Source organism: Physella acuta, unplaced genomic scaffold (genome assembly GCF_028476545.2).
Source record: "Physella acuta isolate Inbredline_101_S28 unplaced genomic scaffold, ASM2847654v3 ptg000256l, whole genome shotgun sequence".
NCBI lineage: Eukaryota > Metazoa > Mollusca > Gastropoda > Physidae > Physella > Physella acuta.
Window position 1 is genome coordinate 557,837 of NW_026731775.1, and position 110,853 is coordinate 668,689.

Consider the following 110,853-nt stretch of genomic DNA (forward strand, 5'->3'; position numbering starts at 1 on the left):
TTGACCTTTAGGGAAAACTGTCGGTTACACTCAAAGCCCTCGACGAGGGCTAAAAAGTGACCGCGAGTGAAATTCTCTTTATATGAGCTCTATTACGAAAAAAAAAATTCCTCCGACGACCCCCCCCTTGATATTTTGTGAGGTGGTAGAAGAACACCTAGGGGTGTCATAAAAAACTCGGCATATCTGGGAAAACTTCGTAAAGCGGTCAAAACTGACCAGTTGTATTTCCCTATATAATCTTTGTATTTTATGGGAAAAACAGAGGGTCATTTCAACGCAGACTTTAGGGTACTTAAGCTCAGTATATCTGGCTAATTTTTTGCATGCTCCTAGGTCAATGGCTTGACCTTTAGGGAAAACTGTCGGTTACACTCAAAGCCCTCGACGAGGGCTAAAAAGTGACCGCGAGTGAAATTCTCTTTATATGAGCTCTATTACGAAAAAAAAATTCCTCTGACGACCCCCCTTGATATTTTGTGAGGTGGTAGAAGAACACCTAGGGGTGTCATAAAAAACTCGGCATATCTGGGAAAACTTCGTAAAGCGGTCAAAACTGACCAGTTGTATTTCCCTATATAATCTTTGTATTTTATGGGAAAAACAGAGGGTCATTTCAACGCAGACTTTAGGGTACTTAAGCTCAGTATGTCTGGCTAATTTTTTGCATGCTCCTAGGTCAATGGCTTGACCTTTAGGGAAAACTGTCGGTTTGACTCAAAGCCCTCGACGAGGGCTAAAAAGTGACCGCGAGTGAAATTCTCTTTATATGAGCTCTATTACGAAAAAAAATTTCCTCCGACGACCCCCCTTAATATTTTGTGAGGTGGTAGAAGAACACCTAGGGGTGTCATAAAAAACTCGGCATATCTGGGAAAACTTCGTAAAGCGGTCAAAACTGACCAGTCGTATTTCCCTATATAATCTTTGTATTTTATGGCAAAAACAGGGAAATTTTAACACAATTTTTAGGTTACTTAACGTCTGTACATCATGCTAAGTTTCTGCATGCACTACTATAGATGACTATGCCGTATGGAAAAACTGTTGGTCAGACTCAAAGCCCTCGACAAGGGCTAAAAGATGATCGTGAGTGAAGTTCTTCTTATATGAGATATATATATATATATATATATATATATATATATATATATATATATATATATATATATATATATATATATATATATATATATATATATAAATAAATTGACGAACGATCCCCTTAATATTATGTGACGTGATAGACCGACCCTGGAGGGTAAAAAAAAATGTATTCCCGTCGGAAACAGCCATTATAGTCGTTAAATATGTTCATATACCGTAATTTCTTATATAAGCATAGCAACTGTTTGTAAAAAAAATGTAAACAAAGACATACGTCATACGTTCAGTTTTCAAGGGAGGTAACGTTTTTAAAATTATTATTTTTCAAATAATTGTATACTATTTTAAACAGAAACAGAAAATGACGAAGTATAGCATTTGTTGTAGTACAAATTAAGTTGTTAATTCAGTTTCGTATCCTAATTAAATTATCAAATAAATTTCAAAAGACAATGTAATATAAACTATTAGATATACTGTTCATGGAACCTGTGTAGTTCTAATTCCATTTTAGTTATAGATTGCGTACTTTCCAGTATTTCTCTGAGAACTGAATTTAAATGACAAACAAAAACATTTTTTCTAAAGTTAGCATTACTGTTTAAATTGAAGCACTCCTCACCCAATCCATCGCTAAATAATTAAGTATTCAAATTCTCAAATGTTTTTAAAAACCTAAGCGAAGCTAGGCAGTATGCCTAGTAATTATATAAATTTATTGTAATTTCTAACATAGGTATCACAGGTCGAATCATGTATTGTGAAATTTACATTTTTCTTTAAAAAAAAAACAAATGCTTGCCTGTAAAAAATACGGGTACCCGTTGGCAGGCTTGCCAGGCACTATCACAGACTCCCAGACGTAGCTGTTGACGTCAGAAGCCGCGGGGTCAATAGCCAGGCTGGCACCGTTGAAGGTCAGCTGGAAGATGACGTTGGAGCCAGAGTCTAGGAGCCAGCCGAACCTGAAGGCCTCCAAGGTCGGGGCGCCCTCGCGAGCTGCCCGTAGGTTGGTGATTGGCTCCTCGATGTAGATGTCGACTTTAGAGGTGGCGTTGTTGATCTGGTGGTGATGGTGTGGTGGATTAAACTATGTGGCATGTCTTGTGTACTTGTTACTATACATGTTTTAACTTCAATACAAACAGTATGGTAGTTCGGCCTATCAAAGTATAAAACTTTATCTATAGAATATAATGTCAAGGCCTGTATCTACCTGAGAGCTAAGAAGGTTGTTCTAATTTACTTGCAGCCAATGGCGTCACTAGGTCGGGTGTCATATAGGAGAGCCCGTACCACCCTGACCCGCCTTGTGACGCCACTGCGCATATCTACAGTTTTACACACCTGATTTTCACCAAACACGCTCTATATATTTCCGAGCCCGAAGTGCTTTAATTCTAAAGTAATTTTATGTAACACATCAGTAATAATTAACAACGGCAGTATCTTAACAAAGTTCAGGCTTTGTGTAAATACATTTTTCTTGTAAAAAAATTACTATCGTAACTGATATTAAACACAAGGGTGTAACCTACTGACCATATTTTCACAGAAGATGACCAGTATGAAACAAGGGTGGGAGGGGGACCAACTGACCATATTTTCACAGAAGATGACCAGTATAAAATAAGGGTGGGGGGGGGCCTACTGACCATATTTTCACAGAAGATGACCAGTATGAAATAAGGGTGGGGGGGGCCTACTGACCATATTTTCACAGAAGATGACCAGTATGAAATAAGGGTGGGGGGGGGGGCCTACTGACCATATTTTCACAGAAGATGACCAGTATAAAATAAGGGTGGGGGGGGCCTACTGACCATATTTTCACAGAAGATGACCAGTATGAAATAAGGGTGGGGGGGGGGGGCCTACTGACCATATTTTCACAGAAGATGACCAGTATGAAATAAGGGTGGGGGGGGGGGCCTACTGACCATATTTTCACAGAAGATGACCAGTATGAAATAAGGGTGGGGGGGGCCTACTGACCATATTTTCACAGAAGATGACCAGTATGAAATAAGGGTGGGGGGGGGCCTACTGACCATATTTTCACAGAAGATGACCAGTATGAAATAAGGGTGGGGGGGGCCTACTGACCATATTTTCACAGAAGATGACCAGTATGAAATAAGGGTGGGGGGGGGGCCTACTGACCATATTTTCACAGAAGATGACCAAAGTGTAGAAGCCAATGTCCAGGTACTCGTGTGTCTGCACTGAGGTAGGGATCGTAATCTCCAGTGGGGTCAGATCCACGGGTGGGTTCCCGTCCCCGTAGTTGAGCTTGCAGGTAAAGTCCGAGCCTGTGGCCAAGGCGACGTTGAGGTTGACCAGTGTGTTGACGGGCGAGTCTACGGCTGTGATGACCAGGCCGGTGATCTATGGACACAATTGTTGTTGTTTTTTTAGTTCAACTTCAGCATCTCTATATAGAAATAAACATGAGACTAAAAGTGTAGATAAACAATACAAAAATCAAATTTAACATAAATTAAATATCAAATTTAGCAGTTTTAAGAGTAAATTTTCCCCGAAGTCTAAAAGTAAATTAGGCCAACTTAAATAAAGTATAAAAGTAAATATATCTTAAAGCCAAAAGTTCGACCAAAATTTAACTACGTCAAGTTTTATCATCGTCTTGCAAACACAGATCGATGCTGTCTTGTATGTATGAGTCCTGAAGTATCCATTAACGCTAACTAATCTGTGTTATTCTAATCATGTATAGAAAAACATCATGTATAACTTAACTCGGTCAATTAAAATTACAACTCCGATCTTACAGAACATTTTATGCCCTCATCAGGTATAGATACCCACTTTGCCTTGTCCTGAATCAGGAATCGATACCCATTCTACTTTACTCTAAACATGTGTCGAACCCACTGTACCTGGTCTTTATCGTGTATCGATATTTATCAATACTCACCGTACTGAGCCTTAATCATGTATCGATACTGACTCTACCACAACCTAATCATGTATCGATACCCACACTACCTCGCCCTAATAATGTATCAATACATACCTTACAACGTCCTTATCATGTATCGATACCTACCCTACCAAGCCACTATCGTGTATCGATACCTACCTTACCACGTCCTAATTCTGTATCGATACCTACCCTATCCTGCACGTGAACTGTAGTGTAGTTGTCCTTCCTGCTGATGACGTTGAAGACGGCCACAGAGATGTTGTAGTCGCCCTTGGCCAGGAAGGTGTGGTTCAGGTAGGGGAGGCTACCTATTGGGCTGCCGTCGGTGATGTTCCAGATGTAGGTCAAGTTGGAACCTGGAAACAAACAAAAATATTCATCAGGTCAAATATGATTCGCGGCTGTTACATGTTGAGTCCGAATATTTTACATTTTGGAGCCTTTACCGGAACTGTGATAATAAGAACATCAGCCGAATTCTACCCGTTATTCCTAAAGGTGTTTCTTGATTTGATGGTCAACTACTAGCTAATATGTAACGTACGAAGACATTACACCTACAATATAACCGAACCCCAGAGGGAGAAGACCACAAGGTAGACCTAGGCGTAGATGGTTAGAATGATGTGGAGACAGACCTACAGCTGCGTAGATTCCAGACGGTTGTAAGTTAAGTTCCCTTTTAGAACATGACGGACCATGGGGCAAGTGAAGTAGAGTTCACCTGTTTATGTGACCTCGGTATATGAAGGTATAGGGCTGGTAAGTAGGTCACCAACCAGCTCTACGGCTCAATAAAACCTGCATGAGCCATAGAACTGGTTGATGACCTACTTACCAGCCCTATAGTGTGGTCAGCATTATGCCCAGCCGCTTTTACTTTCAGAGCTGGGTGGACTCAGGGGCGTTCGTTCTACTGACTTGAATCCGGATTCGAACACGAGACCCTTCGGGTTAGCAGTCTAGCACTCTACCGCTAGGCCACGCCGTGCCTATGAGTTCAGACATTGAAGTAGAAAACTGCAGACAAGTCTGAATGGAAAAGGTGGTGAAACAGACCAAAGCCCCCCCCCCCACCCCATGTGCTGTAGAGCCACAGCGATGGTCAGTGTAGCTAATACTTTGGCTTCTTTATTTAAAGACAATGTAGTCTCAATAGCACAGCTATTTACTGCAGACTGACTTCTTTCTGATTTCACGACTTTGTTGTCGTTAACACATCTACTAACGACAGCAATAGAAAAACAAACTCGCCTTACCAGTGTGATTGGCTAAAGTGAAGAGAGCTGGTTCGTTGGCGGCCACGTACTCAGGACCTTCGATGATGGCAAAGTCCACGCCTTCGAACAGGTTGATGTATGTGGTGTTGGTGGCGGTGGTCGCTTGTTTTCGGTTGTAGACCGTCACGTCCATTGGGAATATGATGGGGTTGTTCAAGAAGGTGAACTTCAAGAGGACCTGTAATAGACAATTTTAGGGGGACCTGTAATAGACAATTTTAGGGGGACCTGTAATAGACAAGTGTAGGGGGACCTGTAATAGACAATTTTAGGAGGACCTGTAATAGACAATTTTAGGAGGACCTGTAATAGACAATTTTAGGAGGACCTGTAATAGACAATTTTAGGAGGACCTGTAATAGACAATTTTAGGGGGACCTGTAATAGACAATTTTAGGGGGACCTGTAATAGAAAATTTTAGGAGGACCTGTAATAGACAATTTTAGGACCTGTAATAGACAATTTTAGGGGGACCTGTAATAGAAAATTTTAGGAGGACCTGTAATAGACAATTGTAGGAGGACCTGTAATAGACAATTTTAGGAGGACCTGTAATAGACAATTTTAGGAGGACCTGTAATAGACAATTTTAGGGGGACCTGTAATAGACAATTTTAGGACCTGTAATATACAATTTTAGGGGGACCTGTAATAGACAAGTGTAGGGGGACCTGTAATAGACAATTTTAGGAGGACCTGTAATAGACAATTTTAGGAGGACCTGTAATAGACAATTTTAGGGGGACCTGTAATAGACAATTTTAGGAGGACCTGTAATAGACAATTGTAGGAGGACCTGTAATAGACAATTGTAGGAGGACCTGTAATAGACAATTGTAGGACCTGTAATAGACAATTGTAGGACCTGTAATAGACAATTGTAGGAGGACCTGTAATAGACAATTTTAGGAGGACCTGTAATAGACAATTGTAGGAGGACCTGTAATAGACAATTGTAGGAGGACCTGTAATAGACAATTGTAGGACCTGTAATAGACAATTGTAGGACCTGTAATAGACAATTGTAGGAGGACCTGTAATAGACAATTTGTAATAGACAATTTCAGGAGGTCCACTTGCAGCCACTAAATGTCCACATTATCCTACCTTCTAAACACAAAATATCCAGATTGTCCTAAAGTCAAAACTAAGCAGCCACACAATGTCCACATTGTAATATACAAAGTCCTTTCCTGTAGCCACTGAATGTCTAGATTGTCATAACTAAATTGTTATAACCACAAAATATCCACATTGTCATCTTAAAGTCCTACCCATACCCACTGAATGTCCACACTGTCCTTAATTCCTACCTTTGACCCCCCTGAATGTCCTCACTGTCCTAGTCCTACCTTTGAGCCACTAGAGTAGTACGCCTGTAGAGCATGAGTGCTGGTGTAAAGAGTCCCCCCAGCTTGGCTAAAGGACGCTGATGTAAACTTGATGTCGTTGATGGGGGCACTCATCTCTGATATTCTCCCCGTCACGGAGTGGTCGACCCCTAGCACAAACCCTGGCTCCACGTCCAGGTACGGTGATTGGTCGAACCACTTGGTGCCCGTGGTCGTGGGGTTAAAGGTTATCGTCTGGTTGATGACGTATGAGTCCACTGGTGGGAAAATAAATAAAAAACAAAAAACAGGAATGTCTTAATGAAAGAAAAAAGTTTTTAGTGCGTGTTAAATCTAAGGCTACCATTTTACACACGTACAGACCAACAGTAAATGTTCTTTAAAAATACATTTTTTCTAAACGTTTTACAAATCTATTTCGTTTGCTTTTTCTAACAAGTATCAAGAAACCTACTTGGGAAAAAAAAACACCACAAAGTAATATATTGCCCCCCCCCACCCCCAATAATGGTTGAAGAAAGCCTCACTACACCTAAGGAGTGTATGGACTCTATACACAGACTCACCATTGATTTGTGTCGTGCCGTATCTGGACGCCGTACTGCTGCAAGTTGCATAACATTTGCCGGACTGTCCACAGAAGGCGTCGCTGGCAGAACAGGCGGTGCTGATGGCCTTGGACGTGGTCAGACAGCTGGCCTTGCAGGAGTTGGACTCGTAGCAGTAGGTCGTGCTAGTCGTGGTACAGGAGGGGCTCAGCACCTGGGGGAAGGGGGTTTATATCAGAACATGGGATAAGGGGGTTTATATCAGAACATGGGGGAAGGGGGGTTATATCAGAACCTGGACAATGGCTAGCTGGCCTATATATCATAACCTGGACAATGGCTAGCTGGCCTATATATCATAACCTGGACAATGGCTAGCTGGCTTTTATATCAGAACCTGGACAATGGCTAGCTGGCCTATATATCATAATCTGGACAATGGCTAGCTGGCCTATATATCATAACCTGGACAATGGCTAGCTGGCCTATATATCATAACCTGGACAATGGCTAGCTGGCCTATATATCATAACCTGGACAATGGCTAGCTGGCCTATATATCATAACCTGGACAATGGCTAGCTGGCTTTCATATCAGAACCTGGACAATGGCTAGCTGGCCTATATATCATAACCTGGACAATGGCTAGCTGGCCTATATATCATAACCTGGACAATGGCTAGCTGGCTTTTATATCAGAACCTGGACAATGGCTAGCTGGCCTATATATCATAACCTGGACAATGGCTAGCTGGCCTATATATCATAATCTGGACAATGGCTAGCTGGCCTATATATCATAACCTGGACAATGGCTAGCTGGCCTATATATCATAACCTGGACAATGGCTAGCTGGCCTATATATCATAACCTGGACAATGGCTAGCTGGCCTATATATCATAACCTGGACAATGGCTAGCTGGCTTTTATATCAGAACCTGGACAATGGCTAGCTGGCCTATATATCATAACCTGGACAATGGCTAGCTGGCCTATATATCATAACCTGGACAATGGCTAGCTGGCCTATATATCATAACCTGGACAATGGCTAGCTGGCCTATATATCATAACCTGGACAATTGCTAGCTGGCCTATATATCATAACCTGGACAATGGCTAGCTGGCCTATATATCAGAACCTGGACAATGGCTAGCTGGCTTTTATATCAGAACCTGGACAATGGCTAGCTGGCCTATATATCATAACCTGGACAATGGCTAGCTGGCCTATATATCATAACCTGGACAATGGCTAGCTGGCTTTTATATCAGAACCTGGACAATGGCTAGCTGGCCTATATATCATAACCTGGACAATGGCTAGCTGGCTTTTATATCAGAACCTGGACAATGGCTAGCTGGCCTATATATCATAACCTGGACAATGGCTAGCTGGCTTTTATATCATAACCTGGACAATGGCTAGCTTGCTTTTATATCATAACCTGGACAATGGCTAGCTGGCTTTTATATCAGAACCTGGACAATGGCTAGCTTGCTTTTATATCATAACCTGGACAATGGCTAGCTGGCTTTTATATCAGAACCTGGACAATGGCTAGCTGGCTTTTATATCATAACCTGGACAATGGCTAGCTTGCTTTTATATCATAACCTGGACAATGGCTAGCTGGCTTTTATATCAGAACCTGGACAATGGCTAGCTTGCTTTTATATCATAACCTGGACAATGGCTAGCTGGCTTTTATATCAGAACCTGGACAATGGCTAGTTATGATATATAAGAACCTAGTCGATTACTGTTTGGTTTTTATAGCACAATCTGGTCAACCTGTTGGCTTTTATATCAGAACCTGGTCAATTACTAGTTGGATTTTATATCAGAAACTGGTCAATTACTAATTGGCTTTTATATCAGAAACTGGTCAATTACTGGTTGGATTTTTCAGAAACTGGTCAATTACTGGTTGAATTTTATATCAGAACCTGGTCAATTACTTTCATCTACATTCTACATTATCGACGGTTTGTGGATTGCGTTTTTCACTTTTTACCCACCCTTACAAAGCGAGTGTATTTAAAAAGCACGTACGTATATTTTAATCTGTCCCGCTGTTTGCACGTGCATCCTCCAGCCGTAGATTTTACCAGAGGTCGTGAACTCGGCGGCCCTCATGACGTAAGCACCAGTTGATGGTGTTGTGTTCGGTGGGTTGGGTACCCAGGTGCCTGCTATAGACACAATGGGATCTGGGGAAAATACATAGACACATACATAGACGGGGAGAAACATAGACACATACATAGACGGGGAGAAACATAGACACATATATAGACGGGGAGAAACATGGACACATATATAGACGGGGAGAAACATGGACACATACATAGACGGGGAGAAACATGGACACATACATAGACGGGGAGAAACATGGACACATACATAGACGGGGAGAAACATAGACACATATATAGACGGGGAGAAACATGGACACATACAGAGATGGGGAGAAACATGGACACATACAGAGATGGGAGAAACGTAGACACATATATAGACGGGGAGAAACATGGACACATACAGAGATGGGGAGAAACATGGACACATACATAGACGGGGAGAAACATGGACATATACATAGACAGTGAGAAACATAGACACATACAGAGATGGGGAGAAACATGGACACATACATAGACGGGGAGAAACATGGACACATACATAGACGGGGAGAAACATGGACACATACAGAGATGGGGAGAAACATGGACACATACATAAACGGGGAGAAACATGGACACATACATAGACGGGGAGAAACATGGACACATACAGAGATGGGGAGAAACATGGACACATACAGAGATGGGGAGAAACATGGACACATACATAGACGGGGAGAAACATGGACACATACAGAGATGGGAGAAACGTAGACACATATATAGACGGGGAGAAACATGGACACATACAGAGATGGGGAGAAACATGGACACATACATAGACGGGGAGAAACATGGACACATACAGAGATGGGGAGAAACATGGACACATACATAGACGGGGAGAAACATGGACACATACAGAGACGGGAGAAACGTAGACACATATATAGACGGGGAGAAACATGGACACATACAGAGACAGGGAAATACATGGACACATACATAGACGGGGAGAAACATGGACACATACAGAGATGGGGAGAAACATGGACACATACATAGACGAGGAGAAACATGGACACATACAGAGACGGGAGAAACGTAGACACATATATAGACGGGGAGAAACATGGACACATACAGAGATGGGAGAAACGTAGACACATATATAGACGGGGAGAAACATGGACACATACAGAGATGGGGAGAAACATGGACACATACATAGACGGGGAGAAACATGGACACATACAGAGATGGGGAGAAACATGGACACATACATAGACGGGGAGAAACATGGACACATACAGAGACGGGAGAAACGTAGACACATATATAGACGGGGAGAAACATGGACACATACAGAGACAGGGAAATACATGGACACATACATAGACGGGGAGAAACATGGACACATACAGAGATGGGGAGAAACATGGACACATACATAGACGAGGAGAAACATGGACACATACAGAGACGGGAGAAACGTAGACACATATATAGACGAGGAGAAACATGGACACATACAGAGACAGGGAAATACATGGACACATACATAGACGGGGAGAAACATGGACACATACAGAGATGGGGAGAAACATGGACACATACATAGACGGGGAGAAACATGGACACATACAGAGACGGGAGAAACGTAGACACATATATAGACGGGGAGAAACATGGACACATACAGAGACAGGGAAATACATGGACACATACATAGACGGGGAGAAACATGGACACATACAGAGATGGGGAGAAACATGGACACATACATAGACGGTGAGAAACATGGACACATACATTGACGGGAGAAACGTAGACACATATATAGACGGGGAGAAACATGGACACATACAGAGACAGGGAAATACATGGACACATACATAGACGGGGAGAAACATGGACACATACAGAGATGGGGAGAAACATGGACACATACATAGACGGGGAGAAACATAGACACATATATAGACGGGGAGAAACATGGACACATACAGAGATGGGGAGAAACATGGACACATACATAGACGGGGAGAAACATAGACACATATATAGACGGGGAGAAACATGGACACATAGAGAGACGGGGAGAAACATGGACACATACATATACAGTGAGAAACAAAGACACATATATAGATGGGGAGAAACAGACACATACATAGACGGGGAGAAACATGGACACATACAGAGACGGGAGAAACGTAGACACATGCATATACAGTGAGAAACATAGACACATATATAGATGGGGAGAAACATAGACACATACATAGACGGGGAGAAACATGCACACATACAAAGACACATTGTGTTGTGTTTAAGATATTTATTAAGCTTCGTTTTTATGGTACAACTTTAAAAATGTCCATCAGTTGATTCATTAGTACATAAGGATTAGCAATAAATAAAACGTTTTCAATGTGAAAATTTTAAAAAAATTAAAGAGTACAGTTATGTTTGATTTCTGTGGAGAAACGACCAAAGGAATATCGCACTGAACACCAAATAGACACAACATTAATTTGAAACCAACTGACCAGCGATGTACTCCAGACGGACATCGTAAGGGTGACGGTCAGTGAAGTTGGCGTCCATCATCAGATCTGTTCCCTTCCACACCGTGACCACACACTCCCCCTCCTCGTAGGTGGCGAAGGCGGGGTCACACAGAATGTCCACACTCTCCACCGTCTGCTCCAGGGTGAAGCCTGTCACAGCGTACGATACCTGGGGACAAGGGGCAGAGGTTAGAGGGGGTGGAGGGGGTAGGGGGGTAGAGGTTAGAGGGGGTAGAGGTTACAGGTTGGATACAGGGGGAGAGGCTTGAGGTGGGTACATGGGGGTAGGGGGTAGAGGTGGGTACAGGGGGTAGAGGTTAGAGGAGTGGAGGGGGTAGGGGGGTACAGGGGGTAGGGGGTTAGAGGTGGGTACAGGGGGTAGGGGGGTACAGGGGGTAGGGGGTTAGAGGGTTGGAGGGGGTAGGGGGGTACAGGGGGTAGAGGTTAGAGGGGTGGAGGGGGTAGGGGGGTAGAGGTTAGAGGGGTGGAGGGGGTAGGGGGGTACAGGGGGTAGGGGGTTAGAGGTGGGTACAGGGGGTAGGGGGTACAGGGGGTAGGGGGTTAGAGGGGTGGAGGGGGTAGGGGGGTACAGGGGGTAGAGGTTAGAGGGGTGGAGGGGGTAGGGGGGTAGAGGTTAGAGGGGTGGAGGGGGTAGGGGGGTACAGGGGGTAGGGGGTTAGAGGTGGGTACAGGGGGTAGGGGGGTACACTGGGTAGAGGTTAGAGGGGTGGAGGGGGTAGGGGGGTACAGGGGGGTAGAGGTTAAAGGGGTGGAGGGGGTAGGGGGGTAGAGGTTAGAGGGGTGGAGGGGGTAGGGGGTAGAAGTTAGAGGGGTGGAGGGGGTAGGGGGGGTACAGGGGGTAGGGGGTTAGAGGGGTGGAGGGGGTAGGGGGGTACAGGGGGTAGGGGGTTAGAGGGGGTGGAGGGGGTAGTTGGGTAGAGGGGATGGAGGGATATCTGTTCAGGGGGTAGAGGTTAGAGGGGGTGGAGGGGGTAGTAGGGTAGAGGGGATGGAGGGATATCTGTTCAGGGGGTAGAGGTTAAAGGGGGTTACAGGGGGTAGGGGGTTAGAGGTGTGTACAGGGGTAGGGTGTTAGAGGTGGGTACAAGGGGAGAAGGTTTGAGATAGGGACAGGGTTTGACGTTTTGGTTGACTCAATAAATAAATGTTAGGCTGAAGTTCATTCGTATTACTCTATTAACACACAGAAGACGTTAAAGGAAATAGCTGGAGCAGTTAAGGAATGGTAATCCATTATAAATTCACATTTTAAAAATGATGTAGCTACACCTAATGAAGCACTAAAATGTGGAGCAACCTTAGTACCTTACCAAATACATTTTAAAATTTGAACACATAAAACACGCTCCCAACGGTAAAAATCGGAACGAAAACTTATTTGACATCGTCAAAACGATTCATATTTGTATCATTTATTCTTCATATGCTTTTTTAAATCATTGTTTTCGTTAATTAAATTTAATCCTCTAAGATTACAATTCTAAACCAAAATCCGGAGCTAAATCTAAAGTGCCATTCAATGGGCAGTTACTTCAAATCGTGGTCGATAGTTCGATTACAAATGGGGTTTAAGTTTAAAGCCTTATATTTTCCAGGGTAAGCTCCATGATGAACTTATTTCCGGAAACACAAACTCCAATAGCGATATAGGCCTACTGGTTTAAAAATCTCAAAATGTCATAGCGGCAGAGGCGTAGCGAGGGGGTGCGGGGGGGGGGGGGGGTACATATGTCCCCGGGCGCCGACATTAGGTGGCGCCAAATGGGTTGGAAAAACAAATTATAAATATTTTGAGGGGGACGCAAATCGAAAGTTTGAGGGGGGATACAAATCAAAATTTTGAGGGGGTGCAAATCGAAAGTTTGAGGGGGGGGTGCAAATTGAAAATTTGCTCCCGAGGGGGCGCCAAATTGAAAGTTTGTCCCCGGGCGCCGTGAAGGGTCGCTACGCCTCTGCATAGCGGCTCTAAATACTTGAAGAAAGACACATTGATGTGGACCTGGTTGATACAGTTAACAGGCCGCGTCTTGCTCTGTAGAAACTATATAAACATTTGTCCGACCAGAAGTAAGGTGTTCTGTAAACATTTTCTGCTGTAAAGCATGATATTTTGTTTACTACATTTGTTTTGTGATAGATGTGTTGTTTGCAAAATGTCAAGATGATTTTTTTTTTCCTGAGGCTAGAATTTGACAGGCAACGGATTTGTTATGTAATCCGTTTTATTCTACAACAACTGGTCCAAGAAAGAAATCTTGTTCATTGTTCTACATTTGTTAAATTTATTGTTCTACAACATCTGTTTTATCTATTGTCCTACAACATTTGTTGTATCTATTGTCCTACAACATTTGTTGTATCTATTGTTCTACAACATTTGTTGTATTTATTGCTCTACATATGTTTCATCTATTGTTCTACAACATTTGTTCCATCTATTGTCCTACAACATTTGTTGTATCTATTGTTCTACAACATTTGTTGTATTTATTGCTCTACATATGTTTCATCTATTGTTCTACAACATTTGTTCCATCTATTGTCCTACAACATTTGTTGTATCTATTGTCCTACAACTTTTGTTGTATTTATTGTCCTACAACATTTGTTGTATCTATTGTTCTACAACATTTGTTGTATTTATTGCTCTACATATGTTTCATCTATTGTTCTACAACATTTGTTCCATCTATTGTCCTACAACATTTGTTGTATCTATTGTTCTACAACATTTGTTGTATTTATTGCTCTACATATGTTTCATCTATTGTTCTACAACATTTGTTCCATCTATTGTCCTACAACATTTGTTGTATCTATTGTCCTACAACTTTTGTTGTATTTATTGTCCTACAACATTTGTTGTATCTATTGTTCTACAACATTTGTTGTATTTATTGCTCTACATATGTTTCATCTATTGTTCTACAACATTTGTTCCATCTATTGTCCTACAACATTTGTTGTATCTATTGTTCTACAACATTTGTTGTATTTATTGCTCTACATATGTTTCATCTATTGTTCTACAACATTTGTTCCATCTATTGTCCTACAACATTTGTTGTATCTATTGTTCTACAACATTTGTTGTATTTATTGCTCTACATATGTTTTATCTATTGTTCTACAACATTTGTTCCATCTATTGTCCTACAACATTTGTTGTAACGAAGCAACCTTACCGGCATAGTTTTATCTACGTCCTGTGCTCCAACTTTCACGACGTACTGACCGGGCCTGTAGATCTGACGTGAATCATAGTCCGTCTCGTTTCCTACCGTAGAGCCGGACGTGTCGCCGTAATCAACCATGTACAGGATATTGTTACCTGGACAATATAACACAACACGCGACAAACATATTGTTACCTGGGCAAGACACAATAAAAATTTAAAGACATCTTGTTACCTTTACAAAATAACACAAAATGTGAAAAAAAAAATTTCTTGGACGAAAAACCGCAAAATATGAGAAACAGACACAATTAACAACTTAGACCTCGACATCATAACACGCACCCCCTTCCCCACAAACACCACATCACGCTCCTTACATACGATGACTTGTTCTTAATATACAAAGATACATCCGTAAGACAACAGGCTACGCCCCCTAAACACCAGATCACGCCCCTGATATACCAAGGCATGTCCCCTACGCCCAGGTTTTCGTTGTATACTTTAGTGTTCGACCACACGGCCCCCACAAGTTACCACTACTCTACCTCACCTGAATTCACAGATATGGAGAGACCGATGCTTGCTGGTACTGTCAGGATGCCAGACACATTTGATGTCACCTGTGGAATAATGTACACATTGTGATAAACTCGGGGCGCTCTGTTAATCTTATCATCTTATTTCTTGGGTTCTCGCCCAGTACCCTCCCTCCTTATAGTCAAGTCCCATTCTACCCTTTTGATGTACACATCTTGAAGATTCTAATAGTGTATTTTAACATACATCCATTCAACAAAAAGTCATTTTTATAGTTTCATGTGCTTTTAAAATATCATCTAATCCAACATAAATGTCCCCATTAATCAAACATAAATCTCATAACTAATCCAACATAAATCTCCCCACTAATCCAACATAAATCTTCCCACTAATCCAACATAAATTCATTTTTAATCCAACATATATCTCACCTCTAATCCAGTGATGGCTGAGATGGAGCGGAAGACACTGACGTAATTCCGACTGCCGCAGATCTCACTGGGGTTACCCTCACACGTCATGTTGCAGGGGGTGTTTGTGACGTTCTTACCCACGGGCAGGGTTTGGGAGCAGAAGCAGAACTTGCCTGCCAGGGTGCGCACATGTAGAGGTATGACATGTAGGTCATATGGGAACAAAACTTACATGAACATCATTTATAAGAACGTCCATTTGCTTCAATATGACTGAGGCTAATACATTAACACAACTACACCATTGGGATAGGAGAGGAAGAAAGCATTCAAGCAGTGGTTCTTAAACCTTTTTGGAGGTACCGAACCCCAATAATTTCAAATGCGCGCTCACTGAACCCTCCTTAATAGGGACAATAAATTCACTGGGTTTTTTTTTATTTCGAAACGTAGGTATATGTTTAATATATTTTTAATTGTGCACAAAATGCCTTAATAGGGATAATAAATTAACTTTTTTTTTTTTAATTCGAAACGTAGGTATAAGTTTAATATATTTTTAATTGTGCACAAAATGAACCGTGCATCAACATCACTGTCCAAAATACCAAACATTATTACTGTATCGTGCTGTCGCCCTGTCGTATTTTAGCTGTCATTGATCGCTAGTTCTATCGTACGCAATTAAAAAAAAATCCGATCGCTAATCATAATTCATATGAGTCGGGTATGTGTCTTGATTTCTGCCAAACCCCTGAGACTGACGCGCCGAATCCCTGGGGTTCGATCGAACCCAGGTTAAGAACCATTGCATTAAAGTATCAGACACTGTAGGTGTCAACTTTCGGTAAAACATTTCTTGTTTTTCTGGAAAGTTGTGGCTTAGCTACAAACCCTTGGCATAGCTACAGGTCCCTGACATATCCATGCGACTAATCATTTCTGTTATCATATTTTTTTTAAATTATACGGCATGGTCGAATGATAAAGCGTCTGGCTGCTAGACAGAAGGTCTCGAGTTCGGATCTCTGTTCAGACTTGCGACAGTAGAACTTCCCTGAGTCCATCCAGCTCTGATATGTTCCTAACTTACGTTGGGAAAATTAAAGGCGGCTGGGCATAGTACTGATCACACCATCTCTTCATAAGCTAGGTCAAGAAATATATGAACTCTACTTCATCTGGCCAATGGATGAATAGGTTTATAGAGGTATCTTTACTTTTACTTTACATAGTGAAGGCCTTCCCACCTCCCATCCTTCCCTGCACCCAGAGTCCCCATACTTAGTATGTTATGTTCCAGGGTCAATCACCACATTTCTCTCTATTTCCCCCTCTATGAAAAACGTAACAATGTGCCCTAGTTACCGTGCGCTAGGGCGGCGTACAGGTAGTCAAACGCCCCGCACCGCTCCCGACAGTAGTTGGGCTCCATCTTGTCTGGGTTGTAACTCCCGGGACTGACGGAGAAATGGCGCTGCCGGATGTTCTCTGAGAAACAGTTGACATAACCACCAGCGATGGCATCTGGGAAGGGGAGATGACGTCACATAGAGAGAATTTTATTTAACACTCAATGTTTGTATGGATTTATTCAGTTTAAAGTAATGCTCGTACCAAAACACTTTAATGGAAATAAACACGTTTTCCTTGGGCATAATTTATAATAGTAAAAGCATTGGTCAGTCAAGACACTTCAGCGGCAACTCAGTTACTATTTTAGACAAGGAAAGGCAGGTATTTTTTTATCGGTACATTAAAAGATATTATGAATTTAAAAAATGCTATATGTAGGGGGGCCTACATTATTTTCTTCTTTTACGTATTTGGAAATTTTAAATTAGAGTAGTAAGCCGATTAATTTTAGTTTTGAAAAACAATCAGTAACATATTTAATATTTCCAAACTGGTTTTACTTAACTAGCTGCATACCAGTGCTTCCCCACGGTGAATCTTTTTTTTAAATGTACCAACTTGGGAACAGAACAAAACCAAACACAAACAAAAACGAAAACACAAATACAAAAGAAAAAACAAACGCAAACTCAAACAAAAACAAAAACACAACGCAAACACAAAAGAAAACAAACGCAACACGCAATCACAACGCAAACACAAATACAAACACAAAAGAAAACAAAAACGCAAACAAACACAAAACGCAAACATAACGCAAACAGAAATACAAACATAAAAGAAAACACAAACAAATGCAAACTCAAACAAAAACGCAAAAACAACTCAAACACAAACGCAAGCACAAAAGAAAACACAAAAGAAAAATCAAAAACAAATACAAACAGTAATACAAACACAAAATAAAACACAAACGCAAACTCAAATTCAATCTCAAACAAAAACACTTTATCAAATTACGCTTTTTTTTTTAAATTAATTTTTTTCCTAGTTCCGCCACTGGCGACAAATTAAAATTTTTGTTTAAATTAAAACGATTAGATTTTAACTTAAAACTGACGTTTTTAGTTTTTAACACCTTTAGAAACGTCTCCAATTATTCTACTCACCGCTCAGGCCAATCCAGACCTGAAATAAACAAAACAACAGAAGATTAACTAGGTTTAACTAGGTTTAACTAGGTTTAACTAGGTTTAACTATGTGTAACTAGGTTTACTCTCGAAGGCAGGGGCATTAAAATACAAATAAAATATTAGGACAAGTTGTCGACAGCCAGCTTCGCGGATTCAATCCAGATTGATCCTAAAATAGTTTGAATTCAACCGTCATCAAATGACTGATTAGCCAGGACTACTTATAAAGGCAATGAGGCGCTGATCACGTACCATTGCCTTGTTACACTGTAGTTTTTTTATTAAATAAAGACTAAAAGTACAGCGGGACTTTAAATAAATAAAGTTGAATTATTATTAGCAATTCTTTAATGTATACAGTTTTAAATAGAGGGCGTTAGGAGTTTTGAATTAGTAAACATAAAAAAAATTGCATAAAAAACGTTTTAATAACAAGCTTTTATGTACTAATGCACTAAAAAGTAGAAAATAAATTATACACTACTATTTAAATTACTATAAAGAAAAGCGTGGGTCACTTTAGTATCTCTTGGATATCTTTACTAATGTTTAGGAAGAGACCCACGCTTTTCTTTATAGTAATTTAAATAGTAATGTATAATTTATTTTCTACTTTTTAGTCAATTAGTACATAAAAGCTTGTTATTAAAACGTTTTTTATGAAAAACAATTTTTAGTACTTTACATGTTTTTATTTACAATAGAGTTTCATGACTAAAAACCATTGCGCACCGATTGAACGTGATGACGCGCTATTGAACGTGATGACGCGTGTGGTGCGATTGGATAGAAATGCCTACTAAATCGGTCCAAATTTTAATTAATTCATAAAAAATTAATTAGGCATCCAATTAAGTCAAATTTAATTTAAGGTTGCATGGTCGTCTTGTCTTGACCGAACTGTGAACCGAATCGGTCAAGTAGAAGTGTCCGAATTTTCACTCCGGCAATTCGATCTAGACTGACAACAGACTGACGACAGACAGAGGAAGTGAGTTAAATAAAAGCTTGTAATAAAAAGATTTGTGTCGTTTTATTGCTGGGTGGGGGGGGGGGGGGCTTGACTCATTCATCACAACCATAAGGTGTATGATGAGGTTACGGTTTTGCTATGCTGTGTTATATGGGGCGTAGGGTTGTTGTATCATTCTGTCATGTTGTGTTATATGGGGTGTAGAGGTGGTGTCTAATTGTGTCATGCCGTGTTATATGGAGTGTAGCGTCGGTATCACTGTGTTATGTTATGTTATATGTGTTATGTTATATGTGTACAAAGTATAGAGAGAGTATTGTAATCATGCAAAAAAAAAATCGCGATTTTTGCAAATCTCGACGTTTTACACCTCGCTGAGTCGGAAAAACATAGTTTTGCAATCTTGTCCGTATGTCTGTGTGTGTGTGTATGTGTGTGTGCAGAAGCGTAGAGAGGGGGCGGGGGGGGGGGGACATATGTCTCCGGGCGCCGACCTTAGGGGGGCGCCAAAATGGGTTGGAAAAACAAATTGAAAGTTTGAGGGGAGGGGGTGCAAATGAAAAATTCGAGGGGGGGTGCAAATCGAAAGTTTGAAGCGGGGGTGGAAATCAAAAGTCCGAGGGGGTTGCAAATCGAAAGTTTGAGGGATGGTGCAAATCAAAAGTTCGAGGGGGGGGTGCAAATCGAAAGTTTGTCCCCGGGCGCCAGGAAGGGTCGCTACGCCTCTTTGTGTGTGTGTGCCTGTAAACACGATATCTTGAGTACCGTTACAGCTAGATTGATGAGATTTCATATATAAGTAGTATCAAATTTGTAGATCCGTATCAACTTTTCAGCGATTTCCGATAACCGGAAGCGGAACTTTTTCTACTTTCAATTTTTCAAAATCCTATAATTTGAGAACTATTTCAAATAAATAAATGAAATTTCACATATAAGTTTTAAAAAATGTAAATCTCTGCCTTCTTTAAATTTTGTGTAACTTCCGTTGACCGGAAGTAGCAATTTACGCTATTTCCGATTTCTCAAAAAACGCATGTGAATTTATAAAATACAAATAATATTCCACACTATTATACACATTTTATTTGGCGTTCACTTGGTGCGCAATTCTTTTTTCAACGAGCTTCTATTGTCTTTAAAAAAGCTTAAGTAATTAAAAATGGATTAGGGTTGTATTATTACACGGAAACGCGGACATCGATTACTATATGACATCTATGAAACTCCTGTAAAAATTCCACATAAATATTTAATGGAGTCAACTTAATGTAAAAATTTCATGACAACACACTTTATTACTGTTTTACTGTTTTACCTCCCCGCCCCCCTCCTTGTGGCGTCAACACTAAATGCAAGACCTACACTAAAAAGACGTCACACTTCTTCCAAAGTTCAATTTTTATTTTAACTACATTTTTCTTTCTAAAATATTATCTTGCTGGGTCAAATTTTGGTTTAATTTCTGTACTCTATTTTACCGAAAGTATATACTATTTTTAATGCAAAAATTTCGGTTAAAATTCGTTAGTGCAAAAGCGGACGTCACACTTTCTGACATCACAACCAGTGTTTCTTCCAAACTTTTTTTCTCAGGGGGGAGGGGGGAATTGAAATTTTCGGGGGGGGGGGGGACGACGGACACTATGGGACTCGTCACACATTGTCACTCTAAGTTTTGACATATTTATGTGCCTTTAACGAGACTTGGTTTACAGAAGATTTTTTTTTTTAAATAACAAATTATAAAACCATTCCAAAGTGTAGCTCAAATGCACATAACCAAACCTTACCTGTAAAACTAAAGCGATGGCTAAAATATACCGCATAATTCCCAATTAAGCAGACAGCATTATCGTTAGAGAGAAAAAACACGCAATGCGAGATGAACAAAAATAACACCACGGACCCCTAAGTCCTCACTTCCGGCACGGCAGAAACATGCGAATCGCAATAAGAAAACCCAAACAGCGCTCCCCATCCGGCCCTGCTCCGACTCTCATTGGCTCGCCGACTGTCATGTGGCCACTGACGTCACGAATCACGTGGCAGCGATCGAAGCATGCCCGCGGTGACGTGTGAGAAGATCAGTAGTCGATAGAATGATAAACTCGGATGCTGAACGCTATAGATTTTTTTTGTTTCTTTTGTTGTGTCCGTGTGTTTACAACGGAGTTTTTTTTTTCTAAAATAGTTCCAGTACATTGGCGAAAATCAATATTTTTGTCGATGCAATACAATACATTTTTTTTCTTTTAATCAATGTTTTTAAACCACAAAGATTATAGATTTGGAATAACATGAAATTTTTGTATTTGTGGTTAGTTAGTGTCCGTCCTCAACTGAACCAAATGTAATACACGTCAATTAAGAAATAGGCAAACAGGTTCGTCTCGAGTTTAAACCCTCTGGCAGATAAGGCTCGATCCCTCCAACATTAAAAATTAAGAACGAAGAAGAAGAAGAAGGGTTCGTCATCTAAAAGTGCCACACACTAAAGTATTTGTTGCTTGACCACCTCAATTCCACGTCCATGTTGATTTAAGAATCGTTTCTTCAAGAGATGGACCACTTCCTGTTGTAGATTCCTGGCATAGCTAAAAGATGTTCAGGTGAGGGGGAGGTTTGACCAGCAGGTCACTTTGTTGTCTGATGTTGTAGAACCGACTTACAGAAAATCTGAGAAACTGCCCCATTGTATAGCTGTCTTAGTGCGCTACAGAATTAGGTTAATGCGCTACAAAAATATATTAGTGCGCTACAAAAATATATTAGTGCGCTACAGAAATATATTAGTGCGTTACATAAATGTGTTAGTGTGCTACAGAAATATGTTAGTGCGCTTCATAGATGTGTTAGTGCGCTACACAAATGCGTTAGTGCGCTACTTAAGATTTGTTAGCAATCTACATAATCGTACCGATTTGTCCATATTAACCTTCCCACCCCAACCACACACCACCATCCCATCCCATCCCAACCATACAACCACCATCCCATCCCAACCACACAAGCACCATCCCATCCCAACCACACAACCACCATCCCATCCCAACCACACAACCACCATCCCATCCCAACCACACACCACCATCCCATCCCAACCACACAACCACCATCCCATCCCAACCACACAAGCACCATCGCATCCCATCCCAACCACACAACCACCATCGCATCCCATCCCAACCACACAACCACCATCGCATCCCATCCCAACCACACACCACCATCACATCCCAACCACACAACCACCTTCCCATCCCACCCTAACCACCTTCTCATCCCACCCCAACAATACAACCACCATCCCATCCTTACCACACACCACCATCCCATCCCAACCACACAACCACCTTCCCATCCCACCCCAACCACCTTCTCATTCTACCCCAACCACACAACCACCATCCCATCCCACCCTAACCACACAACCACCTTCCTATCCCACCCCAACCACCTTCTCATCCCACCCCAACCACACAACCACCATCCCATCCCAACAATACAACCACCATCCCATCCCACCCCAACCACACAAGCACCATCTCATCCCAACCACACAACCACCTTCCTATCCCAACCACACAACCACCATCGTATCCCATCCCAACCACACAACCACCTTCCCATCCCAACCACACACCACCATCACATCCCAAACACACACCACCATCCCATCCCAACCACACAACCACCATCCCACCCCAACCACACAACCACCATCCCATCCCATCCCACCCCAACCACACAACCACACAACCACCATCCCATCCCACCCCAACAATACAACCACCATCCCATCCCACCACAACCACACAACCACCATCCCAACAAATTAGCCGGGGTAATTTCTATAATAAATATACATGGCTTCTTTTTAATAGATTACTTTTTGCCTGTCTAGGCAATAACAATGAAGTGTTAAAGAGTTGGCTATTGTTATGGTAATTAGTACACTTGTCACAGTAACAACAGATGCAACATCCGTGGTAGCTTGAGTATGGCAAGATGTGTTTTTGGTGTTTTAGTAGTCGCTTTTTTTGGTATTTTAGTTAATGTTTTTGGCATTTTAATTTGTGCTTTTGGTATTTTAGTTTATGTTTTTGACATTTTAGTTTGTGTTTTTGGTATTTTAGTTTATGCTTTTGGTATTTTAGTTTATGTTTTTTATATTTTAGTTTATGCTTTCGGTTTTTTAGTTGATGTTTTTGGCGTTTTAGTTTGTGCTTTTTGGTATTTTAGTTTATGTTTTTGGCATTTTAGTTGTGCTTTTGGTATTTTTGTTTGTGTTTTTGGCATTTTAGTTTGTGTTTTTGGCATTTTAGTTTGTGTTTTTGGTATTTTAGTTTATGCTTTTGGTATTTTAGTTTATGTTTTTGATATTTTAGTTCATGCTTTTGGTTTTTAGTTGATGCCTTTGGTATTTTAGTTGATTCTTTTGGTATTTAGTTGTTGCTTTTGGTATTTTAGTTGTGTTGTGTTTTAGTTTGTAAAAAAAAAAGTCGCGGACATTTATTTGTGATGATGGTTTTGGTATTTGAGAAATTGAACAGGCAAATGACCTAATATAAATTTGTAAACTCTGGCCTCCAGAAATATGCATAAAATAAGAAAAAAAACCTGTTAATTTCAAGCCACTTGAAGCACTTCGTGATGTTAGTAAAGAGAAACGACAAGCCTCTCGTTCACATCTAACACAGACTTCTGTTGAGGAGGGGGGTGAGAGACAACCGTTTAGAAGTTTGTACAATATCATACTCAACCCGTCCAGATCTAATACAGACTTCTGCTAGGGACAACCGTTTAGAAGTTTGTACAATATCATACTCAACCCGTCCAGATCTAATACAGACTTCTGCTAGGGACAACCGTTTAGAAGTTTGTACAATATCATACTCAACCCGTCCAGATCTAATACAGACTTCTGCTAGGGACAACCGTTTAGAAGTTTGTACAATATCATACTCAACCCGTCCAGATCTAATACAGACTTCTGCTAGGGACAACCGTTTAGAAGTTTGTACAATATCATACTCAACCCGTCCAGATCTAATACAGACTTCTGCTAGGGACAACCGTTTAGAAGTTTGTACAATATCATACTCAACCCGTCCAGATCTAATACAGACTTCTGCTAGGGACAACCGTTTAGAAGTTTGTACAATATCATACTCAACCCGTCCAGATCTAATACAGACTTCTGCTAGGGACAACCGTTTAGAAGTTTGTACAATATCATACTCAACCCGTCCAGATCTAACACAGACTTCTGCTGGGGACAACCGTTTAGAAGTTTGTACAATATCATACTCGACCCACTACGTCAACAGAAGACGTGTACTTTAGGTCATGTGACTCGACATGGTGGGTGTTTGTTTTTATTTTCCAAATACTCCAACCCAGCAATCGATTCTATCGCTGGTTCAGAATTCGATCATCGATTTCAGCGTTTGCTTTTGGAACAGCAAAACACGTTGATGTGTTCGCACCTTGAAACCCGAGAGCGCAAGGTGATGGCTTAATGAGGTGTCCCATGCTGACTGATTCTGATACGGAGCAATGAGCGTGGATAATGCAGCCGGATTTCGATATGGAGCACTGAACGAAAATAATACAAACCGATTCCTATATAATGCAATGAACTGAATTATAACATGCTGATCCCGATATGGAGAAGTGAACTAAAACAATACAGTCTGGTTTTGGTATGAAGGAATGAATTGAAATATTACTGACAGATTCCGGTTTGGTACAATAAAAGAAATTTCTTTTTCTTAGAATGTGCAGTAAACAGATATAGACTCGGGTTTGACAAAATGCAGCAGTCAAAATAGCAAGAAAATGTGAAGAGATTAAATATTACAAAAAATTTAATGTGTTTGATACAGTATTGTAATGTTTCGTATATCTATATGAAACAGTACTCAAGTTATAGTCTTTTGAAAAACTAAAAGTACAATAATTTCCACTTCCGTTTATCGGGAATTGTTGAAACGTTGATACAGAACTACAAATTTGATTTAATACTTATTTATGAAATTTCATCAACCTAACTGTAACGGTACTCAAGTTATCGTGTTTACAGATACACATACACATGCATACACACATACACACACAGAGACATACGAACAGAATTGCAAAGTCCAGTTTTTCCGACTGGATTACGCATAAAACGCCAAAAAAATTAATACATCTGGATCTATTATTTTTTGCCCGGATGTGATGAAGGAATGAGGTGTAAAACTATGAAAACTGTGAAAATTTCAGGTGATTTTGTGCACGATTACAATCCTTCCTCTTTACTCTATACTCTGTATACGTGAAAGTAAAAATTGATGTAACTGTTAAATTTAGTGTTGCTTCAGAAGAACCAAAGAATTACTTCTAAATATCATGTTCATGACCATAGCTGTTCAGTTCAGACTTCTCAGATCAGACGAACTCTAGCAGGGGCAATAAGTCAAACAGGGGCGATAAATTGATGCACTCTGGCCACTGACGCGCATGTCAATGTTTATTGCTTCCGCGTGTGAGACGAGGGGACGCCGGGAAATATCACCAGCGTGAAAATGGGACGGTTGTTGATCTTTTCACTTTGAGGTCACACACAGCTGACCTCTGACCCAACCAAGGCTGATAGAAATGATTATAGATTTAAATACCATAGCAGGGTAAAAGAAGAAAAAAAGCTTTTTGAGACCTTTGTTTATTATTATTTACTTAAAAACCGCTTCCAATTTTGTGGAGACATTTTTTTTCTTTCAGTGAAAAAAATGTTTTGAATGCATTTTGTAATATGATAATTATTCATAGAGCTAAAAATGCTACTTAGAGAACAGTGGTTCTTAACACTTTGGAGGTACCGAACCACACCAGTTTCATTCATTTGTGCATTCACCGAACTATTCTTAATAGGAAAAAAAAAATTTGATTTTTTTAAAAGTCAAAGCACAGGTAAATAGCATAAAATTAACCGTGCATCAACATCACTGTGATCAAAGAACAAAAACCATTAAAAAAAAATTTTCACTCAAAAAAAAAATACTAATCGATATTTACTACAAATCATTGTGACTTCTGCTGTTGATTTTCAGACACCAGTTCTCAAATGTGGAGCTTCACATTGAATTCAGTTAGCGTTGTGTTCTTGTATTTTTCATCTTTATGCAACTTAAAAAAAATTCTCTTAGTTTGTTCGGTGTTATGCGAGAACAGCTCAACTTGGCATTGCAAATCATGCAGTTAGCACGCTGACTCACTTCAAATTCCGTTATACATGTGAATCCATATTGTACCTATTCGTCCGACCACTTTTCTTTTGCTTGACATAGTTAGTATGAATGTATTAAAATATTAAGATAGAAATCAAACGACGTACCATCACGACAGTCATACGTCGACTACATGGTCACGATATAGAAATAAATGTATGATCATCACAGCACGTTCATACACGATGAACACGCGCTAGTATTGGTGGCGTTGACACAATTCGTGACGTATGTGTTTCGTGACGTCGGTGAACCCGTGACGTCAAGGGTTCCGCGATATAGAAATATCACGATGATTATACGTGTTATTTCGATCTGACGCACTTTATTACTATGTTCTTCTGTCGTGCTGTCGTATTCGAGCAGTCATCAACCACTGCTAGTTCTATCGTCCGCACTGACAATATCCGATCATGAATCCAAGAGTTGGGTGTGTGTTTTGACCCTTGAGACTGACACCCCCTGGGGTTAGATCGAACCCAGGTTAAGAACCACTGCTCTCGATCAAAGCAACATCTTAAATTACATTTCAAAGTTCCATTAACTTTTTTTTAACTTTAAAAATAAAAATTTGCGTTAGTAGTTTTTTTTCTTGCCGAATAGGACAGCTTTGTGTAACATGACAGACAGCCTGTTAAACGTGACATGACAGTCAAGTTTGAGATGATATGACAGTCAAGTTTGAGATGATATGACAGTCAAGTTTGAGATGATATGACAGTCAAGTTTGAGATGATATGACAGTCAAGTTTGAGATGATATGACAGTCAAGTTTGAGATGATATGACAGTCAAGTTTGCGATGATATGACAGTCAAGTTTGAGATGACATGACAATCAAATTTGAGATGACATGACAGTCAAATTTGAGATGATATGACAGTCAAATTTGAGATTATATGGCCGTCAAGTTTGAGATGACATGACAGTCAAGTTTGAGATGATATGACAGCCCTGTTTCTACTTCCGTGACATTAAAGATAGTCTAGCATTGCGTGACAAGAATGGTAATCTGGTATAGCGTGACAACAATGATACTCTTGATGGCGTGACAACAATGATAGTCTAGTATAGCGTGACACTAAAGATAGCTTTACACGGCGTGACAGTATTGATAGCTTGGCATGACGTGACACTAAAGATAGCTTTACATGACAAGACACTAAAGATAACTTTACATGACGTGACACTAAAGATAACTTTACATGACAAGACACTAAAGATAACTTTACATGACAAGACACTAAAGATAACTTTACATGACGTGACACTAAAGATAACTTTACATGACAAGACACTAAAGATATTTTACATGACGTGACACTAAAGATAGCTTTGCATGACGTGACACTAAAGATAGCTTTGCATAACGTGACACTAAAGATAGCTTTACATGACGTGACACTAAAGATAGCTTTGCATGACGTGACACTAAAGATATCATTGCATGACGTGACACTATAGCTTTGCATGACGTGACAAGAATAATAGTCATGTACGGCGTGACACTAAAGATAGCTTTGCATGACGTGACACTAAAGATATCATTGCATGACGTGACACTAAATATAGCTTTGCATGACGTGACAAGAATAATAGTCATGTACGGCGTGACACTAAAGATAGCTTTGCATGACGTGACACTAAAGATATCATTGCATGACATGACACTAAATATAGCTTTGCATGACGTGACAAGAATAATAGTCATGTACGGCGTGACACTAAAGATAGCTTTGCATGACGTGACACTAAAGATATCATTGCATGACGTGACACTAAATATAGCTTTGCATGACGTGACAAGAATAATAGTCATGTACGGCGTGACACTAAAGATAGCTTTGCATAACGTAACACTAAAGATAGCTTTGCATGACGTGACAACAGAGAGCCTGTCTGTCGTGACATCAACAACGACAAGCATGTAACCAAACATGACCCTCCATCAACCCATGTCGTACAACCAGGCCCGGGGGGGGGGGGGGGGGGGGTGGGGCGCCCAACAATACATCCTCTGAATACTTGATAACAAACAGCACACATTCAACAGCAAGCCGATCGATATTCGAGTTGATTGTATCGTCAGAAGAGATCGATCACTACGAAAAGTATCGAAATATTTTTTTTCTTTTATTGAAATTGTAATCGAAAAAGAAAACTGCATTTAGTGCATAAAATATCAGTTTTTAAAACACTTCAAATTGTCAGAAATATTATTGATTTTGAGCATTTCTGCCAGGCGTTTTTTTTTTACCAACAATTTTTTAGAAAAAAATTTATTATCAGCCTGGTATAAAGAGAAGTTATCGTTCTTGACTTTCAGAAGGCAGGAGACATGTTTTTTAATTAATATTCGAGCCAACTGGCCATCAGAGTTTCTTTCAGGCATCTTTTCGGGGGGAGGGAGAGGCCCGTCCCTTCCCCTTCCGAAGAAAGTCTACCCCCCCCCCCCCCGTACGAAATGGAATTTATATAGAAGATATTTACTTTTAACAGTGTCGTCGTCCTCCCCCCTTGAAAATTTTCGTCCCCCCCCCCCCCCCCCCCCCCGGAGAAAAAAGTCTGAAAGAAATACTGCTGGCCATCACTGCAATTATCAACAAAATGCAAAGCTTAGACCCTGCTAAGCGTGGCAGTTTTGTGAAATTATAGAATCTCATTTATTGATATTCCGTAGTTAACTCCCTTTAGTTCCCGCAATATTTTATGGTTGTTTCCTATCTTGGAAGTTGGAGTAATTGATCTCATGTTGCCAATTGCAATATTATATTGACTTAAAGCCTTTTTTCGGTACGCTCTTGCATTCGATATTATATTGACTTATGGCCTTTTTTGTGGTACGCTCTTGCATTCAATATTATATTGACGTGTGTTTATTTTTATTTATTTTTTTAATTTTTTTTTTTTTTGGGGGGTTGGGGTTATGCTGTTGAATACAATATTTATATTGACTTGTGGTTTTTTTTAGTATGATGTTAAATAAAATTATATATATATACATATATATATATATATATATATATATATATATATATATATATATATATATATATATATATATATATATATATATATAATATTGACTTATCAGTAGATTTTATTTTTGCTATTCTGATCTGCTCATAGTACACGCAACATCAAATGGGTTGTGATGAAAGATCATTTTAACAAAAAACAATAACAGCTCTTTACAAAATCTACTTCGATTCAGTTCTTGACTGTGTAGCCAGAAAATAGAAAATTGTAGGTGGGATGGCCGTGGAGCCAGAAGATATAAAAGTAGGTTGGATGATAACTTGGGTTAGCATTACCACAAGCTTATGTGTAGATTGGTCTCCAGGAAAAAGTTATAACTCATCATCCGAAATTCTCTCGTTCGATACCAATTTCCAACGACCTATCCCTGTTTATATGACGCTCCTGAGGTAACCCAGCTTTACAGAGTACCCAATCTCAGTTGGGGAGTGTAATGGTGCGGTCATTGTGTGACACAATTCACCAGTAGGAAGAACATACACACTGACAGTCTGCTGAATTTAGCTAGACGACAAACTGGCCATGTGAATAGAACACGATCGTGCTAAGGACAAAACCCCATCGATTTTGCATGATATTTACAACAGCAATTAAAAGTGTTAATGCTAAATTAATGAGAGGAACCCAATATTTTACAGCAACAATCGTGGATCTTTATGGGTAGTTTTTTTTTATATCTCTTGCAGTTGAGAGAACAAGTGTCTTATGGGTGGTTAGGTGAGGGGAGGTGGTTAATGGGTGGTTAGGTTAGTGGAGGTGGTTAATGGGTGGTTAAGTGAGGGGGAGGTGGTTAGGTTAGTGGAGGTGGTTAATGGGTGGTTAAGTGAGGGGGAGGTGGTTAATGGGTGGTTAGATGAGGGGAGTGTGTAATGGGTGGTTAGGTGAGGGGAGGTGAGGGGAGGTGTGTAATGGGTGGTTAGATGAGGGGAGTGTGTAATGGGTGGTTAGGTGAGGGGAGGTGTGTAATGGGTGGTTAGGTGAGGGGAGGTGTGTAATGGGTGGTTAGGTGAGGGGAGGTGGTTAATGGGTGGTTAGGTGAGGGGAGATGGTTAATGGGTGGTTAGGTGAGGGGAGGTGTGTAATGGGTGGTTAGGTGAGGGGAGGTGTGTAATGGGTGGTTAGGTGAGGGGAGGTGACGGGAGGTGTTTAATGAGTGGCTAGGTGAGTGGTGAGTGGTGGTGAGGGAATGTGGTTAGGTGAGGGGATGTGTGTTGATGGGTGGTTAAGTGAGAAGAGGGGAGGGGAGTGTCTTATGCTTGTGAAATATTCCAGACTTTGAAGCTTCATGACAAAACGAGTTAACCGCACCAAGCAAAAACTGATCCAGAAATTCAATAATCGACTAAATGGGAAAGAAACCATTCGACGATTTTTTTTGTTGTTTAGCAAAAAGGCGAAGCTGAGTTTGGCCTGCTAGAGATGTCAATGACCTTTGTGATGCATCGCCATTTAAACGCGGCAGGAGATGTTGCGCTGCCAATTAACGTTCAGCACTGATTGATTAAGGCTAAAGATTTGAAAAGAGTTGTTTGGTGGTGGGGGGGGGGGGGCTGGGTCATGGAGAAATGCTGAACAGGTAGCTGTGTGTGTGTGTTTGTGTGCGTGCGTGTTGTGTGTGTTTGTATGTGTGTCTGTGCGTGCGTGTGTTTGCGCACGCACGGTCGCACGCGTTTTTTTGCAGCATATTTGTGCGCTGGGGCGTGTGTTTGCGCACGTGACTGTGTTGAGACATGCCCAGTTGAGTGAGATTTAAACTTGGCCCGAACTATTTTTCTCACTCCCGCTATGTGAGAGCGGTCTCAGGCATTCACTAAATGAGAAATAATGAACACAACAATAGGTATTGTCAATGCTATGGATTGCTGGAGAAATCGTGGACGGAAATATTTCCTAGGTCGAGACGATGTTCTCCAATCAAGCGTGACAAGTTAGAGCCCAAGGTTTGTTGGACTGTGAAATCCTATCGACAACTTCAGCCACCTACCCTAATGACAAGTTCACTCGCCCACCCTATCGACAAGTTTAGTGGACCGATTTTACAAGTTGTCACCCACTATATCGACAAGTTCAGTCACCCACTATATCGACAAGTCCAGTCACCCAATCGACAAGTTCAGACACCCACTATATCGACAAGTCCAGTCACCCACTATATCGACAAGTTCAGTAACCCACTATATCGACAAGTTCAGTCACCCACTATATCGACAAGTTTAGTGGACCGATTTTACAAGTTGTCACCCACTATATCGACAAGTTCAGTCACCCAATATATCGACAAGTTCAGTCACCCACTATATCGACAAGTTCAGCCACCCAATATATTGACAAGTTCAGTCAGCCAATCGACAAGTTCAGTCACCCACTATATCAACAAGTTCAACACCCACTATATCGACAAGATCAGTCACCCACTATATCGACAAGATCAGTCACCCAATCAACAAGTTCAGTCACCCACTATATTGACAAGTTCAGTCACCCAATACATTGACAAGTTATATCAGCCAATCGACAAGTTCAGTCACCCACTATATCAACAAGTTCAACACCCACTATATCGACAAGATCAGTCACCCACTATATCGACAAGATCAGTCACCCACTATATCGACAAGTTCAGTCACCCAATCAAAACGTTCAGTCACCCAATCAAAACGTTCAGTCACCCAATCAAAAAGTTCAGTCACCCACTTTCTTCCCAACCACACAAGTATCCCCACTAAATAAATAGCTTTGTCCAGCAAGTTGATTTTCAATATAAAAAAATAATAAACCGGGAGTGATCTCCCCTAAACTTTCTCGAATATCCTTATATAACACTACGTGGGATGACAACTCGGAAAATAGACATGATTTTTAATTACTTAAACTTTTTAAAAATAGAATAGAATCTCGTAGAAAAAAGAACTGCGCACCAAGCGAACGCCAAAACAAAATGTGCATAATAGTGCGGAATATTATTAGTACTTTATAAATTTACATGCGTTTTTTGAGAAATTGGAAATTGCGTAAATTACTACTTTCGGTCAACAGAAATTACTCAAAGGGGAGATCACACCCGGTTTATTATTTCACATTTTGTTGAAAAGTTATAAAATTTCGTTGGATTCTACATATGTCAATAATGGCATTTCATCATAAAGGCCAACACTTATTTGTTCACATTGTAAACTGTCCAGTATTAGTCATGTCTTTTACATGTTCACATTGTAAACTGTCCAGTATTAGTCATGTCTTTACATGTTCACATTGTAAACTGTCCAGTATTAGTCATGTCTTTTACATGTTCACATTGTAAACTGTCCAGTATTAGTCATGTCTTTTAAATGTTCACATTGTAAACTGTCCAGTTTTAGACATGTCTTTTAAATGTTCACATTGTAAACTGCCAATATTAGTCATGTCTTTACATGTTCACGTTGTAAACTGTCCAGAATTACTTATGTCTTTTACATGTTCACATTGTAAACTGTCCAGTATTAGTCATGTCTTTTAAATGTTCACATTGTAAACTGTCCAGTATTAGTCATGTCTTTTAAATGTTCACACGTGTGTTAAGTCAACCTGGATACCCATTTTGAAAATAAAAAGAACTAGATCGAATTGTATGAACAAAAGGACATAAAATCAATATCCTTATTGATCTCTATAGCTTTCTTGTATTGATTTCAACACGTTTCTTTCACATAAAGACGAGAGAAAGTCATTTGAACTCAGTTGTTTGGTACTGTGCAATCGATGGCATTTGTTATTTCCCCTGAAAACCGGAAATAAAGACAGTTAAATAGAAAGTGAAAATAGCACCGAAATTATTTACAGAAAACCCAAATTTCTAAAGTCACTGGCAATAGTTGTGTTCTAAATCGTTTGTACCACAATCTCTAAAACTTACTAAAGCAAGAGCATACTTTGGGCAACTGATACGAATTTCATAAACCGATGAAAACATTTAGTTTATAACAAGACGCCTGCGACAGATAAGATAGAGCCCATCTGTTTCAATGACCTCGACATACATGCGGATAGTGTGGTCAGCACTAAGCCACCTATACTTCACAAACGTCAGGTACCCATCAAAGCTGGGTGAACTCAGAGAAGTCCTATGGAATCGGTGTTTCTTCCAGACTATTTTCTCCGGGGGGTGGGGGGGGGGGGACTTGACCTTTCCGGTGAAGGGGTGGGGGCGGTCTAAAATTTTCCGGGGGCCGACTGGGGGCGGACACTGTTTAAAGTATATATTTTCTATATAAATTCCATTTCGTTCGGGGCGCGGTAGACTTTTTTCGCCGTTCCCACCCCCTCCCCGAAGAGATGCCTGGAAGAAACTCTGTATGGAATATCGCTCGGGATCCGAACTCGAGACTTGCCGGTTAGTGGTCGTGAATTCTACCATCCGATCACGTCGGCCTTTTCCTATTTATACATTACCCAGTTTTGCGCTATGTTGTTTATGTGTCGAAAAATAAAAAATCTTCGTTGATATTTATATTTTCCTTCTTTTAATGTTTGTCAGAATTGGATGATCTAAATGTAGATAAGTAAAAAAAAAAGAAAAAAATACGGCCTAAAATATATTGATTATCAATAATTTTCAATTGATATTTTTAGCCATAAGATGTTATAATTGATTTTCTTGTTTTCACTGCCTGTAATGGAAAACTTTTGTGTTCTAAAATAATTATTTAAATATTGATTCGCTTTGTTGACTGGAGGAAAAACGTATGCATTGTACCATTACAAATTTGACCCATACACATTATTGTATAAACTAACTTTAGCTAACTTTCAAGAAAGTAATTTTTACTTTCTCGTATACAGAGTATAGAGGGAGTATAGTAATCGTGCACAAAAATCACGTGAAATTTTGACAGTTTTCATCGTTTTACACCTCAGTACTTCATCATAGGGGACTTATTTTAATCGGACAAAAATAATAAATGCAGATTTATCAAAATCTCCGCATTTTACGATTCATTGAATCGGAAAAACTTAATTTTGCAAACTTGTCTGTCTGTCTGTGTGTATGTCTGTGTGTCTGCGAACACTATAACTTGATTACAGTTAAAGCTAGGTTAATGAAATTTCATATATAAGTATTACATCAATTCTGTAGTTCTGTATCAACCTTTCAACGATTTCCGGAATTTTGAGTAATTTCCGGTGACCGGAAGTAGTACTTTACGCTATTCCGATTTTTCAAAAATATAAAAGCATATGAATTTATAAAAGAATAATATTTCACACTATTATACACACATGGTTTGATGTTCAATTGGTGGGCAATTCTTTTTTCTACGAGATGCTATTCTATTTTAAAAAGCTTAGGTAATTAAAAATTGATTGCCATCCCCCGTAGTGTTATATAAGAACATTCGAGAAAGTTTAGGGGACATCACTCCAACTTTATTTTTAAATCAACCAGTCATGTTTTACAAAACGTTAATGTAGTTGCGGTAAAAATAACGAAAAGCTAGACCTTAAACCTGGCGTCTGTTCTATTCACGCTGCAAATAGAAATAAACCGGGAGTGATCTCCCCAAAACTTTCTCGCAGATTTTTATATAAAATAACAGGGGATGGGAACTCGGGCTATAGACATGATTTTTAATCCATTTTAAATACTTAAAGTTTTAAAAATAGAATAAAATCTCGTAGACAAAAGAATTGCACACCAAGTGAACGCCAAATAAAAAAGTGCACAATAGTGCGCAATATTATTAGTACTTTAAAAATTTAAATCGGAAGTAGCGTAAATTACTACTTCCGGTCAACGGAAATTACTCAAAATTTAAACGAAGGTAGAGAATTAGATCTTTTACTTACATGTGAAATTTCATTTATCTATCTGAAATAGTACTCAAGTTATAGGCTTTTGAAAAATTCAAAATAGATATAAAGTACCACTTCCGGTTATCGGAAATCGCTCAAAAGTTGATAAGGATCTACGATTTTGATAAAATACTTATATATGAAATTTCATCAACCTAGCTGTAACGGTACTCAAGTTATCGTGTTTACACACGGACACACACACACACACACAGACAGACACACAGACATACGGACAAGATTGCAAAATTATGTTTTTCCGTATCAGTGAGGTGTAAAACGTCGAGATTTGTAAAAATCTCGATTTTTTTTTTTTTTGCACGATTACAAGACTTTCTCTATACTTCGTATATACGAGAAAGTAAAAACAAATAGATCTATGTCACTTGAAATTTCCAGCCTCACTTTGGGAATTCTAAACTACTTACTAGTCAATCGAGTAGTAAGACAGAAATATTAAAAGAATATAACTAAAAGTCTAACTGGTAGTCACTAACTGGCACACTACGGTGTAGTTTTATGAGTCGCATTTTTTTTAACCCTACTTAATCTGTCTTCATCTATCTGAATATAAATCTTGGACTTACATTATGTCAAATATTTTACGAATAACAAAACTCTAGTCTATGTTATGTGACATATGTAGTAGCCTATGCCATACATACAGTTTCATACGTAACAAATATCTGGTCGGCTACGTAATATATCTTATTTTATATCTTGCCTATATCGTTAGATATATTTTATGTGTATCAAGTCTTTTGCCTATATCGTGACATATTTTATGTGTAACCGCACCATTTTCACCTTTTTCCACGATGCATTTTTTTTACATATAACAACGCCCTCATCGTGTATTACTAACCACCGGATAATGTAACAATTACTTGTAGGCAAAGAAAAGCCTATTGAGTCCACAGTGAAAGAAAAGATCTAAAGATCTAGAGCCCTTTGTTCTAGAACATCTTAGCACGTGCTAACATAGCAACAGTGTCGTCATCTATCACCAGGGACGCAGTACAAAGACTGTCGCTGGACATATTTCAAGTTCTTATAACTCTTTTAAACCTGTCCTTTGTTATACAAAATCGATGGTTATTGATTGGTTTGTGAGATCAATGTTTGCGGTTAGGTTACAGGTTCGAGCCTTTCTAGAGCCGGGTTTCTTGACGTCCCTGAGGTTCATGTAATCTGACTGATATAGTGGGGGGGGGGATTACAATTTCATGGAGGGAGGGGGCCTTGAAACTTCCGGAAGAAGGGGCCGGACAGCGATTAGAGTATATATTTTCTATTTAATTAGTATTGTTTTTATATTTCGTCCGTGGGGGTGGAGGGGGGATATGGGCAATTGGCTTTGATCTTAAGAGATTTATGAAAGTAACACTGCACAGGAGTGATTAAGAATAGTTCAAGAGCCTTCTAGAACCTTCTAGAACCATCGAGACATGTTGCACAACCAATTAAAACGTTGGTTTTTTTTTTCAATCGATCACTCCATTTAGTTTTCGCACATCTTGATCAATTTTACAAGATATTGATCGGCGAGTCAAATGACGGGAAACATTAAAGTCACGTGGCATTTGAAAGACCAATCAAACGTCCAGTCTCGCGGAACCTATCTGCGAGATCTCGCACGCCACGGTGCTGTGGCCTAAATGAAACGTTAAGGCAGCAGACGTAACAAATAACCCCTCCATAAATCACTCAGTCGTCTGCTGGTACAAATCAGTCAATCAATATTTTAGCGGGCCATTTTGTGTAAAGCATGAGTCCATTTATTCGTGGGTAAATGGTACATTAATTTTATAAATGCCAGCCATTTGTTTTATTAGGCTTTACGTGGGGCAGGGAAAGGTAAAAGGACTGGTTTTAACTGTCTCGTCAACAGGGTAAAGGAGGAAGTTGGGGAGTGTTGTAATCTAATCGTGCACACAATCGAAATTATCACAATGCTCGGCCTTTTACATCTTCCTGATTCGGTAAAACCCAGTTTTGCAATTCTGTCTGTGTGTTTATTACTCTGTATGTGGCACTGTGTGTTTGTGTGTGTATGTGTATGAACCTTTAACTTGACTAGGCCTACAATTTTAGTTAGGTATGTAGATAGGGGATGGGCGGGTGGGGCGGCCGCCCCGGGCGCCGACCATCAGAGGGTGCCAAAGGGAGTGGAAAAAAATTAAGAGCTCATTTCAAGCCGAAGTATTGAGCTATACACAATCAATGGCTACAAGGCCGTACACACTGTTAACTGTTTCCTACATGAAATGTGCGGCACCAAAATAAAAACTGTTTAGAAAGTGGTACCAACCTTTCCAACGGGGGGTAGAGGGCACTTTTTCACCAAGAGTAAAATATAAATAAGGGGGGCGGGGGGATAAAACTGATTCCTCGCCCCGGACGCCGAAAGGGGTCGCTACGCCCCTGAATAGGTGGACGCAATTTCATATATTAGTATTAGATCCTATACGTAGTTTTCGATCAACTTTAGAGCGATTCCCGGTAACCGGGCGTGTAGGATTCAACTCTATTTCCGGTTTTTACAAAAAATCTTCTGCATTAAATATTTTAAGAACATTTCGCATGTATGTGTTGTTTTTTTTTTTTAACTAGCAATTTTGTCGCAAATTTTCTTACAATTTCTATAGGCCTATTCGATTGGAGGTGCCACCCCAACCTTTGCTGTTGTCTATGTATAGAGAGCTTGTAAGTTGGTCACCAACCTCTAGTTTTCGCACTTGCCAGCCTGTATTTTTCAAACCAAATGTGAATATCTTTTATTAAATTCGTTGTTTTGTTTTTTTAAATAATAGAACCGTTACACCAACTATTTTTAAGTTATTTAAAATCGTAAACAATGATAATGATAGACTGTAAGATGTAGGCTTGCTTGAAGAGAAATGTAGTCTTAGATTTTTAGATTTTTTTTGAAAGATGGGTACAGTTTTATTTAATTTGATTCTATTTCAAGTGGAAAAAAAAGTATAACTATTGCGTTTTGGTTACCCTTGGTGTTTGACAATCTTGAAGCGAGACCTAGGAAACTAATAGTCGCCATGTTTTTTGTTATCAGTGGGGATTTTTTTTTTATCTACAATGTAAACCTGAACTTGGTCAACATTGAGAACATTGGTCAATTTTTTCTTTAATTTACAAAAAAGTAATTTAAAAGGCGATTTAACGGCCAAGATTTAGTTTCTATAACCATTTTATTTTTTAAAATACAAAAGTGTAACGTCAATTTTTTTTTAAACTAGTATTTAAAACTAGTATTTAATCATCTGTTTTTTTTAAATATATATTTTTCCTTTATCCTTTCCCCTCCCACCTTCTAACTGTTATGTTAGACCTTTTTTAATTGTTGGTCTATTCCTTTTTTAATAAAGGGAGATTATTTTACGATTGTGTCAAATGTCGAATTGCTTCCCTTAAGTAAGCTTTTTCCACTGTTTACTTATAGAATGTTAAATTTTAAAGTAGTGTAAAGCATTAATTTTTATATGATTTTAATGCTGTAAAGTAGGCTAGTAGAAGTATCAGCCTCTGTCCTGCTGCCCTAGACCTACGCCTACGAATGTTGCCTACGGCCATCAGACAACAAATGAGAGACACTGGCCGTTTGAGCAAGCAAGCAGAAACCAATTGACAGAGTTATCCTCACATCATGCACTCACACTGTCCAGTTTATTGAACACTTGATCTGTGTAGGGATACATTGCCAAGTTAAAAAAAACAACACCAATCTTAAACAGATAAAATATGTTTAACTGAACTCAAAACAGAAACATAACAGAAATGTGAGAAAGAATTTAATTCTTAAAGCTTTTTTTTATTAGACTGTATGGCACATGTATCAATAAATGCAGTACAATGGTAAAAAAATTAAGGATTGTATGTTAGGAAACAAAGTGGTTGACTGATTAGGTAACTCTACAGTCACAAGTTTGTTAAGCCTATGTCTAGTACAATAATAAGATTGATAGACTACATACACCACGGTGTTTTTACAAGTGGGTAGTCTTGACCCTGGGGAATTGTGGGCATCCAAACGCCATTACAAATAAAAGATTTAATTTTCTTGCACAATCAAAAAGATTTTAAAGATTTCACAGGGACGAATCGGTCTTTAAAAACCAGCTCTATTATCTATGGCAGAATCTGTAACAATTAAATCAGTACAACATTTTGTTTCTCTAATTTACTAGATCCAAAAACTACAGACATAGAATATATACTCCAAGGTATAGCACTTCCTTTCAAACTCACAGAGTTAAGGCACTTGGTATAGAATGTGTCAGAATGGTGACTATGACTAAAACAACAAACAGCAATAAAATATACATCAATTTTACATGAAAGTTCACAGGTAAATATAATACATTTACAAGAATACATTTCTTCAGTACTTTCAAGGTAAGTAAACAGATTTTAGGAGCTGCCTCTAACATAATTAAAAATATACCAAAATCCCAAGATTAATTAATTAAAAGTCAATTTGAAAAAAAATAAAGTTTTAAAAACAGCTGGGTTTTTTTTGCTTGCAAAGTATTAACAGATTCTAACTAACATACATCAAATCACCAGATACTAAGTAAAATTTTAATCAGATTAATGAGCAATCAACACATAATAGGAAAATATAAGTTGCATCAAGAGAAAAATGGAGTTTATAATTATTGCACACACTTTAAGTAGACACTTGTACTGAAACTAAAACATAATATTAATTTTAAAATATAACAAAAATTTACACCATAGAAACCATAAAGCTTAGTTCAATATAAAAAAAACTTTTATAGAAAAATAAAGGAGCACTATATCATTACTAAATTTTCACCATTTTTTTTTTAAACTTAACTAATTTAACATTTTTAAAAACTTACAACAAATTAAAAAAATTTAAATTAATGTATTTGATTGCTTATTGTGACACTGCTGCATTTGCTATTTACATAAGCCACCTTTTAAAATCAGAACCTTTTTCTTTAATTATTTGTGCTAAAACACAAAGTGGCTAGCTCATGATATATAAAGATATTGTCTTACTTTTTCATTCTAAAAATAACAGCAAATCATATAAGTGGACTTGAATAAAATCTCTGACTGACAGCACCAACGGTTGACTTAATGTTTTGGTTTTACAGCCTGGGTAGGGCTTGTAGGCAAGGTGATTTATGAGAAGACAGTGAACTTTTTTCAATACATCCTTATTTTGGAAAAGTACAAATGGCAAAAAAATTCATTAATTTTTTTTTTAAATTTAATTAGACCTGAGGGTATGGACTTAGGAAGAATAACACCATTCCTATCCCAATTTTCACAAGTACAATACTTTATCTCATTTAGTACCAAAAATAATTATTATTTTACTGATATCTACTGCTAAAAACAAAGGACATAAATTAAAAATACAGTTGAGCTTCTGATATTTTATGGTTTTGAATCAACATCATAACAGGCATAAATCAAGGTCAGTATTTTCACTTAATGTCTATTAATACTTAATCATGTAACTAATAAATGCTTTGATTTCAAAATCTTATTAATTGAAAACAAATGGAATGAAATACATTTTTTAATCATGTAATTTTTTTATAATTGATGTAGATTTAAATTAACAGAAAGATAGTGTGTATTTTTGTTTCACAGCAAAATTAATGTTTTTAAAAGAACTTACGGGGATGAATATCACAAGCTATCTAAGATTAAAATTTATTCACTCCAACAAAATGACAGTATAAGAAACCTTTGCTAAGTTCTACTGAAACAACAGAACATCTGTAAATATGGACTCAAGCATTACACAAAATCCGACAAAGTAAAGGAACCAGGTTTTGCCTTTGGGAAGATCTCCTCGTCTGGTGAATATGATCTAGATATAGAGAAATAGATACCAGAGTTATCTCTGTGTGAAATTAATGAACAAACTTCTTAATTATTAAATGCTCAAACTACTAACAAAAGTGATCTGGCTTTATGAAAAAATTTAGAATAAATTTTCACTCAAATTAAATTAGGTCCTAAATATATTTTAACATATCCAGCTAAAGTTGAAGAAAATGTGTACAATTTTCTAACACTTTTACTAATACCTGGTTCATATCTCTACTTTTTACCAGCTACTTTAAACTTTGATCTAGGTATTAATCTCAGCATTAATCACACTAAATTAGGTGGAAAGGTAGTGTACAAGCACTATTGACATTCATGTGCTGTGTCCCAAGACTAAACCTTATTTGACTGCTACCACTGTCATACTCACCATTATAATCTCCACAACAGCAAACCCAACCAGACTGATGCCCAGCATAAAGTACATGCCACCATTGGCATCAACGTCAACACCTCGATATATTGACAAACATATGCTGACCTAGGGAATTGACACATCAGTTTATATCACTTAAAACAATAAAACATTTTTAATCACACAATCTGAGAATTTTAAACCAAGAACTAATTGAATTATTAAGGGCCTAAAAATCTCTTGAGGCTTTTAGGTCTAAAGTTGAGAGCCAAGAGTTTAAAATCAGATTGTTTGTTGCTTACCAATGCCATGACAACCACCAATCCTACAAACAAGACTTGAATTAACCTCTGCAATTTGAAACAACAATTGACATAAATATTTTAGTTCACTGAATCTATAATAAAACTGTAAACATCAGACCACTAAAGAAGCAGGAATGTCTGAAGTAAAGGAATATGAATGACTGAAGTAAAGAAATAGGAATGTCTGAAGTAAAAAAATAGGAATTTCTAAGGTAAAGAAAGAGGAATGTCTGAAGTAAAGAAAGAGGAATGTCTAAAAGCCCTAGAGAAAAACATTGGTTCTTTTTTTTTTGGCTTTAATGCGAAAACACTAAAGCTCATCAGGTATATATTTTACAAAGTAATATCTTTCAAGTAAATTGAACAGAGTACATTTTCAAGTGTAAATATAAAATGAAATAATAATGGTGAGAGCTATTTTAACAAAGTGAATACACAACAAACTGTGTTACCAACAAAAAAACAGAAAAGATAATAAAAACGTACAGATGTTGGAGACTGAGCACTATCATGGTAGACAGCGTACTCAGTGGTGGCAGCACCATCTGCACTGTTGGCAACAGGGGGCGGCACTGGTCTGACTCCAGACAATATTGGTGTTCTGCTATCTGCCATTTCTGAGAAATTAAAAACATCTTTTGAGCACACAATTACAAACCTTATAAGGGGGAGACTAAATCCAGATGATAAATGAGTCTTATTAAGTTCTAAGGTCTTACATATTGTAGGGAGTTACCTGAGCAATTGATACAAGTTACAGTATTGGTCATTACTATAAAATGCACACTTTCTTAGCATAATAACAAACACACATACATAGGCCTACATGTGAAAAAAAAAATTGTTTTTGTTTTACTAGAATCTAACGTAAAATATTTTGTGACAACATTTGGACAGTTTGAAGTATTTTGTTGAGGGGGGGGGGGGGGTGTCATACATAAATGTAAGCCCTAGCAAGGGGGGGGGTGTATAAAACCCAAATTCTAATTCTACCCCTAGGACTATCTTACTATGTGACTGTGCAAGTCTAGATAAACCCAGACTGGTTAAACTTCTAACCTTAGTCTAACACTAAAAACAAAAAAATAATCAGCCTGTAAATTTTACTTACATAAAAAAAGTGGAACCGTTCAAAAACTTTAAATAAGAGAAACATATAAATTCACTACAATCACACAAAACTACACCTAAACAGACAAAACTACAAAAAACACATCAAACATACTAAATACACCCAAACACCCAGTCAAGTTGCTACCATAACCTTCGACATGAGGTGCCTAACATAGGGGTCAACCATAAAGCTAAAGCTGGATGTTGGATTTACCAATTTACTTCAGTAAAAGTAAAGGATCAAAAAACTAATCACAAGTCACAACATACATAGACCATAATGACTGGTATTATGGTCATTTGATTTATGCAAGGGTTCATTATTCATAAAATGGTATGAATAACATGTAGAGTAGAATTTGTAATGTATACCATGGCGGCAATTAAAAACTTGTGTACACAAGTTCACGACGTCCTGTTATGCCGGCTGGGGGGCAAGAACATGGTTTTGGCTTTCATTTTCCATTCTAGGATAATTTTAAAATTCTCTCTTTTCTCTGCCACTGAGTAAGCTAGATATTTAAATATGGTGTCAAATGTTCTCTTAAGGGGTTAGGAACTTAATAGTGTATTTGAAATAACAGAACATTTTAATTTACAAATTCCATAATTCAATTCTACCTTCCTATAGTAAAAAATAAAGGTAATCTATCATTTTAGGTACGTAAATTGCCTGCGGCTAGTAATGTATGAAAAAGTTACCTCATTGTCAAGGCTTTAATAGAAGTATATTGTGATATATTTGTGTCAAATATTATAGATAAATGAATAATAAACCTAGTCTATATCAACGGCTAAATATATCAATAAAGGCAAGAAATTAACTTTAAACAGCAGTGTTTGCGAGCAGAATTCGCTATATAAAAAGCGGCCATCTGTAGTTAGAGTGGCTTCCCCTGAATCTTGCGCTATAAGTTTACAATAAAAAAAAAGATGGCTGCTATAGTAAATGAGCATGGTAGCATCTGTTGGAAACATCGCTAGCCTTCATTTATTACTGAAAAGTTTTAATTCAGTTGTTAAAAAACAGGTAGATCTACATAAATGAAACTTTGAAACATTTTTATAATTTTCTAAACTAAAATCCTCCTATAAATGTGAAATAGGCCAAATTATTAAAATTTAAGGAGTCACCTGTTTTTCACATTACTAGTCGCGGGCGATTTTACGTAGATCAACCTAAAACGATAGATTACCAAAATAATAGGCCTAGATTCTAGATCTAGTTTTAAATTTAATACAGGCCTATGGCCTAGACTAATTTATTATTAGGCCGATGATAGCCGGAATAAGATACGCATGCGCAATGGAGAGAAACTACGACTTGCCTTCGCGGCGATGTTTTCTATGGTACTGTGCATGCGTGTGTTTACAACCGCAGAACCCTAACACCAACCCTAATCCTATCTCTAATCCTAACCCTAACCCTAATCCTATCCCTAACCCTAGTCCTAATCCTATCCCTAACCCTAATCCTACCCCTAACCCTCATTCTAGCCCTAACCCTAGCCATAGGTCACTGCACATGCGCAGAGCTATCTTTTGCCGACTAAGTGGAGACGTTGGGGAGAAAAATCTTCTTCCGAGTAGTCACTTCGTTATTATTATGTATGGACTAAGTAATATGTATGTAGCCTACCCAATTCACTATCCCTCAACAAGTACAAGACTAAATTTCTAGTTAAGTCTAGATCTAGAGGTCTAGTAGTTAGTAGTTGTATACTCACTATGCCTATATGACAGTATATGATATGTAATGTCTATAGTATGTATGGGTCTATGCTGTTACTGTTACAATTACAAATTACAATTAAATACTAAATAATAGTAAATAGTAAATAACTAAATTACTGTTACTACTGACTTGTGACTTGACTGAATAGTTTTTTTAGTTACCTTGCCTATTTGTAGTTTATTTTGCCGACAGATAGACGATAGATCTAGATCTAGATCTTGTACTGAAAAGAATCTTTAATGGGATCTTGATCTAATGGTTATGTTAATATGTTGTATACTAGTAATATGTACAGTGTACAGTATTTAGTTTAGATTGTAGATTGCATAAATGACGGTGTTGCCGAGTCAAGCATAAACATTTTGTGTCACATGCTTAATGTTTTGTCAACAGCAATTTTATTGGCTTACTATTTTATTCTAAAAATAACAGCAAATCAGATACGAGTTTACTCTCTTGACTTCAATAGAATCATATGATTTGGAAATGTCCTCCCCGCAAGTGACTGCTACAGATACAGGTGCTATTTACCACGAATTAACACCAAAATTAGTATGTCGTCATTTAAAATTAAGTAATAATAACAGAAAAATATTAATATTGAAAATACTAGATCTAGATTTATAAACTTTTGTTTTTGTATATAAATAAAAAGTGATGGCTAAAACTAGATCTAGATCTACTTCTAGATACGCGCACGTCTAAAAATAACTTAAATTAATAAATTTTAACTTCGATAGTTTAATTAGATTTTAGATCAGATCTAGATCTAGTAATAAATAGCTTTGTTTACATTTTTCAAGTATCTAGATTAGATCGAAACGATTTTAAATCTAGATCTGGAGCTAGTAAGTTTTTATTAAAATTCTGGATCTAAAAATTATTATTACCGGCTTATGATTTGGAGTTTTTCCGCTATAATTTTGTATGGTTACCTCCCTTCGACTATTACTTTCAGGTATGGATTGTAAGGCTGATCAATGTTGCTACTCTATGCATGATGGTTGTAAGTAGGCTTACTAATTTAAATATAATTTAAATAGACCCTATATACTAGTATTTTTTTTTTGTGTATAAGCCAACTCTTTATTTGAAACCAAGAGTATCAGTGACACTTCTTCTTAATCAGTCTTATCCATTCCATCAACTCCTATAACTAGTATTAAACCGGTACTTAACATTTTTATGGGCTATATACTAATACTATGCAGGGTTAAGTTCAGTTCTAGAAAATATATATGTTAACCAGTGTGTGTGTCGTCTTCCTGTCCCCCCTGGAAAAAATGTCTATAGGTCAATATGTTGTATGATCAATGGCGCAATTGAATTCATCACTTGTTTAATTATAAACAGTCACACTTTTTTTTGCCAAGTTTCAGCTGCCATTCGACCCCTACCCCTGCCCTCCCCCATCGTCACAAAACGTCACACTTTGGTTGACCTCCCCTCCATTGTCTACATTATTTTTTTCCTTAGGGGATACAACCAAACTTGGTATGATTTTGTCTAAAATATTAATTGAGTCGTTTCCCTTTGTCCAGAAAAAAATATTTTTAAAAATATAAAAATATATATAGTCGGCCTTCACTTATTATTACCTCTTTTCACAGATAGCTGTTATTCTATGTTTCGTGCAAGGACATAAAAATGGCTCATTCTATTTGTTGGTTTGCAACTTGATAAGTAAGTACAATATAACTGAAAGATCTGCAAGTCTTAGTAAGTTTTTCTCTGAGCTGACACGGCAATTTCCATTCAAGTATCTTTATCTGCATGTGCTTTAGCAACTTTGATGGAAATTATATTACTGAGCAAAACTTTTCCTGTAAATCTTTTCACAAATTTTACACTTCTTCTTTGTTTTATCACTTTAATTTTTAAAAGAATTAACAAAACCAGAAAGAATGTATTGCGCACTATTTAGACATCTAGTTATTAATTGCCTACAAACCTTTGTCATTTTTTTTTCTTTACAGTAAGTGCTATCGTTTGTGGAGTAGTGGTAAGTTTTTTTAAAATTTCAATATTTTCCAGCATATACTACAATGGGGTGTGTAATTCAACTAGACATATAAGGCAACCCCAATTAAAAATTCCAGTTAAAAAATAGTTATGGATATATACTCTCCTGGCTTAAAAGATTTTAGTGGGTTGAAAAGTCATATATTATTTTCATACAAAATTAAGATTAAGAATGTGCTGGAAATAAATTATACCATTTATAGTGATATTTACTTTACATTTACAGAGAATAAATAAAAGGCACTGCCGTTATTTAGCTACAACATAGCATTATAAATAGTTCATATGGGATTTTTTTGCATCTTTATTTATTTAATTTTTTTATCAAATTCTTATAGAACTGGTGGTACAAAAGTGGTGATTTGGTATGTAGAAGTATTAGTACACTGTTAAAATAAGCTTATAATATTTAAAATTTTAAACAGTGTGTTTGTGTTATTCATATGTGTTACAAATGTTAACAGAGATATTTGAACACCCTTATTTATTCTGAAACAGCCTATAAATATACAGTCAGTTGTTTTTTGTTTTTTCTTAAATTAAAAAATCTGTTTTTCTTTTTTTCTGTATACAGGGCAGTGAAAAATACTGGTTTGTCATCTTGGTTGCCGTGGTGATTTTTTTTCAGTGTATAAGCACTGATGTATTTGTATTCAAAGAGGAGCCACCTCCAGCAATGACAACAACACCCTCACCACACACATTGAACTGGACCACCATGTTGCCTCCATCAACACGCCAGGCTTTTCAAAATCTTATCAAACAATAGCAGTTGCACTGTTAGTGTGCACACTGGCAACTACCAAAACATGCCTTTCATAACAGTATTAGTGCTTATGCATTGTGCAATATTTACAATTTTTATTTATTTAAATAATTTCTTACAGATGAAAAAAAATGCAATTCTAAATTTTATTAGAAAATGTATCTTAAATATGATCTTTTTCTTTATATTTAAAATTCATAATCCAAAGATGTTACATACCAGCTTAAAAATGTAAATAAGCATTAATTAACTTCTTTTACTTTGTCAGACAGCCCTTATTTTATTTGTCCATTAGAAGCTCATTTGACTAAAAGACCCTGTTTATTGTTTTACATATTATTTGCCATATTCCATTTTGCAGTGCTTTAGCAGAAATGAGGTGAAAAATTCCATGTTTTTAGGTGTAATCATACAATTTCTACCATATAATTTTCTAGTTCAGTGTATGTTATTTTTTATCATTTTTAAAATGTCTTGAGTTAAGAATTACAACTAAATCAAAACTATTTTATATTAATTTAAATCATTTTTGCTGTGAATAAAAAAATATGCATCAAAAGATTGGGCCTAATTTTTATTATTTTTGTGCAATTGTTTTGACAATTAATTACTATTTTAATTGGCAGATATGGGCAAAGTGTTATTTTGTTTTATTAGACCATCATACTTTTTAAAATTAAATGTTATAACATGAAACACCAGGGGTGGACTGCCCCCACCCCCTATGACCAGTCTGTCCAGATCCTGAAGAAATCATAATTATTAATAGCTATAACATAATAGCTATAACATAATAGCTATAACAACGAATCTCCCATTGAGTCTTTAACGTGGGTCTTGCACTTGGACACATCCAGGATAACACCAGAGTGTCCCCCTTCGGAGAAAAAAGTCTGGAAGAAACACTGGATAGCACTTTACCATTAACACAGAGGCCGTCACAAGCATTTATTTTATAGGATTATAGGGGGGGGAGGAGATGACTCCACGCAAAACACCTGCGGCCGCAGTTATATTTTGATCTAGAATCTAGATCTAGATCTAGATCTGTCTCTACAGTAAACGTAATCTACACAACTGACTTTTTTTTATGACTACAAAATGAAAAGGCAATGCCAGTTTGATAAACACCCTTGTAGGCCTAAACACGAAACAATCGTGTTAATAATTTAACGGTTTTTTTTTGTTTTTTTTTTGTATCAAGTTATTTTATGAAAGTAAAATTTTAATGGTTTTGGTTTTAATATCCAGTTTCAGTCACATAGATCTATATAGAGCCCCTATTTTAGTCTATACCTGTATACTGTACTGTATTATAAATTATGGACACATGCACTAAATTTATGTTGAACCAACGAAAGAAAACTCAAAGTAGATTTATTAATAGTGTTGGATATTCCCGTTAATCTTTGTGTCAAGATGGCGGGTGGTGAAGACAATGGCCATCGACGAAGGTCGGTAAGAAAAGCCTCTCAAAGTTCTTACATTGTGAGCAGGAACGCAAAAAATGAATTGAGAAAGAAAATTAAAAAGGTAAAACAGTAATTCTATAGCATAATACTTTTTAAAACATTCGCTGTCTCAAAATGTATAGATTCTCTCTCTAGATCTATTCTATTTCTACAATTTCTAGATTCTAGATCTAGTATTTCAGGTCCAAATCTTGTTTTGTTTGTAAATGTAATCAATTCCTTCTTCGTATAACTGACTACACGGTCCTACCGGATAGTGAATAATAATAATATAATAGTATTAATATATTACTATTGTAATACTAGTAGATTCTAGATCTAGATAGATCTATTTAGTAATAGAGTAATAATAGGCCTAGAATCTAGGTCTAGGTCTAGGCCTATAGAAAATAAATCGAAGTGACTACTCGGAAAAAGATTTTTCGGCCCAACGTCTCCACTTAGTCGGCAAAAGATAGTGCTGCGCATTCTCAGTGACCTATCGCTAGGGTTATGGTTAGTAGAGATAGGGTTAGGGATAGGGCTAGGGTTAGGGGTAAGTTCGGGTTGGGGTTAGGTTTCTGTGGTTGTAAACACACGCATGCGCAGTACCATTGAAAACATCGCAGTGAAGGCAAGTAGTAGTTTCTCTCCATTGCGCATGCGTGTCTTTTTCCGGCTAGCATCGGCCATAATAAATAGTTAAATAGGATATTTAGAATCGACCCTTTGAATTAGTTTGAATGGATACACAAAATATTAAGAATATAAGATACTTTAGTTAATTAAACTACAAAAATAAGTGGGGAAAAAAGTAAGTGAAAATATTCTCTGTGCAATGTGAGGAAAAATGTTGGAGGTGAGGAAAAAAGGGTAGTCTCTTTTGAAGGAAGATATCAAATAGTTATAGGGCATAGGGGAACTATTGCGAATAAATAAAAAGTGAATACATGTTCTTATTCCCCACTAACTGAAGAGTATTTACTCGCTTTCCTTTTCATTCTAATGTCAAATAATAAAAAAAACTAGATGCAGCGAAGCGAAAGCTGTGTAGAGGTGTTGGGTGGTGAAAAATTACTCTATATTATATATTAAGAGAGAGAGAGAGAGAGAGATCTATGCCTATTTCTATTCATATACTGTTGAATCAATAGTGGCCTATTTATAAGTGTAGGCCTAAATGTACAAAGTGATCCAAAAGTCTAATGCTAGTTTCCTTAGGTTAGGCTGAGGATGACGTTGACCATTGACTTAAGCAGCATAGCACAGTAAATGAGTAATGTAATTATTGTAGTTACAGCATAAAAGTACTATCTAGTTAGGGGTCATCCATAAATGATGTCACGCTTTTTGGACGATTTTTACCTCCCCCCCTCCCCTCCTAGACATCATCACACAAAGCCAGACCCCCCCTCCCCCTAAAATGACGTCACACCTCAGCCTACAACCCCCTCAAAATTGCAGGTGAATTTTTTTTTAACCATCGATATTTTTCTAAAATCTTGTCTGAACTCTATCAAAATAAGTATTTTAATCAATTCCTATTACAATTTATTAAAACAGTATTCTAAAACGTGAAATACCGTCTAAAATTCATTCTAACATTGCTTTTTTATAATGCAAAAGTGTGACGTACACCCACTTAACCCCCCCCCCCCCTCATCACACACCGTCACAAAATGACAGACCCCCCTACGAGTGTGACGTCATTTATGGACGACCCCTTACAGCACAATAATATAGTTATGACACAGTATTGTGGCTACTCACAGTAATGACATTACTGCTCAGTATTGTAGTTACAGCACAGTAATGTAGATACATTTTGGTTAGATCTAGTATAGACGAGATACAGTATTATTATAAAACTTTTACTATTAAAATAAAAATAGCCTGAGTTGGTTTATTACATACACATATTTTTATTACACAAACAGCCTTTATGAATAAAAGGTAGGCCTATTTAATTTTGTGATAAATTAATTAAATGAATAGTTAACTTAGAAAGCATTTTCTTTACAGGTTTCTGCAATTTTAAAAAAGCCTGAGCATGAAAGAACAAAAGCAGAAAAAGCTTTAGTCAGTAAAAATCCTGATGCTGTTAAGACTTTTGAAAAGAATGCTAGACGTCTTAAGGCTAATAAAGAGAGAATCTTAGAGGTGATGTTTTTTTTTTTAATTTTAAAATTTATAAATGCAATATACATATATATGCTGTGATTATAAAACAAAGGAGTGTATTGTTGGCTGAACTGTAATAAATAAAGTATCTAATCAAACCTAATGGCCTGTAAGGTAAGTGAAGTAGATTTTCAACTTTTTATGGAATTAGGTCTCATTGGAACAGAGCTGGAGATTTCCTAGATCAGAATAAAGCAAAAGTGTGCTCAACCACATGACCACACATTCTGGTGGTTTTATTATTGTACTTCACAATTTGTTCACTAGAGAAACTGCATCAAATAATGTAGAAATATTTTATCCCTTATAACATAAATTTGTATGTCTAATTATTTCTAGCTTATGAAATGGTTCAACTAATTTTATTATTTTATTATTTATTATGTGTTTAAATGTTATTTTTTATTCTCACTAAAATTCTTTTAAAAAGTATGTGGTCATGTATAACAAACATATTAATAAATTATCACAGATTGAAGATGAGCCAGATTTATTATTGGCAAAATGTGTCCAATTGGCTGAACTTATCCAATCATCCAAGTATGTTGTTGTTTACACTGGAGCTGGCATTAGCACTGTAAGTTGAAATTGTTTTATATGGTTACATCTAGATATTTAGACTAATTGATTTTATGGGAAGGGGGGGGGGGGGCTTAAACATATTAACTTTAGTAATGTTAGAGAACATACAAGATTTGCTGTTTTAAGAAAAAATAGTTTTAGCAATAGCACACATTTGATAACACATGTATTTACCCAAAAGGCTGCTTCAATCCCAGACTACAGAGGTCCTAATGGTGTTTGGACACTGCTTAAAAAAGGACAGGAAGTTAGGTAAAGAGTATCTCTTCAGTTCTATCCTACTGTGAATTGATCTAAAGTTCATACATACAATTCATTACTAATTTAAATGATCTGAATTTTACTTGCACATATTCAAACTTTTATTTTTCATAACAGTGCACAAGACCTGAGTGATGCTGAACCAACCTTGACCCATATGTCCCTTGCAACACTGTTTAGAGTTGGAAAGGTATTGTGCTCCCACCACTCACAGTATTTATTTATTTTTTACACCTGCAACACATTTCATTCATTGCCCTAGTCTTTATCTCTATCTATGGCATTGAAATAACAATATTGCTGTTTCAGTTACAAACCTGCTGGCAGCCCCTTTGTATCAGAAATAAACATGAAAAAAATGTGTTCATTCTCAGGTCAAACATATTGTATCTCAGAACTGTGATGGTCTACACATGAGAAGTGGTTTTCCTCGACATGCCCTGTCTGAACTACATGGAAATATGTTCATTGAGGTATTGTATTTAAGCCTCTAGGTTATACAAATTATTTCAAATGTATTAACAAAATAACTTACCTGTGGAAGCCTTAATAAAACTAGCCTACAGATTACCATTGATCAACTGTCTGTTTCCTCTTGGCTGGTGTAAGATGTCAAATGGAGTTGCTATCAATTTAGACTAGTCATGCATAAGCTGTGTTTTTGTTGAGTTTTTTTTTATTCAAGTTAGAGCCAGCTAATAATGGGTGTTTAACATCACTGAAAGCAGTTGGGTGTCTTAAAATTGTGCTTGTGCCAATAATTACCACACTCTGATCGAGACATATTGTCCTGTGGGGGGGGGGGGGGGGAGCAATGATTAAATTCTGTTTACTATTTGAATGAATATTTGACTCTGTAATCCAAAGGGGAATGTCTGAAAAAAACATTCATTCGGGCTAGAATTAACTATTATTTTATTACGAGGTTTTTGTATGTATCTGAATTAAGATATAGTTTGATTAAAGACATTAAGATAAAGCTTTGTGTTGAATCTTGTCTAGTGCTGCTACTCATGTGCTCCACACAAAGAATATGTTCGACTGTTTGATGTGACAGAACGTACAGGAGTTCACCGCCACTCCACATCAAGACGCTGTAGAACATGCGGTGGACATTTGACAGACACCATTGTACACTTTGGTGAAAAAGGAAAGCTGAAATCACCCTATAGATGGAAGGAGGCTGTCAGAGCTGCCAAAAAGGCTGATCTCATTCTGTGTCTAGGCTCAAGCTTGAAGGCAGAGTACACTTTCTATATTCTATTTGTTTCAGCATATTCAAGTGAAGCTGAATATTCATTTTAGTACCTTTTGAAATGTTGGGGGGAAAAAATCAAATGTAAATTTTAAAATTTACTCTTATGTAAATTGTATTATTTACTCTTGTGTAAATTGTATTATTTACTCTTGTGTAAATTGAATTATTCACTCTTGTGTAAATTGTATTATTTACTCTTGTGTAAATTGAATTATTTACTCTTGTGTAAATTGTATTATTTACTCTTGTGTAAATTGTATTATTTACTCTTGTATAAATTGTATTATTTACTCTTGTATAAATTGTATTATTTACTCTTGTGTAAATTGTATTATTTACTCTTGTGTAAATTGTATTATTTACTCTTGTGTAAATTGAATTATTTACTCTTGTGTAAATTGTATTATTTACTCTTGTGTAAATTGTATTATTTACTCTTGTATAAATTGTATTATTTACTCTTGTGTAAATTGTATTATTTACTCTTGTGTAAATTGTATTATTTACTCTTGTGTAAATTGTATTATTTACTCTTGTATAAATTGTATTATTTACTCTTGTGTTAATTGTATTATTTACTCTTGTGTTAATTGTATTATTTACTCTTGTGTAAATTGAATTATTTACTCTTGTGTAAATTGAATTATTTACTCTTGTGTAAATTGAATTATTTACTCTTGTGTAAATTGAATTATTTACTCTTGTGTAAATTGAATTATTTACTCTTGTACAGGTTCTGAAGAAATACTCATGTCTGTGGAGTATGGACAAAAAACCACAGTATAGACCAAAATTGGTCATTGTCAATTTGCAGTGGACTCCAAAGGATGAAGTGGCAACACTAAAAATTAATGGTATGTATATATATCTGTGTTGTTTATACATTTAGATATTTATTTTAATCTTTTAGGTGATTATATTATCCACATTGTGTATTTATTTACATTTATATCTCTTTTGTTAATACATTTAAATATTTATTTTAGTCTTTTTAGGTGACTATATATTATCTAACATGTTTATAAATTAATATTTATTTAGCTGTTTTTAGGTGACTTTGTTAGTACTAAACATATTTTTGTTTTGTTGAGGTAGTTAAATACTTGAATGAACTTTAACATACTGATTTTCTCTAATCAAATCTCCTCATTCTTTGAAACACTCAGGCAAGTGTGACAGTGTTATGCTGCAAGTTATGGACTTTCTAGGATTTAATATACCAGTATATGATAGGTACACATTAAGTATTATTATTTAGAAGTACAAAGCATATAATTTTCCAAGTTTTGAATCATGGAATTATATTACTGTTAAACAAGTTAATAAACTATCATTAATATATTAATTAATTAAAACACTCTTCGGTTAAGCTTTGTCTTCTGGCTTACTTTAACAAATTGACATTTGTTTTCTAGGGAATCCGATCCAATATTTCATCTGTGCACACCACTCCGAGCGCATGAACTCAAATCTACAACAAAGAAAATACTCTCTGTGCCCAGCTCAGTTGTGAAATCACCAAAGATGTTGCGCAAATTTAGATCTCACTTTTCAAAACGTTCAAAATCATCCAAGAATAATTTATCCCAAAGTCCAGTAGTGGAATCTAAATTGTCAACTCCTGAACTATTAGTGAATGAATTAGAAGAAAAAACTGCTGTGAAACCTGATAAGGACCAAGTTACACCGCCTGAAAGTGTGCTACCAAATTTCCCTGTCATTAGAACTTTACTCGGCACTCACAAGAAGAGAGATGACTTGAGTAGCAGCAGTACTGACCTTTCCAGCGCATTTATTGTTGACCAGCAATCTTCTTTACATACATCTCAGGGTAATCCATGCAATTCAAGTTCTCATAGCAATCATCTTCAGTCCAATAATCAGGACTGTCAACATGACAAGTCTCACCCATTCCCTATTGATGAAGACTGCTCACTATGTTCCTTTATCACAGAAGCTTCTCATGATAATTCAAAAGACAAAAATGGCCCAGATATTGTGGTTATAAATTTGGGCACGCCTGAAAAACAAAGGCTATCTAAGGTTGGTCATTTGTCTGGTCAGCATGAAGGTCACATCAACAATCTCACAACTACTTCTGAAAGTCTTCCAGATAACTATTTGACTCAGGGGATGTGTAATAATTTGCTTACCTGTCGAAAAAACTCATCTCTGCATACCTTTGCCAAAGCCAAACCCAGTTCTGTAATCAGTGGCAGAGTTATCAAACATAAAGGGAGTAAAAAGAGATCTCCAGAAATCTATGATCTTTCTGAGGTGGACTTGATGCCACAATGTATTTGGGGGTCTCAGATTGAACTTATACCTATGCTAACAGATGAAAAGCAACCAGTTAATCATTCATCATTTTCATTAGAAACAGATGAAAGGAAAGATTGGAAGATTAAGGATATCCCTCCTGTGGACATTCATCTGGATCATTGCTACACAAATAAAATAAATAACCATTTGAGCACAACGCTAAAATTAACTGTAGAAGAAAGTGCATTAGCTGACATAAGCAAAAAGAAGCTTTACGCTACCACCATGATGCAGCTACTTGAAAGAGGTGTACATAAAAATAATTCGGACAAGTATTTTGATAACAGAAGTGATAGCCCTCAAACACTTAATTCTTCTTCAAATGACAGCATTGTAAACCTTACAGAATTTCCTACTGAAAAATTGTTAGAGTTATCCTGCCCTGTAATTCCATCATGTGTTTTGAACATGGATGACATGGAAATAGATCCAAGAGAACAGTCCAGCAGCCCATCTGTGACTGAACTAAATCAGTCTTGTGAGGAGAGACTACAGGGAGACAACCTACTCTCTCTTGATTGTGTCTCCGGTCAAATGTCTACACTGTCACATGCAACTTCTCATCTAAAACCACAGACTACGTGCCAGACAGACAGCACCTCTCTGGGAGATACAGCAACCCCTAAACTACCTGGATCACCTCAAGTTGTTTATACTAGCCCACCCCAACATCATCAGGAGCTTCAGCAAGACCTCAACTCTATCAAGCATGACAGTGAAAAGCTTGATAAAGATCATTGCCTTCATTTAAAGAATTCATTGTATAAACCATCGTTAGATTGTTCTGTTGGTGAAAAGTTGATTCAATTAAAAACATTAAAGAAACCTGTGATATCTTATTGTGAAGGTGCTAACAGTGATTTAACTGTTGATGATCTCAATAAAGAAAGAGAAAATATTTGCACTCCGTTGAGCAAAAGAAAACCTGTAGTTGCTTCTATACCAGGCTGGTTTGGTAAAGGGCTTGGTTTTAAAAAGAAAAAAAGATAAACTTGCTGAATGTTTTTCCTACTTCAAGCTAGCAAGTGAAATTTTTTTTTAAACTGGATTACATGTCTATCAAACTATTTATTTGTATAAAATAATTTAAAAGGCAGTTTGTGTACAATAAGCAAATAGATATTGCTGCTAAGCAATAAGACAAAGTCAGTCATACTTCTGTATAGTGTCTGCTCATTTGTATTTGCTAGTAATTTATTACTATTTTTTGTACAGATGAATTTGCTGCATGTCTTTTTACTGTATGTGTCCGGGTAATTTTTTTATTATCATTTTATACTTTAATTTGTGGGAACTTGAGATTAATTTTTTTGTTTGTGGTGTCTGTGACAAATCCACCAATGGCATCTGATGGGTTGGCGGATAGGACCAGATCATTATTGATATGTCATCTCTTACATTTACTTTAGAAAAAATTTCAATTTAAGCATAACAAATGTACACCTTCAATATCTTACAATGCTGAGATATTTTTTCTTTACTTTGAGGCTACATTTTTGGTTTCATGGCTTTATCAGTTTAGACAACAGAAATTTTGGTTGGTTATCTAAATAAGGCTATGATTTTTTACTCTACTAAATACATGTTTTGATTCCTGATATTTGAAAAAATCTGGTTTATTGTATTACACGTTGTGGCATATTAATTGTACTAAAAATTATTGCTTCACTATGAACTTTGTAGCAAGGCTAAAAAAAAATGTTATGGTTTCTTTTCAAATATTTCTTAGTATAACTTAGATGGCACAGCATAGTCCAACCCATTTGATGCCATTTAAGATGTGGCCTGTATATTTTTTCATTTTTATTACTGTATACACTTCGGTAATGTATGTCACAATTTTTTTAAATTTGTTGGCATAGGACTAATTATGTTAATTATAAAAATCAAGCAATCACATTTTAGTCCATATTTAAACTTTTGAGATCACAATTGATTCTTAGCATTGTGTTAACTACATTGGTGCTGTTTAAATCTGGCATGTTTTTGTACCAGGTTTAACTGCTTAATAAATTACATTTTTGTTACTTGGTGAGTTCTGTATTCATTTCTCTACTGTAATTAATTAATTTTTTTAATATTTATACTAACTGCATGACGAATTGCATAAGGATTTTTGTTTTAAAATAAGGCTATGAGAAACAAAGATCAAAGACTGCAAGTTATATTTCACCAAAGAAAAATGTAAGATATTTTCCTGACAACTATTTCAGTGTGAACTACAATACTTGAAATGAATTTCCAAAACTATACTACCAATAGTCAGAATTTTTATTTTGAAAAGCTAAACCTACAAGAATCAAATATCACATCAAACTATTGACTCTTTTTTTTTAATGGATTACAAATATCATTTTATTTAAAACAATATCAATAAGGGTTTAATCACGTTTTAACCAATTCATTCACTGCCCTGTTGTCACCTATTGCTTCTAACTCTGAAAAATGAGACTGTAGCTTAAAGAGAACTGGAATCTCTGCTAGCAGGGGGTTTGTTTTCTCCAACAACCTGATCCATGTGACAACGCTGGACTTAGAGGATGATCCTGTGATGCACAGCCCCAGGATTGTGCTGTCTTCCTGCTCATGCACACTTAAAACTGGCTTAATTTCACTGTAGTTTTCCTCTTCAAAGAAATTCTTCCATTCAAATAGATCTGAAAAAAAATAAAATGTATTTAGTTTAATGAAGAATGAATTAGCCTTACCATATAGGAATAATTAACTGGTACATAAAACCAAAGCTTAACTGAATAGAGATTTAAGCTATCTACTGGTATAAAAATAATAATATAAATAAATAAAATATGTTTATGCATTACTATGCCATTCATCTGATTGCAAGAAACTTTGGGAGATTTCTGCCATAAAATGTTTTTAAATAACTGAGGGGCAGCAGTGAGTTGTAGGCACCACAAGCTCCCCAGCGGTTGTGTTAGCACATTGTCTCATCTGATTCTCTTGGTGACTAAATCAAACCAGGGGCAAACTCCAGCACCCCTTGTGGTAGTTTATGGAATTGCTCCCGAGTTCCCCCACAGCTATCTTAGCACCTTGGGTCTGCTGAATAAGCATCCAGCACAAGTGGTCATGGGTACTTGTTAATCAATGGTCAAACTGCACCATGGGTTTTCTACAATGCCTTGACAGTTGTATTACCCAAAGAACCCTGAGCTCCCCATTGTGCAAGATAGCTCCTACATCTGTGTTAAAGAGTGCCATATACTAAAGATACGATGGGCTGCTACAATCAATGACTAAACCAAACCAAGGGTTGCACACAAAGCCTCTGCTATAATGTAAGCCTCCCAAGGCACCTCTGACATCTGGGCCAACAAGCCAGCACAACAACTAAGATCCATAGTTTACATTTAAACATGTTTTTAGAAACAATGGATATGTCTAAAAATATACTGATAAAACCCTCATAAATGTTGCATCAGTTTGAAGTTTCAGAGCAGTGCGCAACCCATACACTAGCGAAGGGATAAACAAACCTTGAGCTATATATGTATTTTAACAAATTTTTCAATTTTACTATAAAATAAACATGTATACTAAACCTACTTTCATCTTTTTCATCCTCTTCCTGTTGCTGTTTCACTTTCTTGATGCCAGTGAGATTAGGCTCTGCTCTTAACAAAAAATACTTTTGCCCAACATAGCGCAAGTAGACTGGGTAGGGCCCCTCGACAAACAAGGGCTCGTCAATCTTGTGTTGTCTGATGAGCTGCTGCTGCATGGGGCTCTGGGCACAGGCAATAAATGTGTCTTCCTCTGGGGACTCTTCCACTTCCTCGGTCTAACATACAATGGTAAAATAGGATTCAACTATTGCTTAAAGAAATTGTCTTTCAAACAATGATAAAATGTGATTCAAATTATTGCTTAGAAATTGTTTTTCAAACAATGATGAAATATGATTCAAATAATTGCTTACAGAAATTGTCTTTCAAACAATGATAAAATATTATTCAAATTATTGCTTAAAGTAATAATCAATTGAAAAAATGATAAAATACAATTCAACTATTGCTTAAACAAAATTGTTTCTACTAATTTTTGTTTTTTCTAATCTGGGTAAAAATGTTATAATTTAATAACAAAATTAATTCAAACAAGTGAATTTGTCACTTTCACCTAAAAATAAATATGTCTCACCTTATATACATTATATACAGTTTCCTTATCCACAGACATTCTTTTTAACATGAGCAAAGCTATTTCAATTGGATCTTCAGGCATTTCAAAAGGAACTGGATATGGATTCATATTTTTAAATTTAGGCATCCAATACATCATCCTGTAAAACTTCCTGATTGCATGAGCAGCTAAACCAAATCTATCGGCTAAAAGATGTCCAAACTCATCATCTGGTATGACAGCTGTAGAATGTTCAGAAGAGAATAATTCAACATCAACATCCAAATGTTTAAACAATTTGGAGAAAACTTTTGTTTGAGGAAATAGAGAGCAAATTTTTATTTATTTCCATTGTTAGAAAGTGTTCACCATTATGTCTGTTTATATTTTTTTTACTATTTTTGTGTTATTACAGCTAGTAAATTTTAAAATATAAAAAGCATTGGCAGGTCATCAGATTGGTCAAATTACCATTGTTTTCCATCTGTTCTAGTAGATCTATGGCACATTGTTGCTGTCTAGGGTAGTGCATAAACTCAACTTGCCAGACATTACGAGGTATCATCTTTCCTCTTGGAAAAACCTGGCAAAGTATATCAACTGTTTTATCAGTAAAAATGTTTCTGTACCATATTAGTTAACATTTTAACAATGGAAAATATGGCTCAAAATCGAGAAGAAAATAATCAATAGCTATTGAATCCGGGGTTTTTTTAATGTAGTGACTTTCAGAAGCCACCAGCAAATTAGCAAAACTAAAAGGTCATTGTCAAATGAAACTCACAACAAAGAAAACATTGCAAAAAGCTACAATCTCATTTAATAATACTATATTGTGACAGTTACCTGGAGGAGTGCTTTGTATGAAGTTAAATCTCTGTTGACCCCAAATCTCTTCATTTCATTTAAGCCTGCATAGATCAGCTCTACTGAACCGCGCCTGTAGAGTGTCTCTTTTGAAATAAATTTGTCGATTGTCTTGAGAAATGAGGCTTTGTTAGCACCACTGAAATTCCATAAGAAAATATAAAATTGATTAACTTAGTTCACTTAGTATTTTTAATATTTTAAATCAAATACAAAGTAATTATAACTCATTATTATTAAAAGTAGTAATAAGCTAAAAAAGAATAGGAATATTTAATTACACAAAAATAAAAAATAAACTGAGAACAAAAAACTCAAAAATGTACAAATCAAGAAATACAAAAATAAAGCATTTACCTTTCTTTAAAATTTTTCTCAAATAAGCCTACTGCTTTCATTTCAAATAATCTACTCTCTGGTGTTATTCTCTCAGGATCATGGTTTGGAAGAACAGATTCTTTTTCCTAAAAATAAATAATGATGTATTTAAAAGGTTTTATAAATTATTCACTTAGCCTGTACATAAAAAATAAACCAAAAGCTATTGTTTTATCTATACAAGCAGTAATAAATATTTTAAAATATTATATTTTCATTTATTTATTTAGCTGATAAGAAAGTTTGAGAACCTGTTACTATACAAAAGAATCGTATGCAATAAAATAATACACAACATGAGTTCTTACTTCAGTAATATATTGTGTATTAAATCAATGTGTATGCATGAAAATGCTTTTAGTCTAATGTTCACTAATAAAGAACAAAACCTGTTTATCCACTTGTTGGATTGGTTGCCTGCGGATTTTTGTGTCAAGCGAACTTTCTTCATTATTTGTTAAAGATGACTGCTCGCTATTTGATTTGTTCAAGGGTTGGATGTTTTTTTCTTCCTTCAATCTCATGCTAACAGTAGTATGAAAGTCTCTGGGCCTCACCATTTTCAAGACTTTTGCTTGACTGTTACTGAAAATTCAAATTGGCTAACATTACGCTGCAAGTTATTTTTGTATTAAATATTGATTACAAGTCTTTTTTAACCCTATATATGATGGTTTTTAAATAACAGTAGACCAATAGACATTGGGAGTTACACATTTACTAGACTAACCTAGATGGCAGGTGTATTCTGAGTGAATTTTGTGATATCTGCAAATGAGACTTGGTCCTAGTCTGTGCAAGGTTTGCTACTGGTGTGGACGTCAGGATCTTAGAAGGTTTTACACCCAGCCTCAAACACTGGTTTATAAACATTGTGGGTTAAGGTTTCTGTGCCTTCTGGATTTCAAATAGAGAAAAAATTATTTTGGAAAGGTGAAATCTGATAGATCTACTTAAATGTGCATGCTAAGATTATAGTATTAGTACTATAATAAATAGTAATACATAACTAATAACTATAATATTAAATGTTAATAATTAATATTTATTATTATAAAGTAAAAAGTTGTTTACCCAGTCAACACATTCAAATAACGGTTAATAACCTCTCCCTGCCAAATACAGCAGCCACAAAGTAAGTACAAGTACTGTAGTAGATATTGGGATAAACTAGCTAGATTCTAGACTAGAGTCTAGAGTAGGTATTTCACTAGACTAGATTCTATAGTATATTTGTTATTTCTTAGTTTAGCTGTTAACTGTTAGCTTAGCATGCACAAAAATTAGTAAATAAATAAATTACAGTCATTTTCATTTTCACAAACTTTTAAATTTAATAATTAGATCTAATTAATAATTAATTAAGCTCGATGCTAAACGTCGATCAGTAGATAGATCTAGATCTAGATATCTAGATTTAGATCTATTTTGAAGTCTAGAAAAATCTGAAAATTATTAAAAGTATGCACCAGTGAAGTAAAAGTGACTTTGATTAATCTTTTAGAGTAGCCTCCCCTCGATAACGTAAATAAATAAGCCGGTAGAATACTAGAAGGATCGAAAACCTGCAATATTTCACGATTTAATGCGATAACCCGTTATTTGAAACATTTAATTAATAAACAATAGCGATGTAAAACTAAATGGTATTATTATTTATTAAAGTAATTTATTAAAGTAAATGACCGATGCTTCGAATGATTAATAAAAATTCATTATCATCTTTTTACAGTTCGTGATTGGAGTTTCTTCCAGGCATCTCTTGAGGGGGGGGGGGCGGCTCCGCCCCCCTCCCCCTCCCGAACGAAATGGAATTTATAATGAAAATATATACTTTTAACAGAAAATACAAGTGCACTACCGGAGAAAAATCTCTGGAAGAAACACTGCTTGGGGTATATTAATATAACGTATATAACGTAGCGTTCACCATTTATGACCTCGGCTTACCTACAGCACTATGGGGGTCGTCCATAAATGACGTCACACTCGTAAGGGGGAGGAGTGGTCCGTAATTTTGTGACGGTGTGTGATGAGGGGGGGGGGGGGTTCAGGTGGTGCGACGTCACACTTTTGCATTATAAAAAAGCAATGTAAGAAAACGAATTTTAGACGTTATTTCGCTTTTTAGAAAACTGTTTTAATAAATTGTACTAGGAATTGATTAAAATACTCTATTTTGACAGTTTTCCAACAAGATTTTAGAAAAATATCGATGTTTTTAAAAAAGATTCAACTGCAATTTTTAGGGGGGGGGGGGGGGGTTGTAGGCTGAGGTGTGACGTCATTTTATGGGTGGGGTGTCTGGCTATTACAGGCTGAACCAAGTTATAGCCGAGATATAGCCATTATTGGGCCAAGAAGTAGCCAGGATATAATACAGGATGAGCCAAGGTATAGCCAATATTGGGCCAAGATATAGCCATTATTGAGCCAAGATGTAGCCAATATGGGGCCAAGATGTAACCATGATATAGCCAATATTGGGCCAGGATATAGTCAATATTGGGCCAAGATATAGCCAATATTGGGCCAAGATGTAACCAAGATATAGCCAATGTTGGGCCAATATGTAGCCGGGATATAGCCAATATTTGGCCAAGATCTAGCCAATGTTGGGCCAATATGTAGACGGGATATAGCCAATATTGTGCCAACATTACGCCAACATCATGCCGAGTTTCACTACCAATGTTTGGCCAGGGTTAAGCCAATGTTGCACCAAGATGTAGCCAATATTGATAGCCAATGTTTAGCCAATATTGGGCCAATATATGTGTGCTGACTGGGCTTTTCGTGACGACGTGTGACGGAGGGGAGGGGGGAAGGTAAAAATCGTCAAAAAAAGCTTGACGTCATTTATGGATGACCCTAATGCCCTAGTCGCTAGTTTACCCAACCCCCCCCCCCCCTGAAAATGTAGAAAATATACACATTGACCCGTGTCCGCTCCACCTACCAGAGGCGAAGCTAGGGGGGGGGGAGCGGGGCAGTGTTTCTTCGAGACTTTTTTCACGGGGGGGTGGGGGGGGGCACTTGAAATTATTCGGGGTGGGGGGGCGGTAGACTTTCTTCGGGGGGGGGGGGGGGGCGGACACTGTTAAAAGTATATATTTTCTATATAAATTATATTATAAATTTCATTTCGTTCGGGGGGTGGGGGCGGTAGAATTTTTTCGGTGGGGCTTCGCCCTCCCCCCCCCCCCCCCCTTGAGAGATGCCTGGAAGAAACTCTGGAGCGGGTGGCGGCCGTCCGCGCCAAAAGGGGAGGAATTTTTTTTTTTTAAAGCTGGTTTTATCCTGCAGTTTTGAATTATAAACAGGCTAAGTTAATGAATGTAATGGCTACACGCCTTTGCGCAATGGTTTAACAGTTTTCTACCTTGATTATTAACTGTAAAACATATACTCTTAAGAAACAGTGACCGGCAAAACCGCTTTCCAGCTTTTCCTAAACGGGGGGGGGGGCCTTTTTTAAGACTAAAATCGGAAGAATTTACACTAGATTGGTGAGTCGATAAGCTTTACCCCTTATAAAAACAACCAATTGTATTAAAACGTATAGTACGATTGTTTAACCGTAAAATACGTTAGTGACTTTTATCAAGATGGTGCAGGGAGGGGCCTTTTAGGCTAACTAAAATCGCAAAACTACACTGGATTTTGAGTAAACAACCTTTAGCACTTAAAAAGGAAACTAATTGTACTAACGTGCATTGTACAATTGTGTAACATTTTTAACAAGTTAGAAAGCTAGTTACTTTAAAACCCGCTCTACAAACTGTCAAAGATGGTTGGGAGGTGGGCGTGTGTGTGGGGGGGGGGGGGGGGAGAAAAGGGCTCTTTTTTCGAGAACAAAAATCGCAAAGTATTTGCCTGGATCACTGTGTTAAAGAGTAAACCATCTTAAATGAATGAAAGCAGGCTACAAGTAAGAAAGAAATATTACTATTGTAAATCTGTATCAGTCCTCACAAGCCGATGATGAAAACTGTAATACTAAAGCGAACACACAACTGACGCTATAAATTACGTGTCTGAGGCGAAAAAAAAAAAATATATTATATATATATATATATATATATATATATATATATATATATATATATATATATATATATATATATATATATATATATATATATATATATATGTATATATATATATGTAAGCGGGGAGGGGGGCGCCGAATTGAAAGTTCGCCCCGGGCGCCGGAAAGGGTCGCTACGCCTCTGCCACTCTGATATTTTAAGTGCAACCCAACTCCCGCCCCTCCTGTAGCTTCAAGTCCCCCTCCCCATCCCGATTAAAAATTTCTGGAAAAAAAACTCGGCGTTAGGTCTTACCTGCACGCAGTGGCGTAGCCAGGATCGTCTCAAGGGGGGGGTTCCAATTTTTACCCGGGGACAAACTTTCGATTTGCACCCCCCCCTCAAACTTTCGATTTGCACCCCCCCCCCCTCAAACTTTCGATTTGCACCCCCCCCCCCTCAAACTTTCGATTTGCACCCCCCCTTCAAACTTTCGATTTGCACCCCCCCTCATACTTTTTATATATACCGAGGGGTCTATGGGGGGGGGGGGTTATGACCCCCCCCTAACCCCCCCCTGCCTACGCCACTGCCTGCACGATCCATTAAGGAGAAAATGTACGAACGACCTTAATTATACTTTCTTGCTAATTTGGTCCTAAAATTGTTCAACACATTAGTAATAAGCTTTGTAATGAGTATATTTTTCACTGTATACGGTGTACTGTCTTTGAGTAGGCCTACTACTTTTTAAAAAATTTAGATAAGAATAAAAATAATTTCACCAATTAAAAAAAAATCAATTCACAAACAGTTTGAAATATAAACAACAACAAAAGTATAACGAATCGAGAACTTAAAACTGGAAACACCCCAGCACGATATTTTGTCAGAAAGCGCTTAATTAAAGTGTGCAAGTTGGAGAGACGAGACTGCACTTTTCCATCTCCATTTTCACAGGCCCTCTTCATCTATATCGCAGACTTTATTGAACTTTTTAACATACATTGAAATCGGATAAGTGTAATAAGATAGTAAAAATGTGTGAATAAATTTTACAAGAATGTTTCGTGCATTATGAGTTTGTCATTTATCTTTTAATTTTAGCATAATGGTCATGTATTTTTATTGCTTATATTATTTCTTTGATTTGTTAAGGTGCTAACTTCTTTTGACTCAAAAATGCGGCGCATTTGTGTGACTAGGCCTTCTTGGTAGCTTCGCGTATTTTCTTCCGACACATCGGTTGCAGTAGTGGCAGTTTTTAGTAGACTCCGGTGCGCGGGCACTGAGGTAGGGTTAAAGGAGGTGAGTGTTGTCTTGGCTTTTTCGTTCATCCAAGATTTGGAGCCGGCGATTCTAATGACACCCACCTCTGCGGCTTCCAGACTTCCGGTTGTGTGTGCCGAGGTCCCGATATTTCGAGGCGTGGCAGTTTGCTCGTGAAGCGCCCGATTCTTTGTGGGCGGAACCTGCAGAATCTTCTTGATGTTCATCTTAAAATTCTGGTCGCTTTTCTTCTCCTCGGCTCTCTGGGCTTTAATTCTGGCATGGCTGGGCGACTCGTGCTTGACCTGCGCTAGGTGGCAGTCCTGTAGGTCCACGCTGGTCGAGGAAGCACGCGCGCCACCCAACATTTTGAGCGCGCTGGCTAAGCCGCTGCTAAATGTTTGGTCGACAGCTGTACTAGAAACGTTTCCACCGTGGCACAAATTCTCCTGCAACTTGACTTCCGGTTTTCCGAAAGCGATACACGCTTTCCCTGGCATCCGACACAGAGACTTGTTGTCCAGGGGTAAAAATGTCTGATTGGCGTCGTCTTCAGAATCAATCGACGTAAACGACGATTTCTCATCCAATGTGCTGGTGTTACTTCCTGTAGATAACTCCTTTCCCATAACTGTCGGCGACTTGATCCTACCCGACGTGCCGCCCGCATTTTCCTCCTGTGGCGCCACCTTATCCTGACCTGCGGTTACCGAGTGTGGCGCCACCTTATCCTGACCCGCGCTAACCAAGGGTGGCGCCTCTGCTGCCTGTAATACTCCAGTCCCGCCAGGAGCGCCACTCGAGAAGTCTGCAGCTCTCTGGTTGATCTGGAGCACGTAGGGCTGCAGCCAGGGGTGGGCCAGCATGGAGGAGATGTTGTGCCGGAGGTCGCTGTTGGGCTCCAGCGTGCCGCTGATCAGGCTCTTACAACTGTCGGACACATGGCGCTGTTCGGGGAAATTCACCTTGCCTTTCAGCTGACGATACATCATCTGTCAACATTGCAAATACTCAAATAGTATCTCATGTTAAAAGAATATTTTTTTAAAAATAGGCATTTATTTTGTTTTAGAATTCAATAAACTACAAGTTTCAAGAAACATTTCAGTACAAAATTTTAAAAATTTCCAACGCACAATTTAAAACATAATTTATTTTAAAAATGTGTCCTCAACATAGTCATTGCAGCAGGCTAAAACATTTAAAGGCGTCACCCCTGCGACTTTATGACCGTACATTACTTTAAACGACATGTTGATTGGCTGGTGCTAAAAAGTACTTTACCATCCCTAGTTACCTTACAAAGTAGATACTATTGTAAACCATTTTCTATCTTTACCTTTTTGGTATTTTTATCATAAAATGGCATCTGTCCTGTGACCATAATAAATACAATACACCCAAGACTCCATATATCGCTCTGTAATGGTCTGTAGGGCTTTCCGCGAAGTAGTTCTGGTGAGGCGTAGGCTGCACTGCCGCAATACGTACTGGAAAATACCACACACAATGTTTGCTTTTGAGAAGTATTGGTCATGCCAGGGTGTATGGCAGAGATCTACAATAAGTGGGTTAGGTTAAGTATTGTAATCTCAGGTTTAGTTTTGGGTCATAAATTAGGGTTGGGGCTGTGGTGGCTCTTGGACTTGGTTTAAGGATAGGGTTAGCGTAGAAATTAACAAATCATATTTGTATTTGATTTACTAGCAATGCCTAACGCCCTTTTTAAATGAAGATTGTAACATTATCGGACACTAGTTTGTGAGGCATATCCCAACAAAATAATACCATAAATCAGCCTATAATAGCCTATATCAAATATAAATGTAGCATTAAAATAACTCCGACCTGCTTAAAAAACTGTTATTTGGGAGTGTTCTAGAAAAGCCAAAATCCGACAAAATGGCCGTCATATCTCGTCGTAAAAGAATGTTTTCACACTTGAGGTCTCGGTGGCAGATCTCGCGACCGTGGAGATACGCTACTCCTTGACAGACCTATGGGACACAAGGTATAGGAATTTGTTTACTTTGTTACATTCCCTCAGTAGCGTAGCGAGGGGGGGGGGGGGGGCGGGGGGGGACATATGTCCCCGGGCGCCGACCTTAGGGGGCGCCAAAATGGGTTGGAAAAATAAATTGAAAGGTTGAGGGGGGTGCAAATCGAAAGTTTGAGGGGGGGGGGGTGCAAGTGGAAATCTCAAGGGGGGTTGCAAATCGATGGTTTGAGGGGGGGGGTGCAAATCAAAATCTTGAGGGGGGGTGCAAATCGAAAAGTTTGTCCCCGGGCGCCGGGAAGGGTCGCTACGCCTCTGCATTCCCTAAACAAACAACACTGAACATTTCACCCCCCCCCCCCCCCCCGCTACATTTCTTAAACAACACTGAACATTTCACCCTAATGTAACGTTCCATAAACAACACTAAAAAGGTTAGCATGTTTCCACTTTTTTCGAGACAACGTTAGGAATACGACCATCGAATATTTTGAATGATGCTATAAAAACCGTTTATACATCGCTATAAAGCTAGGCTGGATCAGTTTCGCCACATTGTGTACTAATTCAGTTGATACGTGTGTCCTGCTTTTGTAAACAACTTTTGCTTTTATTTTCTTAAAACAAAAACAATATGACGACGACTATTTGGCTAAATTATTTGTTAGATGGCTTCAACACTAAGACAAGGGTTCGGACAGTGACTTACTTAATGAGAATGATATCCGTTCGTTCGGTCAGAAATTGTGTGTTTTTTTTTTTAATAAAGCGCGGGTCATGGGACAACCACCCCATTGCCACTTCCAAACACCGCTTCTGCTCTTTTAAAACTACACTAAAGAATTTCTTGGACCGAGACGATTTCTCATTAAAACTAAAGAATACAATCGATGGCTTTATCCCCTAAAACAACAAGAAATTTTACTTGGGCAAACACGTGACCAGCGACATTTTCCTCCAGGGCCCCCCTTCTCTTGATGTAATCCAGCAGGTCACCACGCTCGGCGTACTCCATGATGATACAGACCATGTCCAGGGTTTGCATGATCTAGGTCAACATTGGAGCTTTTGTTACATTACGATATCATTGACACGTGAAATATTTACGTCGAACAGTTGTAAATCTACGTGATTAAAAAATAAGAACTGACTTTAATATCAGAAGGCCATACCTCGAAAATTCGGATAATGTTTGTGTGGCTCAAGGACAGCAGGACAGATAACTCTCGAGGTAAAAACTTTTCCAAAAATTCTTTCGGTGCACGCCGTCTGCATATGATCTGCACACGAAAGAAGAAAATCTAGAGTGTATGAATGTGAGTATAGATGTTGTTGTAAGATAAGTGTATGAATGTGAGTATAGATGTTGTTGTAAGATAAGTGTATGAATGTGAGTATAGATGTTGTTGTAAGATAAGTGTATGAATGTGAGTATAGATGTTGTTGTAAGATAAGTGTATGAATGTGAGTATAGATGTTGTTGTAAGATAAGTGTATGAATGTGAGTATAGATGTTGTTGTAAGATAAGTGTATGAATGTGAGTATAGATGTTGTTGTAAGATAAGTGTATGAATGTGAGTATAGATGTTATTGTAAGATAAGTGTATGAATGTAAGTGTAAGTATAGATGTTGTTGTAAGATACGTGTATGAATGTAAGTGTAAGTATAGATGTTGTAAGATACGTGTATGAATGTAAGTGTAAGTATAGATGTTGTTGTAAGATAAGTCTATGAATGTAAGTGTAACTATAGGCGTTGTTGTAAGATAACTGACTGGGTCCTGGTCTGGAGTACTCCCCTTAAGTGCAACAGGTTGCCAGGTAACAGTGTGAGGGGGGGGGAATCAAATGGCATTTTAACATCTACATGTTACTAGATGCGATCAACTCACGTATTATGTTTACATAGGTGTGAACTCACTTGGTTACGTAAATTGTGAACTCACCTGGTTACAAAAATGTGACGCTACATGTTCAGTTTTAATGTTCACAGGTAACTCAGCTGTCCGTTGACATATTATTGAGTTTACACTGGGGAGGGATAACCCAAACTCTTCCCCTAACATAAAGGCCACTTATTCCCCATTCACATCGTACACTTTTACGCCAAATATCCAAATATAAATAATTTTTATTACAGACACTCAATAACGCATACAAACATAACAATCACGATTTCCGTAGACACGACTCCACATACTTTAGCTGCCAATATCCTGCTGTCTGCTATCTTCTCAACCACCTTGACCTTAGCGTAGCTGCCTTTACCAATGCGCGGCCCCAGCCTGTAGCCCCTGCTGTAGAGCATGTTTGACACCTCCATATGGACGCCACTTGCCCTGGACTCTGGTCTACGCACACAGGAAGTAGATCCTGAAAACATGGTCAGCATTGCTGTTATCTCCAGGCGGATTCATGTTGCAGAATGGCTTAGAGTCCTATTCTTTTAATGAGGCGTGATCAATCAATTTCTATCGTCCATGGTTAATTATTGATTTTTTAAATTATTGATTGTTAAAACATTGAAATTATTGCCAATAGTGACACACAAAAAAAAAACACCAACTAGGGTTATGGTAAACGTTAACCCTAAAAGATGATTAAAACTGAAGTGCCGCCAATGATCAATGACTAACTACAATTTTATTAAAGTTTAGCTACGGGCTTCGAACGTTTCGGGACACTAACGACACAATGATCAAAACAATGTCTATTGTTACAACAGTAAATAGTAGCCTATACTTCGACTATCCACACACTCTCTAATATCTGTTTTGCCTTATAACGACACTCCACCCATGAAACCTATTCATTGCCCCTTCCCTAATCCAAACCCGTATGGTATCACACCATGCAGAACTAAAGCATCGCTGAGTGCGATAACAACGATGAGTATATTTTTTAATAACTTAAAGCCATTATTGTATGTTAATAATCACACACCCCTCCACCCCGATACATTTACCTACTGGTATATATAGTTTCCTACTGATATATTTGCCTACTGGTCTGTATAGCCTGTATAACAATATCCCAATGATATAATTGTCTTCTGGTACTCAGTAAATAACACATCCGACTGATATAGTTGCCTATTTAATATAACCACACACCTTAATATATTTTCCTACTTGTCCTATGTATGGGACGGAGTGGTCTAGCGTCTCGAGTTCGAATCCGGGTTCAAGCCAGTAGACCGTCCCTGAGTCCACCCATCTCTGATGGGTGCCTAACTCACGTTAGGGAAAGTAAAGGCGGCTGGGCATAGTGCTGACCACACTATCTCTGCATATGCCGATTTCACAGAAACAAGTGAACTCTACTTCACTTGCCCTATACTACTTGCTTACTACTTGTCCTGTGTATAGCCACATACCCTCCAAGATCCTAATAACATTAAATATAACCGCATCCTCCTGATACTGGTCCTCTGTATAACTATATCTCCATGGACACAATTGCATACTAGCCCTGAGTATAACCACACCCCCAGATATATCTGTATCTGGTCCTCAATATAACCACACCTGATATTTTTACCTATTAGCCCTCTACATAACCACATTTCCAATGATACAGTTTCCCCACTAGTCCTCTATATAACCAAATCCCCCTGATGTAGTCTACTGGTCTTCAGTATAACCACACACACCTCTGATATATTAGCCTAGCGGTCCTCAATATAACCACACATCTGATATAGTTTCCGACTAGTACTTAATACAACCACACCCCCTCCCCTGATACTTATGCCTATACTGGTCCTCGCTGGTAGGACATGTAGGACATGTACCTGCGTCCTCTGTAGCCAGAGTCCTTCTTCGTCTCACCGCGACATCAATGACGGGAATGCAGGACTTACTAACGCACGTAACCGACAGTCACTAGAGTAGATAGTGCCCAGCTGTTCGGATCTATAGGCTACGGCTTTTACATTGTCAAGTTGTTTGTTGAAGCTAGTTTATACAATGCTATTGATAAATGACGTCAAAAGAATTATGGCGTCGCTTCCGCTTTGGTATTTCCGCCGAATCTTTTAATTCTAGAGGAAGTTATTGTTGTTCTTCTTATGAAATTTATCATCTTTTTTTAGAGACTAACTACAAATGAACAAATCGCATGGGGGGGGGGCACTTTAATTTCCGGGGAACGACGATACTGGTTAAAGTATATATTTTCTATCTAAACCATATATTTTTTTCTATTTTTTTTCTTTCTATTTCGATTGGGGATTGGGGCGGTAGACGTGCTTTGACACTCTTCTCCCCTTCCCCAAAAGATACCTGAAAGAAACTCTGCCATGAGAGCAAATGAACGTAACATGGGTCAGGGGATGGCGGGAGCTGCCGTTAGTAGACTTCAGTAAGACCCACTGCAGTACGGCCCCCGAGAAAACGATTTTCTACAGAGATTTACGGCAGTTTGGCTCTCGACAAAAGGATCCCCTACTTAACTTGTGTCTCTCTCATCTAAAGAGTTACCCGTATTTGTATTGAAAGGAGGCTAATCCATGTTGTGAGCTTTATACGTGTAATGGTGCCGCCTTGAGACGTTGTCATCATGATCACTGCCCGTCACACCTTCTGGGATATGGGATATGGGTCGCCTACCAAAGATCTTCAGAGTCCCCTCCCCTAGACCATTCCCCCCCCCCCCCCCCGCTCCAAATGTATGTAGCCCATCGGTTGTCAGTCTCATGGTAGCGTCACCAAGGTGTTGTCATTGTACTTCTATTAAAAACAAAAACTCTGTTGTGTTTGGGATTTCCGATAAGTAGAATCGACATCAATCAATTTTTTTTTAAACTCAGAAGTCAAGGTTCATTTAATCAGGCGAAAGTAACAATAAACTAGCACGTTTCTAGATTTATCGTGGCATTTTCATTGGTAGCTGTTGTGTCATAAGCCTAGGGCCTATATTTTTAAAGTGTGGTCGTTATGGGTTGAGCCTTCATTTTGATTATGATGTTATGATGACGATGATTATCGATCATCATGATCATCACTATCAACATCAACATAATCACCATCACCAATATCATCATCATCATCATCATCACCAATACCCTCATCATCATCATCATCACCATAACCATCATCATCAGCGGCTGCAGCACCATCATAATCATCAACAATAACAACAACATCATCACCATCATCTTCCCTCCGGCTACATTGTGGATCTATGACTAAGTTCGTACCCAGCACGGTGTCTTCCGCCTTATCCAGCAGACAAAGTCGACATGCCTGCTTGTCTCGTCCTCTGCGTCGTTTAGCGCTGGGAGTTCCACTCTAACGCCTGACTGGCTCTGTTGTCTGTATTTTTTTGATTGGCTGTCCAATGAATCCCCCCCCCCCCTCCCGAATTTGCATTTCTTCTATTCTCTATTCTCTATTCTCTGTCTACATATCCCACACAGTCTTGTTTTATACAGTACGAGCTGACCCGCGACGTAGCATACGCCGCTATCTAGTTGTTTTATTTTCTACTTATCAACAATTCATAATTTGTAAATTCGACACTAAACAACCCCCTCCACCCCACCCCGCACAGTGATAGCAGCCGTTTACAGACGACAATAAAATATCAAACAGACCTTATTATCTCCCCTTAGTTTCAAATCGTTTAAAAACTAAATTATCTGCCCTTAATAGCCGTCACTTATTCGAACCGGCTCTACTATTGTAAACATTCGGGGTGAACCACAGCTCACCTAACGGGTGGGGGATGAGGGTGTTGACTAATTATAAGCTGCGTGGTGTCTCGTATGATCCCCATGAAGAGATATATATATAGATACTACAGACTACTACTTTATTGCAGAGTTTCTTTCAGACATTTTTCTCCGGGGCATGGAGGGGGAGTGGGGGTGGGGGGAGAGTGGGCTTGAAACTCAAGCGTAATACTGAAATAGATTATCATTTTAATTTCGATAAATTTCCAATAGCCTAAGGGGTCTTCCATAAATAACATCACATATATAGGGTTGTGATGATGGGGAGGGGGGGGGGGGGGGTTCAGATAGTGAGACGTTACACTTAAAAAGGTAATGTTAGTTTTAGAAACTGTTTTAATAAATTGCAATAGAAATGGATTGAAAGACTCTGTTCACATTTTAGAAAGAAATAGACATTTAGAAAATTAATTAACTAAAATATTGAGTGAGGGGGGGTGTAGGCTGAGGTGTAACGTCATTGTAGAGGGGGGCAGTCTGGCTTTTTTTGTAATGACGTGTGACAGGGAAAAAGTGACTGGGAGGTAAAAATCTTCAAAAAAACGTGACGTCGTTTAGGCCTATAGATGATCCCCTGGATGAGAACTTCGTTTCGCCGCAGTTTCAGTTGTTTTTTTTTATGTCTAATCCTACTTTTTCCCAAAATATTTTTTTTTAAGAAAATTGCCTGTTTGGATTCAGTATTATTATTCTTAAAAAAATAAAGTAGCTTCCTTATGGTTACTATAAAACTGATCATGCTTTTTTTGTAAATTAAACTATGTTTTCTATATAATTCTATTATATAACGAGTTTTTAAATTGTAAGTCAAATAATGAAAAATGAACGATTGTTCTATAATTAATCACGAAAATTATCTGGCAACCCAAATTGTTGTTTATGGAGTTAACAAAGATGGGTGAACGAGTGTTTGCGGCCGAGTGTATACAGAAACGACGAGTCCGCAAAGTACGTATTTAAGATATCTAGGTGATAAATAATTCTTCCGCAATCCGCAATTTTATCACCCTTCTTAATCTTTTAACTTCTTTGTAATCTACTAAGAAACGCCCCACTATTAATGGGTTGACCCAATGACGTTGTTTGTGTGGCGCATTCATCTCCATTTTTCATCGATTCGCAAATTCCCGATTTTAAAAATTAGTTTACTCTTTGAGTCTTTACTGCTTAATAGGTGAACAATAAAACAGGGATCCTTTATAATTCAGAAATGTTCACAATTATTCATAGTATAAATAAAATTCCCTAGCCCTAACGACACTAAACACTACACTAGACTACAGTGTTTTCATTAGGCCTATCCATAATAATATTATTAATAGGCCTAATTAATAATCATAACCAATTCACCATCATTAGGCCTAGCTAGTAGCTAGGCCTATTTAAAATATTTTGAAAATTTTCATTAGGCCTATCCAGCAAATCTAGACTCGAGCTCTAGCTGCATGTACTCTAAACTCTAAAAATATTTTCAAGACTTAGCTGGGCTAAGCCTACGACTTTTTTCTTGTGGAACCCTTTAGATAAGGAGGTGTTGCAACCATATATATATTTAAGACGACTTCGGTTAAATAGCCTAATTAAGAACTACATTTGGATGATTTTAGATACAGATGTCCGATAATAGACTCTTCCATAAAATAGGTGTATTGTAATCTTGAGTAATTTTATGGTTAGAAATTAGGGTTAGGCTTATGGTAAGGTTAGGATTAGGGACGGGGTTAGCATTGACATTAGCCAGCCATGTGTGAACTACTAGTAACCTAACACCCCTTTTTTAAAGAAGATTCTATAATTGGACACTGGTATATAAATTTCCCCCTACATTTGTTTAACCTACTATTTAGGGCCTAATTTGAAATCAATTTTTAAAAAAAATTAGGGCTAAATAAAATCGCCGCCTAGAAAATGCATTTTCAAAAAATCTGTTTGTTGATGTTATTAGACCCTAATTAAATTAATTAGGCCTATTGAATAACTTTGATATTATAGGCTAACTGTTAAGTGGATTAATTTTTAAGGAGTGTTGTGACCCAATTAGCACTGGACAAATGTCTTGTCTACTAGATCTAGTGGTATACCATTCGAATCGTCCTTAGAGGATTTCATAGTGTCAGCCGCCAACCAATCAAACGCGCGCTTTCTCCGCGTTTTGGTTGGCGGCTGACGTCACGATGACGTCACGCGACGCGTTTTTGGAGCTAAAAAGGGCCGAAAAAGCCATTTTTTTCTACGTGTAGTTCGGATTTTTTTACGTTTTTTAAAATGGGCCCGAAAATGACACTTTTTTTAATTGGACTTAGCCATTTTTTCAAACAATTTGTTCGAAAAAAGGCCGTTTTGGGTGATTTTCGGATGTAAACAACGGCCTAGGTCAGCACGTGTCAAACCACGTGAAGGCACCCAATCGACGATTTCGGTCACGCATGAGTGGTTTTCATACGTTCTCGTGAACTAAATACCAGTTTCTTGACAACAAAATGGAAAACGACTATTTCGTGAAAATAACGACCCTAGAGGAATGGGTTTTGAAGATTATTAAATAAAAATCGGTGTATGGGCCACATGTATTGATTCCAAAGTTGTCTATAATTGACTAGTAGGGCATGCTGAAACAACGGCCTGAGGGCGCCGTGTAGTGTGTAGTTTCGCTAAATGTAAATTAATCAGCCTGTCCGCAGATCAATCGCAAACTGTTTAAATGGTTGAATGTGAAAAGCATACTACTTACAAATTACTTTTGAATATTCACATCACACAAAATAATCCCAAAGAAAGCACAAAATAAAATCCTTTAGAAAAGCATCACCATGAAATTTGAAAATCACTGTTTGTCAACCTTAACCAGCCATCTTTGGCTTGATCTAGAGGTCATTCTTTAGCCTACACATGTGTCTTGTCAACCAATTTAGTTTCTGAAGGTACACGACATTTAGATCAATATAATATAACAAACTAACTGAATTCCAACATTATATCCATCTAATCCCAATATTGAAACAGAATTTGAAGCACAATGATCTAACAAATAAATCCAACTCTATGCGAGTGTCGCAGCTTTAGTCCTGGATACCACCATAGTGTGTAGTCGTGTTGTGAGTAAATTTGCACGAGATACAACACCGACCTAGACCTTCCTGATGTGTATGGCCCCAAAGTTAAGTGCTGCGAGTAGGGGAGGGCAATTTAACACCAGAACAGTTTTTTTTCAATAGTTCAGTAGTTCACGCATCCTAACGGGGTTGAAAGTGTAACTTTAAATTGAACTAGGCGAGAGGAGGAGGGGGGGGGGGGGTCATTTAAACAACGGAGCTATATTTCTAGTAGAAGAATACGGGGAAATCATAGCTTGAGGTTTGAAGCCGGCATTTCATTTTTTTTATTGTTATTGAGTACAGCCCTTTAATGCACGACTAGGCTACTCATTATGAAATCTAAAAATGTAGTTGTGCTATCATGCAAAAGTAGCCTAATAAGTCTACTGAATGGGGTAGGTATTTGACTTTGTTTAAATGCAGATCCCGTTAGCCTAAAAAATATTTGGATACACATTTTAGTTATATCGTAATGTTATAATACAATGCATATATTCTGGCAGTCCTTCAATTATTAGTAGTTATTGGACTATCCATAACTTGTATTTCAAAGATTTATAATGAGCGGGATGCACTCGATGTTTTAAGTGCTACATTTGGTAGCTGTTACTTTGTGCATGACAGCATCCCAATAATTCACTGTTAATGTAAACTGAGCTTGACGAGACTCCCATCGCCAAGCAATCGTGTGATAGACCCAGCAAGCATCACTCGTTAAATTCGACCTTGTTGCTATACCAGTCCTTGATTTTCATTACAGCATTTAAACGCCTAGTTCTTGGTTTTAAAAAAAGTGTCTCCCCCCCTTCCCCGCTTGCGCCGACGTCATCATAGGCCTATACCTTGTTGCGATTTTTTTTAACGGATATAACACACCCCTCTCCCCCTCACAGCAAACGCCAACAACGTCACCGAAAGCCCAAGGCCAATAACATGCACCACGGTGGATTTTTTCTTCAATGAGTATATACCCTACCCACCCGCCGCCTTACAGCATGCCGCATGTCTCTACGAACGGGGTTAAAAGTTTGAGTTCAAGAAGGGGAGAGGGTGGTATTGAAACAACGAAGCTGTTTCTTTATAGTACAAATACATAGTTTAAAAAATTATACTTACCGTAACTTACCTACTGCTATAGCATCATACATAATTTTATAAATTAGCAAATAGATTAATTAATTAACTAATTAAATGTATCTAATGATAATGAAGGGAGATAGTTTATTTTGGTTAAGGCACGACACACAACACTGTGCGTGCCTGGTATGTGGCCTGACCTACTGAAAGGAGATTGTTTATATTATTGTTTTGAGTTTATATTTAACTCAATGCAACAAGCCCGCCGGTTGGTTGAGGCCACGACGGGGGAACGTTCTGACCGGGATTCAAAGGGACGACTCGAAATATCATCCGATCTAGTTCTTCTCATTCAAATACACAGTGGGTGCTAAGTTGGCTGTTGTCTCATTAATAAAGTAATTTTTAAAATTTTCTTCAAGGTCATGAATTAAAATGAGTTTATTACGACAGGGCTTTTAATTTTGTTAATTTTAGACCAAAGTTTTAGCAATTTCATACGGAAGTTTTGATCTACACTAATACATTTATTCTTCCATTCACTTAAACTCAGTAGCCTATATTGAACAAATTAATAGCTAATGGAAAATGTATGATAAAACCATAAACATTCATTGTTATAATCTGATAAGTAGCCTATTGATGTAGAATTTGCTCGATTGGTATTTTTTCGTAGCCATCATTATCAAGGCAATAGTTTTAAAAAGTAGGCCATATGACACCCTTCCCTAAGTCAATATCTTAAGGCTCATGATCATTGAATCCTTGCTATATTTAAAGCCAAGGTGTTATAAATTAGAAAAGTGGTAAATCTTGTATTCTAGGTAGAGGTGGTATATGAACATCTGGGTGATTTTTGTGTACATACGTACATATATCATTCATTTACCAAAGTTACTTCGGATAAATTTATCATTTTATTAACTACAAATGTTACAAATGCCAGGCTTGATTAGGTCAGCTAAAGGTCACATTTTTATTTTCACAGGGCAAAGTTGAATACTTTGTTAAATGGAAGGGTTGGTCTATCAAGTAAGTACACATTTTTAATTAAATCTATCACTTAAGTTTACTCTTTCAATAAATTTGAGTTAATTATTTCCTTTAAACTCATAAATTTAAAAAAAAAACATTCCATTTTTTTACTCTACAGGTACAACACCTGGGAACCTGAAGAAAACATTCTAGATCATAGGCTTATAGAGCAGTTCAAGTGAGTGTAATATGGTTTTTGTTAGAGTTAATCATTGACAAATAGAGTACATCACACAACACTTTGTTAGAATTAATCATTGAAAAACAGAGTACATCACACAAGTCGAACCATGGAACATTAGGGCCCTCATCTGTTTATTCCACCTTATTTATACTAAATCCCTTTAGTTTCTAGAAAACCAGGAACCATTTTAAAAGTGCTACTAAACTAATATGAACTAGCTTAGTGTGCATCAACTGATTTCTTGATCTTGTTAAGTGCAGCTAATTTATAAATATTTATATCAGTGCAATGATTTTTTATTTCTTATGTTCTTTATTTTCAAGGAGAGAAAGTAGTGGTGGTGGAAAAAGGGGACCAAAGCCAAAGAAGACAAAAGTACAAGTGAGTAAAGTTCATGATAATAGTCTGCTTCTTGTAATGGTAGTCTGTCTAATATGATACTTCTGCTGGTCTATTTAGTATGCCTATTTAGTTGAAACTTAGAATTTCATACATTTCTTGTTTGTTTATTATTGTTTTCTCCATAAGTTGAAATTAAGCCTTTTTACCTGTTGACAGGAAAATACTGAAGACACAGGGGAGGGTTCTGATGATGATGAGGACGAAGATGATGAAGAAGGTGAAGAGAGTAACAGTTCAGAAGATGAGTCGAGTGAAGAAAGTGCAGAGGTTACTAAGCAGCGAAAAGACACTCACCGTAGCTCAGCAAGCCCTGCCCGCTCAGACAAAGAAAGAGACAAAGACCAGGATAAGGGTGGCGGCAGAGAACGGTCCTCACATTCCTCAAGGTCCACCCCCATGAAGCGTGGCCCCGGCAGACCACCCAAAAACCCAAGCCACCCTAGCTATGTTCCACCTTCCAAAAAGATGAAGCTCCAAACTAGTCATTCAAAGCTGAAAGCTGCGAAAAAACCTGGGCCTAAGAAAAGACAGTTAAAAGTGAAACCCTCCTCCACATCTCAGCAGTCAAACCAACAAACCCAGAACAGCAGCAACACCACACACACCAGCGTTGACAGCAGCAATAAAACTGTGGAGAAGGAGAACATTTCCAAGAGTGAAAACACCTGTAGCAACCTCAAAGCCAACAGCAAATTTGAGAACAACACATCCAGTAAACCCAGCTCTGGGGCCAAAACAGTTGACAATGGAGTTTATGACTTTCCCTCGGATGACTGTGACTCCAACAAAGGATCACTGTCTAATAACTTACCTAAAAGAGGGTTGACTGGGAAAAAATACTGGATACCACCTAGCTTCTTCAAAGCAGCTGTAGACAGTGTGGTCATAACTGATGTGGACTCCTCAGACACAATGATCACAGTCAGGGAGTGTTCATTTCCTAAGGGTTTCTTTAACTAGCTGGATTCTTACACAGAGAATACATTTTCTTTTAGACAGCATTAGACCAGTACTTTGATGTGCATAATTGTAAATAATAGTTGTTCAAGCATCTTTTGTGTTCAGTGAACTTGAGAATCAACTGCTGTGAAAGGATGTACACCATTTTCCATTATTTATTTTATTCATTTATCTTTGTTTTCAGTGGTTTAATGTTTCTTAAATTGTCCAGTATTTATCATTGACTGTTTCTTTTTGTGTTGTCTTGATCCTTCTCATGTATCAAAACATGTTAAATAATTGTACATTTTTGTGATCATTGACCAACACATGTAACAAAGATGGATCAACTTTGGATAATGATTATCCCTCAGATTTCATCATATAACAAAGTTAGTCTGTAACTATATTATGACCATTCAGAGAATCCAAATCCCAAGACTCAGTCATGTAACAGAAGCAAAGTTAGGGCCTTTAGGAGTAACTTTATCCCAAGATTCCTTTTATGTAACAATTTACAAAGATAGAGCAGCTTTAGTAAAATCTTTATTCCAATCTTGAATCATTTATAATCAATATGATTAATAGTCCTCATACATGTACTTACCATTTGTATGTTATCTGAATATACATTTTACAATGCTGTAAGTTATGTTACAAATAAGTAATTAAAACTAATTACTAATTCTATAAGGTTTTTTTCTTATGTACAAAATCTACCATGATGAACAGCCCTGTTTAGATTCATGCCATTGTTTATTAACACAAACTCCATCAATGAGAGATCTTTGAGTTTGTGAACACAACTAAGTTCATTGACACATTAAGAATAAAAAGATTTAAAGTAAGTGAGATTTCATAATTTAAAAAACTATATAATGATTGATAAACATAGTTGGTCAGATCACAACACTAGTCTAAGCTTCATGCTACCATGATGGACACAACCTCAGAAATATCCTACTTGCTGCAGATTTATTTCACTTTGGTTGGCATTCAAAATAACATTAACAACCCTTTAATGTTACTTTTAGGGTTCATAGCACGCAGGGACATTTGAATCAGTTTTAAGTTTTAGCATGAAAAAATGTTGGTTTAATTTAAAGTTAGTTTTATTGTTTCATGATATGGCAAGATAAAATTACACAATTTTTTTATTCATACACTATATACCAAATAGACATTAAATTCCTTTACGTCTTATAAACATAATCATGATATTGCAATAGGTAACTTGTAAAAACTGATGTTAAAAATATTCATCAGTAATGTACTGGTAATTACAACCTCTTGGTCAAAAATAACATCAACAATGTATTTTATTTACAAAAAATTATTTTGTCCACCTCCCCTTCTTGATGGTCTCAAAAACTAGCTGTCTCTAGCTCCCCATTCTTGGTGGTCTCAAAAACTAGCTGTCTCTAGCTCCCCCTTCTTGGTGGTCTCAAAAACTAGCTGTCTCTAGCTCCCCCTTCTTGATGGTCTCAAAAACTAGCTGTCTCTAGCTCCCCCTTCTTGGTGGTCTCAAAAACTAGCTGTCTCTAGCTCCCCCTTCTTGGTGGTCTCAAAAACTAGCTGTCTCTAGCTCCCCCTTCTTGATGGTCTCAAAAACTAGCTGTCTCTAGCTCCCCCTTCTTGATGGTCTCAAAAACTAGCTGTCTCTAGCTCCCCCTTCTTGGTGGTCTCAAAAACTAGCTGTCTCTAGCTCCCCCTTCTTGATGGTCTCAAAAACTAGCTGTCTGTAGCTCCCCCTTCTTGATGGTCTCAAAAACTAGCTGTCTCTAGCTCCCCCTTCTTGATGGTCTCAAAAACTAGCTGTCTGTAGCTCCCCCTTCTTGATGGTCTCAAAAACTAGCTGTCTCTAGCTCCCCCTTCTTGATGGTCTCAAAAACTAGCTGTCTCTAGCTCCCCCTTCTTGATGGTCTCAAAAACTAGCTGTCTCTAGCTCCCCCTTCTTGATGGTCTCAAAAACTAGCTGTCTCTAGCTCCCCCTTCTTGATGGTCTCAAAAACTAGCTGTCTCTAGCTCCCCCTTCTTGGTGGTCTCAAAAACTAGCTGTCTCTAGCTCCCCCTTCTTGATGGTCTCAAAAACTAGCTGTCTGTAGCTCCCCCTTCTTGATGGTCTCAAAAACTAGCTGTCTCTAGCTCCCCCTTCTTGATGGTCTCAAAAACTAGCTGTCTGTAGCTCCCCCTTCTTGATGGTCTCAAAAACTAGCTGTCTCTAGCTCCCCCTTCTTGATGGTCTCAAAAACTAGCTGTCTGTAGCTCCCCCTTCTTGATGGTCTCAAAAACTAGCTGTCTGTAGCTCCCCCTTCTTGATGGTCTCAAAAACTAGCTGTCTCTAGCTCCCCCTTCTTGGTGGTCTCAAAAACTAGCTGTCTCTAGCTCCCCCTTCTTGGTGGTCTCAAAAACTAGCTGTCTGTAGCTCCCCCTTCTTGATGGTCTCAAAAACTAGCTGTCTCTAGCTCCCCCTTCTTGGTGGTCTCAAAAACTAGCTGTCTCTAGCTCCCCCTTCTTGATGGCGTCATCTACCCTAGCTAGCAGAAACTGTTTGTCATGAGCCTCCTGAAATATTGGAACATATCTTTAGACATGGGGGATAACTACAAATTTGTATTTTAAAAAATGGTAGCTGCAGTGAGGTTAGCAAATAATGTTAAACTGGTAGTGTTAGTATCCTCACAAATTAAACTTTTAGGTACAAATTTAGGTTAACGTTGTTGTTAAAGTATTAGACATAACACTAACAGGAAGTTCAGAACCTCAATCAATTTTGTAGTGATTAATTTATTGGTCAATAATTTTTTTTTAAAATTCTTACCATGTAATATTATTAAAGAGTTAACAAGGAATCGGTTATTTCTTTAAAAGAGATAAAAGATAAGTACCAATTAAACTTGGTTTCTAAGAGAGATAAAATGTAATCACCAATTAAACTTGGTTTCTAAGGGAGATAAAATGTAATTACCAATTTAACTTGGTTTCTAAGCAGCTCTTCCATCTTCATGTATCCAGAGGAAATTGACCAATAGTAATAGCAGGCTAGTCTGTAGAGGACAAAAATATGGATTGGAATTAATCTTATTTTAAAATAATTTTCTTCATCTATACTTAATTTTGCTTCGTATTTCTGCTGACAGTTTATTAAGTGACAGATTTTAAAGAAACTTTACTTACAGAGTAATTAAAAATGCTGGAATGAAAAATGAGGCAGTTCCAAAAAACTGGAATATTGCCTTAGGTATGTCAGGCCAGGAGTTGACTTCATCAGTCACAACATGAAACATGACAAAATTCTCATGGGTGTACTGTCGGAATGGGCCACAACTCATGGATGGCTGTAAACTGGGGATGGAAGAGTAGCAGGAATTAGTTTACATTATTTAATGTGTTGGATTTCTTACTGGTATCTCCACCCTTTACTTTATAAGAATCATATCTTTGGGTGCACAATTATCTGGTGAAATTCTGAGAAATGTCTACTGAATTCAGTGTGGGAGGTTAATAAAGTATGGATATAAAGGAGGTCAATAAATAACTAATTTGAATGAAGTAGGTTTTTACCATTTGCACACTCTGTATCATGTAACCTCAAAGGAATGCATTGTATAGGGTGTTACTGAATCAATCACACATCATATTTGAGAAATTATAAGCCTATTTTCCAGTCATTACAAACTGTAGACCTAATAGCCAATTATACAAACACATTACAAACTGTAGACCTACTTGCCAATTATACTTTATACAAACACAACAAACTGTAGACCTACTTGCCTATTATACTTTATACATACACATTACAAACTGTAGACCTACTTGCCAATCATGTATCCCAACAAACAGGATATTGTAATAAATGAGAGAAGCAGAACTGTCTGGAAAAATGAGTAAGAGCGAGACGCCTTGTATGCAATCTGGGGCGCCTCAGTCACAAATAGAAGCTCAAACTGAAATTTTTAAACAATTGCATTAAGATAGAAAACTTAACTTATTAAATCAATAATCAATTGTAAAGTAATATCTAACATCAATAATGAGACATTATAGACAATATTAAGCTAAAACATTAATTACAAATATATTCTTTTAATTTTTTTTTTATTAATCTTACACCTCATATAATAATTGATGATTTACCTTCTTTAAAAAAAAGAAAAAAAATATTTTGACGAAAGTCAGAGCTGGAAGTAATGGTGTAAAGAACATTCCCATCCTGGAATACAAGAATTCAATATTGTTTCATAAAATATCAGTAGTCTAAGTTAAAAGAATTATGGGTATTTCTAGACCATTGTGTTGTAAAGTTTCTGTTTAGACTTTAATAGTGATCTATGGGGCAGGTGAAGTTAGAATTCTTCAGTTTCTTAACCTTGGCATATGAATGGATTATGTGGTCAGCGACATGCCGAGCCGCCTTTACTTTCCCAAGCATAAGTCAGGTACCCATCAGAGTTGGGTGGACTGAGGGATATACTACACTCACAAGTCCGAACTCGGGCTAGTAGCCATATGCTCTACCATTCGACCATGCTATCCCACCTTCTAGCATACATACTACACTAAATGACCTACCAGCATATATACAAGACTAATTGACATTAACTACTAGCATACAGACTATACTAAATGCCTTACCAACATACAGACTGTGTGTAAACTAAGTCCAACACTTGCAAGGGGAGATCAAACTTGGCCTTCCCCACTTTATTAATGATCCAATATCTCTCATGGAAGTGATAATAAATAAATCTGCAAAACAAAGTATAATAAATTAACATTTTCCTGAGGGAGCACTTTGACAAAAATATGAGAAATTTTTTTTTATCACAAGACATCAAAAAAGAGATCAATTAAAAATAAATAGTTAATATAAGAACAAAATAAATAAAACAAAATTGTAAAAAATCAAAATGTAATTAAAAAAAAAATAGATATTATACAAACTAACCTACGAGGTACTTGTAGTAGAAGAACTAATAAAATCACAGATAGGAAATCCACAATACAAAGTTTATAAAACTGCTGACCAACATAACTCTCCCAACACTGTAGAAACAAATCATGGCTAAGGTTATAAAACTGTCAGTAGGGATATCATACAAATTAAGGATAAAGTTATAAAATATCAGTTGGGATATGATACAAATGATGGATAAGGTCATAAATGTATGAGCAAAGATACTTTGGATGTGTCAAAACAAGGTATGTGAAAATGGTGGTGGTTGTAGTGCATGAAAGTATGTCAAGATGGTGGTTGTTATGGGGAATGAAAGTATGTCAAGATGGTGGTTATTGTGGGACATGAAAGTAGGTCAAGATGGTGGTTGTTGTGGGACATGAAAGTAGGTCAAGATGGTGGTTGTTGTGGGACATGAAAGTAGGTCAAGATGGTGGTTGTTGTGGGACATGAAAGTAGGTCAAGATGGTGGTTGTTGTGGGACATGAAAGTATGTCAAGATGGTGGTTGTTGTGGGACAAGAAAGTAGGTCAAGATGGTGGTTGGTGTGTGGCAGACCTCATAAATATAAAAAGTGATAAAGTATTCAAATCTTAAAATAAAACTGCAGCTTTCATCTATCCAAATTGGCTGTCCCTCTTTTTGTTGTAAAACTAATTTCAGTTTTAACAAAAGTTAATTTACCTGTACATTGTTATTATTATTTTTTACTGCAGCAGGGTCCCATAACGTGTTTCCACAGCAGCGGGTAACATTCTGCTTCATTTCCTCAGGACAGTCATACGGAGTTGTCCCCCTGTACTGCAGCCTATAATACAGGGAGACAATCAACACCCAAATACTTGCAAGGCGCAGGAACACAGCTCTGTGAAAAATGATTGAGATCAGGGTTATATAATACTATCCTAAAGGCCTATGGAGACTTTTTTTTATAATAAAGAAGTTTTAGAAATGCATAATAATATTATCTCAAAGTGTTTCTAGATATTTTTTTTAAAACCAGAGAATACTATTTTTAATGCCAGGAAAATCAAGAAAAGTCACCTGATGATTGTTATTTTTGTAGCCACGCTGTTTGAGTATTGTTCAACAGAGCAAAGTATCAAAAAAAATTCTGGGATCACAGCATTTAAAATAGAAATAACAATCGAAGGGAGATAACTCAGTGCTAAATACTGTATATCTGTCAATTCGTCTGTATTTTGCTGCAATATATAATTTTTACATTGATTTCAATGACTTGTGATAGTTATGGTTTGGTTTTCATTGGAACATTTGTAAACAGCATCAACTTATAAGCATATTTAACAGATTAATCAATAGGAGTGAAATTTTAAAATATATTTTCACTACTTCATCACACTAGACTTTTAAGTTCAAAGTTAAGCAGAGATTTTACCTACCTTCAACAGATAATCAGTACTGACATAAATTGCATAGAAAGAACCAGCCAACAAGGCAATAACAAGTATATTAATCCCCGCACGTTTTAAATACAACTGTGACATTTCTTTCGTTGATTTTTTCTCCAGTTGTCTTTTTCTTTCCACCTCTGCCAGCTGGGCCTACAAAGTTTATTCAATAAATTTATTAGAACAAAATAATAGTAAGATAATGTGGTTTGTAGCAATACAATTAAAATGTTTATGGTATAAATTTTGATGTGAAAACAGAGTAATACTCAGTTCCATTACTGTAAAACAAAACTTAAACCTACCTTGAAATCATCAAAAATAATTTTTTTCTTATATGAAGCCATGGCCTTAGAATTAATACAATAATCCCAACAACCAAATACTGCATTGGTATACAAAGGGAAAGCACTGTTGTTGAAGTCCATCACAGTTTCTTTGATTGTAGAACTTGAACTGCAACAGTAATAGCAACATTGTTTACCACTCAATATAGCTTATTTATCTATACTCAAAGTTTTTAATTTTTGCATGGGTTTCTTTTAGCAGGGGCAAGTCTGTAGGACATTGGTCAGTCCACACAGCTCTGGATCACATTAGGGAAAGTGAAGGCGGCTGAATGTAATGATGACCACACTATCCCTTCATATGAACACACTTCATCTGCCCAATGGACAGTAAAGTTTGTAAGGGTATTTTACTTAATTGTATGGGTACCTTAGCTTTAAATTCTAGCAGACTTTATTTTTCTAAAATCAAAAGAATTTGTTTTTAATTAACAGTGTTGTATGTTCAGCATTAGTTTTAGTATTTGGATAGTTAAATTCATATTCATACTAATTTTATACAATTTTAAAACTTAGAAGTATATGTTTAAATTATTTAAAAACTGTAAACTATAAGATAACAAGTAGCAAGTCTTACTTTTTGACAATAATTAAAAACATGAGAACAAAACTTATTCCAACAGTCAGCAGGTAGGCTAGATCCATCCTGTAGTCAGCTTCAAACATGGAGTTGTCTTGTGTGGGCTTTAAAAACACAGCGCTTGTGTAGTAGCCATAGAACAACATAGTGTTTTCTAGGATACCCTGGAGAAAATAAACACAATGGAGTTTTTCACTGGCTGGTCAGTTGTTGTTTTTTTTATGAAAAAAGAAAATAAAATACAATTTTTTACTTATCACTGGATTTTAGCCTTATTAATTGTCGACCATTAATATTTGTCAATAATTCTCATGGTTTCTAATAACAACTAAAAACTATTAGAAAAAACATTATGCTAAATTTTTTAATATTATTATTATTAAAAAAAAATTTTATTCTAAATTTTTAATATTATTATTATAACTAAGACAAGCTGCAAGATTTTTATATTAATAAAAGCAAATTATAGGACAGAGTGGTTGGATGATAGAGCTTATGACTGCTAACCAAAACGTCTAGAGTTAGGATCCCAGACTTCTGTCTGTAGGACCTACCTACCAGCAAGTTATTTATAAATTTATAAATTTAGAATTTATAAAATTAAAACATTTCTTAGCCATAAACTCTCACAAATGGTATATTAAAACATAAATAGGCCCTAGTTTTCAAAAAAGAATAGTGAATAGTTATATGTGACCCAGTTCCCTGGGCAACATTTAAAGTAGTTTAATGTGTGACTAAATGTGACGTACAGTTTCATGTACAACATTTAAATAGTTTTATGTAGTTACTAAATGTGACTTACAGTTCCCTGGGCAACATTTAAAGTAGTTTAATGTGTGACTAAATGTGACTTACTGTTCCCTGGGCAACATTTAAAGTAGTTTAATATGTGACTAAATGTGACTTACTGTTCCCTGGGCAACATCCAAGAACTTCATGGCTTCACTTTGTTTTTCTGTTGCGTTTTGAGACCTCTGTTGATAAGACTTGCTACATTTCACCATGGTGTTCTGTAGGTAGCCTCTGGTGTCATTGGTAGCCAGGGGTGTGTAGTAGTCCTTATCTTTGCTGTAGGCCAGCTGGGGTATGTAGATGAAGCAGAGGTAGAGGAAGAAGACCAAGAAGTTGATGTTCACCAGCCATCTGGTGAATCTGAAGTAGGTCGAAACAGCTATACCAAAGTGACCTGAATGACAAAAAGCACACAGAAGATAAATATTCTAGACACACAGTTCTACTTCTAGTTGTTTGTCTTTATTTTATTCATTACTAAGCCTATCAATAATAATTGTTTCATAATTCAATAATCTACCATCAATATTAATTGTTTTATAATTCAATAATCTACCATCAATAATAATTGTTTCATAATTCAATAATCTACCATCAATAATAATTGTTTTATAATTCAAAAATCTGTTATCCATAATAATTGTTTCATAACTTAATAACCAACATCACATAATAATTGTTTCATAATTCAATAATCTATTATTCACAAAAATAGTTCATAATATAATAATCTACCATCAGTAATAATTGTTTTATAATTAAATAATCTACCATTAAAAATAATTGTTTCATAATTCAATTATATACCTTCTATCTGTCTCATTTGTTTAGCCCAGAAATTCAGCTTGTCCCAGACATTAGACAGACTGCTATTGGCAACCTTCACCCCCTGAAGAAAAAAATCCATGTTTAATAAACATTAGTTTATGTTATAAAAAATATTTTTTTTAAAGCTAAAACTCCAAAATTAATGAATATTATTATAAAGCATTATTTTGTTTAGTTTAATCAGCTATCTAATGGAAAATAAATCATTTTTAAAGCAGTACAATATATCATACGGTAACTTTAATTAATAATTAGATGATAGGTCAAATTTTTGAGTTATGTAAATGGAAATTTTAATTTTTAAAAGGGAGATAACCTGTAGGGGAAAAAGCCCAAAAACACAGTTGTCATACTTTAGTTTAAAAAAATGTAAAATAAATGGCTACCTTGACTAAAGTCAGTGGATAATAAATGCCTGACTGGGCCTCGGTGGATTCTATTGCCCCTCTGTGGACAAAGTATGAACATTAGTTATTCTTATTATAGATGCAGGTGTCAGATGGCAAGGAGGGATGTGAATGGGGAAATTTATCAATTTATTAATATACTGATTAATATTTTTTTTATTTAAAAAAACACTGAAGATTAGCAAAAAGCTAGTAGAAGTTACTAACAGCCCTTTTACTTTACAATCGTGTAGGGTAAAGTATCCTAGTGCAAGCCCGATTATATATATATATATATATATATTACACAAAAACAAAATTCTGATCTCCACTGCACAACCCTCTCCCCCTCTTCTGTTGGTTTAAGAACAGCTTAGCGGTTTTGGAAATCTATAGCATATCTCTATTGACTTCTTTGATATCAGTTTTCACAAGAACATGTTTGGTCTGAGAGGATGAGTCATTGGTGGAGCTGGGCATAGGGAGGGTTGGGGGGGGGGGGGGGGAGTCAACAAACAGGGACATCAAAAGATTGGGTTGGAGTGGGACGACAACAAACAGGAACAACAAAAGGGACAACTAAATTGTATGGCTACGTCACTGCTTGAAGTTAACATGATGGATAGGGGCATATACCAATCCAAAGTACATAATGGATTACGGATATATCAGTTACGAGCCGACCCGCGGTGTATCATACGCCGCTATTTAGTTGTTGTTTTTTCTACTTTTTAGTAATTCATAATTTGTGAATTCGACAGTACCAATGCTGCCACTGAAAATATTTGCTTTAAAACACTAACCCCCCCCCCCCCCCGTGAAAAAAGCCTCCTCTTAGTTACCTCCACTAAGTTTTAAATCGTTTTAAACTAAATTATCTGCCCCTAATAGCCGTCACCAAACCCAGCTCTATGATTGTAAAATGTAAACATTTAGCGTGAACCACAGTTCACCAGACCATGTGGGGGGGGGGGTAGCGATAGAGAGGAAGAGAAGGGACTGCAAGGCGCGCTTGCAGCTTGTTTTCTAACGTCTCCCAGAAGAGAATTACATATATAGATATGTACGTAATGGATATATATTATATAAATCCACAGCGCATTATGAATAGGAGTTATATGAGTAGGCCAACGGTATAGATCACGAATAAATAAATCCAGAGTAAACTAGAGATTAAGAATAAATAAATCCACAGTACGTTATGGATTATGGATATAGATATATCAACCTACGAAACGTTATTGATTGGGTAACAAGTGTAGTAAGACAGGAAGATATGAAGAGGTCGTGACCCCGAGACAAGGGATGACGTCACTTCCTAGTTGTGTAGATCCTGGCAGCGCAGAACACAATGGGATCGTGACAGACAGAAGCCGTGTCAGACCAGGGTAAAGAAATGGGGACATTAAATGGAATCGTGACAGACAGAAGCCGCGTCAGACCAAAGTAAAGAAATGGGGACATTAAATGGGATCGTGACAGACAGAAGCCGTGTCAGACCAGGGTAAAGAAATGGGGACATTAAATGGAATCGTGACAGACAGAAGCCGCGTCAGACCAGTGACAGACAGAAGCCGTGTCAGACCAGTGACAGACAGAAGCCGTGTCAGACCAGTGACAGACAGAAGCCGTGTCAGACCAGTGACAGACAGAAGCCGTGTCAGACCAGAGTAAAGAAATGGGGGCATTAAATGGGATCGTGACAGACAGAAGCCGTGTCAGACCAGTGACAGACAGAAGCCGTGTCAGACCAGTGACAGACAGAAGCCGTGTCAGATCAGAGTAAAGAAAGGGGGCATTAAAGACAAGCGGTCCTAGGGAGATTTGGCCAGATTTTTATTTTATGGGCGGGGCGAAACACGGTATTGGGTGTGTCAGGGGTGGGGGGGGGGGGGAGGGGGAGTTGTGTGGAAATTAAGGTCAAAGTGGTGCAACTAAAGCAGACGACGAAATCGTGCAAAGAAAACTTTAGAAGTGTGGGTGTGGTTGTATCAGACGTGGGATCAGGCATCTCTTCGGGGGTGGGGGGGGGGGGGGGCAACGAAATAGAATTTATATAGAAAATCAAGTGTCACCCCACCCCACGGAGATAAAAAGCCTGAAAGAAACTTTGCACGGGATGTGGATAAACCACAGAATATAGATGTCTACTTTTTTAATTGAGTTAGTGCCATATTCATGTAGTACTAGTATATATCTATTACGTATAACAATATGAAAGCGTAACACCACCTCGATCCCCTCAATATTTAGAATTTTAAAATCATGCCACAATGGGACAGCAAAGGATCTCAAACACAAAATCTCATTTTTCTCAAAAGTAGTGTGACAACTGTGGTTTATCCCCGGTGGTCTTCATTTGTTGTCGAGAAGTATCACGCGAGCAATATAAGCTACCACTAAATCACACCATATGCTTTGATTTTACCAAACTTCTAAAAGTTAGATAACCAATCACATCAGATGAAACGAAAATTTACCAAGGAAATTCAAGTCTAGGAAATGATTTAACCAAACATAAGACGTAGAAAAACACGAGCTAATTCGCGTAAGAAAATATTTTTAAACTCGGCATTCAGCACCTGGAAAAAAAGGTTTGGTAAACGAGCATTTTATCTGTTGACAGCTTGTTTACAGGGCTAACCCAATATATATTTTTTTTTGTCCTTTTATTCAACGTGCATTCACTTCAACAGTACGACTGTATTAAATGTATTCAGTCTCTGCGGCTATTCTATTCAACCGCCCTACCTGCGCTAGCTTTATTTGCCGGGACAAAAAAAAAAATTGAACACTAAAATGTATTCATGTGAATATAATTTTATTATACAACGACTATAGGGACCTTTGCAGCACCCAATAAACCTTTACGGCTTCATTGTCTCAAAATGTTGTTCACGTTTGTCTCCCCTGAATCTACTATTGACAAGGAGTGCGTTCACACAAGCATTCAGTTTTGTCAGAGTACATGGCCTACTGACAGATTTGTCAACAACACATTAATAGATATTTCAAGCAGAGTTTCCTCCAGGCATCTCTTGGGGGGAGGGGGGGGGTGCTCCGAACGAATGGAATTTATATAGAATACATACACTTTTACTAGTGTCCGCTTCCCCCCTCCCCCGGAAATATAGTCCGTCCGTCCCCCGCCCCCCCCCCCCCTCCCCGTGCCCCCCTCCCAGGAGAAAAAAGTCTGGAAGACACTGATTTCAAGCTTGACACAAACCGAATCAAGTCTTACGCTAACCAAGTCAAGTTTGGCTTGCCCAATGGGAATGTCTAATGGAGTTAACTAGTTCAAGTTTGGCTTAAGTCCAGTGGGAATGTCTAATGGAGATAACTAGTTCAAGCCTGGTTTTGCCCTAAAGAAACCCGATATCCCTCTGCGAAAAATCGTTTGCTTCCAAAACGATTTTATTTAACCTTATGAAATGAGAGAATGCAGCAGAAAGACACGCTTCACTGATTGTGTATGGCTGTATTTTTATCTACAGACGGTGTACATAGGCGAATGTTTGGGCGATGACATCAATTATTTCCCTCGGGTCACTGAACAAATATATTTGTGGCAGCTTTAATATACATAACTATGTCACAACTTTAGCATCATAGAGTTATTTATGCCATTACTGATATCATTGGTCATTCTTCCACATTTCCAGCCATAGCTTCACCCATGTTTTTTAAGACATTTTTCTCCGGGGGTAGGGTGGTAGTGGGGGGGGGGAACTTGAAGCTTCCGGGGGGAGTGGTGGACTAAATTTTCGAGGGCTCTATAAACTATTTTGTTCTAGGAGGGGTGGGGCGGTGGACGAACTTTAGGGGTGGGAGGGGGTAGTGCCTTCCAGATTAGAAATTGAAGGAAACTGGCTTCACTCAATGATTGTATGGTAAAATATTGTTAAACTTCCTGAAAGTCTAAACCTTTAAAAAAAAAAACACCCGAAAATAATAGTGTAACCCGGATGTGATCCACACCTTTACATACAACACATTTTTTAAAATGGAGAAAACTTTTTGAACACCCCGACCTGTGAAGTAAAAGATGAAAAACGTTGAAGACGAAATTTTAAAAAAATCTCGCACCTGAAACTGTTAGCTATTCTCCTGGTAGTCTTCTCCTGTCTAGCCCTGGACAGTCTCTCCGTGAGACCCCTCATCTTCTGCCTAGTGCTGGGCATCCCCACCTCCTCGTGTTCGTCGTCTGCTGCTGGCCCGGCGGCGTCGTCAGCAAAAAGTATCTCCTCCTTAGACGACGTGTCCTTCTTCTTGATGCGGATGGTAGCAAGAAACCTACGGGCGTCTCGCAAGTCCATGTAGTTCAAGCTCTCGACCGAGTCGTCGTCCCCTGGATCAAAGTTCTCGTTGACTCGCCTGCGCAGAGTTTTGTAGTAGCCGAACCCGTTCATGCGATCACTCTGGTGCCGCCTATGTTTCCAGGTTCGCCGCAAGCTGTTGTTACCATCCAAACCTTGCAGCTCTAGGTTTACCTCCGTGTAGTCACTAGTCGTGGGTTCGAACCTTGACCGGTGCTTACCATCATATTGGTCCCCCACGCCGTTATGCCGGACGCCAACATCTCCACCCCCAACGTTATAATCGGCCGGTGGAGCTTCGTCATAATCGGCTGGTGGATCAAAGCCATAATCAGCTGGTGGATCTTCGTTTGTAACAGGATCGATATAGGTCTCACTCGATGGTAATCGATACTCATCGTATTCTCTACCACGAGCTACGCCTGTGTCTACGAAAGAACTTCTGGGTAATCGTTGATCATACTCATCAGCACGATCTTTAAAACGATGCCGACTCATGGTTGTGTAGGTGGATGGGAGAGATCAACACATCCTTGGAGCTAACTCTTGACCTTGACCTCCCATAACCAGGCGAGTAGTGTATACCTGGTTCAAACTCAGCGTCTTGGAGAATGTTACCAACTCGACCACTGGCGATACAAGTCACGTGATTCGTCTTTACATAGCTGTCGTCACACCACAAACTAAAAAAAAAAGAAATTTGAAAAATAAGTACATCAATATTGTTTTTCATAAGTCTGTTTTTCAATATTAGCTATCTAAATATCGAGCTGTATAGACGAACCATCTAAAAACACCTATAACAAATGACAATATGATGAGTGATGCAAATAACATTCACTTTAGTACTTAGGCTATACATGTTTCATGATGTATTTTTGCAAAATTTTACCTTAGAAAAATCTGGCACAATATAAGCATATCCACAATAAAGTTGATAGTGAAATAATTCAATACTAAATTGTATCACTAGATCTTTTATAAATATAATTATATTTAGAGACAGAGGTCCATGCGACTGACTTCTGACAAGACCGAACAATTTGAGTTAAATTATTTTAATTAATTGATGCCAATATTATCCCTCAACAGTCGCGATAGCCTTTAAAGAATTTTAATTGATCATTACCTAGCATCGTAATGCCTGATCTAAATTTAGAGGGGTTGGTGGAATGGGCAAGCAAGTTCGGTCTAGTTTAAATGTCGTATCTTTGGAGCAATCTCGAATCTTGTATATTGTATAATTGGTGGCTTTGGTTGCAGGGTATTTTACTGGCCACAACAAGAGATAACCTCTACAGACTCCGGGAGATTTAGGTGGCTGTAATAACATGGACGTAGGAAACATCGTTATCAGGCAATCCAGGCTTTCATCAGTGTCGTATTTGAGAGAATGTTTCAGATTAACACGTAATACTTAATTGTGTTGGGGGAAATACCGTCCAACATTACAATAGAGAACGAAGAAGAAGAAAAAAAAAATGAACACATTAACAATTGACAGCAGATTGATGTATCGTTTACTTCATGTTAACACATTTTACAGCTGGTTTATGTACATTAAAAACATTTTTCACTATAAAATCTCTTCGGATTTACCTTGATGAAAAGCACAAACCTTTCCCGACATTGGAGAGAGGTGAGGGGGGAGGGAGGAGTTTTTTTTTGCTACTTAATACTGACCATGAAAACTTCTGCCATACATTAATTTATTCTACAGCAATATGTGGGGGTATATGTCAATCAGTCTGTAAACCTTTGTATGTGCCCACATTCTAAACTTGGACCAGTATAAATCACACAGCTCGGGTTTTAAATTTTGCCTGCTCCAATATTAAAGTCAAGTCCCACTACCCTGTCACAAGATTTATCGTATCAACAGATTCGAGTCGCACAACAAAGGGTATGTGTAACAGTTGGGTTGTGCCCTACCTCCCTTGCAATAAATCGTCACGCTGTTCCTTATCAAAACATCACGTGTGTAATAATTACATCCTGATATCACGCGTGATATAATTACATCCTGATTCAAACTCTTTAGATCTTCTTAAAATGTTTTTTTCCGCGAAAACAATGGGCACTTGAAATTTTCGGGGGAGGGTGGGCGGTAGACTTTCTTCGAAAGAGATGCTTGGAAGAATCTGTGATCTCAAATACATCCATTAGATTTTCCATTGAAATATTGTATTGTGTGTGTGTGGGGGGGGGGGGGGAGAATGAAGCGGAATTAAATATTATTTCATTCGAAAAATAGGCCCTATCTCATACTGTGAAACATAAGACGTATTTCCTGAAGCATTTCAAAACAAAAACCTTATTTCTGTACTACAATAGTCCCGGTATTCCCTCCCCTTTATCCTTGTGTAACGACTGCAAGCGTGCTATTATCTCCCCTTCACACGGTTGTCGTTACTGCAAGCGTGCTATTATCTCCCCTTCACACGGTTGTCGTTACTGCAAGCGTGCTATTATCTCCCCTTCACACGGTTGTCGTTACTGCAAGCGTGCTATTATCTCCCCTTCACATGGTTGTCGTTACTGCAAGCGTGCTATTATCTCCCCTTCACACGGTTGTCGTTACTGCAAGCGTGCTATTATCTCCCCTTCACACGGTTGTCGTTACTATCTACCTGACGTTGATCTGTCAGGTAAGTAGGTCATTATCTAACTCCGGCTTGCCAATCCCATATTATTATTGTTTATTATTAGCTTCCACAGCTGTAGTCTAGTTCCACAACGTCATAGCTGTAGTCTAGAGAGTTAGGGAAATCAGATCTTCATAGCCAGACAGGCTGTCAGTACCACAATCAGGTCACGTCAATCAGATCTTTTATCTGGCCACACTAATGTGACAGGTGACATATTGTATTCATGCACCGAGTCATTATGGTAGGCCTTGGTTTTAAGTCAGGACCTAACAATACACCGAGTCACTGTGGTAGGCCTTGGTTTAAAGTCAGGTCCTAACAATATAGGGGGGGGTCTATCTTGTCAGGACCTAACAATACATCTATGGGACCAGGGGCGGCACTCTTGTCAGCACAAGTTGGAGCATCTCACCCTAGTGTTTAGAACACCATAAGACGTACTCACTCTACAAGGGGTCATGCAAGTTTATAATAACATGAAGAATGTGCGGTGTATCATTTTGCTCTGCTGTGTAACATGTATACTAGTAAAAACGAAATGACATTCTATTTAACAAACTCAAGGCGATCTGACACCCTAGCTACTTGTAAAAGACCTGAAGTCTAGCGATATAAAGTCACCAACTGTCCGTAAAAAACAATGTCCATCCATTCCCGGAAGTCTTGCGATCTGAAAACACTCACCATATGTCCAAATTTAAAAAAAAAAGCTAACCCAATTTAAAACCAAAGAGATGACTTATGTGACCCTTGACCTTTACCTTTTCTCATTAGCATGTTGCCAACTCATCAACGTTAAGCACACAATCCGAAGTTAACGGTTCACTAACGGCCGAAGCTCTAACGGGCTTTTTACCCCCAACTCCCCCCCTCCCCCCCCCCCCCCCCCACACACAATGTCATCTTACTATCATCAGATCAGAATCTTATTCTGTCATTAGAGTTAAGTTAAATTAATCTATAGTTTAATTAACCAAAATTTTTACCATTCGTGTCGGTTTCGACACATTGTTCAGAACAGGTAGTGGCCTACTGTCAATACAATAATGAGTTTTAGAAATTCGAGGTAGTTTTAAGAAGAAAAACAATTAAGAAAATCCATGCTAATTTACAATTCTAAGAAAACCCTTATGAAACTCTTATGTTATATTCCCACATTCAAACCACTGAAATAATTGATAGCGTCTAATTAATAAGGAGAAAACTTAACACTTATTACCACAACAACCAATTAAAGTTATAAGTGGGGATTTGACCTAAAGTTTGACTGTGTAAATGAGTGTTAGAATCTCGAGTGCAAGTATTAAGTTGTCAACCTCGTGTTTTGACTGTGTAAATGAGTGTTAGAATCTCGAGTGCAAGTATTAAGTTGTCAATCTCGTGTTTTGACTGTGTAAATGAGTGTTAGAATCTCGAGTGCAAGTATTAAGTTGTCAATCTCGTGTTTTGACTGTGTAAATGAGTGTTAGAATCTCGAGTGCAAGTATTAAGTTGTCAATCTCGTGTTTTGACTGTGTAAATGAGTGTTAGAATCTCGAGTGCAAGTATTAAGTTGTCAATCTCGTGTTTTGACTGTGTAAATGAGTGTTAGAATCTCGAGTGCAAGTATTAAGTTGTCAATCTCGTGTTTTGACTGTGTAAATGAGTGTTAGAATCTCGAGTGCAAGTATTAAGTTGTCAATCTCGTGTTTTGACTGTGTAAATGAGTGTTAGAATCTCGAGTGCAAGTATTAAGTTGTCAATCTCGTGTAAGCCGTGAGGACGGCGATGTGTTACCTTTCCATAAGCCTGTATGCCTGTGTTCCCATTAACCTAGATATGTTCATACAATCAAATCATAGACCTGCGTAAGCCTTCAACTGAATCACATATGCGTGTTGACAACGTGAAGTTCTACGCACCAAATATCAAACACGTTTAACAGGACTGGGTCATGATTTAGTCATTGCTAAGTTTGCTAAAATAATCACGACAATATTCTTATATTTACATTGTCGATACCTCAAAATACAAACCCTAAAGCTAACCTTGGGTTGTAGTCTTGTATCAATAACCTCAAAACTAATTTATAAATCTAATCAATAAAAAAGGCTACTTACCACCAGTACAAATAGCTAAACCAACAGGGGAAGTATAGCCGTATTTCCTAAACTATCTTAACCCTAACGTTCGAAATCTAACTCTACCACTAACCACAACACAACGTAAAGACAAACACAAAACATCGATCTTCCTGTAACACCCTACCCACAAGAAAGCAAATCGTGACTAGAGTTGGGGAAATGTTTCAACATCGTGAGTATCATCAGCTCTGCCATCTCATCCATAATACACCCATTGAGCCAAATCTAGCACAAAACATTCCAGTGTTTCCTAGCAGAGATTTACCCCCCCCCTCCCCTTCCCTAGAACTTCCAGCCTTGACCTTTTGTTACTCGCATCTGAGCTCCGGATAAAGCTTTGCATCGTTGTGGATACGTCAACTTATCTGGTGTATCAGTGCAGTCAAGTCAACTTATCTGGTGTATCAGTGCAGTCAAGTCAAATTATCTGGTGCATCAGTGCAGTCAAGTCAACTTATATGGTGCATCAGTGCAGTCAAGTCAAATTATCTGGTGCATCAGTGCAGTCAACTTATCCAGTTTATCAGTGCAGTCAAGTCAACTTATCCGGTGCATCAGTGCAGTCAAGTCAACTTACCCGGCGCATCAGTGCAGTCAAGTCAACTTATCTGGTGCATCAGTGCAGTCAACTTATCCAGTTTATCAGTGCAGTCAAGTCAACTTATCCGGTGCATCAGTGCAGTCAAGTCAAATTATCTGGTGCATCAGTGCAGTCAAGTCAAATTATCTGGTGCATCAATTCGGTCAAGTCAAATTATCCGGTGCATCAATGCAGTCAACTTATCCGGTGCATCAGTGCAGTCAAGTCAAATTATCTGGTGCATCAATTCGGTCAAGTCAAATTATCCGGTGCATCAATGCAGTCAACTTATCCGGTGCATCAGTGCAGTCAAGTCAAATTATCTGGTGCATCAATTCGGTCAAGTCAAATTATCCGGTGAATCAATGCAGTCAACTTATCCGGTGCATCAGTGCAGTCAAGTCAACTTATCCGTTGCATCAATTCGGTCAAGTCAAATTATCCGGTGCATCAATGCAGTCAACTTATCCGGTGCATCAATGCAGTCAACTTATCCGGTGCAGCAATGCAGTCAAGTCAACTTATCCATTGCATCAATTCGGTCAAGTCAACTTATCCGTTGCATCAATTCGGTCAAGTCAACTTATACGGTTCATCAATGCAGTCAACTTATCCGGTGCAGCAATGCAGTCAAGTCAACTTATCCATTGCATCAATTCGGTCAAGTCAACTTATCCAGTGCACCAATGCAGTCAAGTCAACTTATGCGGTTCATCAATGCAATCAACTTATACGGTGCATCGATGCTCTTATTTCCACTTTACAGAACACCGATCTCTCTCTATATATATATCTTATTTTATCAACACAAAACGCCGATCTTATATACATCAATACATCTATCTTCTATACATATACCTATCTTGTAAACAATCTTGAATGAAAGCTTAGTACATGATGTGGCCTCCATTAAGAACTCACCCTACACTTCTAAAAAGGGTGTATTTCTTAACCGCGTCTACCCCCCCCCCCCCCATATATATATATATATATATATATATATATATATATATATATATACTAATATTATTCTCATACACATAATTAATTAATTAAATATGAACGTGTAAACAGCATAGGGTCACCTGTGTCTATGTCTCGTCTATGTGGGTCAACTATGGTCTATTTGTATTGTCTCGGGTCAACTTGGGTCAACTATGGTCTATTAGTATTGTCTCGGGTCAACTTGGGTCAACTCTGGTCTATTTGTATTGTCTTGGGTCAACTTGGGTCAACTCTGATCTATTTGTATAGTCTCTGCTCAACTCTGGACTATTGGTATTGTCTGGGGTCAACTTGGTTCAACTTGAAACAGGCTCGTGAGTTACATGTACGCTAAAATCTCAACCTAATTACAGCTCGAATACGCGACAATCGATACTAGCCGGTCAGCTAATCGATACAACTGTGAACAATACGTGGCTCGCCGACTACCGACTAAACCTACCTATACGATACAACGCCTGTAATACAATTTCAATTATAGCTAATATCACAATTCTACATGGACGATAACTATTTACAAATATTCACAATATACTTAACAGTTTCCTACACGTAGAAATAATATTCGAAAAAAGTTTAACAAAGAAATCGTTTTTGCAAACGTAATTATTACTAGGTCCAGGTCTAATAATTATGTATTCAAATATGTACAAAAACAAACACAGATCATATAATTAAACACAAAATTGAAACATGTTTTAAAACTTAGAAATAGTCTACCTTCAATTAGCTTCAACATTAAATCCATAAGATATTTCCATAACACGGTGAACACATTCCAGTTTAATGTCGTCTGTTTATAAACTCGAGTTTATGCTTGGCTAAACAACGCGTTTTTTTTTTTTAATGTTACGCTCGGCGTCTGCTAGATCTAAAAACATTACGTACAAAGCCAATCCAAGAATTAAGCGCGGCTATTTTTAAACGTGATCTCATTGGTTGACATTAGGCCGTGATTAGGGCAGTGTGACTAAACCGTCTGAATGAGGAGTGTCAATCACTGCAGCAGACTTCAGTTAAAACAACCAGACGAACTAGATCTAGATCCAGATCCAGATGTCTAAATCCCAGGGAGGTCCCACATCGGTACATGCGTGTCTCGATGTGGAAATGCGACACTCTATAGTTAGGAATGTAAGCGTTGTCGAAAAGAAAAAAAAACATCGTTGAGTGCGCCATGTAAATTATTGTAAACAAACATACACCATCACGAAACCAATGCAGACAATTGGCTGTCGTGATGTTTTACAACAATAAAACCCATCTAACTGGTTTATCGTGTTTAAAAGAATTGATTTTACATTTTGTTTTGTCATCAAGTCTTGCATTTCTTGAGCAAGATTAATGTGGTTTGATTTTTTTTTAAAGGAATGTGGAAAGGTGTGTTGTTTTAATTATTTATTTTTTTTAAAGTTATGTGGTTTGAAATACAATTTTAAAGGAGTGTAGTTTGAAAAAATGTGGTTTAAAAAATTAAATGGGTTACATTTTACAACCTTTTTAAAATATGTCACACTATAACAGCGTATTCAATCTATACTGCAAAAGAAAACTAAGTGTGGTTTGAAAGTTAATATAACTCATAGTCCATCAGGCCGTATTAAGAGTTAGGCACTACGTTTTTAGCCACCATAATAATGTAAAGATCAGTAAATGGGGACTCCAGAAATGACATGGAATGTTCAGACGAAGGTAAAGGGAAGAGGGGAATCTTGTAATACGACGAAACCCAATAAAGAAACCCAATAAAACTATGATTTTTAAAAATTAATTATAGTTATTTTTGTGAAGGAAGGGCTCATTAAGATGGCGTGACCGTGTGTAATGATAAAAGGGTGAAAACAATAATTCACAAAAATAATTGCCGTAATAACGTGACATCATTTATGGGTTACACTTTACAACCTTTTTAAAATATGTCACACTATAACAACGTATTCAATCTATACTGCAAACTGAGGTTGGACACCCCCGCCCACTGAAATAGAAACGTCCATTATATTCCCACTGCGAGATAATACGACCCCCCCCCCCCCTCCACCGCTACATAACATCATCCACCAGACCTTCCATTACACACTACCGGGTATCTGAAGTGATTTATACCTTGCCTGCTTGTAAAACGATATAAACTTTGTATGGGCGGGGCTGTAATGAACTAAACTAGTTGAAATACGCTATAACTGTACTAAACTGGTCACAAAACCTAAAATATGCTAACTTTGGTTTATGTATAATAAAATATGCCAAGTGTCTGTAGCTTACGGATGAGGTTGTTGGGGGTGGGGTGAGGGGTTGTGGTGGTTACCCTACCCATAAGCTCAAGTATTATCAACTTCACTTGACGTTACAGTGACGGTGCTTCGATGTCTTTATCAATGTTAACCAAATCAAAATGTTAAATGTAAAAGCTTATAAAAACCGTCATACAATATTTATAAAGGCTGATTTGCTTTAGCCCTTAGATTTGACCGTAGGACTTAACTAAAAAAAAACACCAAACATCGATATTAATTTCTCCTACATTAAATTCATTAGTTCAACGGCAAGAAAACATATCTTATTTTAATTTTTTTTGTTTTCTGAACTTTGCAAATCACCGATTGTAAAAGTAAAAAAAAAAAAAGAAAAATTTGCCCAATGAGTGTTAACGCCCTAAAGCTACATTGATCTGGTTTACCATACCCCCTCCCCCCTCCACACACAACAACACATTGATTGTTTGATCCTTACACAACATGTTACATGTCCCTGTATTGTTTCACATCGTCACTACACAACATTGATCTTTAGTTCATTGTTTTACATCGTCACTACAGAACCTGTTCATTGTTTTACATCGTCACTATAGAACATGTTTATTGTTTTACATCGTCACTACAGAACCTGTTCATTGTTTTACATCGTCACTACAGAACATGTCCATTGATCTTTAGTTCATTGTAATACATCGTCACTACAGAACATGTTCATTGATCTTTAGTTCATTGTTTTACATCGTCACTACAGAACCTGTTTATTGAGCTTTAGTTTATTGTTTTACATCGTCACTACAGAACATGTTCATTGTTCTTTAGTTCATTGTTTCACATCGTCACTACAAAACCTGTTCATTGTTTTATATCGTCACTACAGAACATGTCCATTGATCTTTAGTTCATTGTTTTATATCGTCACTACAAAACCTGTTCATTTTTTTATATCGTCGCTACAAAACCTGTTCATTGTTTTATATCGTTACTACAAAACCTGTTCATTGTTTTATATCGTCACTACAAAACCTGTTCCTTGTTTTATATCGTCACTACAAAACCTGTTCATTGTTTTATATCGTCAATACAAAACCTGTTCATTGTTTTATATCGTCACTACAAAACATGTTCATTGTTTTATATCGTCACTACAAAACCTGTTCATTGTTTTATATCGTCACTACAAAACCTGTTCATTGTTTTATATCGTCACTACAAAACCTGTTCATTGTTTTATATCGTCACTACAAAACCTGTTCATTGTTTTATATCGTCACTACAAAACCTGTTCATTGTTTTATATCGTCACTACAAAACCTGTTCATTGTTTCACATCGCAACTACAGAACCTGTTCATTGTTCTTTAGTTCATTGTTTTACATCGCCACTACAGAACCTGTTCATTGTTTCACATCGTCACTACAGAACCTGTTCATTGTTTTACATCGCCACTACAGAACCTGTTCATTGTTTTACATCGCCACTACAGAACCTGTTCATTGTTTCACATCGCCACTACAGAACCTGTTCATTGTTTCACATCGTCACTACAGAACCTGTTCATTGTTTTACATCGCCACTACAGAACCTGTTCATTGTTTCACATCGTCACTACAGAACCTGTTCATTGTTTTACATCGCCACTACATAACCTGTTCATTGTTTTACATCGTCACTACAGAACCTGTTAATTCAGCATGAACTACGTTGTTTGCTACGGCGTGAGAATAAGCTACGTTAGTCTGACCTCTGGTGCAGCTTTGTGTGACGATGTGTGACAACAGAGTAGGACTGGGTGGTACAATCGTCTAAAATCGCGTGACATCCCATAATGATGACCAACGTTCCCTCTAAAGGGAAAAAGCTAGTCTGCAACGTATGTTTTCGGTTCCAAAAGTCTTATACAAGGATAGCCTATATGTATTTATGTTGTTTTTTTTTATCAAAATAACTGCGCGGCAGTTCAATACCACTGCGCGGCCGCTCAACCGCGCAGCTTAGAGGGAACATTGGTGGGGACCCCTGAAGAAAGGATGTATGCATCCTGCGGTGTTTGGTCTATTGTTGTTGCCCATACACTACCCCCCCCCTCCCTCCTCTCACCCACGTCTTTTTGAATAGACTGAATATTTGACTGCCATTAAACTCTAAATTACGTCACAGAAACACCAAAGAAAATTGTTTTAAAAATGTCGTCAAATAACTTGTTGATGATGTCGACGAAAGAAAACATTCATACGAGCACCCACTCTGTAAAGCCGGTAGTTCATACACAGTCATACTTCATGTCATAAATCAGCTCGAATATTTTATGACATGAAAAATCTGCTTACATTAAAATAGGCTATTCACCGCTGATCCGCCTAACTTTATTTAAACACCCAAGGAGTGGTCTAAATACCCGAATATATCATTAGTTGGCAACATGCGCCATGGGCTCCCGATGCTCATCTTCAAGTGACTAAATGCAACTCGTTTCACTAGATTATGTCGGGCAAATAATTAGTATAATTCGTCAATAATGTGTTCATAGTGTGCTTTAAACAATTGACATTTAATTTAAAATGCACTTTCAACATTTTTACATTAATTTGTATGTAGTTTCTACAGTTTGACATTAGCGTGTGTCTATTTCTACAATGTCATACAAGAGTGCTACAATTTAACAAACTCGTCACTCCAACAACAAAATGTTTGACGACTTCTGACCTTAGTTTATCGACAACACCAAGGTTATCACTCAACTCTAATTAAACAAGATGGCGCCAAGCAACCAGGAAGTAGCCGAGGTCAGGGGTCATGGTGGCATTCTTCGTGCCGCAAGAATAGAGCAAGGATTCTATACAATTTCCTTTAACTTTTGATCTGCCCTTTGCCCCCCCCCCCCCCCCCATTGTTACGGGAACTTGTCCCAAAATTGCTGCAAGTCGCTACGATCAGAAAATGTTTCTTGCTGTAAGTCGCTACGATAAGAATTTATCTTGCTGTAAGTCGCTACGATAAGAATTTATCTTGCTGTAAGTCGCTACGATAAGAATTTATCTTGCTGTAAATTCTGAGAAAAGGAAAAAAGAACAGAGAACAGCCCGTCTAGCCTTTATCTCACAATATGTGAATGTGTCTCATAAAGCATTACAATAGACCGTTCTAGCTGTCAGTTGGGGCGGGTGGGTTAAATTCTTGATTTGATTTAATGGTCAATATGTGCAAGTGCTTTATACCTTAAATCGTTGTTTTAAGTAAATGAACGTTAACGTTAACCAAAACTAACTCAAATTGTAAAAAAAAAATTCTCTAATTGCAACTATCTCCATTTGTTCTAAAACATTCTCAAACTGTAAAAAAATATCTCAAATTGTTATCTAAAGTAGCAAAAAAAAATTACCACACCGGGTAACCTCATCTAAGGCGGTTATATAAAAATATCTAATTAGAATGAGAGAGTCAGCTTGATCTTGTTTTAAATTTATATACATTATTAATTACAAGGTGACATCAGGGATGAGGGTGACACCAAATTCGCTATAGTTTTCGTACATCAAGTGTCTGAGACCCTGGTTTATCGGACCGGGTGTCACCCAAACCCCGCCGTGTGTAACGTCAAAATTCCCCCCCCCCCCCCCGCCACAAACACACCGTCACGAAAAATGGCTAAACCCGTGTGACGTCATTTACTTATTACCCCTATTATGTAACTACCTGAAAGAAAAAAATACCTGAACATATAACATACACGAGCTGTCATATAAAACGTACCTTTTTCAAGACACAGCTGATATCCCATCAGCAACACAAACATTTCTCATGCCGTCTGCTAGAACTGTCACAGATCTGAAACAGGAAACAGTTTTAGTTCCGTGACCCAGTATCCAAACAAAACAGACTTATCTCCCTGTAAAATAAAACTTGTTATTTGACTCGCGGTGTTTAAGTGCTACTTGACTTTGACTATGTGACGTAGGTGCACGAGCTGCCCTATCAGGACACCAATCACACGTGGCGTCCTCATACCACTCCACTGGGAAATGGGCACTAAATATAAAGGAGGCATAATTTGGAATTTATATAGAAAATATATATACTTTTCAAGAGCCCCCTTTCGGAGAAGAAACATATACTTTTACCCGTGTCCGCCCTCCCCACCCCCGGGAAAATTTAGTGGTAAAAGCAGAGGCGTAGCAACCCTTCCCGGCGCCCGGGGACAAACTTACTTTTGATTTGCACCCCCCCCTCAAACTTTCGATTTGCACCCCCCCCCCCTTCGAACTTTTCGTTTGCACACCCCCCTCAAACTTTCAATTTATTTTTCCAACCCATTTTGGCGCCCCCCCCTAAGGTCGGCGCCCGGGGGACATATGTCCCCCCCGCCCCCCTCGCTACGCCTCTGGGTAAAAGTATGTGTTTTCTATATAAATTCCATTTCGTCCGGGAATACCCCTCCCCCGAAGAAGAAACTCTGAGCGTCAGTTACCTATTAAGTACGTTTTTCCCTGCATCGATCAGCACTCCACGTGCAAGCGAGTTTATTAAGTCGAGATCTATGTTTACCTATTTATGGGCGAGTTTATTAAGTCGAGATCTATGTTTACCTATTTATGGGCGAGTTTATTAAGTCGAGATCTATGTTTACCTATTTATGGGCGAGTTTATTAAGTCGAGATCTATGTTTACCTATTTATGGGCGAGTTTATTAAGTCGAGATCTATGTTTACCTATTTATGGGCGAGTTTATTAAGTCGAGATCTATGTTTACCTATTTATGGGCGAGTTTATTAAGTCGAGATCTATGTTTACCTATTTATGGGCGAGTTTATTAAGTCGAGATCTATGTTTACCTATTTATGGGCGAGTTTATTAAGTCGAGATCTATGTTTACCTATTTATGGGCGAGTTTATTAAGTCGAGATCTATGTTTACCTATTTATGAAATAAAACATTGAAAACTTTCTCATTGTGGGATGAAATAAAATCCGCCCACGGCGTCTTCAGTAAAAGAAGGAAGGTCAAAGGTCAAAGGTAAAAGAAACAAGGCTAACCTTCAGACCGTGGATCCAGTTAATCAATGCACTCATTAAACTTTAAACCGATGCTTAAACCGGCAATGACGTAAACTATCCACAAGCAGAGAAGGACCAGTTTCTGGCCCACAAGTCCTAGACCAGACGAGCATAACTACAAATTAAACCTAAACATATCTGCTACTAACGCATGCTTGCGTGCTCCTAAAAATTAAGAATGAATAACTAAAAGTATACACCCACCATAACATTACAATCTTTTGTAAGACTATTTTAGGCAACTTACACAATTCAAATTATTTTTCTAAAGCAATACAGTCCAGTCTATGTTCGCTGTCTATACACAGCTGTTTTGTTATTTCCTTTCAAGTTTATAACACATCCTTTCCTTCAATACACATCCTTTCCTTCAATACACATCCTTTCCGCTTCTAGTCTACACACGTAACACTACTTATAGAACGAGCTGAGCCGTGTGCTACACGTGCGGGCTGTATAGCCTACCTCTGTGAGCGATAGGGCCTACCACTCTAGCCTATGTTACACTGTGAGCGCTAGGGCCTACCACTCTAGCCTATGTTACACTGTGATAGGGCCTACCACTCTAGCCTATGTTACACTGTGAGCGCTAGGGCCTACCACTCTATAGTCTATGTTACACTGTGATAGGGCCTACCACTCTAGCCTATGTTACACTGTGAGCGCTAGGGCCTACCACTCTAGCCTATGTTACACTATGAGCGAAAGGACCTACCTGCCCCTACACGCTGATTGTCTCACCTAAAGCAGCACCTGGCACCGCTCTCACTGGGTGACCTCGATGCCAGAGTGTCAGGTACACACTAGCACCAGCTGGGCTACACGTCACTTAACACACCTGGTGTAGGAAACCTGCAAGCGAGCTGCTCAAACCAGAAGAAAACTGATCCGACTCTAATTAAATGGTTCACTAATTAACCCAACTTTCTCTGATTGCCAACTAATCAGGACTAGTTTTATCAATGCCTATATTGTGGCTCCTCAGAGTTTCTTCCCCTGTAAATATGGCTAAGCCAGATATAGAAATAACCAGAGTTTCTTCCCTTCCAGGCATCTCTTCAAGGAAGGGGCTCCTCGTAGAAAGTCTACCGCCACACCCCCCCCCCCCCCGAAATTTTTATTGAAAATATACTTTCCAACAGTGTCAGCGCCCCCCCCCCCCCTAGGAGAAAAAAGTCTAGAAGAAACACTGGGCATACCTAGAACTGTCGTTTTGAAACCCAGGTATATGACCATACTTACTTATTACATTTGTACCTACATTTTAAATAGGCAATCTATACAACACAAACTACCCTCAAGAGGTCGTCCTGTCCTTTTGATGAGGTGGCAATTTTTCTCAACATTTACACATCCATTCAAATAGGTTATCTTTCCTAGAAAACAACATCACACACTCACTATCAACAGGAGCAGAGTGTTATTTATTCAGGATATTTTACAATAAAAACTTGTGGATACTAGGCCTCAAAGTCTTCAGAAGCACAAATGAAAAACAAAGAGGAAACAAAAAGTGTTAACAATTCTGTACAGTTGCTTCCCATAGTCAGAGCATGACTTTTAATACATGATATTGTGTATGTAACAGTGTAGTGTTGTATTGGTCAGATTTATATTTCTATACATGATATAGTGTATGGTCAGATTTATATTTCTATACATGATATAGTGTATGTAAAAGGGCAGGGCTGTAATGGTTCAAATTTCTTAAACAATGCATATTTATTGGTCTATCACAGTCTAGTATTTTTTGGTAGCTGAGATTCAAGATCAACAAAGTAGAGCAGTATAGATGACAAGATCAACAAAGTAGAGCAGTATAGATGACAAGATCGACAAAGTAGAGCAGTAAAGATGACAAGATCAACAAAGTAGAGCAGTATAGATGACAAGATCAACAAAGTAGAGCAGTATCGATGACAAGATCAACAAAGTAGAGCAGTAAAGATGACAAGATCAACAAAGTAGAGCAGTAAAGATGACAAGATCAACAAAGTAGAACAGTACAGATGACAAGATGAACAAAGTAGAACAGTATAGATGACAAGATCAACAAAGTATAGAAGTATAGATGACAAGATCAACAAAGTAGAGCAGTAAAGATGACAAGATCAACAAAGTAGAGCAGTAAAGATGACAAGATCAACAAAGTATAGCAGTATAGATGACAAGATGAACAAAGTAGAACAGTATAGATGACAAGATCAACAAAGTATAGAAGTATAGATGACAAGATCAACAAAATATAGCAGTATAGATGACAAGATGAACAAAGTAGAGCAGTATAGATGACAAGATCAACAAAGTAGAGCAGTATAGATGACAAGATCAACAAAGTAGAGCAGTATAGATGACAAGATGAACAAAGTAGAACAGTATAGGAGAACCAAGAGAGATATCCTAAAC

General features: G+C 37.7%; 8 protein-coding genes across 9 annotated transcripts; 3 read left to right on the top strand and 5 right to left on the bottom strand.

Moving 5' to 3' along the window:
* Window positions 1–1,621: 1,621 nt before the first annotated feature.
* Window positions 1,622–21,540, bottom strand: LOC131938737 (uncharacterized). The gene is made up of 15 exons (XM_059296877.1): window positions 21,411–21,540; window positions 18,620–18,638; window positions 17,463–17,621; window positions 16,113–16,267; window positions 15,692–15,761; window positions 15,145–15,290; window positions 11,918–12,107; window positions 9,295–9,452; window positions 7,254–7,449; window positions 6,688–6,944; window positions 5,314–5,512; window positions 4,244–4,410; window positions 3,271–3,495; window positions 1,910–2,170; window positions 1,622–1,657 (listed from the first exon to the last, which is right to left on the bottom strand). Exons 1-15 carry the CDS (start codon window positions 21,444–21,446, stop codon window positions 1,622–1,624), a joined length of 2,274 nt encoding a protein of 757 aa, XP_059152860.1. The 5' UTR covers window positions 21,447–21,540.
* A 10,160-nt stretch (window positions 21,541–31,700) lies between these two features.
* On the top strand, window positions 31,701–48,505 carry LOC131938718 (uncharacterized). Its single transcript, XM_059296849.1, has 7 exons — window positions 31,701–31,872; window positions 45,597–45,716; window positions 46,123–46,170; window positions 46,775–46,847; window positions 47,141–47,166; window positions 47,525–47,551; window positions 47,761–48,505. The coding sequence occupies exons 1-7, from the start codon at window positions 31,747–31,749 to the stop codon at window positions 47,953–47,955; spliced, it is 615 nt and encodes a 204-aa protein (XP_059152832.1). The 5' UTR covers window positions 31,701–31,746; the 3' UTR covers window positions 47,956–48,505.
* LOC131938719 (uncharacterized) lies at window positions 39,557–45,550 on the bottom strand. The gene is made up of 5 exons (XM_059296850.1): window positions 45,326–45,550; window positions 42,803–42,933; window positions 42,314–42,361; window positions 42,027–42,137; window positions 39,557–41,636 (listed from the first exon to the last, which is right to left on the bottom strand). Exons 2-5 carry the CDS (start codon window positions 42,929–42,931, stop codon window positions 41,523–41,525), a joined length of 402 nt encoding a protein of 133 aa, XP_059152833.1. The 5' UTR covers window positions 42,932–42,933; window positions 45,326–45,550; the 3' UTR covers window positions 39,557–41,522.
* An 840-nt stretch (window positions 48,506–49,345) lies between the features above and the next one.
* On the top strand, window positions 49,346–58,279 carry LOC131938715 (uncharacterized). Its single transcript, XM_059296846.1, has 10 exons — window positions 49,346–49,485; window positions 51,426–51,563; window positions 52,057–52,161; window positions 52,348–52,418; window positions 52,545–52,617; window positions 52,802–52,900; window positions 53,430–53,666; window positions 54,419–54,539; window positions 54,852–54,918; window positions 55,101–58,279. Exons 1-10 carry the CDS (start codon window positions 49,372–49,374, stop codon window positions 56,995–56,997), a joined length of 2,922 nt encoding a protein of 973 aa, XP_059152829.1. The 5' UTR covers window positions 49,346–49,371; the 3' UTR covers window positions 56,998–58,279.
* Window positions 58,280–58,336: 57 nt separating this feature from the next.
* On the bottom strand, window positions 58,337–62,882 carry LOC131938716 (evolutionarily conserved signaling intermediate in Toll pathway, mitochondrial). 2 transcript variants are annotated; one of them, XM_059296848.1, is made up of 9 exons: window positions 62,865–62,882; window positions 62,126–62,292; window positions 61,785–61,980; window positions 61,375–61,481; window positions 60,997–61,156; window positions 60,622–60,733; window positions 60,169–60,392; window positions 59,575–59,809; window positions 58,337–58,664 (listed from the first exon to the last, which is right to left on the bottom strand). In XM_059296848.1, exons 2-9 carry the CDS (start codon window positions 62,266–62,268, stop codon window positions 58,393–58,395), a joined length of 1,449 nt encoding a protein of 482 aa, XP_059152831.1. In that variant the 5' UTR covers window positions 62,269–62,292; window positions 62,865–62,882; the 3' UTR covers window positions 58,337–58,392. The 2 variants fall into 2 exon arrangements, with proteins under 2 accessions (XP_059152831.1, XP_059152830.1); XM_059296847.1 differs by lacking the exon at window positions 62,865–62,882 and adding an exon at window positions 62,470–62,488.
* A 3,583-nt stretch (window positions 62,883–66,465) lies between these two features.
* On the bottom strand, window positions 66,466–72,712 carry LOC131938757 (testis-specific serine/threonine-protein kinase 1). The gene is made up of 7 exons (XM_059296905.1): window positions 72,486–72,712; window positions 70,893–71,065; window positions 69,864–69,971; window positions 69,617–69,739; window positions 68,544–68,692; window positions 68,035–68,185; window positions 66,466–67,687 (listed from the first exon to the last, which is right to left on the bottom strand). The coding sequence occupies exons 2-7, from the start codon at window positions 71,013–71,015 to the stop codon at window positions 66,542–66,544; spliced, it is 1,800 nt and encodes a 599-aa protein (XP_059152888.1). The 5' UTR covers window positions 71,016–71,065; window positions 72,486–72,712; the 3' UTR covers window positions 66,466–66,541.
* A 2,593-nt stretch (window positions 72,713–75,305) lies between these two features.
* LOC131938725 (chromobox protein homolog 8) lies at window positions 75,306–82,002 on the top strand. The gene is made up of 5 exons (XM_059296861.1): window positions 75,306–75,374; window positions 79,587–79,630; window positions 79,752–79,811; window positions 80,141–80,198; window positions 80,376–82,002. The coding sequence occupies exons 1-5, from the start codon at window positions 75,306–75,308 to the stop codon at window positions 81,177–81,179; spliced, it is 1,035 nt and encodes a 344-aa protein (XP_059152844.1). The 3' UTR covers window positions 81,180–82,002.
* A 44-nt stretch (window positions 82,003–82,046) lies between these two features.
* On the bottom strand, window positions 82,047–101,987 carry LOC131938724 (transmembrane channel-like protein 7). Its single transcript, XM_059296859.1, has 17 exons — window positions 101,859–101,987; window positions 94,553–95,465; window positions 90,467–90,527; window positions 90,060–90,141; window positions 89,369–89,646; window positions 88,455–88,621; window positions 87,836–87,986; window positions 87,522–87,683; window positions 87,163–87,323; window positions 86,803–86,983; window positions 86,110–86,207; window positions 85,797–85,910; window positions 85,299–85,374; window positions 84,978–85,108; window positions 84,336–84,503; window positions 84,127–84,205; window positions 82,047–83,723 (listed from the first exon to the last, which is right to left on the bottom strand). Exons 2-17 carry the CDS (start codon window positions 95,278–95,280, stop codon window positions 83,643–83,645), a joined length of 2,718 nt encoding a protein of 905 aa, XP_059152842.1. The 5' UTR covers window positions 95,281–95,465; window positions 101,859–101,987; the 3' UTR covers window positions 82,047–83,642.
* Window positions 101,988–110,853: the final 8,866 nt, after the last annotated feature.

What these genes read in the sequence shown, in the direction of transcription:
- LOC131938737 (XM_059296877.1), bottom strand. Translation starts at nt 21,446, where the DNA reads ATGCGGTATATTTTAGCCATCGCTTTAGTTTTACAG. An exon ending in CTCCATATCTGTGAATTCAG is followed by an intron (nt 15,291 to 15,691) that starts GTGAGGTAGAGT and finishes TATATTGTCCAG; the next exon opens with GTAACAATATCCTGTACATG. An exon ending in CAGTTCACGTGCAGGATAGG is followed by an intron (nt 3,496 to 4,243) that starts GTAGGTATCGAT and finishes TTGTGTCCATAG; the next exon opens with ATCACCGGCCTGGTCATCAC.
- LOC131938718 (XM_059296849.1), top strand. Translation starts at nt 31,747, where the DNA reads ATGAGAAATAATGAACACAACAATAGGTATTGTCAATGCTATGGATTG. An exon ending in CTACTCTATGCATGATGGTT is followed by an intron (nt 46,171 to 46,774) that starts GTAAGTAGGCTT and finishes CTCTTTTCACAG; the next exon opens with ATAGCTGTTATTCTATGTTT. An exon ending in CTATCGTTTGTGGAGTAGTG is followed by an intron (nt 47,167 to 47,524) that starts GTAAGTTTTTTT and finishes AAATTCTTATAG; the next exon opens with AACTGGTGGTACAAAAGTGG.
- LOC131938719 (XM_059296850.1), bottom strand. Translation starts at nt 42,931, where the DNA reads ATGGCAGATAGCAGAACACCAATATTGTCTGGAGTCAGACCAGTGCCG. An exon ending in GTGCTCAGTCTCCAACATCT is followed by an intron (nt 42,362 to 42,802) that starts GTACGTTTTTAT and finishes TTCAAATTGCAG; the next exon opens with AGGTTAATTCAAGTCTTGTT. An exon ending in CTGTTGTGGAGATTATAATG is followed by an intron (nt 41,637 to 42,026) that starts GTGAGTATGACA and finishes CTCTATATCTAG; the next exon opens with ATCATATTCACCAGACGAGG.
- LOC131938715 (XM_059296846.1), top strand. Translation starts at nt 49,372, where the DNA reads ATGGCGGGTGGTGAAGACAATGGCCATCGACGAAGGTCGGTAAGAAAA. An exon ending in ATGGAAATATGTTCATTGAG is followed by an intron (nt 52,901 to 53,429) that starts GTATTGTATTTA and finishes AATCTTGTCTAG; the next exon opens with TGCTGCTACTCATGTGCTCC. An exon ending in AATATACCAGTATATGATAG is followed by an intron (nt 54,919 to 55,100) that starts GTACACATTAAG and finishes TTTGTTTTCTAG; the next exon opens with GGAATCCGATCCAATATTTC.
- LOC131938716 (XM_059296848.1), bottom strand. Translation starts at nt 62,268, where the DNA reads ATGTTTATAAACCAGTGTTTGAGGCTGGGTGTAAAACCTTCTAAGATC. An exon ending in TCCAACAAGTGGATAAACAG is followed by an intron (nt 61,482 to 61,784) that starts GTTTTGTTCTTT and finishes ATTTATTTTTAG; the next exon opens with GAAAAAGAATCTGTTCTTCC. An exon ending in CTGTATATAATGTATATAAG is followed by an intron (nt 59,810 to 60,168) that starts GTGAGACATATT and finishes ATTGTATGTTAG; the next exon opens with ACCGAGGAAGTGGAAGAGTC.
- LOC131938757 (XM_059296905.1), bottom strand. Translation starts at nt 71,015, where the DNA reads ATGGAGGTGTCAAACATGCTCTACAGCAGGGGCTACAGGCTGGGGCCG. An exon ending in GCAGGATATTGGCAGCTAAA is followed by an intron (nt 69,972 to 70,892) that starts GTATGTGGAGTC and finishes TTTCGTGTGCAG; the next exon opens with ATCATATGCAGACGGCGTGC. An exon ending in CTGGTCACGTGTTTGCCCAA is followed by an intron (nt 68,693 to 69,616) that starts GTAAAATTTCTT and finishes TGTGTCCCATAG; the next exon opens with GTCTGTCAAGGAGTAGCGTA.
- LOC131938725 (XM_059296861.1), top strand. Translation starts at nt 75,306, where the DNA reads ATGGAGTTAACAAAGATGGGTGAACGAGTGTTTGCGGCCGAGTGTATA. An exon ending in AGAAACGACGAGTCCGCAAA is followed by an intron (nt 75,375 to 79,586) that starts GTACGTATTTAA and finishes TTATTTTCACAG; the next exon opens with GGCAAAGTTGAATACTTTGT. An exon ending in CAAAGAAGACAAAAGTACAA is followed by an intron (nt 80,199 to 80,375) that starts GTGAGTAAAGTT and finishes ACCTGTTGACAG; the next exon opens with GAAAATACTGAAGACACAGG.
- LOC131938724 (XM_059296859.1), bottom strand. Translation starts at nt 95,280, where the DNA reads ATGAGTCGGCATCGTTTTAAAGATCGTGCTGATGAGTATGATCAACGA. An exon ending in ATCCACTGACTTTAGTCAAG is followed by an intron (nt 90,142 to 90,466) that starts GTAGCCATTTAT and finishes TTTTTTCTTCAG; the next exon opens with GGGGTGAAGGTTGCCAATAG. An exon ending in TACACACAGTCTGTATGTTG is followed by an intron (nt 85,375 to 85,796) that starts GTAAGGCATTTA and finishes CTTGTATTCCAG; the next exon opens with GATGGGAATGTTCTTTACAC.